This window comes from Abrus precatorius, unplaced genomic scaffold (genome assembly GCF_003935025.1).
Source record: "Abrus precatorius isolate BTA unplaced genomic scaffold, Abrus_2018 Scaffold6, whole genome shotgun sequence".
In the NCBI taxonomy this organism is placed as follows: Eukaryota; Viridiplantae; Streptophyta; class Magnoliopsida; order Fabales; family Fabaceae; genus Abrus; species Abrus precatorius.
The window spans coordinates 19,882,028-20,019,962 of record NW_020874406.1 but is presented as its reverse complement, the minus strand read 5'-3'; the positions used below and the strand labels follow the sequence as shown (position 1 = coordinate 20,019,962).

The window sequence follows — 137,935 nt, the reverse complement described above, 5'->3', positions numbered from 1 at the left end:
AGTTCAATACCATTTCATCAAATTGCCACTTGCCAGTAATGTTTGAGGGAATGGAATAACTGAACGGTAGGCCTATTGAGAGATGCTGCAGCATCTGATGCTTACCTAAGGCATTTTTAGCAGATATTATTGGATTCATATATTCTACAATATTGTTGATATCATTATGACATGCATGCATACTCCATATAGTGTTCAGATGAATGCTCCCTTGAACTCGTGTATTTTACTTCTTGTTATAACAACTAGACCATTTTCGAATATGGGTCAAAGGCTATTGGCTTCCCACTCACTAAAAGTAATGAAAATAATTTTAAGCATGTAACAAACAAATTAGAGAAATTCTTAAATGTCAAGGGAGGAAGAGGTTTTCTATCTCTTTTGTACTACTTTATCTGTGCTAAATTAGCTACAACATTAAAAATGTGGTATGGAATTTGTTACAATCTCTAATCTCCGATGGCAAAATAAGATAGGAATACCTGCAAAGACACTTGGGTAGTTAAGTTAGTAATGAAATTTGCAAGTGTGAGTGAGATTGGATGATCAAACTTAGGGTGTGTGTTAAAATAAGGAAAGTAATATCTTTAGTAAATAAGAAAAGTGGCACTGTAGTGAAGATAATCTGTGTCAAATCTTCTTATGATTTCAGACTTGTACTAGATAAGACACTTCGGCCATTACCGTAGAAGAAAGAAAATCAATACATATTCTGCTTGATACCAGGTAGAAAGGTATTTATATCCTTTTGGCCTAACTTAAGGATGAACATCTTTCTAATCATGTCAAAATAAGATAATTAAAGATTAATAATCAATAAAAAAGGCTAATTACTTAAGTAATTAAAAAATTAAGACAGGACTGAGTCATGAAATTTATTAGTCTAATATTTTGTCTATAAAAAAAAAGTAAGAAGTATAAGTAAAAAGTTAACTTTTGACATTAAATAATATTTATTACCCTATACCGAATACTGACTTCACCATCAGAATATCTTTGTAGGTATCCCATGTTATAGCATAGAAGAATTTAAAATATTTCACAAGAACGTTACATCAAAGAACGAGAAAAGAGACTATAGAAGACAAGTATTTCTATATCAGGAACAAAACTATTTATGACAAGTTAGGAATATAAGATCTTAGGAGATTTGGTAGGAATAAGATTTGCAGATAATGCTCCAGAACATGAAAAAATGATGGGGCATGGAGTTGGCGTGATAAGTATTGAATAGTGCTAAGCAAGAAAATTTTCTTGCTCCCTGAGAACTTGAATTTCTCAATAGATTAACTACATTGCATAATTTATTACACATAGTTTTTATTGGTTAAAAGTATAGTTCATACTTCATACAACTAAAGGATTAATTGACACTAGATAAATTTTTTACAATATGTATTTGAGTGCATATTTTGTCTATTAGTTGTTGGGAAAAAACAGGTATACGTGTCTGTGTATCATTGCATTTCCTTAACAGAATCAAATTTCTAGGATGGATGGTTGTTCCTTGATATAGCAGAGTCAGAGACATAAAACATTCTTTTTTCTTGAAAATTAAAATATTTCAACACATCTAGTTCAATTTCCATAACTGATTGTTTTCTTCAAATCACTTCCATAGATTCATGATCAGAAGGCTGTTCCAATTTAAATTCAATAAAACAGGAGAACGTGCACAGGAATGTTCAACTAATTAGACTAATATTTATATTTTAAAAAAATTAATGAATCCCAGACATTACATGAAAACTTTATTAGACAATTCTCATTACTAATATTTTAATTTTCAACATTATACTTTCATGAAGATTCAAAGCGACCTATTGTTTCAAGAATGGATATTTTGATGACTAAAATAGCGATGAAAGATATCTGGTTTTTCTCTAGAATTACAAATGATTAACTTAAACACTGAAGTGAACCATTATTGTTTGATTTGCGAGATCTTAAGTATCACTCATAACATTATTTATCCATCCTCGGTACTCGATAATATTGCTATAGAGGTCTACACGATCACACTACCACCGTAATTTTAATGTAATTTCAATAACCTTAATGCAACTAAGCTTGCAACTACAATCTAAAATCATGTTCATTGCTAATTATAATGATTTACACCTACAACATATATAGAGGAAGGGAGAAATATAAGAATAATTTTAAAATGTAAAACATATATTTGATAAGATAAAACTCTTAGTCTACAGCTTTTTAACGTAAGGCTCATTATTTTGTGGCTGAGATTGTGATGGATAATGTTGAGGAACCTTCCATAAAGGCTCATTATCTCTCATTCCTTATTTTCTGTTTGAATTTTCGGATTTCAAAGCTTCTGATGGAGAGGACAATAGCAATACAACACAAAGCGTTGCATTTTGCTTCTGCTAGCTTTATCAACTCCCAATTTCACTTTATTTCGTCAATTTAAATTTGTTGCATTTGAAATTACTTCAAAGGTTGCACGAAAAATATGGAGTGTGTAGCTATACAAATTTTAATTACTCCATTTCATATCAATTAATCACAAGGATTTAAATATATAGCATTTTAAATTACTTTAAATGTTAAATGAAAAATACAACTACAACTATACAAATTTTAATTGCTTCATTTCATACCAATCAACCACAGTGCTTTAAATATGTTGCTTCCGAATTATTGCAGTAGTTACATGATGAATACGGACTACATATACACAAATTTTAATTGCTTCATTTCATATCAATTAATCAGAAATATTTATAATATTCTTCTTGTAGCTTGAACCGACTTACCACTTCCACTGAGGCAATGATCCCAACAATAAAAGTGCAAAATTAATATTATGATCCTTATCTAGTCAATGATGCAGCCCCATCCTCAAAGCAAGATAAGCCACAACTCTGTATCCAAACAACATTACAGCCAATACAGCCACATCTCCCCACAAGCTATCAAGTCCAAGACACTTTATGGCCGGAAAATCTCTTATCCTACAATGCAACCCTGGTCCACATTCATTGACCTCATTTACTGAGTACTGCACTCCTACTAGAAGCTTGTAGCAATAGTGACTAAAAGAAATGTACTTCAACCAAGCTATAAATGATGGCATTTGCTGAATGTAGTAGCCACCAGCTAAAAGAAACACCAACATGGTCACTGAAGCTAGTGTTGTGGCCTGTTTAACATCCATTAGAATGGCACCAAGTGCTAGGCCTATTCCTTGAGAGACAAGAACATTGAAAAGCATGATCAAAAGGGTTAAGACAAATGTAACCAAAGAAGGCTTGAGACCACCCATCCAATAAGTGATAGTTACAAATATGGTTGGAAGCACAAGCTCCATTGGCAAGTCTCCAATCATTCGTGCCATGTAGTAGGCGGAGAGGTGGTACATGCCTGATGATCGTTCTTTCATAAGCATTGGCCGGTCCAGAGGGAAAGCAAAGATGGCATTAAATAGAGGGAAGAATCCCCAAAAGATGGAGAAGAAGAATAGCAAGCCAACCTGTTAACAAGCATATAATTTTGTTGTGAGCACTGCTATACGACATGGGAAAGTAACTGCTTTTTACTGTGTTTGAAGTTTAATCCAAATTAAAAGGTAATTGAGTGCACAACCTAAGCAAATTGTCTTAAGTATTCTATATTCTTTAATATCCAATGACCATTTACTTTTGAACTCTCAAAAAAAAAAAAAACCAAAAACACAAAACAAAGCATAGGTTCACAATACCTGATCTTGTACGTGTAAGGGATCAGAATGCCACCACAAAAGTCCTGAGAGAATGGAGACAGACAAGACTTGGAAAATCCTTAGGCCAGAATAAGATTCATGCCTCCTCTCCTTTAAACCCCTCTTAAGCAGAACCTTGAATTGCTCCCACCAACTTGTGGTCCATTGGTTCTTAGAACCTACCATACATACATAAACATCATTTAGCCTTGGTGCTATTCTAATGTCCTGTTCTTTACTACTATAAAGGTAAATCTATACCAAAGAAACCAGAAAATTTCACTTACTTCTCGATGTTCCTGTGTTAAAAAATCCTGGGTCTCTATTATTCTGTTGAATCTCTTGTTTGAGAAGAGGGTATAAGTTTTTCTTATAGGATGAAACTAGGAGCTGTTTGACTGATGCTTGATCCTCATGGTGATCTATCTGATCATCCTGTCTGACATCAGCAACTATGCCTGCAAATCCAAAAAATCTAAAGAATTAGAATCTTCATCTCCATATCAAACTATTTTGGTTTTAGTGTTTATGAACCAAATATTTCAGAAATCGAAGCATAATTAATCATATCATAACCAAGCTTGAACATGCTTCCAGCAACATAATTTCCGGGATCCAAATATCGTTTACTATTTGGAAATTGAGCTTAAATGTTCATCTAAATTCAGTTTTAGAATTAAATGAAAATTTTAAACTTTCATAACATAGCTAATCTCACACTCACATAGTGCGTAAAGACCATGGATGCTGACACTAAGCTATAATTCAATGTATGCCGCAATATTAGAGATGGAAAATTACACTGCCAAAGAAGCCTTTACTTTTGAAAAAGAAAAATTAAAGTGTTCGGACAAGGCACGAGAGTGGGAAATATAGTATAGTGAATCAAAAGTAGCAAAAGTGATGATGATACTCATAGATTTCCACAAACCCCGTTAAAGATTTTCGTGCAAGTCACTGAATCATACCTTTAGTTCAATAATCACTTTAAATAATTCAAAATGAGTCTCTCTTTTTCTCTTTCAATAAGAACTATATAAGATAAATTTTTATGCAAGAATCATTTTCCTAAAAGATAAAATGAAAAAAATCTTATAGTAAAAATCAAGAAAATTATTGAAAATGAAAAGAAAGCACTTATGATTGATAAAAGGAGAAAAAGAAACAATTTTGTAAGTATTTGTGATGTTTTGTAAGCACTTTTGATTGGAAAATGAGCCCATTCTACCAAACGTACGAGGGAACGAGATTTTTTAATAAAATCAAAAGCAATGAGCTCAAATTAATTCCAAAAACATACTTATCTCGTATTAAACTTTATGAGATCATGGGGATTGGACCATATCGAACACCTTTAACATTTATTACATAAAGTTCTCCCGTGTGTTGATCCACGTTTCACGAAAGATACTCACATGTTTTGAAACCGACCGAATAGGGATTTCGGTCTTGTCTTATCAATTCACTTCTTCTAATGACCCATTGGGAATTGCCACCTTGAAAACAAGGTTCATAGGTAAGAAACTCCAATCCTTTTGCATCCACATTATTTAATTATGAAAATGAACCCTTACCAAATAGCGACCAGGTGTAAAACACTCTCTTTTGAATTTCATGCATGGTGTCCATTGCCTAATGGGTCAATTGTTCTACAAAGAGATTAACATGCACAAAACAAAATCCTACACTTTCTTACATCACTTTCTAAAAAAACCCCACCTTTTAAGATTCTTAAAATTTGGTCAAATAACTTACCATTAGCAAGGTCAAGCAAAAAATCAGCCGGGTTCATGAAATTGAAAGCGGGTACAAACCCAATGGACTCAAAATAATCCATGACCCGACCCGCTTGCCCGGTATAAACCGGGTACCCGTCCGACAACACCACCACCTTGTCAAACATCCAATACAACCGGCTTGAAGGCTGATGAATGGTTGTCACCACCGTCCGGCCACTGCGGGCCAGGCTCTTGAGCACCGCCACGATACGCTGGGCTGTGGTGGAATCAAGGCCGGACGTCGGCTCATCCAGCAACAACAAACTCGGGTTCACCAACATTTCTTGCCCAATACTGACCCGCTTTCGCTCCCCGCCGGAAACTCCCCGGAACAACGCGGTGGCGCCGCCAACCGGGCTGTTCCGGCACCGGGACAGCCCTAGTTCAACAATGACCAATTCAACTTGCTCCATCTTTTCTTCCCTATTCAAACTCTTGGGAAGTTTCAACATGGCAGCATAAGTGAGAGTCTCAAGCACGGTTAGGTGAGGGTACAACATGTCATCTTGGGACACAAACCCTACGTTACGCCTCATGGAGCTAGAAAATGGGTGGCCATTATATGTGATGTTGCCAGAGAGTTTTCCGGCGAGACGGCCGGCGAGGGCGGTGAGTAAGGTGGTTTTCCCACTCCCTGAGGGACCCAACATTGCCATCACCTCCCCTGGCCCCACCATCCCCGTCACACCATTCAACACCGTCCTTGTTAGCTTTGGCTTTTGTGATGATACACAACCATTCTTGTCCCTTCCAAAGTCTATGCTGTAGGAAACATCCTCAAACTAACATGCAAAAATAAAGCAACGTTAGAAGAGAAACGACACAACATATTGTTATGTAACTAAATAAATAAAACATCTGTCTATAGGCATCTACGTATTTGATTCAGCTTCTTTTTAAAATTATAACATTAAGGTATTCTCAGACATAAAGAAATAATAATTTAAATTTTATCAATTTAGAGATTTTGAAGGGATAGATTGTTTTTAACTGTGTGCTAAATATTTTATACAGACAAAAGGTAATGAAAGAATTAATATATATGTTTGTGTGTATGATGATGCATGAGTGTTGTTAAAAATTTGATGAGTACTTTGAGGGTAACGGGACGAAGGGATTGGTGAAGAATGGAAAATCTTGTGGCTGAAGGAGGTGGATGGTGCTGAATGTCATTGCTTAAAGTGGGTTTAATGTTGTTGGTGGAGGAAGGTGGTGGTTCAGCATGGACAGAGCTGTTTTCCGAGCGGTTTGGGATGGCCGGAATGTTTGGTGTAATGGTGGTTTCTTGCTGAGGGGGCATCATTTCAGAGATTGGGTTCTATGACTGTGATTCTTTTGAGGGAAGAGAATGGTTATTTTGATGTTTATGTGAAGAAGAGAGGTGGTGAAGAGAGAGAGTCACATGAGTGAACGGGTAAGGTGAGTTACAAAAGTGAACAAGGCACGAGAAGCACACAAAGGACCGATCGAAGGATAACAATATATAGTAGAAGAACACTTCATAGACACCTCTTTGCTTGGATTTTTCTAAATTATCTTATGAGAAAATAATTTTATTCTGAGCAAATTATTGAATTTAAAATATTAAAATTTTATCAATCTTTTATTTACTTTTTTTTACGGATAAAATATCATTATTTAGTTTTCCTAAAATAGAACTATTTAGTCGGTAGAATAATTTAAACAAACTACTTTAAATGTATACACTCAGATAAAGATAAGAAAAATTAAAAAAAATATTAAATAGATATTAATATTGTTGAAATATTCAGTAATCAGAATTGTAATTTGAACGTAGCATTAGGAACGAGAGAGCATCCGCCAACTATTGCTACTGTGTTTGTATGTTACTGTGCATTTTAAGACAAAACCGAGTAGAAATAAAAAACGAGTAATGATATAATTTATATTTTTTTCTAATAATAAAAAAGAAAAATAAAAAAATGAAGCAATGAGACCAGGTTGTCATAGTTTTAGACTAGAGGGAATATTTGTTTATGAGAATTTCAAAAGGAATAATGATATGTTTATACATTAATTTTTCATAATTTTTTTTATAAAAGATGTGGAAATAAGATTAGTGATACGATGAAAAGTGATAAATAAAAAAATATTGTAAAAATTGTGAATGAAACTAATACAATTTTTTTTTGGAAGTATGTATTCATTACCAGAAAGGAAAGAGATAAAAATTTGAGAGAAAATAATAAATAAGATGAATAATTAATATAATAAAAAAGAGAAATATATATAAAGTGAATATAATTATTGAATGAAAAATTATAAATGTTTATTCATAAAAGAAAAGCATTAACCAACACACACTTGGTTCAAGTGATCCATATTTGATTTTTTTTAAAATAAGGTTTTCAATTTAAATTTTGTTTTGTTTTTTTGCCAAACGTGCTAATTCAATGATTTTGTAGACATTCTTCGAGTCACAAAGAATTATATTTAAAAATATGTGATTTAAACAAAACAAAATAAAATACTATTTGTGTGCTTAAACTTTTCTGCAGTCATTTTAATTTTTTATTTTATCTTGAAAAAATGAATTATGTAAAAGATGATATAATTTTCTACATGTAAAACTTGTATACCATTTTATTCATAAAAATATATGAAGCAAACTATATTGAACTACCAATTACTTAGTGCGAGACACCACCTAACTACATTTTCTTTTAAAAAAATACAGACACATATATGAATGTCGCATTTAGCATTAGCAACGTGTAGGGAAGTCTTTTGGTAGATTCCTATCTTTTTTTGCTTGCTGTAGAATATGTAATTAGAGATATTTTAAATTTGACTTGAATACACTGTAGTGATTGTAATATCAAAGCATAAGGGGGACCCAATTGCAGATTTCATCATATCCACTACCCATAAAGGATGCGAATGAATATATTTTTTACATGAAAACAATTATTGTGGTATCTTGATTATGGTAAAGTGTTGATGATCAAAAGAAAGGTGTTAGTAGTAAAAGTTAGCAAAGGTTCTAACAACATGTTTAGGAGCATGTTTAGTTTACAACATGTTTAGGAACATGTTTAGTTTATACTCCAAAGTTGCTGTAAAATGAATCTACTATCATTTCAACGCGGTTTTAAACAATTTCATAAGAATTAATCTTACGTCAATGAGATATTAAAAGCTTTGTTAGCTTAAGTAACTTGTCTTTATTTTTTATAAGTATTACACTAGTACAGTGAAAATTTTTACTATAAATTTGACTTCTACAGACATTTAAATTAAAGGGTTGAAATTTGAATAAGAGGAAGATAAAGTATATGTATCGTAATTTTAATAAAAAATAAAATAACAATTATTTAAAAATAAAAATTTTAAACAAAAATTAATTATATAATTTTTTATCTTATTGAAAGATAAAAGAAAGACTAAAAATGAATTTTAAAAATATTATCATGAGAAATATTATATAAAATAGTATTTATAAAATTTTATTTTTAATCAAATTTAATAATATCGTACAATCCATTTAACTGATCTCAATTTAATGAGATAGTTTTTTTTTTTTGTTATTATATAATGAAATTGAATGTTCAAACCAGTTGACCTTTATACTTGTTTCTATTATTTTATAATAATTAAATTAGTGTATTTTATTAAATAAAAATCAATATTAAATCAAATTTCTATCCGTTAAACTAATGTCACAAAATCTTACAAGTGAACAAATTTAAACACCTTTAATTTTTATTAAAATTTCTACTTTCATTAAAATATTATATAATTTAAAATATTTTCAATTATATTTTTATATTTTATTTATACTTACAGATACTAAATTATGTTAAATATTTATTAATTATAATAACAGTAATGCACTTCATAGACTGAACTTCAATATTATTAAATTAAAAAGAAAAACCAACTAGATGTTCTAAATTGTATACCATGATTAGATGAATTGTCTATACTTAATAACCAAGGTACGTGACCATACAAATATATCAACCAAAACAAATAGTTAAAGTAAAATTAAACATTATATTTTATTAATATAACTATTATATTAAAAAATTAAAATATTTAAATTACATGCATATAAATATAAATAATCTAAAACATAATTTACATATATATATATATATATATAATATTATATAATTTAACAATTATGTTAATAAAATTTTTATACAATGTTATCAAAAGTATCTATATCTTTAACACTTAATTGTAATTAATCTTATTTTTATGTGTGTTACTTCTATCACGACATAGTTATCATACCCAATTTATAAATATCTTCACTATTTTCAAATTCAACTAAATAGTATTTACTTTTAAATAATAACTTAATGTATATACAATAATATTAAAAGAGTCACTGGATAATATACAAGAAAATGATGAAAAATAATTGTCGACACAATAATAATGAAATAATGTTTATTCTAAGAAAAAAAATAATTTAAATACATATAAGAAAGACAATTGAGAGCATCAATAAAGAGAATAAATAATATAATTTTTAGTCTAATAAAAAAATTAGAGAAACTCTAAAAATATATAATAATAAATAATATTTTAAAAAATTATCTAAATAATATTGTGTGATTTATGTAGCTGAGTTCACTTAATGAAATGGTATAATTTTTATTTATAAATATTAATAAATAAAAATGATTTTGTTAATATAATAATTTATGATTGAACAATATGTACAAGAAAGAGAAATTTTCCTTTAGAATAAATATGTTAATAAGTTATAATGCTAAAAAGTGTTTTGGAAATAATTTTGTTTTATTGCAGTCAATTTGGTTGTGATTAAAAAGGTATTTAAATATGTTTATCTCCTATAAATACGTATAAAATTAGCTTTAATAATTTTGATGTGTGAAAATTAAGTGACTTTAAAAAGTGTAATTTTTACAGGGTGTTCTCTCTTTAGCAGTGTCTGCTTGAGAGGAAAGCATGGTTTCCCAATGCCTTTATAGGTGTCAAAGAACTATTCATCAACACAGTTAGTGGCTGAAAATGGTGTCGTCTTTCCCATAAAAGGCATTGGTTTCAGCGTTTGGTCACTATCATCGAAGGTGTATTCTTTAGTTAACCTTTTTCTTACAATTCCAAACACACATTTCAGAATTTCTATAGCTGTGATTTTATTTCCGTAATTATATCACCCACCTCTGCCTAATTCCCTTTTAAAGAAACTAAATCTTTTATGCATAAAGCCCATTTTTGCTTTTTCAATTCTTCTCTTTATTAAGTTTATTTAAATTTGACAAATTATTTTTTATAAATAATATATATATTATTAAAAAGAGTTTAAGAAGAACTTAAAACTCAAATACACACAAAAAAAAAAATATTTATTCAAAACAATACCCTAAACCTTAAAAAACAGAAATATATTTATATAAAATTTGTTTTAAATATCAATTAGTTAGCAAAATAGTTTATTCCTTACTAATAAACGATAACTATTTTTAAAAATTTGACAAATCACTTGAATGGAATTACTCTAATTTTGGATAGAAAGATCTTATTTAATACCACAAAAACAATACTTTGAAGGAGTAGGACGAATAAAATATATTTATAAATAACTTGGATATATTCTATCAGACAGTTGTTGATTAAAGGAAAGTTTAAAGTTGATTTGAAATAAGATATAATATTCTAAAACTTTCCAACAAATATTCAATTCATCATATCTTCTGCTCTCGTGTCAACATACCACAATTTTCTTGTTAAAAAGGATTAAAAAAATGCATCATGTATGAAACAATCAGAGAAGGGACTCCACTTAAAATAGAGTATATTCTTATTTTTGTCGAACTAGTGCAAAAAAATTGTTATTAATTTCATCTCTGTTATTATTTTATTCGCTAAATCTTTTTTATATTGAGTAAATCTTTTAATATTATAGCTGTCATCAATTTAGTTTTCTACTTGTGTAAAATGTCATGAGTTATTCTCTAAATTATAATTCTTTCACATTTTTTTCTCATCCTAACAAAAAAATTGATTATATTTTACATAACAAGAAAACTAAATTAACTATAAAAAATTTCAAAGAAAAACGACAGTACTTATATTTTCAAAGTAGAATGGTGTGTCTAGAATTATTTTTAAATATTCAATTAAATCAAATTTAATTTTTTAAAATAAAAATATGTAAAATAAAAAATTATTCATCGTTAATTTAAATTTATAAATATTTTATAAAATAATTAATTTTATTAAACGTTTCATATGCTTTTATTTTTTATTTTTTCACTTGTAAAGTGAAAAGAGGCAAATTCAATTAAAATATTTTTCATGATTACGTGGCATGGAGGGCCAATGAGATTTTAGAAATTTCATTCCTTCAATCATAAGGGAATATAGAAGCCAACTCACTCTCAAATATTGATAAATACCCTCATTTATTTATTTGGTGGGTGTATATGCAAATACCCTCAATGAAAGTGCATAAGCTACCAGAGCATTGCATGGATGATGAAGTAATGCAATACCCAGGAATCCACGATTATAAATGTTGAAGCACACACATAAAACTTGTAAAAAAACTTGAAATCTATTCTCAATATTGGACCCTCTAGTCATGGAGTGTTTATCTCAATTTTTCATACGAATAAAAGACTTTGATTCTAAAGAATAACTCGGGATAGAAGTAATTCATCTAAAAATTTCTAAGTCTGATCATAATATTACTTTATTTTTAATTATTTCAAAAATTCAATTGCAATACAACAACAATTAAAGAATAAATTAACAAGAATAAAAGTGAGTAAAAAAATTGAATAAATGATGTAGGTATAATTGTAGTTTTAACTTGCATTTGATTCTTCGAATTTTTTAATTATTGATATTAAGTTTCTTACGTCAAATTTTCATCAATAATTAACTATATATATATATATATATATATATATATATATATATAACAAATGTGCAATATATCATTAGTTTATACAACTTTGCAAAGAGAAATATACAAAATAATTAAATTAAATAAAAAGACTTTATTTATATTTTATACATTTCATGTAGTGCTTTTATTTAAATAATTAAAATATTTTTAATTACTTTATAGAAAATAATAATAATATGTTTTTTTATTAATTATTGAATACAATTTTTGAGTGAATGATTTAATTAATATAATTAAGAAACTGAATATGAATAGTTTTTAAAGAGATTAAAATCTATATAAAGTAAAGTATAAATATTAAAAGTAAAATTAAGCTAACAATTTAAAATATTTTTAAAAATAATAAGAAAATAAGCATATTCCAAAACTACAATAAGATCTTAAAAGTCCAATAAATAATGATAATAATAATAATAAAAAAAAACATACACAACAGGCACTGAGAAGGGTAATAAGCACCTTGCAAATCGTCTCTAATGAGCCTAATAGCATCATAGGCATCTCAGGTTAAATATAAAGGCTTGGATTACCATATGCATCATGTCCAAGATTAGCTTCTCTAAATATATAAAACAATTTAAACTCCTTATTCTTATTATGATCCTACAAAATTTACTATGTAATATATACTATATATAGCACTGGTGAGTATGCGGGCGATACAACTTTATCAAAGCACAGGCAACTTTCAAATCCACTTTTACAATAAGTTTATCAATTTTCATCTCCATGGTAAGGATAAGCTCACAAAGGACACCTCATAATTCACCTTTAATTTAGTGATAGAGACGATATTTCCATATTACAAAAGAAAATCGCTGCTACATATATTTGAGCAATTCCTGAAGAGACCAACGTTAAGTTTGTGAGCTCCATCTATCTGAGAAGTGAAAGAAAATTAGTGCAGTACAGACTTGAGTTAGTTACTAATTTAATTAAAATGTTTTATGTAATTTAAACTTGAGACTTCCTTACTTATATATTTTTAATTTTTTTGTTAATTCACCATGTGAAAGTTTATATTGTATTGTATTGTCTAACAGCATCAACACAATAATGGAAGATGTAATTAGAAAAATCAGATTTAGATAAGAAAATTAGATTGTTCCCGTCTCTCCAAATAAACCATATGGTAATTGGGATGAAACATTTTCGGGGAACGTTATCCTTACTATCAAAATCACGAGTCAAATTTTTAAGCAACCAATTATGTATTTCAGCTTGGTAAAATTCAACGCAGTTATCCTGATTAATCATCGAGGACTAGATCTTAACAGCTTCACAGTCACGTAACAAATAAAAAATAATAGTAAATGTCATATTAGTAAATTAATAATCTTAATATTCATTAAAATATTAAATAACTATAGTTTTTAGTGTTTTAAATAGATTGATAAAAAGAAATGAAAAACGTTTAGTAATTTTGCTTGATCGGGACATTAAGGCTAAAAGAATATAAAATGATGTAAATAACATCAAAGTTAAAATAGGTTATTTTCTATAAACAAAATGTAATATAATCTTGCATGCATAAAATGTACCTAATACCATTTTGTATAGTTGATATGAAAATGAAACGCATCACGGAAGTACAGGAGTCAAAATGTATTCAAAGCTCTCACGCACACCCCATTTTAAGATTCTCTAATGGCAATAATTTTACCTTTTACATGGTTAAAACAATAAAGAAATGTATATCCATTTTGCTTTTTCATCTTTTTATTGTAGGGTACCCTTTGTTGTTCTATTCGTTTGGTATGATTATTAAGCACGAGTGGCTAAACGTGCCTGTTTGTGAGCATTGGTATGTGTGCGACCCTTTACATTTTCCACCGAGAAAAAAGAACAGAATGACGCCAACTTTACCACGTTGGCTGATAACGTGACAAAGTTTCTTATAAACTCTTCCATCTATTTACCAAATTCCATTTTATCTGTGTGTTCGAGCTCATCTGATTTTTAAAGTTGCCAATCACCTTTTTTGATACTATCGAAGGTTAATAGAAAATAAAACAATATAGGTGAGAGAAATTAAGGATTTTAGTGAAGGTGATGAAAAATCTTTATTCAAAATTATAACATTTCAAAAAGTGATAATGACGTTATAGATAACATACTTTTAAAAGTAGAAAGTTGCATGCGTTTTAACAGCATGATATTTTGTGTTTAAGTCTAGCAAAAGATCATTAAGTGTCTTATTTTTAAGGCTGTGTAATTTTATAATTTGAAAGACTTACATGTTTACGTGCTACCTTAGAAATAAGATGGCGAGAGAAAAATATGTACTCTTTCCAGCTAGAATTATTATCATCAACAATTATATATATATGTATATGAGTGTGTGTGTGTGCATGTCATAATTCCGAAAAATATTTCTTCATAACTTTTCTTTTGCTCTAATTAGCTCCACACATATCTATAAGAAATAAATAAATAAAAAAAATTGTTTTGTACCAATATTAGAAAAGCTTTACGTTAAATTTACGGTAAGCAAAAACCACATAGCATAAACATTCATGCACGTATACTTTCTAGCTTTATTGAAACGTTCTAATTATAAAATAGTACATTCGTATTCTTCCCCTTCTTCGCATCTCCATCAGTATTTTTTATAGTTCTTTTTATTATGTATTAACGACACCAAAGAAACGGGCATACAAATAAATAATCAACATTATAAGTTTTAAGAAAAGAAAAATTAAAAGAGAAGTCAAGTGTGTAGCCTCATTTTTCTGTCTCCATTTAATTAAATAATAATAACTCAAAAAAAGGTTTTATTTAAGAGTTTAAAGAGAGAAATAAAAAAAGTTTAAAAAATAAGGGTGAGAAAAAAAAAAGGGAAAGAAAAGGAGGGTTGACAAAAAAAATTATCTAATATGAAAAAACTTTAAAACATAAAATAATTGTGAGTTTTAGAAGATTTATAAAAATTCTCTCTCACATTTAAAAATTCTCGCAAATAAAGCATAAGAAAAAAGTGTTGTTATTTAAAAGGATTTTTATTTTTGGCTGAGGTGTTGTTCATTCAATTCATATACATGAGGAACTAATGGACCTTGACTCACCCACGTGGTGAAAACTGAAAACTACGTAAAACTTTTTGCATGCAGAGAAAGAACATGTATAATTCGATGTTCATTGATCAAATCGAAAGAAAATAGTTACCGTCAACAATGTCAACTACAAAATTGAAATTGTAGGGGCCATGTCCATCTTTTCTAAGCCAAGAGAGGCAACGTGGTTCAATGACCGGGCTTCAATCTAATTCAAAAGTGCTTTTTCATATACCGAACTTGACTTCACTATACAAGGCATTGTTGGAAAGGTAAAAAAACAAAAAAGACGACAGCAAAAACAAAACCTTATCTCATTAGTTAAATGAGTTCAGTCATATGAATTGCCTAATATTATTAGATTTGGTAAAAAATTAAATTAAAAAAAACCATTGATGTATTCTTAATAAGTTAAAGAGAAAATTTCACACAAAGGTAAAGTGAAGAGTGTAGTTTAAATGAAAAAGGGTACGAATAACTATTAATTAAAAAAATTAACAGTCAAAATTATAACTAATTTAAATATATATATAATTATCACAATCCTTATCTAACTGATAATTTTTCCATAACAGTTATAAGTGCATTTTACCACTTTATTTTCCCCTTGTGGTAGGGTTTTTCATATTTATCAGGGAAACTGCTATAAAACAAGTTTTGACAGACGTGCACGGAAGTGTAAAGCATTGAGCAACACATGTGGGGAACACCTAAAAAAATGCACGACCAGATGCATTAAAAGGGGCTTTAACAATCTTGCATTAGGTTTAACTAATATCTGGACTCTCCTTCACCATCTCAGTTCATTCACTTCTCACTCTATGGTCATATATTGATGGAACTCTTCCCCATATTCATTTCTGGGCACTTCTTTCTTTTTGGGGCCTTACTTTTGTAGTCATATTTCCTAGGTAACTTAATTTTAAAGATTTCTTTTGTTAGAATTTTTTAGGTGTAAGTTTCTATTGATCGGTGAATTTAATTTTATATATATAATACTCTCTTTTTGTTATCAAGCTGCATGCTTAGTTGTAGAGAGAAACTAAGAGGATTCCTCAAATTGAAAAACTACATTCCTAAAAGAATGTCTTCAAAATATATTCAATTTTATATGCTATGCTAAATTTTAATATTGATCTAATTAATTTTTAGGTTATTAGTTGTTAATTTTCATGAAAAACGCTCATTAAAAAATTGGCACTCAATGTATCTTTGACAGTTCACACAACACAGGGTAGGCAATTCATTTCTTTTATATATTTTGTGTGATACATTGGAGTCCTTGCCTTTTTGGTCTCTAAGTATGCATCTTGCTATGTTTCATATTTTTGGATTTGGGTATAATAGAAATTAAGAATCTATTTGGTTATCTATTAAAATAAACCGTTACACACACACACGCACACACACACGCGCACACACACACACACACACACATATATATATATATATATATATATATATATATATATATATATATATATATATATATATATATGACACATAATTAATACATTAATGGTACTGATTTTTATTTATTTTTTATTCTTTTTTTTCTCTTTCTCGCTTCTCTCAAAATTGTTTCAGATACTATACACGCAGCCTCGGAAAAGGAAGTTAAAACTCTATTCCTCGTCATCATATAATGAATTAATGTTCATGAAAATAAATTAAGCACTATAAACTCATTTATATAATTCATTGTATTAATAGTATACTATAAATTGAAATTTTAAAAATTAACATTCAATAACAATTTTTTCTTCACTTTTATTTCTTATTAAAATAGATTTAGGAGACATTTATGAGAGTTTTAATGTAGCTTATTTCAACTTATAAAATTATTTATGATCATTTTATAATGAAAATTATCAAGGTAAGTACTTTCTTATTCCTTTTAATAATTTTTTTTACAAATTTATTTCAATAAACATCATACTCATATTTGCTTTTTTGCACTTCATATTGATAGTCGTTTTCTTAATCACAAGTATCGTCTACATAAATAATTATATTGAGCTAAATAAAATTATTTTAGATGATAAATTTCTTTTCTAAATATTCAATCTATAACACTGCAACGAAAAGGTAAGAAAGGGCCCCCAGTTGCGTTTGGTTATAATAATCAGTACATTTTTTGGTCAAATTTTTTTCTGTCGGTCTTGATTAAGCTTTTGTCTAACTGATAATTTTAAGAGCCCATCCCTAATTAATTTTGTTTATTCCGTTAAAAAGAAAAATTCCCTTAAATGTTGTTTAGATTAGATCTCTTCAAGTTCAAAACAGGTAATATTCAAAATCTAAGTGAAAGGGATGTTTAAGAAAACGTGTGTTTTCGTAAAATCTTCATTGCATTTGGTTTTTAATTATCATAACCATGTAATTATTGCATGTTTTCTTTATGTTAAACAATGGAATATTTACTATGTTCTTTTTATAAATGAAACTGAGTGCATGCGATCACCAAACTTAAACAAAATATTTAAACATATAAAATAAATGCGTCATACACACACATATTTGTATTTAGATTATTTTACGCTAACATATTATAAAATTTTAAACAATTTTTTTACTGAAAGAAGATATTATATATATATATATATATATCTTACAAGTAAGTAAAACTTAATTATTTAGTGTTACATCTGCACTTGATAAAAATAATAATGAATTGCACAAAAATCATAATTTAATCAACCAAAAAAATAATGGTCTCACAAAGTGTAAAACCAAATTCAATAAAGTATATGCCTGCTTGCGCAACTTCTTTAATAATAATTTGTCACATGTCAAATAACTTAAATATTTGGATCCAGCTACTTTTTAATAGTAAAAAATATATACATATGATATGTTAGAAATAATGATAAAATGTTATTATTATTATTATTATTATTATTATTAAAAATTACTTTTAGTTTCTTAATTAATACCCGTGGATAGGTAGACATTTTAATAAGTTTTACATATTGAAAAAGTGTAATATTCGTTCTTTTAATTAGAGAAATAGAATATATAAATAAAATGGTCATAACATAAGAATTAACGTAAAAAATTTAAAAGTAGGATAAAATCATGGCTTAACGATAACATTATATAAAAGGAAATTAGTAAATAGTTATTTCTTAAATACTCTACAATCGAACTACAATCTTTATATCATTTTTTTAAGTTATTTTAAAAATTCAAAGAGAAAGAAAAAGGAGATAAAGAAGATGACAATAGGAGAAGATTAGAATTTTATAAAACTATTTTATAAATATTTAAAATATATTTAAAAAGTTATTTATAAATATTAATTTTAAATAATAAAATATTAAAAATTAAAGACACGACCGATGAAGTTATTGTGTGTGGGCTACTTCATCATTCAACAGAAGGGGAGTTGATAAGACTAAATTATAATTTATTAATATTAAAAAGATTAAATCCAAAAAAATTATAAGATTTATTACAAAACATGTTTTGTTTACATAAACTAAAAATATAATTAAATTTAAAATATTAAAAAATTCAATAACTCAACAGTGAAGTAGAAGTGCTGAGATGCTCTCAACTGAAACTAAAACTAAAACTGTGTTCAAAGTATACAAGTATTATCATCATATATACTTTTCCTTTTCTTTTAATTTAAAATATTGACATATTGTGAACATGGTCCATTTTGAATTTTCTTTTTATTTTGATTCTATGATAGTATCATTAGTTTCTCACCATCGAAGTGAAATCAAGTATGCACGTGGAAATGGGTGAGAGGGATTAGAATTGGGACCTGCAGCTCTAGCATCCATTTGATGATAACAACATTAAACAAATTGAAGGCACTACTCATAGTCATAACCAGTTAATGAGAATGTTATCACATAATTAAGGTAAGGGTTCATTAACAATGGACAAGAATATCCAAGGAATTAGGCATCTACACATGTACTTGATGAAACCTTTTATGTTTTCTTCCTCTTCTCAAGCTAAAAATTAAAGGAGACATGGAAATGTTGAGATAAGTGAAAAGAAAAGTAGTGAACTTAAGCCCCAATAGTAAAGGGACACAAAAAGATGAAAACAAAATGTCCACCCTTCTTTTACATATGCCAAAACTTTGTGACTTGTAGCTTCCTGTTATACTAAAGTGAAGCACCCACTAATTATGTCTTTTTCAGTACGCTTTTGTTTTTACTACTTTTTTCTTAGTTAGTTCACATATCTTTTTATAAAAATATTTTTTTTAGTTCAATAATAATTATAATATAATGAAGTTTATTCTCTTAATTGGTATTTTTCATGCATAAAATTTTAGTGAAATTAATTCTTTTAAATCAACTCAGTTTTGAAACGATAATGTTAATCTGGCTCTGCGACTAAATGACTTATTAGAATAATTTTTTTAACTTTTATAGAAGATAAAAATATTGCATTGATAAATGATAATCATTTTTAAGCACATTAAAATTTAAAATACCCAACAAATTTTAAAAAATCATCAAATTACTTTACTTAATAAAATTAAAATAAACAATTCAAGTAGTTTTAATATTTAAAACAAATATTTTAATTAGTCTCACAATTATTTAAATATATTTAAGAAATTTTTATATCTTCAATTGCAATAGCCTAAATCTAATTATCATCATTTGCATGATCATAATATAAAATCAAACCTTAATTATTTTAATAAATTATAACAAAATAAATTAATAATTTTAATTTTACAAATAATAATTTAATTTAAAATACATATAGCATTAAAAAAACATATATATTCACTAAAAAAAGTAGTATTATTAATATTATTAAACATCCCAAAGATATTAGTTAGTATTATTATTAAAATTCCTAAACCTGATCTTTCAAGTAAGGTACAACTTTGATCAAATTCATTTCAAATCTTATCTCATTTTAACGTCAAGAAATTTTCAACTACATTATGAATTTTTATTTTTATTTTTATTTTTGCCATTGTTTGGATGCTGCTTTTTGCGTACTCTCTCTTCTCTTCGAAGAACTTGTGGTACTTGGGATTTTCATTGTAGGCGAATAAATTCTTACAGTTAATTTTATTACACGCTTCAACCTATATATTCCTACCTATTTTCCTGCACTTTGTACCAAAAGGCCAAAGTTTATTAATCAGTTTACGATTTATGGTCTGATTGATTTGCATCAGAAACGGAGAAAATTGATTATTGAAGAATTGAAAAACAATCTCAAAGCCATAGAAATTTATTGGTGAATGATGCTCAACATGAATTTCAAATTTTGCAGCTCAACATTAAAACATTTTCTTTCAGAGAAACAAATATGATTGGATTGAATTCTCCATCTATAAGTAAATGAACTACATTTATTTTCATTTCTATTTAAATTATTTTGATTTTAATGATCTTGTTAAGTATACATATGGCTACAAATTAAAGATAAGAAAGTTTACATAGTTATCTCCATTTCCAAGTAAACATTGTTGGAATCGATGTCCGTCTAAGACAGTTCAGGAAAGGAGATTCTTATCAATTGTAAGAGATGAGTCACTTCTATCATTTTACGAATATTTCAAAGAAAAACCAATCGTAGGGTATTAAATCATCCATGTAAGTGCACGTTAGCTAAATTTGTTTTGAAAGAAATAATCACATATATTTTTTAAAAAGTTTTGATAAAGTTAGAGAGTAACTTAAAATTTAATTAAAATATATTGGCAGTATAAAAAATATTACGCTGTTAATAATGGATATATATTTTCCCAATTCTAAGATATTACCTGTTTTTATGTAATAATTTCTATGTTTTAATTTCTTCACTTATGTCCGTAAATTACATATTAATTAATTAAGCCAAAATCAATGTTCTGGATTTTCTTTTAATGAGCATCTTAAGGACTAACTCTCCGTTTTAGATTTGGCAGCCTTTAAGTATATCATCGTATGTAGTTTTAGTGTTACTTTTAATTAAAATTAAAATTTTTAATAAATAATCAATACCTTAAAAGACTAACACGTACGTATTATTAAAAGAAAATTATAATTATAATTAAAAATAAAATCAAAGTTTTATTTGATAAAACTAATTAAAAGTTGTGAGCTTATTACTCATACTTATAAAATTAGCTGAAACCTGTTGTATAACTTGCTGATTGAATTAAAATTATTTGTTAAAATTAATTGTATAATTAGTTAAATATGTTAAATTAGGAAAAAAAAAGTTAAAATATTATATTAGTATAATATTAAAATTAAATCTCACTATTTTACTTATTCATTTATTGTCAACTAGCTTTTTAGTTATAATTTGTTTATCAAATAACTCAATTAATTGATTAATAAAATCAATACATTATAAACTACTAAATAATTACAATTTATATCATCAAACACAATCTAAAATATCTAGAAAACTATTCTTAACATGAGAAATTCATTAAGTTCCCAACACGTATGCTTCCTAATGGAATCAATTTCGTTTGATAATTCGGAGATTGAGCATAGTTAATGTGTTGTGTATTTGACAAGTGTGGAGGACTATATAGAGCATATAGGTCCAATTTAATTCATGGCTTTGATGATATTTAATTAAAAAGGATTCAGAGACTTTTGATGAGCCCTCCACATTGTAGTACGAATTCATGAGTTGTTGAACACATGTCTTCAACTATAGGGTAGCTAGCTTAATAGATTGCACACTAGAGTTATTGTTGACTTGTTCTTCTCACTTGTGAGCTTTATTATAATGGTAAAAATGGAGGGTCGGCCTCAACCCACCAAGATATCAAGTCATAATGGTAACTGCAAATAACATGAGTAACCACTAACCACCAAGTTCTTCAACACACAAATCGAAAATTGCCACACAAGCACATATGATGCACCCAACAATTCATATGTTTAATTATATGCATAACTCCATAAACGAACAGTATTAAAAGCGTCCTATTTGACTAGGTTTAGATATGAGTATTAGCTTTCCAATTGTTGACTTCATGGTCATAATCAAGAATTTGGGGGTTATATCATCATGAATTATCTAGCTTCCAAAGGGATTGGGATAAAGCACTAGAGTAGCTAAAGATAGATGCATTTTCATTAGTTAAAAATAACCTAACCCTTGCATTGAAGTGATGATTCTACCAAGTGTAAGGACGGAATATAAATTAAGTTGCTAGTGGCAGAGCCCTTCTTTGTGAGTTTTTTCAGGCCCCCACTTTGACTTATCATATTAATTAGCTTGTTCATGTTCATTATACATAGCTAGTCATCAATTCAACATCCTATGTAGTTTAAGTTTAGCACTCAATGATGCAAAGCAATCACACCAATATCTAAACAAATATAAATCTAAAACTATTCATATATATGCCTGCCACATGTACAATGATGATTTTTTTTAACAATAAAAGGATTTATTTGATATTTTGTCGATACTTTAGGGTTTAACGTTTAATAACAACATTTATAGTGTAGAACTCTAATTTTACATAAACAATATGAAGAGTTTCTTTTAATGATATTATTTATCAATGCAACGACATTCGCATATCATATATATTATTTTCTTTCTTGTTTTTTTCCTCTCCTACGTCTGTCAGTGATTTATGTAGAATATTAAAAATAAATAAAAACTTAAAGCAAGAAGACAAATTAGAGTAAGGACAAATTAAAGGAGGGAACATAAAATACTATCATGATGTCTCAAAGTACATTTGTTTTCTTTAAAAAAAAAAAAGTTATTGGACAAACTCTGAATCCATACCACTATTTTTTTTGTCCTATTAAAGTTAATTGAACTCTTTGAAGCCTTGAAGGTGGACACAGACACCACTCTGGCCCAGATACATTATCAGTCATATTTCAGCAACTTCCCTTACCGTAGTACTTCAAAATTCAATATTAGTATGACGGTAATCTCCTCAGGTTGTAGATTTTTAAGAGTGTTTATGAATCCATTTAATTTAATATACTGTAAAAAACAAATAAATAATTGAACTAACCAAACATTAAAAATCTCAAAAGCCCAAAAAATGAAAATAGATTGGATCAGATTTGGGGTTTAATTTTGAAAATCAATTCAAACCAAACATTTATATATTTACATACATAATTTTAATTATGAAATTTATTATTCACCTAATACTGATACAACTATATAGTCATAAAATTGTAGCACTTAATTATTATTATTATTATTATTACAATTGTACACTCAAAGTGACGTCTTATTACTATTTTTCATCAATATATGTTATTATTTTAATATGTTTATAAGTTTAAAATTTTAGATTTTAAAGTTTTCTTGGGTCTAATATTTTATACAAGTTTACTTTATATATATATATATATATATATATATATGTTTTAGCTAAAAATAATGTAAAAGAAATAATAAAATAACTTATGTAACACCTAAATAAATTAAAAAAAAACAGAAGAGTTAACTTTGGAAGGATTTTATTATAGTGCTTGTTTGAGATATTATGTGTTTGAGATGTTTGAAAACTTTTATTCTAATCTTTGCTTAAGAATTTAAGACTATGTACCGTTAGTTTTGTTTGATTTTAAACTACATGTTTATTTCAAAAATGTATATTTAAAAAATTGAATTATTTAATCTAATCCAAAATGTATTTAATCAGATCATATTAGAGTTGATATTTCTTTTAAATCAATGTAAACGATCTGATAACTATTTGTTTGAAAATCGATTCAATTCAATTCGGTAACACTCCTATGATTTTCATAATCTTCTGCATAAAAGTAATATGCTCGCCACAGTACCATGCCCTATCAAAACTAGGAGAAGCCAAGATCCAGAAACTTGTCAAAGCTTCAGTGGAATAATTATAGTTTGGGAAGCACCTTGTTTTGTGCTTTGATATGTGTAGGGTACATGAATCGAACAATTAATTGTAGTGGGTTTGGTCATTATTAGTTCAGATTTGTTGAGTCATTTGGTGCACCAATTATATGCTGGACAAAAACTTTGACGTTGTTTTGTAAGTATTCAAGATACTGATTTTTAATTAAAAAAAAATATATTGTGTGTTGAAGTTATTACATGTTATATCTTCATTGATGAACTCTCTTACACTTGTGTTTTCATTGAAAAATAAATAAATATTTAAGATAGTGCATGCTTAAAGGAGTTTACATTAAATTTATAAAAATAATTTTTTATTCTTATAAAATTTTTAAAATATTTTTCATGAATTTTTTGTCAAATAAATATTTTTTTAATAAATTTTGTGAAATGAACTTTTATATAACAACACATTGTTAAATAAATTTATCTAATTGAGGTTTTTTTTTTTTTTTTTTTTTGTATCTAAACACAACACAAGTTTTGTCCATATACGTTGTAAAAAGATAAGTGTTACAATTCACATTACATGCACTTTTCCATATCCATATCCATGTACCTTTTTCTTTTTCTATTTACTAACTACCTCTATTCTTGCCTTGGCACTAAGATATGGTAGTGGGAGGCAAGTCAATTAAGGGGGCTTTAAGAAAAGTTGAACTCACATTCACTCAAGGCTAATTTGTCCATTTAGGATTGAATTATTAGGAGATGCAAATAAATTGAAATTGGGGTTACCAAACAAGGTGTGACCATGCCAAACTGGACCCATATCAGTTCTTTCACAGGTCTTAAGTTGGTATGATGTTAGTGTTTTTCAAAACAAACTGTTTCCAATAAGTGTCAAGTGTCAACTCATAAAGGCTACGACAGCAGAGGCTCACAATGCATTGGTTCCTTGATGAGATCCATTGAATGGACCATATTGCCTTGAATTAAATGGTTTCCTGTATAGGAAATTATTCTAACATTTTAATGAACTTATTTCTTATTCTATTCCATTTTTGAAAAATGATATTGAATTTTTACTATTCTGCATCATATATGCTTCATTCCATAGGTGAAAAGTGGCATCTAGCTTATGCATATTTGATGCGTTAGGCCATTTGGCTCCATAAAATAAATTATAATTGCAAACACCAAAATCTTTGAAAGGATAATGGAAATCAGAATCTAGTAGAAAATAAAAATAGCGAAGAAAAACGAAGTGACTTCACTCAAAGGGTGAATACAAAAAAGTTTTGGTACAATTCTATGTATGAGTCACTGTTAAATTGGTACTACAGAGCATGATACTTAATTTTGTTAATTGGTTGGACACCACTATGACAAAGGAAGATTGAGTGGTTGATTGGGCAAATTTCAATAATATCATAACTTGCAGGCCACTTGATTGAACCTCACTTCCTTTATGCAGGCATGGTATCTTCTTTTAACAACATATGGCATATTCTGAATTTTGTAGAAAGGAGATGTTTGGTAGATACTTGTACACTTAATTTGAGAGAGAGAGTAATACAGAAGATAGAGAAGTAATGTCGGGCCATTGCAATGGTACGGCAAAAAACGCTTTAAAAAATATCAGAGTAGTCGCCACCAAAGTTTATTTTAAAAAAATCTTGAAATTTTTTTTTAAATAATATGATTTTTGAAACCAAAAATGAGTTCGAGAGTCATTTACGTGTAAAGAATGTATTAGTACCCTACAACGTCCATTTAAAAATGGTTACCTTAAGTTAATTGTGCAAATTTATTTTAATCTTGAAAAATATTTATTTAGCCCCTAAATATCAATTATTTTTATTTTAGAAAAAGAAATATTATTTATTGAAATATTATTTGGGTTATTTTAAAAATTATTTTGACTTGACGAGTTTGGTTCCCGCTCCTACGTATCTCCGGATGCAATGGAGAACTCAAAATCACGTAATTCTATCTAAAAAATTATGAGGTTGGTTAATTAAAATTAAGTTTAGTAAAGAAAATTTATTTTGAGATTAAAATTATTTTCATACAATTATAATGTTTAGGATACAAGATAACGTGGTTATACATGTACCTTACGAGAAACAATACATAAAGTGAAGGAAGATCACACAACTGTATTACAAATCGTTAAGAAATATTTTATTCGTAAATGGAGTATTTGAATTTTAATTTTGATTATGATTAATATTGAAAGAAATTTAAGATAGCATAAGCTATACATGAATCTCTTATAATTTATTAGACTATCAAAGGCAATGTAAATTACATATTGATATTATTGAAATTTATAAAATGAAGAAATGATAGTAATATAATTTATCAAAATTTGAAATATGACTTAAGAAAATTTAAAATATGAAATTAATTCTATTTTAATAAAAAAAAATTTATTTGAATTGATTAAAGAAGATACTCATTTAATAAAAACATCAAAAATTTCATTTGATAGATTTATATTATATAAAACCTAAGGTAACGTTGGTACATATAGATTTTGACAATTTATAACGCATAAAGGTAGAGTCGCTACACATTAGCATTATAAATTATTTCTTAATAAAACAATTTAGATTTAAATTAGTTGATTGATTTGTAAGTTAGTATTAATGACAATATATGATAAATTAATATTGCATAAAGTCTTGATAACGTAGGTACACATAGACTTTATTAATTTATAATACATGACGATAGAGAAGCTATACGTTAGTATTATAAATTGATACAATTATATTATTATTTATTAATTAATTATACAAAAAATAAGTAATCATAAATATAAAATTAAATATAAGATAAAATAATCATAAATATAAAATTAAATCACATTAATATGATACAAATATACAATAAATAAAATAAAAGATAACAATCCTAAAAAGTAAGATATAAATAATGAAATATAAAAAAATAAATAATTTATTGTTAATGCTAAAATGAGATAAAAAAAAACCAACTCAAATATGATATTGTAAAGTAAACGATATCAAGAGATTTTAAATAAATAAAATAAAATAAAATAATTTAAACAAGGCTAACATAAAAAAAAATAAGAACTCATTCATTAAATAAATTAATAATTATCATAATAACAAATAATAATGATGATAAATAAATAAATAAAACTAAAATAAGAAATTGTATGTTGAACTAAATAATAATAAAAATAAAAATAAATAACAAAAATTCGGACAAAAAAATAATAAAAAATAAAAAAAAAGGGTAAAATGGTCCCAAATTTAAATTTTCCAAATTTGAGAGGGAAGGACTTTAGGATTAGGAGTGTGCTTTTCTCAAAAAAAAAATAAAAAAAGTTATGAAAGGGTGGAGGCGGAGTTAATGGAGGCCATGGTTTTGAGTGGTGAAGGTTAGTGAGAGCAAAAGGAAGAGGAATGAGAAAATGTAGGGAAAGAGTTTTTTTATGGCGAGTTTTGTGTTTGTGGATGATGATAGATGGAGAAATGGGTGGAGAGGTGGTGAGACATGAATGTTTGAAGTGGTAGTTTAAAACTTTTTTTTTTGTCATTTGGAATTGATTTGATATAGGAAATATTTATTCAAAATATAAATATGTATGAAGAAGAAAAATGTATAAAATGCATGATGAAGCTTACTTGATATTCTTAAAAAATTTTGCTTGTCTTTTGTTCTTCCTCCTTTCCACTAACCTTACTTTCTTTATATTTTCTCTTTTTCTCTCCAAGTTTAAGAATCCTCCTCTCAAAAGTTTTTTGGCCTCCTTTGATGCCTCCTCTACTCCATGATTCTTTTTTCTTTTATTGCTAGGGTTTTTACAAAAGGCCAAAAATTCTGAATTTTTTCCTTTTTATATATAAAGTAGCATTGGTTCAAGAGTTTGATTATTTGTTATATTCTATTTTCTTTTTAAAAATTAATTCTAAAATTTTCTTATTTTATTAAGACAAATTTTTGTTTTTTCTTTAAAACTTTTTGATTCCATTTTCCTTTTGTAATATTAGAATTTTTTTTTTAAATAAAAAATTTTAAATCAAAATTTTGGTGTTTACAAGTAATAAATGTGATGTGACAAAAAGAGAGTTAAAAAGAAATGAAACGATATTAAATGGATATTGACACTATTAAGGTATTTATAAGTTTAAATTGTTGCAGAAACGGAGGTTGTATAGTAAAATGAAAATACTGGAAAAAGGTATGAAAGATTGGTTTATATATAAGATTCCATTTCTTTAAAGAAACACAAGTATGTTCATCAATAAGAATGAAGTAAGGAATGCAAAATGTTATAACCCAAAAAGGAACCAGCATGCATGCCTTCATATTAAAGTAAACTTCGGAACCACAAAAACATGCAGTACATAGCTCACCACCTGGTTACAATTTGAGAAAATGGAGTAGTTTCAATTTTTGTATTGGGTATTAAATTCATCAGTATATCATTTTTTAAAAATAAATAATAAAAAGGCATCGAAAACTAAATCCCACAAGTCCTTAAGACATTACGTTTAGCGATAATTAATAATAAACCTACAATATTTACTATAATTACACCTTTCAAGAAAATGTAAAGAATCCCTTTAACAAGACAACAGGAAATTCTAAACACCAGTAAAAAAAACTTCATTTACTGGTGATCTATAGTTAGAATAATCTTCGTTGATATAATTTTTATCTAATAAATGTAGATTTTTACTGTGTGTCATTAAAGACGTTAAAAAAAGTGTCAATATATACATTTTATTTTTAATATAGGTTAATAATATGTATATTTATAAATTATTTTTTATTGATAAAACTTGTACTAATTAGCAAATGTTAATCAAATGACAAAACATATATCACTAATTATTAGTTTAGATTTTGGAATTGGATTCGAGTCCAGTGTTTTAAAATCAAGTCTATTAGAATTGACTCAGTTTTAAATTTTATATTTGACTTTTACAGAAATTGCCAAACTCAAAACCTCCATTATTACGTCGTTGATTGGTATAATAAAAAACTAAAAGCATTTTTTTATGTAATATTAAAATTATCAATTGACCTGACATAAAATTACAACATTTTTCCTATATGAAAATTAATATTTGTTTAACATTAATTCAGTGTTATTATATGAATAATACAATGTCGTGTTGCACAATTATTAAAAAAAAATCTCATAATAGATAAAAGACTATATAGAGATGAATAAACATGAGGTTAATTAGAGATAAAAAGATAAAGAAAGAAAAAACATACTTTAAAATTTGTTGACAAAGATAAAAAAATGGTCAAGTTACAAATTAGAAAATGATAAAAATGATGAGACGTGGACTTACAATTTTTAGAGTATAAGCTAAGAATTAGAAAAAGTTGGACTAATTATTTTTTTTTATTTTATGAAATTGTCATATAAAATTATAATTCTTATTTTAAAAGGGCCATCAAACATAAAATTTAAAATTAATGAGCCCAATTATAATTTTAAGCATTAATTTCAACCTAATTTTTTGAAAAAGACAAGTAAGATCGTAAAAGAACTGAAATTTAGCCTGGAGGTATGGGGATATTAGGGTAATTTAATTTAATAACAAATGAGATCATATAGGATTAAACATAATATTAGTCCACATAGCACCCAAAAAGTGGCTGGAGAGCACATTACTGCTCACACTAAACGTAGGTGAGAGAGCATTGAATCTTTAATCAAACTTTATTGATTTTATTGAACACAATCAATGAATTAGTTGTCAACATTCAATTAATCCCTTTGATTAACTTAAACCAATAAATTTTAAAAATAACTAAAAAATATCCAAAAAATAACAAATGTGAAGTTGAAAATACTGAGAAGTTAAACCGTATCCAAATATTCAAATAAATAAATAAAAATTAATAACATTAATTTATATATTTTTTTTTCATTTAACTTATATCTTACGGTTTATAATTTATTATTTCACATTAAATGTAAGTTAAATAAAAAGTTTAAATTAAGTGTAAGAGTTTTTAAACTTACACTAATATAAAAAAATCTTTTATATATATATCAAATAATGAACACAGGTCTTCATGCACTCGAGCTCAGTAATAGAAACAAACTAGTGGTAATTTGATTAGGGTTTTTAGAAAGTACTAGCTAGGTTAACTCCATCCAATCCACTGAGTTTTTAGCTAAATGTTTGTCAATTCAAGCCTATACCTGATAAAGTGTTAATTTACCATCAAGTTGTTTTAGTTCTCCAAGTCAATTTTTCATGGATGGTACTATTTTGTTCTCCAAACTTTTGAATCAGCAGAAATTGTTTCAAGGATTCATTTTACTTTGCCTTGAACGTTAATGGTGTGAATTGAACTATTTTATTTGAAGAAAAAATTATTTGCATATGATATTTTTATTTCTCAATAAAAATCATGTGCTATATACATAAGAAATGATAGAAAATAAGAATTGAATTTAAATATAATAAAATAAGAGTATAATATATTTTTATTTTATCTTATATTTTATGCATACTAAAATAACAAATTACATAACATTTCATTATTCTATCGTGTCTATTTTGAATTCAGTCCCTCTTTTAGAAGATATAATCTATACTAGAGAGATGAATAGAATAAATTCATGGAATATGATTATTATATTTTATTAATTAAATAAACTCTAAAAATAAAGTAAAAATAAAATATAAAAAATTTATTTTTATCATATTCTGTTATCTTATCCAATAAAGGAATTTGTAATATAAATATTTTTAATCCCTTAAGATAGGATTTTTTTTTAAATTAGTCTCTATTTAAATTTTATTTATTTTTAATTTAAAAAATGCTCTATTTTTGTTAAAAGTAAAAATTAAAAGGAAATAATTTTTTTAAAAGAAGTCATATTTTCAATAAAAATATATTTTGATCTAAATAATTTGAAGTATGAGAAATGATATAACATTCAAAGTACTTGCGAGGAATTTAGGGTTAGTGATAAGAGAAATGCTAAAAACGTACTCTGTATTTAATACTTTCTTTTTAGGAAATTAGGCACTTTCACTATGTCATCTTAAATGGAGGGAATAGAAGGAAATATGTTTGTTTCTCAACAAATAGAAAGGGATATGGCATCAAACAAAACATAGATACAGTTATCACTATTGTGCAAATGGCCTTGTTAGTTCCAATTTCCATGGTCAAAGAAACCCAAAGAAAAAGAAGGAAAGAAAGAAAACCAAGAAAGAAAAATTCTAGTTAAAGAAGAGAAACGGAGTTCCTGCAGTTTAGCAAAAACTGCATGAGATCTCAGCCAGAAGAAAATTTTGTTGTGATACAAAATTTAAATAAGTAATGTAATTTAATAAATTGCAGCCCTAAGGCAGTTTTGTTTTTTAACTGCAGAGAATCTTATATTTGAACATTGTGGGAGCTACTAATCGATCATCATAACAATGACCAAAGATAAATTAATATCGTTAATAATGTTCAATTTTTAATCTGTTATTTTATGAGATATGATTGACTATGGGGAAATTTTGGATTTCAATCACTGCATAAATTAATTTAGGAAATGATCACTTGAAATCTGCTTTCTTAATCGATATATGGCATAGCCTGGCTCAATTTTCATTTGATTGTCCACACAAATTCACATTTGTAATAAGAAAAAGAAACTAAGAATAGTCATCAAGTAAGAAGCAAACTAAATGCGGGAATAACAAGTTTTCTTCATATTTTGAAATTATATTCCATTTGTTTAAAGTGTAGACAAAAAATATTCATGGTTATGAATATATATTGATAGTTCATTAGGACCCCCTAATCCTAGAAATGGTTGTAAAATAACTTGGGAAAACTGGAGGTGAACATGTTGACTTAGAAGACAAGTGAAAATTATAGTTCTCAGGTAGTTTAACCGGTGTTCCTCATTCCAGCAGCAATACCATTTATGGTGATGAGCAAAGCATCTCTAGCTTTATGGTTGTCATCATCACATCTTAACCTCTTAAGTATCTCTACCTGCAACAGGTTCATAGGATTGAGAAAGGGAAGTCTACTCTCAATCAACCTCCTTAAGCTTCTATTATTCTGCTGAGGTTTCTCATGCCCACTAACCAATAGTACAGACTTCCCTGTTGTTATGAGCTCATTCCTTAGTTGTCGACCGAGTTCTTGTCTCTTCTCTGACACAAGAACTTCATCATAGTGCTTAGCAATTGGAATATCTGCTTTTCCCAAAACCATCTCAATCAGGTCTATTGTACTTTGAAAGAAAGGCCACTCTTTATACATGGCTTTTAGCTCTTCAGTTTGTCCTTTCTCACAAGCACCTTTTAAGCCTGCTCCAACTCCAAGCCAAGCTGGAAGAACAAATCTGGTTTGAGTCCATGCAAATACCCATGGTATGGCACGAAGGTGTCCAATTCCTGTTGAGCTCTTTCTCCTTGTGGGGCGGCTACCTATGTTGAGAAAGCCAAGCTCAGCTTGAGGTGTGGCTTCATTGAAGTAGGCCAGGAACTCTGGGTTTTCATAGACTACACTGCGGTAACACTGGCAACTGATTTTTGAAATGTCTTCCATGAGATTGCGCCATTTTTCTTCGCGGGGTGGGAGAGGTGGTCGAAGGGTAGCAAGTAGCACAGCTGTTGTGTATATCTCAAGCTGTCTAACAGCTGTCTGTGGCAACCCAAACTTGGCCTGTACCATCTCTCCTTGCTCAGTTGATCGTAGAGTTCCCTGCATTGTATCATGTAACATGCCAAAAAGAGTATCATTGATTCAAGAGGATTGCCTGTAATTGTCCTTCCAAATGTCTATGGAGAACATGATCTAAAATCTAGTTCACAGTTAAACAAACATATAACTTGACTTTCAAGTAACAACAAATTTCCTATGCTCTTCTTGGCTTAAAATTTGTTTGGCTTACTGAATGTTACCTATTGTCTAAAACACGACAATTTCATGTTCTATGACACTCAAAAGCCAACAATTCTTTATCAATTTGAACAAGAGACTAAAAATGCTTGATAAGTTTCCATCTTAACCTTTACCAGCAGTCCTTGAATTAACTAACAACCTAGCCTCTAATGAGTGTAAAACTGGATTCTAGCAATGTGCCATACGAAAAAATAACAAAAATATAGATTCATGACAACTAAATTTTTGAAAAGGAAAATGGGAGATAAATTCAAACTTCTAGGTAAAGGTAATAATTAAGGTTAAGATGCATAACCCACCATCACAGATCCAGGTGGTTGGGACTGAATAGCCAGGTACGTTGGGCCACCACCACGGCCAATACTCCCTCCACGGCCATGGAATAAGGTAACCTTAATACCATACTCATTGCATGCAGCCACAACATCCTCTTGAGCTTTGTAAAGTTCCCATGCAGCAGTGAAGCGTCCAGCATCTTTACCAGAATCAGAATACCCAACCATAACCTGCATATATAAATTTATACTACTACCATATGGATTCCCCATTATAACTATCATAAATGATATTAATCTCTAAATAAAATTACCTCTTGATGCCCATTATGGTTTTTAATGATGTGTTGGCGGTACCAATCTATTGATAAAAGTTTTCTAATAACTGAACCAGCTCCTCTTAAGTCCTTCACAGTTTCAAATAGAGGAACCACCCGCAGCCTGTGTTGGGACACATGTTGTTACTAAAATTCAAACATTCTAGCTGGACTGCAAGATTTGTTTTAGATCAAACATTCATAGTGAAATCATAAATATTCTCTTCTGCACCCTTCATCAGCTTTTGACCTAGTAACAAATAATGCACAACAAGAGTATTCTCGTATTTCCATTTTATAAGATCAAGCATGTCCTACTACTTTTTTAACCAACACGAACAAATTGACATTACTCTTCTGGAAATTGACAAGCACACATGCATAATCTAAAATTTACATGAGAATGTATGCGTATAGCTAACATGTAATATATATGATTCACTCATTTATTCCAATTTTTTACTTGAATAAAAACACACGGAGTTACAATTTACAAGTACAATTTTTCGTTTCAGGCACCCTTGTGATCAAATAAGTATAAAGTTAACTTGGATAAACTACATTTGAGTAAAATATAATATTTCAGTTCCATACTTACGTTCCACCAGGACATGCCCTTCCTTGTTCACTCGTAAAAGCAAGTCGTGCATCCTTCTGTAAAAGCTCTACTGCAAGGACATCACTTGCCTGACAATCAAGCAAAGTCCAAAATCATTAGTATCAGTGCTACCAACTTTATTTTTCAAACACTATCATATCCTAGTCCCTAGATGCTTTCTTTCACGGTTATGACCTTGTCAAGTTAAAGTGTCAAAAAGATATTAGACAACTAAATTATCAACTGCAAATAATATAGCAAAATATTTTTAATGCAAAATCAAACAAGAAGAAAAAGAAGGGAAGACAAAGAAATAGGGAGGGACTTATGATTGACGGCCTCAAAGAAATTATTCAATGCCAAAAGACCTGGTGAATTTGGCATCTAAATTTATATTGCACAAACGTTTCAGTTACGAAACTGCTGTGGAACATTTGTAAGAACAACGGCAACTAATCATACATTTGAGGCCATAGAGATCACATAGGCTCCAAGTGAATCACTCCCTAGCTCAGCAGCAACTAGGAACGTATCCAAGACTTCTCTAACATCTGGAGCAACCTAAAAGCAATCAATCACGATGCTAATCAGAAACAGAAATGCAGGAGCATAGACCAGAGAAAGAATTAAATAGTTTATTTTACGTCAAGAACAGAAATTTTAACTTCAACAGAAATGAAATAAATCCAAGTCAGACTGGTTTGACATTAAAAGGATGTGGCGGGGTAGCTACAACACTTATGCAAGCAATGTACCCCATTTTTTCTTCTTAACTAGAACTCAAATGATGGATAAGGGTCAATCCATTACTGAGGTTCCAAAATAAAGTTATCAAAAGGCATATCCTTCCCTACTAGATGTAGAGCTTGCAAAGCTAGTGCTGAGTATATATTCTAACTATCTCACCTCTATACTAGGAGGAACCAGTGGCCTCTTCCCTTTCAGCTCTTTAGTTAAGAAGTCCAGTTTCCTTTCTTCATCCCATTCACTGTATTTACCCATATCCAAATACCTTGTAATTGCATCAAGTGTTTCAGCATGTCTACCAGATTCCTGTCACACCACTAGCTTCAGGCCACAACTGATTATCCAAACAATAATGAGCAAAATATTTAAACCAGACCTGACGCAAGTCAAGCTTCATTAACACCATGCCAAAGGTAGCAACTCTTCGAATCAGATCAGCAAGTCGACCATCAGCTAGCACCCCAGATCCACATGATTGCTGAAGAAATGTAGAGATAAATAATGATTGTGGACAATCTGAGAGTGAAAGAAGATAGGAGAGGAAGAAAGAGTACCAAAGATTCATAACAAAGGAGCAGAGGTTCCAAAAGTTGATCTTTTGTTTCATAATATTCAAAAGGATCATGTTCACATGGACCATCCTCGATAAGAATCTCCAGCCTTCTACGAGTTTTCAGAAGCTAAACAAATGGAACAGAGGATGAATACATTTACTATCTTACGCTATGGATTTACAATTTAAGATTATCAAATAATATGACAATGTATAAAATCAGCAAAATTCCACAAAGTACACATATATCAATTAATCTTAATGGCACATCAGATCCGCAACCCTCTATGAACAATATTCCACCGTATCCATTATAGCTCCTAATAATGCATATAAACTAAATGATCCATGAGTCTGTACTCCGTCATTCTAGCTAAAAAATCTGGAAAAAAGTAATACATAAAATATCAATCTATGCTGAAATCAATCTTATAGTGCTTTATTTGCCACACATTATGAAATAACATGGTTACTTAATATTTCAGCCCACTGAATTTTAAACCCCTTAAAGGACAAGTCAAGCTAACAACATGAATAGATAAAGACAAGATAACCAGTGTTAGATTGTCCAGTTATCGGATGAAAATTTTGGATTTACTCTCTTTCATAATTACTTTTCATGCAACTTATCTTCTAAAAACCAACACACTATTGACATCCACCCCAAACAAAATTGCAATATAATTTATTTCATTTTCAAACTACACTCTTCTGGATTCGTTTAAAGCCTTAATAGAACATGAACAGGAACACATCTACCATATGCCATGGTATAAAGCATAAAACATTATGAAAACAACCATAATATGTAATCTTATACAAAGCACAGCAGCAGAAACTGAATACCAGTGTTCATGACGTCAACTTTCAAGTATTACTGAATTGAATCAAAAGTAATACCTTATCTTTTACATTCCCAAGGACAACTCTGTAAGGAGCAATTCCAGGTAGCTGAGGGAGCTTTGGCTCCAACAGCTTCTGAAAACTGGACCTTCCTATTTGGGATTCTGCAAACAATTTCCTCTGAGCAAGAAGTTGAGTAGAATTGAAAGAAGGAGAGCGTGTAATTGAAACTGTTGAAGCATTGGAATTTGCTGAACTTGGTAGTGATGGACGGTTATTGTGACTGCCATCACTCTTCGTAGTTGAACTTGAAATCTCACCATCCTATAAGAAAAAAAAATCTATGCATATATCATCTAGGATCAATGGAAAATTCAGAAATCCTACAATTACTTAATTGATCTACCTTGCCCTTGTGATTGAGTTGCTTACGATCCTGTCCTGGGATGTCAAGTCTGGGATGCTCAGATCCCCCACTTTCTACATGAAATAATATATTCAGACAACTTAGTAACATATAATAACGTATACTTAATTGGGTAAAGACTTTATATATGTCAGCAAATGAATTACAAAATTGCACCTTATTCCTCATGCATGAGAAGTTAATTTTAGGATTGGAGGGATTCCAATTCATTATTCATGCAATCAGTAAAGAGAATTCCTTAATTAAAGATTATATAAGCGTTAGGGGCCACATAAATAAATGTAGATATATTTGTGTTGTTCTAAAAAACGTGATATGCAAACAAAAAACTAGACAGCAATTTTAAGCAAAATTGTGTACCGGCACAAGAGGGTAAATGAGCTCCAGCTGGAAGTTTAGTTGGAAGTTGTGAACCTTGCTGATTAAGATGTTTTGATTGAGTTTTACTCATAGATTGATTCCAATGCTCATGACGTTCCTCATTGTTAGCTTCTGAAGAGAAAGTGATCATCAACTCTTAAAAGTAGATTGAAAGAGTATCAAACGTATCTTTGAAGATTAGAACCGTGATAAACCATGAACTAGATGAACACTACATGGAAGAAACATCTTCAGCTGATCATGTAAAGACATCAGAAGTTCATAAATAGAACAGCAAATAGAAGGCCATTACACTGCACTGCATCATCAAAGATGACTCCTATGTCCATGCATTTGGAAGATATCACCATAAACAAAACTGAAGTAACAAACCTTCTAAAATTGTATGTGCCAATTTCAACAACTTATCGCTGCACCGTTTCATTGATAGCTCAAATCTCAGGCTATCAACTTCCCGAACGTAGAGGTCAATTGCCATCCATCTTGACAGAAGTGAAACATCTTTTGTAACCTGAAAAACAAAAGGAAAACCAATTGCAGAATTTTATGTATGTCAATGTTTACAGGATTAAATCAAAATCACAAAAGTCACCTACAACAAGAAAATCCCACTCCTAGATTAGACAAATTCTGGTAATTTATAATGTTTGAATTATAAGAAACAGACTTCATAATTGAAACAGTAAAGCTCATCCTGCCACCATCTGAAGAAAACTATAACAACAACAACCAAGTTTTATCCAGCACTTGAGGGAGTGAAAACATGGAGCAATTAATGTCACTGACCCCTATCAAAAACCAATTTTTTGACAAAGCCACTTTGTTGCTCAATATAAAAATAAAATAAAATAAATTCAAAATAATTTTACATTTGCCGTCAATTGCCAAAATAAGAGCCTGCTCTTATATCCTACTTTGAGACTAAAAATTGACTAAAATGTTCAACCACCACAAAATTTCAAGAAAACTATTCAAGGAAATATTTAACATGTTAGAAGCTCATTTATTTTTGCTATAGTTATCCCTGCTCAATCATCAATAAGTTTTCATTTTCCAAAATGTCATGCACACTACACATGTTTAGGTTGTCAAAAATATAATGGTATTACAAATTCAACTTAGCTCCCACCAATTGAAAACTTCTCTGCCATGCATGAATGGTATCACACTAGATAGTCATGCATAAATGGATATTTAAAAATGCTACCTTTGCTGTCACATTTGGGTTTCCATCTCTGTCACCTCCCATCCAAGATCCAAACTTTATGGGAGTGCAAGTCAATGGAAGTGATTTTCCCGTGTGCTGCAAGGAAAGACAAATTGCATTGAAAAAATTAAATGGAAAGAATGTACATGTTAATTGACATGGATTAAAGATGATATACCTTTTTTAAGGCACTGCTAACCCGACGTAAATAATGAGGAACAGCTTTCCAGAGTGACTGCTCCACAATATTCAATCCTGGAAAATTGAAAAATAAAGCAAGGGGTTCTTCCACTTTTTCTTTCTTTTTTTATTTTTGGACAGTGAATCAAATCATGCTAGCTAACACATAAATTTCAAGGGCTACCTCTCCTAAAACATTAAGCTATTAGGTGTTCATGTAAGGGCCTTTTGGAACAGCAAGGAACAAACTCTTGAACATTTGAACAAAAAGGCCATGAAGCATTGTTAAGAAACAACTCAAAAACTTAATCTATTAGGTGAAGGGATATGGAAGGTTTAATATTTAACACATAATACTCGAGCAACTTACCAGCCCTCGCTTCATCAACTGGTGTGGGTTTCTCACGCCTAAGCTCATCAGTCTGCCATATTGAAGTTATCTCTCTCACCTACCAAACACATTATGATTTATGAGAATAGAAGAAAGTGTGCTAGAAAAAGAAATGGCACTACTCATTTCACAGTTAAAGATATAATATCCCACCCTAAAACACAATGGATTTGTACTTTTGGGGTACAAACACTATGACAGTTAAGTAGAGTGGAGAAAAGTTCAAGAATGGTACCAGATCTTCAATCACCATTTCTCGGTCTTCAGGACCCAGATCTGGTCGATCATTATACTCCAAAAGATGCTTTATGAAGGGAAAAAAGTAGTTAGTGATAAAACACTTGCATGATATTTGATTTTCAAAGCTCAAACCTACAGTTTTATTAAGGTCAAACAAGCTTGTATATTTAAGAACAGAAAAACTCACAGCAATTTTGATGTGTTTGTATTGCAGGGTACGGCGATTGATTTGCGTGGGATGAGCTGTAAGAACAATTTCGACCTCCTGTAGCAACAAAAGTAAAATTGAATTTTGAATAATAGTAGAAATGAGAACCAGGTTTCTACTAAAATCAGTAAGATATTAATAAGAAAAGAATATGTCAAGAAAGTAAACAATTGTTAGTTTTAATCTCAGTTTGTTGAGTCCATTCCACAAGATTTCAGAATCCAAAAATGGTTCAATGACAATGATAGGTAATCTTACTTATTTCATCTACACTTTTCAGACTATGCAGATTGGCAAGAAGTAAAGAACAAAATAGACCTGCTTGCAAACTGTGTTGTAAAGCTCATCTGGGGAAACTCCACCATGCACTAGCTGGTTAAAGATGTCATCACAAGACTTTGCAAAATGAGCCATGTTTCCTCCTTTACGAACCCTGCACAAACATAAATTGTGAGAAACACTATCCTATCCTACCCTCAAAGTTGTTACTAGACTAAGTAGCCTTCATTGCAAATTTTCATAAAATCAAAGAGACATACATACTAATCATCATATGTTGCATCGGTACGAATACACGAATTGGGTACTATATGATATGCAAATACGAAAATTTTTTAAAATAGGATACAGATACAACAATATATATTAACTCAAATATACATATATTTATGCATGCATGTTGAATATTATACAATAACTTAGATCCAATCTAACTAAAATAACAATTTTACAAAAATCCCTAAAAATAACTAAATATTCTAATAAATTCTATAAAATATAAAAATTATCACTAATAATTAAATAGTGGCAGATAGGCGTGAGATACGGATGCAAGTGTATTGTATGCATATCGATACACGCATGAATCAACCTTTCATCAGAACATCAACTAATAGAATAAAAATAGTAAAATAGTTGGAGACCCGAAAGAATACCTATGGTGGGTTTCAGCTATACCCATCAAAGTAAGATAATGGCTGAAGGCACGAGCAAGATTCAGAGCTTCTTCAAGTGTCATCTTGGATAAGTCTGAAGCCAGTTGCTTCTCTATTATCGCTGCCATGTCCTCCATCCCAGCTTGTCTCATATTACAACCACTCTGAAAGAAAAATAAACAACAAAATGTTAAGGAATTTTCAAAGGCTAGCTCTGCAACTTGGTTACCAAATGTGACATAAATGACACAAAGCAATTAAGTTTTCCCACTCAACAAACAATATTGAAGATTACATTCATTCATAACTTGAGGAACCCCAAATATTAATCACAGGAATCCCCATTACATGCATGCATCATGAAACACTAAATGCATTATGCATGTCCTGTTTCAACCTTGTGCCATTTCCTGAGCAACCAAACAGGGTCCCCAGAAAACAAAAAGTTATGAAATCACAACGTCAAAGGAAATTTACTAAAAAGACAAACCCCATCACTAATAAAACACAAATTCAACGTTAAAATCACAGAGTTGAGTGTCCTCATAAAACTAACAGTGATCTGATGAAACCTCAACGACAAGAACCACCCCCCCCCCAAAAAAAAAAAAAAAAAAACATTATTGAAACAATCCAAAATTAACGTTAAAACCATTGAATATTGTAGAAACAAGAGAAACAAAAAAAAAAAAAAAAAAAGGTAAAAAACCTGTGATAGGACTCGAATTTTTTCGAGTTTGTCAACGAAGGTGGTGCCAGCCTCTCTTTGCAACACGTCATTGAGAAGATTCCCAAGCAATCTACAGTCATCATCAAAGCCTTGGAAGGAGATTTCCTCAGCAATATCGTCAGTGGTGTCCGTCATTGCTAGAGAGAGCGAGAGAATGAGGATAGCAAGAGAGAGAGAGAGAGAGAATGAGAGCAGTAAATGAGAGAGAGAATGAGAGCATATAATAAGGTGGCAACGAATAACTAACAAGCGGGAAGGAAGGAACCGTTGGGAAATTCTGTGACTGTCACTCATTTCACCAATTGCAAGAGCGTTTTACTTGGTCATTCCCATTTCATTTTCCTCTTTCAACTCATGTTTTCTCCAATGTTTTCGGGTACCTCAGATCATGGACTTTAAAATTTTCATTCTTGCATGACTTCTGCGTAGGTTAATCATCATCATTTGTTATCATCTGTCAACTAATTAGTATTTGGTAAGCTTGATTTTATTAGTATACACTATTTAATGAAAATTGAATGATAATTTCATGTCCTCTATCATACTGACAGATAATTTTGTTAATGTTAAAAAATGTGATATATATATATATATATTAATGATGTGATAGAAAAATAAAAATCAAATATAAGAAAATTGCATATAAAAATATAACCACTCTACTCTATGGATAATAATAATTTCACATTTTATTAATGACTGTAAATGGTTAGAGAGAAAAGAACATAAAAAAAGGAGAGGAATGTGATAAAATAGATGTTATTATGATCCATTGTAATATAACAACATGTGATCACAATGCCTTGCTGGATTAAGTATGTCTCTGTGGATCCAAACCACCTTTATCTTTGTGTTTCTTTCCTTGTTCTCCAAATAAAAATGATGTCTTAGTAAAAATAATAAGTAAATAAATGCAATTTTTCAACCATGCGTTCATTTTTTATTGAAAAAATAAAAATCATACAAAGTAATTTTTATATTCATATCCTTATTTATAATTAGACTAAACTTCAGTGCAGAATTATTGATACTGTGTTTGTGTTATTTTTAATTAAAATTAAAGTTTTATTCGATAATATATATATAAAAAATTATATTAATTGAGAACAAGAAGTGATGATGGTAAAAGAGAATGGGGATAATAGAGAAAGAGCAGAACATAGTTCAAACTATCAGACGACCACGATAGAATAAATTTATTTTAATAAAATATTTATATTTAATGTTGTTTATTAATAAATATTAAAACAAAACTTGATTAACCAAAAATATCATCAGCACCGCACTTAAGTTCTTCCAACGCAGACAGAAAACCCAAAGCAGCACGTGTCATGTTATTACTGGACAAAATCAACACAGTGGAAATTCCGTGTTCAAATATATAGAGCTCCAGTCCTGAGCAATCACTTCACAAATTTCAAACACGAGAAATGGAGAACATCGGAGAGTCCCCGGTGCCGGTACCGAAAGTGGCGGTGGCCGTTTTCCTCTTGAAGGGTAGATCGGTCCTTCTCGGCCGCCGCCGCTCAGCCGTCGGCAACTCCACCTTCGCCCTTCCCGGCGGCCACCTCGAATTCGGTCTCTCTCTCTCACTCTCACTCACTCTTTTATTATCACAAAATGTTTTTCATTAAAAAGATAGGAACTTGATTAAATTGGGGTTTTCAGGGGAGAGTTTTGAGGAATGTGCGGCGAGAGAAGTGAAAGAGGAAAGTGGGTTGGTGATAGGGAATGCTGAGTTGTTGACAGTGACGAACAACGTGATGTTGGATGAACCAAGGAAGTGTCACTATGTGACTATCTTCATGAGGGCAGTGATGGGTGTGGATGGAGAAGAACAAGTGCCTCTGAATCTCGAACCTCATAAGTGTGATGGTTGGGAATGGTATGAATGGGATCATTTGCCACACCCTTTGTTTCACCCTCTCCACAAAATGGTCAAAGCAGGTTTTGACCCATTTCCCCACTGATTTTCATTTTGTATTTTGTTCTTTATATGTTTGTAATCTATAAAGATTTAGTTCACCATGCTGCCTTTTCTACTTCAATTCCACATGTTGCTGTCAAATCAATTCTATTACATATATTATTAAGCTCCTCATTGTTTTAAACAAATGTTAATCTTTGCTTTTAGTTTTTAAATTAATCAATAAATATTATGGTTAATTTTTTAACAAGTGCTTGGTAGGATCTTTGTTTTATTGTTAAAAATTATATCTTTTAATAAAAAAGTATATGTTTCAATATATATTTAATTTAGATTGATTTAAATACATGTTGTAATCACATTTAAGAGTTTAATATTAATTTTATCATATTCAAATGAAACGTATTAAAACTAAATAGAATTAATTTCGATAAAATTATTTTGTGCCACAAAATTGGAAAGTGTGCAAGTTGGAAAGACAGAAAGACCAATGTAATAATAAACTAATGAAGACTTTTAATTTTCTAAATAAAGGATGATCATACCATTCAAATTTTTTAAAGGATTAACAAATTTAAAATAAAATTTGCGTTGTAATATTTTTAATGGATTAAAGTTTGTTTGGTTAAATTAAATTCTTAATGATTATTATTATAAATGAGTTTTCAATATATTTTTTCACCTTCTTTTTAAATGAGTGTAATAATAAAAGAGAATAAGTGTATGCTTACTTCAGGTTCAGAATGGGGGTGTTGCTGGAGATGGTTCACTTGGGACCTTCTATTATTATGTTATTACTTTTCTTAAATGCTGGGTCTTTTATTCTCTAGTCGATGCTCATCTATATTAAGCAACTCAAATGCCATGAACCCCAACATTTAAGTAAATTTATGAAATAAATTTAATTATATAAATTATATTGAAAATTATTTATTTTACCAGAAAATTTATCAAAATAAACTAAAAATACATTTAAGTAAAGAACTTAATTAAAATACTTAATCAATAAACTACACAAAGACTGTACAAAATTTAACTATAAATTTTAATATAATCAATTAAAAACAATTTATTTTGATAAATTATATATAAAAATATTAAAATAGATTTAAAAACTATCATTTTTTCCAAATGTCTCCTAAAATAATTTTTCTTTATAAATTCCTTTGAACGTCCGCTTAATAATTCCTTCTACCAATCAGACGATTTGAGCTTCCCATTTCATTTCAATTTCTAATTTTTAATAATTGAAAATCAATTGGAGATAGGTAAACGGCTTTTTTTATAGTTTTTTCATTTTAAAATTTTAAAAATATGATTTTTTTTTGGTAAAATTACATGAATATAAAAAAAAAGTCAAAAATTATTGATGACAACTTTGAGTACTTTTATAATATTTTATTATTATTTTAAAATTATTATTCTCAAGTTGAGTTTTTTATAAAAATAATAATATTTTTTATACTTTACAACTTCTTAATCTTTGAATTTCTATACCTACACAAAAATTCGTCAATAACGATTTTAAATTTTGTACTTTTGTAGTTTTTTCATAAACACCAAATTTTTATATATATTATTTTTAAATATCATATATAACAAACTAATCAATCATATGTAAACTAAATAACAAATTAAACACTATTTATAGTCAAAATTGCTAATAACAAGCTATAATTTTTTAAAAGAATTATATTTTTGCATGTATTATTTGAAATAGCATACGTAAACAAGTAATCCTAGGTAAACTAAGTAACAAACTAAACACTATTCATAGTCTTCTTGGGTAGAAAAAGGGCACTTAACAAGAATAGCTCAGAAAACATAATCGAATAGTCGTAGGGTTGGTTTGTGGATCAAAGGTTTGGTGATCCGTGAGATTGGTGAGTCCTTCAACACTCTGTTTTTACTTTCATCCCACTCTGCTACCATTGCAATCTACTCAAATTATCTCAAGGTACCAAAGAAAGTGCCACTCCACATTTTTTTAATATTTCATAGATTCTTTGGAACAAAGTCAATTGGTCCACACTAACAAGCAAATAATCACGCAACCCACCTTTTTTATTTATTTTTTCTTATAAAATAGGAATATTGATTAAAAATTGTTTAAAATATCGTTAATGCTTTTTTATGTAATTCATAATATATTTTGATATTTTTTTAGTAAAAATATTTTATTCTTAATTTTTAATTCAATGTAGAGTGTTCTTCTGCTAACTGATAGGGTGTAGTTTATTGGCTCGATGCATCTATGGACATAACAACCTTTCTGACGTCGTTGCTACTTGCTTTTCGATTCGGCTGTTAGCCGTCCACCAAGAAAGTCTACTTGTTAAATAATTAATAATAATATTTTCATAAAAAACATATTGAAATTATTATCATAATATCATCAAAATTAATTGGTATAGTAAAGTATATTTTCAATAAACAGAGAGAATAATAATATAACTATTGCATAAATAGTGCTTAGTAATAACCTTCAAATTCAAAAACAGAAATAAGTAACAACGTAATGCTATTAAATAAATTATAAAAATGTTTCTTTTCTAGAAATATAAGTCTTTTGAATTCAATATTTTTTTTGTCCTAAAAAAGGTGCTAATAGTCTATTTTTTGATTGAACCGTAAAATTTATACAAATCTTATTTAATAAAATTTCCATAGGATTTGTTTAATAATAGAAATCATTTAGGAATGTCTATTAACATGACCCTTGAAACAATCAAAAGTCATTTTCATTAAAAATATCTAACAAGACTCGTCTTTTATATCGTTTCCATTTTGATATAATTAAATTTAAAAATTCATTTTCATATGGGTATGATATCTTATAATGCAAAATTATTTTTAGAGTATAAATAAGATACAATTATAACGCCTATTTTTTTAATAAAAATATTTATTTTAAAATTAATTCATTCATTACAAAATTGGTGTTGAACACACAGAACAATTATCAATTAACCAAAAACATTATTTGTTAAGCAAAGCAAACAACCATTGAGGCTATTTTGGACAAGTTTATAAATAAATATTTATAAAATAAAATAAAATAACTCATGCACCTTATATTTTAAAAAAATAATTTAAAAAACTTCCAAAAAAAAATTAAGACATAAGTTAACTTTAGTGCACATTTGTTTGGGTCTTATGTATTCAGCATACATTTCTCTTAACGTTATACATTATAGCTTTTGATAATTGTACACGTATTCTTAAAATTTTAATGCATATTTAAACATAGGCTTAATTTATAAAAGTAAAATTGATTTTTTTTATTTTTTTATTTCTCAAAAATATTTGTTAAAAATTCATCTAAACTAAACTAAACTAAACTAAACTTTAGTAGGTAAATATTTTGTTGAGTATATTTTCACAAGCCTTTCGATAACAACCCATTAGTTAATAGAAAATGTTTTGTATAATATTCTGAGAAGATTTTTAAAGGGATGTTTTAAATATTTACAGTATATTTTGAAGATATATAATAATAATATGACATGTGAATATTAATTTTTTAATGATTCCAATAATAAAATTGATAATTGTTAATGGGCTTTCCATGGTTTGAAATTCCCAAATGATATAATGTGTAAATAAAAGAGAGCATGGTGAATGGGAGATTTTCTAGAAATTGAGACTTGGGGACATAAAAAATTGTGCATACCCAGAATGTACTATTATTGTTTACAAGAGGCGGTGCTTTTGTGAGTGTTAATTGGTGAATGCAAGCTGTGACATATGAAGCTGATCCTAAAATTTAGCTGAGTTTTGTATGTGAAAGGATACACACACAGAACACAATGGTGGCTAAAGGCATTGGTGCAGAGTGGCTTGGTGGGAGCATGAATGTTGAAATGACTGAAAGGTGGTGGTCCATGGTTGGTATGGTTGGTGTGCCTTCACCTGCTCTTAACTCTTTCCAATGCTAGTCAGAGCAATCAGTCAAGCCCCTTCTTTTCTGCCTGTGCCCCCCACCATTGATAAAGATATCACAATAAAAAGCTTGTCTCTTTTTGGTTTCATTACACGTACCAAAATCCTCTTTTCTAGTTTAAAAATCTAAAGTTTAATTGATGTTCACTCTTTTCAAATAGTTTTAGGTATTTTAAAGATATATTTAATGTTTCTTAGAAGTGCATGGAATAAAAATATGTCATCTTTATTATTTAGTTTAAAATCAAATGATAATATTTATTGTTTTCTTAATATTGAATAACTTTGGTCGGATGCATAGTTTTAAAATACTTAGGTACTATTTATAAGAATTAATGCATATGTTTAAAACTATTTAAGTTTGAAAACTTAATACTAAAGAGAAGGATATAATTAATTTTCATACTGCATCTATTTTAAATTTATGCCATTCTAGAAGTCTTAGTTTGTTTTAATCATATGATTTCACTAAAATTAAGAAAATATTATTTTTAATGATATTCTTATGTTATGTTTTACCCAACTACTATAATCTATAAATGTACTCCATTTTTTTTTAAAAAATGATTATCACAATAGTCAATACCATTTTTATCGATTTTATTAATGTTAACCTTTTAAATTTAACAGTTTATTTCTTTTATTATATTAAAAACACAAAAATATGATTAATTTTAACATAAGGAAATTTTCAAATGAGAGGAGAATAAGTTCTGTGAGAATCAATCAAATTTAAAATGGTGTCAATTTCAACTCTGGTTACATTACATTTGTTGGCTCCAATTCCTTGTTCCAAAGAGGTAGGTGGGGGCTGCTTACCTTCCTTTTGTCAGATTCTCTTGCCTGTACTTAGGTATCACAAACACTGACAAAAGGGTTAATAAATCACCCATTTAACACACAATGCACTGCGCATAAAGATCACATATCATCCTATTAAAAAAAACACAACCTATATGTTACTCTCCTTTGTTCATGTTAATGCTCATGTGAAACAAAATCCCATCTTTTCCATGTTCTATTTCTACCCAAAATGAAGACCATAATGGCAGCCAAATCCCCGCATGACTCTTCTTTCTCCTTCTCAAGGAGGTACTTCCATTGGAAAAAGAAGCCATCTTTGGATGAGGATGACGAGGAAGAAATCCTCAACATAACTTCATCCTCACATTTTCCTGAAGATGAAGAGGATCATGATCATGATCATGATCATAACCACTTTACAATCCAAATGCCACCACAACTTGATGGTGCCATTGTGCCAATGGAAAAGAATAAGAAGAATAAGAACAAGCAGCATTCAAAGTTGAAGTCAGCACTAACAGTGTTCATGACCAAAAGAGGTTCACTTCTACACAATCCAAGCCTTGGCACACGTGTGGTGGGGACCCTCTTTGGCCACCGTCGTGGGCACGTGCATTTTTCATTCCAAGAGGACCCAAAATTGGGCCCTGCATTCTTGATAGAGTTAGCAACACCCACGAGTGTTTTGGTTAGGGAAATGGCTTCTGGGTTGGTGAGGATTGCATTGGAGTGTGAGAAGAAAGAGCATAGCAATGGTAGTAGCAAGGGTGTGAAGTTGGTGGATGAACCACTTTGGAGGACTTATTGCAATGGTAGAAAATGTGGGTATGCAAATAGGCGTGAATGTGGGCCTGAAGAGTGGAAGATTTTGAAGGCTGTTGAGCCCATTTCAATGGGTGCTGGTGTGTTGCCAATGCCAGGTTGTGGGAATGGAGTTGGGTCCGAAGGTGAGCTCATGTACATGAGAGCCAAGTATGAGAGGGTTGTGGGGTCCAAAGATTCTCAAGCCTTCTACATGATCAACCCTGATGCTAGTGGGGGTCCTGAACTCAGCATTTACTTGCTTAGAGTTTAACTACATGATTGCCAATGTATGTGTTTGTGCTCAACTTTATATATAGTTCTTTATCTATGTGATTTTTGATTTGATAAATATGTCTGGCATTTGTGTGTAAAGAAGGTGAGGGACTGCTTGATTTCCCAGTTCGATGCCTCTATTGTTCACTTCTTTAAATTGGGTTGAAGGGTATGGGATTTTGACATAGTATTGAATATTCCAGTGTTGATCTAGAATTTGTATAATTTCTTTCATCTTGGAATGCACAAGATAAAAGAGGATGCAGAAACTGATAGTTTAATGTGCCATTTTATATATTTCTGAATGGTGTTTTGAATTTATTTTTTTTTCCGGTGATGTAAGGTGATTTCTCCTTGGCACACAAAGCTGTGGTTCTTTATGATTTTTGCAAGATGTTTTTTTGTTATCTTTTTAATTAAAATTATAGTTTTACATAACACAATTATAAATGCAAGTTTTTGTTGAAATATTTTTTAGTTAACAACACTGAAAATATAGGGTTTGTTAAAACTTTGTTGTCTCTGTCTTTGTTTTGGGAAATCATGGTGGGTGGGTTTTGCTAAAGATTAGTTGAAAATGCAGGTTGTGTGTAGTCTGTGTTGATTGTACATGTGCCCACCTCATTTTATCTTTTAGATAAAATATGTATTAAGTATCATATTTAAATATGATTTCTTGTGATTCTAGTTTTCATTTTTTTTTTTACTCTTTGAAAATTTTAAAAATGATTCATATTGTTGTTTGAGGTTTAAAGAAGGTTGGGACTATTTCTTAGTTTGCTGCTTTTATTCACCATTTGAAATTGGGTTGGAGATATGAGAATTTTGAAGATCTAGAAGTTGTAGAATTTTTATTTATCATTTAATTTTTTCAGTTGATATTTATTTTTAAATTAATCTTTATATTAAAAAATCATATTTTAATATTTATACTAGTGTTTTATTTAATGTAGAGGATTAAATTCTTACAGTTTGCATGATTTACGAGGCATGGCAGAAGTTTCCAATGATTTTTGGGTTTTAGTTTTTTTATTAACCCCTGCTTCAAGGTGTGGTTAGTAAAACTAGTGGATAAGCTAGTTAAATTTTTTTTTTTTTTAAAAATAGCTGAGAGTTAATATGTTCATTTAAAACTGAGAAATAGCTAATTGAATGAAAAATATTTAATAAAACTAGTTCATAAAAATAAAATTATAAATAAAGGTATTATAATCAATGTAAACTAAAGTTTCAAATTTAGTAATTTATTTAAAATTATGATATTTATATTTTAAATTATTTATTATCTTTAAATTAGGATAGTAAGTTTTTTTATTTTACTCATTTGGAATTATTTTATTATAAAAAACAATAAGATTTAATGGTTTATTGTTCTTTAAATAATGAATGTTGGACATTTATTTATTTTTATATTTGTGACATTCTTTTCATTTTCAATGTAAGGGAAGTAAGAAAAAAAAACTAAATTTTAAGAAATTGAATGAATAAGAAAACAGAAATGACAAAATCACTTCTAGTTAGTAATTAAAAATTAATAAAAAAATGTAACTACGAATAAATAAATTTGACACCAATTGAAATACACTTTCAACTGCGTATATTAGATTGTGTGTGATTTGTTTGGTTCAAATGTAATAATTAATTTTATTCTGTTTGTCTCTGTCATTTCATAAGTTTTCAATGAAATAAATTTTATTTTGTTTACTTGAGTTTAAATTTGATTATTTAACAATATTTTTTATTTATTTTTGTAACATTTTTAATTGAGGATTAAAATATAGTTACACCTTAATATTGAGACAAACATATTTAAGCTTCAAATAAGTTTTAAGCATGCTTTCATGATTAAATGAGCTAGTCTGCAAAATGATCCGCATATGTTTCTTTTGCTGGTTAATTTTTTTCCTTATATCATTTTTTTTAATCTCAAATTCTGCAAAATTAAAATTTAGTTGTGCTAAAAAAATGACATCATTAACTTGAAACAAATGATATAAAATGAAATAAAGAAAGGTAAAATAATAAAGAGAGAGATGACTATAAAGTAAAAAATAATTATAATAATGTTATTTTAGACCAACATTAAAATTATTATTATACCAAGCAAGCTACTATAAACAAATTATAAATAATCTATTATAATTACAATTAATAAACATGAAACTGTTGGACATACATACCCCATGTGAGAAGGAATCCCATTATCAACTCCCAATGAACATTAGTGGTATATGCCGTGTATTTTGGATATTTTCCACACTGTCACCAAAATCAAAGTTCTTGAGATTTGCATTCCGTAGAAACTGGAAATTGCAGCCCTTTAAACACATTCATCTCAATTCACACCATAAATGATACCAATTTTAGATACTGTGCTTCTTTCACTGGGTTCTAAATTCTATTAGTAAAAGTGCTAATTTTGAGTGAAAGAAATATTCAATTTGTCAATAACTTGAGCCCAACAGAACCCAAATTTCTCTCATTTTTTCATAACATTGCGTGACGATGACACAATCTTCACATCCAACTCAAATTAGATTGTTATGTCAATTTTAACGAATCCCTTTTTGCTCTCAACATCTTTCAGTAAAATTGTTAAAATAATCATAAAGGGATAACGTGTATTTAACTAATCCTGTGCAATGTTTAATTTCAACTTCGATCATGTCAAAACAATATATTATACTAACTCAGTTCAACTTGGGATATGTTTGAAAGTTACGTGCCGTGTGTCTTCCCCATTTCTTTAAAATTTAAAATGGTAAATAATGCATATGTTGTAAAGGTCATATTTTAAAATATACAAATGACCTTTATTTGTCTATATTTAAAAATATAATTCATATTTTGTTTCATAAATGGTGAGTTTAGAATATATATAGTAGGTGCTGTTGAGATATACTTTATCTCATGTACTATATATAATTCATATTCTAAAGCCATTTCTAGTTATTCTTCATCCATTTTCTGCATGACTTACATATTTAATTAAGGCAGGGCAATTGACCAACCCACTTGTATATACATATTTTTATGTGTGTAATCAACAAAGTTCGATATTTATGACAGATAGTAATAAACCTAAATATTTAATTATATTTTGACTCTTAACTATGTGTATGGAAAATGTTTTATTAAGAGAAGTAATATCTATTTTAGTAATTTTTATGCTTTAAAATGATATTATTTACACCATTAGTTAAATGATACCATTCGTTTACACTGGTAAAAATTGTTTATACTTCCTGTGATATTATTTACGAGTCAAGAATTAGAAAGTTTTAGTAATTTTTTGTATAGGACACTTTATATTTCTAACAAAAAGCTTGTTCAATAAAAGAATATTACTTTCAACAATTAAACCTAAAACTATTCTACAAAGATTCCTAGCAATTGCACAATGATCAATGTCAAAATTCACGACTAGTCACATATGAGAGTTGAAATTGCCTGTTTAACTCTAATATTTAAATGTGTGTGGAACTCACAACAATTGAAAAATCAAATTGTCGACTGTTGCATCGACTCATGACTTCTACTGTTTGAATATTTCTTTCCCTGTCCCAAATTTTCCAAGTATTCAAACACTCTTTGTATGGATCTTCCGTCAATCAGATCGCGTTCAAGTTTGAATTTTGAATTTATCTTTCATGTTCATGTGGTTTGATTGCAAATAAGAACACAAAAACAGTTCAAATGATAAAAAAAATCAGTTAATTTGGAAAATCAAAAACTTGTTCATGAACTAAAACCAGTTCACCAAACCTAAAAAACCAGTTTGATTCGGTTTTGCAAGAGAATACCCAGTATGATTTGATTTAATCGAACCTTATTTTGATTTGGTTGATTCAGTTTTCATGCAGAACTTGAATTATGAATTGTATGAGTTGTAATTTAAGCGCCACATTTAGTTAATCTTATAATTTAAATACTTTAGTTATAACATATTGATGATCTTAAATCTTTATGATATTTTTATTTTATTCATTCATCCATCCATCAGCTTCATGCTTTTAAAAATGAATATGAACATTGCAGACATGAAAAGTGTTAAAATCCATTGTGGTATTTTTCAGTCAGTTTTAGCATACAAATTATAAAATTGAATCTAAAAGTACTGAAAGTGTTATGCAGTATTCCAAGTGTCCGAGTGTGAAACTCTTACATAACTTATGGTTAAGAGGACAAATATCCCTTGGCAGAGAAACTTGAAATTTAAAGGTTTTAAGATGAAACCATTGCACGCATTAACTTGTTTGCTTCATGCTGGTGTTTTGACCTTATTATAATAATTCCCTTTGCCTTCAATTCATTGAAATTTGTACACATTTCCAACCATACTTCCCAATCTTTTTAAGTGCATGGCTGAAGCCGTGCAAGGTACAACCAAGAAGATATTGGATTTTAACCAAAATGGAACCAATAGGTATCTCTTTTGGGTGCATGTTCGAAATTGTTTAAATTTTAAAAAATTAATTTGTCTTTAAAATAATATAAATTAATCATGCACTAAATATCTTCAACAAGAAAGTACTGGGAATTTTCGAAGGAAACAGAGTAATTTTTTTTTGTCTTGTGAGTGTAATTTTCACAATAGAGTGGGCCAAGCCACACCCGTCAGAGTCTAAGCCAGCTAAAAGGGTAATTTAGAAGACTTTGAGGATTCCATTTTCGCCTTTTATGCTTCAACATTGAAAAATCCAAATTAAGAATTCTTAATTTTCGCTCGATGTCAATTTTACACGTACTTACACATAGAAAAGTCACATATGAGAAGATTAGGGTAACATCAATTTGAATGAAAAAACCTTACGGCTGCAAATGATGTTGCCGTTGCAAATACTCACGAAATTAGAGAAAAAGAGATTAAAGTCCAAGCCATTTCGATGGATCATCATCACTCTTCATAGAAGAAAAGTCTCACATCATACCTAAAATAATATACATATTCCTATATATGACAACAATTTTTTCTATACAATATAATTTAGAATAAGAGCCAAAAAATTTCAGACCCTTTAGGGATCTGATCTCTTGGGGCTTGATATTCAATCTAATTATAATCCTCACATCCTTTCCATCAATACAAAAACCAAAAAATTATACAAGAAGAAGAGGAAGAGAAAAAAAAAATTGGAAAAAATAAAACAAAATGGACATCCTATTTACTTAATTTTGAGGTGTTGAATCCTCCACCGCGTTATGCCTCTTTGAGGGACCTGAAGGTGGCACTGACCCTTTGGGGAAGAAGTTGAAAACCATGCTTTGGTATGGAAAACTCTGTTTGTTGTGTTTTCCCTTGAGTCTTTCATTCAGCCTCATAGTTTGCCCCGTTCTTATTGCTTCACTAGAACCAACAAGTAGCAAGTAAATCAAAAGGAGAACAAGAGATAATGTTTTGCATGGAAGATGCAAGCATTTAGAAGAATGACGATTTGCCATGGAAGGAAGGGCTATTCAAGTGTTCAATCAATTGACAATTTGGTTGTGAAGAAGCTTGGTTTTAAGGAATGGTGGGTTTGTAGAGATTTTTGAGCAATTTTTTTACCAAGTAGGAAGAGGTTTTATATGTGTGTTTGCATGGGGAACAAGGAAAAAGTTAGGCAATTGGGATTGTGAAGAGTGGGAAATTTGAACAAGAGAAGTGAGGTACACGCTAAAGAGGTAGAGACTAATGCATTTTTGAATGTCAACGGTTGAAGAAAAACATTGGGTTATATAAGTATATTTGGCGCCGGCTACGCTTGATGTTGGACTTAGAATACCAATTTCTTACTTGGGTACATGCAATTTTCTTATTTTTTAGTCCATGAAAATGATTTTCGGGAAGAAACACACCAAAGCGTGTCTTTGTGAAAAATTGAAAACTTGGCACTTGTTAGATCCTCATGAATACAACGAGGATGGTCACTATCACTTTACGTGGAAGGTGTATCTCAATTTATGCAAATTAAATGGATTCATTAAAATTAACAAGAACTATAACATGAGTTGTTCAATTTGTTCTTATCCGACATGTGTTTGCATATTATGCCAATTCTAATAGGGCAAGCTTATTTTGTGTCTTTTTTTCTTTTGGACTCATGAAGGAAATTTGGGATTCATGTACGGAACATGCATAGCATTTTAAAAAGTGTGATATGCTCAAAGTTTTAAGAATGCAATGATATAGGCTCTATAATTTGATCCCACTAGTGTGAAAAAACTTGAACATAATGGGTGTATTTGGGGGAGAAAGCCAAAACTGTTGAAACCTATCTACATTTGAATCACAATGGCTGCCGAAACCTCCATTTTTGGTAAGGTAAAAAAGGATTTTCACGAGTGAATGGCATTAATTATTGGCATTTTGGTTGTGGGCCATAACAAAAGCAAGAAGTGAGAAGCTACTGTACAATCCTTGAGTCCCTGGATTGCTGTACATGAATTGCCAATTTGTGACAACAATAGTGGCATCATTATTGGGGCATTTAATTATTTAGGAAACACATTAAGTAAGCCTTGGGATTGTTATTTCAATAGAAAACTAATTATTTTTGTGGTTATCTTTTGCGTGAGACGCTGTAATAAGAAAACAAGCAACTTTCAGGCTCCACTATTTTGTACATCGTCTTATTGACACTATTTGACATTTTGGATAGGTACTTGATAACAGTATCAGGATCTAACTGCATATATATGATTTTGGAGAAACTAAAATAAGGTTATGTTCTTAAACATTTTAAATGAGAAAGTCTTTTGAAAAATACAATTCTCTTTTCGCGTTTTTTCATAAACTATAACAAGTTTTTGATAAATATTTTTTTCTTTTCAAAATTAAATTAAACTATGCTCTAGCTGTTAATATATACTTAAAGAAATTTCCAATGCACAAGCTAACTCTTTTCCTAGAAAAGATAATTTACACTCTTGTACTTAATTTTCCTGTAGAGGCACGTAGGTAAGGCCAAAATATTCAATAGTTCTTAAATCTTAATAGGCAAGCAACCCGGATTTCAACAAATTCTTTTTTGTTTTTCTTTTATACATTGGGAAAACTAGACGATTTCAACAAATTCGAAACTGTGCTTGGTGCAAATTATTTTCTTCAAATAGTAATATTAACTTAAATTGCCCAATACTTGTATATTCATGACTAATTAGAGTTAGGTAACTGTCGACATATGTAGGACCAGAAATTTTATTCTGGATACCGAGGATTAAAGTTCTCTTTCTTTTAAAAAGAGGTCAAAGAAAGAGATTTATTAAACAAAAACTTCAAAATTGAAAATAAAATTTTCAGGTATATGGGGCCGTGATCTTACCAGCAAATGAATTAATTTCTCTTACCCACTTTGTATTTGAGTACAAGTAGTCTAATTTGAAGTTTTTTCTTTTATACTTTCGTACGAACATCCATACAACTTTGACAATTAGGGTCTAGTGTTGTATGATTAAGAGTATTAAAATCTAAAAGTATGTAACGAATTATTTAGGTGTAAATTCATTTATTGTATTATATAACATATGAGTATGAAGGAAATCAATGAAAAGGTCAATGTCATAGATGACACATACACTTTGAACCAAATGGATGCGTGTGGCGACAGTTAAGTGGGTTGGTATGCAATATAGGAGGAAATAGAAATAGAAATAGAAATCGAAAGAAGATATTGTGTGTGTCAAATGTCAACGTGATATGCATCATATGAACCGTGAGATTAATAGTTCAAACCAAAGGGGAGAAAGAAATGTTTATAGAAATCAATTAACAAATGAGAAGAATTACATCACCTAGTGAGACTAACAATAAGAGCAGGTAAACGTAAACATTGGCCGAAACTGCGGATTGTGGAAATTGATTTGTTGAATATTCTCACAATGGAGTGTCTACTACCAATTTGGTGAGTCTTACTTGGCTAAAAAAAATGGTGATTTGGGTCCAAATTTGTGCTTGCTGATTATGTGCTTTGATGGGTCAATTGGGAAGTGGCCATTATTTTCATCAAACATTCTTAGTGATATAGACAGATACTATGTGCACTTTCACATGCAAGCCTATGATGTGTTCGAAGAAAATAATTGGGACCAATTCTTGTAAATTACGGGGCTTTCTTTTGCGGGCCAAGTGAAAGATGGATTTCTATCTATACGTCCATTTCACTATACAAGCAGGTGCATATCACGAGGGGGTAAATTTTGAGGTTTAATTTAGAGATTTTGGGGATACATATAATGGGGTCAAGAAGTGACATGAATCACATAGTTATCGTATCTGTAACGTGGGATAGATGATGAGCATGCCGTGCAGTTTCCTCTTTGCCAGATTCTTAGGACTTGAGTTGGGTTGGGTTGGGTGTGAAACAGTGGCATTAGAGTGAGTTGAGCTAAGGGGTTTCCAAACCGTTACATGTGCTAGTTCTGATAGGTACGTTTTGTAGATCAAATCCTATAATTGACTCTCCTGCAGGAACCTCAGATTTTTCGCTTCTGTCGTCTGTTGTTTTATTGAAATGAGAATAGTTGCTTTCCTTTTATTTTTCCCCTTTTGCTGTGATTTGTATATATGGTTGAAAGTTATCTTAGTCCAAGAGCGAGTTTGATGTCTTTATTAAGCAATAAAGTTTTACGTTAGAGTTCACAGCAAATCAAACCTTTGAATCTAAATTATTTAAGGCATTTTAGATAAGTAGGTTATTTAAATTTAAAGTTCAATTATTATTTTTTCTTAATTACAAATTCAGACTAAAAAATGTGCAAGTCTCAACTGTACTATCTCTCGCTCTTGGATATTTTTTTATAAATATTATTTTTAATAAATGTTGATATGTGTAAAGAAATATAATCTTAAAATGAAATTTCCAGTCTACCGATAAAATTAAGCAGCTTTTAACATGGAGAAAATTTTTGTAGTTTCTGATAGTTACGTTTTTCAGAATATCAAAAATATATTTGATCAGTCAGTATTCTTGAAAATTTTATATAACGAGTTTTTAAAGTATTCTAATATCATGTTTAATTTAAATATTTTTAATACCTTTTAGGTGAAAAAATTAAGTTATTAATTTTAAATCAAAATTTTACTTATCTTATAAGGTTTGTTTGAAAGAGAAGAAAGAAGGGAAGAATATAATTTTAAATTTTAAATTAAAAAATTATATATTAATAATAATAATAAATTTACTATAATTATATTAAATTATATATTTTAAAAATATTAATTTAAAATATATTTATTTAAGATAACAAAATTTAGCTTTCTCTCACCTTCAAAATCATTCTTCTCAAACAATTTTTTAAAGATGTACTCTATTAATAAAAATAAATAATTAAAAAACTATAAAATTAATTTCTAACCATTGTTATGTTGGGCTCAAATGCAGAAAAATTTGGACGTGTAAATTAAAATTCTGACGTAAACTGGCGAGCAATAATTCAAATCTAATAAATAGATCTAGCAGCGCAGCGGTGTAACTTGTAAAGTGTGCACTGGAATACTTCCCAGGAAAGAGAGGTAGATCACAACAGATCACTTAAATATCAAGTCTTTCCTTAGTCAGAACCTTTCCAGTTACAACACTAATACAAAAAACACACTTCTCCAGCAATCCAACAATCAACCACGGAAGGATAACAGAAATAATTCTTTTCTGATGTGGAAGATCAGACTAAACTGCAACCACAGAGCATACTAAGAATTATTCTAACTGAATAAAATAAGCAGATAAAGAACACCAATATTTAACGTGGAAAAACCTCCAATGTGGAAGAAAAAACCACGGGACAAACTCCGAAAAATATTCCACTATATCTCGAGATATTTACAATATCCTTTCAACACTCTATCACACAAGAGATGTAAAATATAGTGTACCCAGTGAGACCCACTCCTATTCAAATATTACAAATTTTGTAATACCAAGAAGAAATAGAGATGATACCCACCCTAGTGTATTTTTCTCATACTCTTAGGATTTACTCAACACTCTATTTTTCTTTCACTAGAATTCTATCAATGCTTGATAAACACTCTTGTGATGCACACACTCAATTTCATTCCTCACGGCTATTTATAGCCAAATGAAGTTACTATTCACCAAATAAAATATTATTTATTTGTTTAGAGAGTAAAAAAAAATGGCACCGAACACCGAAATATGCTGGACATCACAATTCTCTCCCTCCAGCACAAAGATGCACTCTTGGAATCTTCACATGCGATCCATGCCAATCAGCTTAGCACACTGTTGATGTTTTTCTCGTGCAACAACTTTCGTCATCATATCAGCAGGATTTTTATCCGTGTGAATCTTATCTAGCTTGAACTCTTGTTCTTCCACTGCCTGACGCAGCCAATGATATCTGACATCAATGTGCTGCGTGCGAGAGTGATACATCGCATTCTTACTTAAATCCAATGCGCTTTGGCTATCACAATGGATAACGTACCTTTTCTGCTCAATTCCCAGTTGTTGAAGAAACCTCTTCAACCAAAGCATTTCCTTTCCTGCTTCAGTCATGGCAACATACTCAGCTTCAGTAGTTGATAAGGCCACACATTTCTGCAATTTGGATTGCCAAGATATAGCTCCCCCTGCAAAGGTAAACACAAGTCCTGAAGTAGATTTTTTACTATCCAGGTCACCTGCCATATCTGCATCTGTGTATCCTTCAAGAACTGGGTTAGGTATTCCAAAGCTCAAGCACATATTATAACTACCTTTCAGATATCTCAAGATCCACTTCACTGCTTCCCAATGCTCTTTTCCAGGATTGGAAAGATACCTGCTAACAACTTCGACCGCATGAGCTATATCCGACCTCGTACAAACCATGGCATACATCAAACTCCCGACTGTTGAGGAGTATGGAATACCCGCCATAGCTTCTTTTTCTTCTTGACTTGTAGGACAACTTCTTTTGCTGAGTTTGAAGTGATTGGCCAACGGTGTACTAACTAGTTTAGCCGTCTTCATGTTGAATCTGTCCAGAATCCGATTCACATACCGTTCCTGCGATAACCACAACCTCTTGGATTTTCGGTCTTGCATGATCTGCATGCCCAAAATCTGTTTTGCAGGGCCCAGATCTTTCATATCAAAAAACTTTAACAATTCCTTCTTCAAATCACCAATCAGCTTCGCATCCTGTCCCACTATCAACATATCATCTACATACAACAGAAGAATAATGAATTTATCACCTGAAAATGTCTTGACAAATACACAATGATCTGCATCAGTCTTGGCATATCGATGACTCGCCATGAACGAATCAAATTTCTTATACCACTGTCTTGGAGCCTGTTTCAATCCATACAAGCTCTTCTTCAATCTGCAAACCATATGCTCCTTTTCAGTCTCCTCAAAACCTTCTAGTTGCTCCATGTAGATTTCTTCATCAAGGTCTCCATGAAGAAACGCAGTCTTTACATCTAGCTGTTCAAGCTCCAAATCCAAGCTAGCCACCAATCCGAGTATAACTCGAATAGAGTTCATTTTCACAACTGGAGAGAAGATTTCATCAAAATCTATTCCTCGCTTTTGTCCAAAACCTTTTACAACTAAGCGAGCCTTGTACTTCAACAACTTGTCACCATCTTTCTTAAGCTTGAACACCCATTTATTTTTCAAGGCTTTTCTGCCTTTAGGGAGCTTGACCAACTCATAAGTATCATTCTTCACCAGGGAATCCATTTCTTCTTGCATGGCTTTCATCCACTGGGATTTATCCTTATGAGTCTGAACTTCTTCAAAGTTTTCTGGCTCCCCCTCTTCAGTGATGGTAATATATGTCGAACTAGGGTACTTTGTAGATGGCTGGTATGGTCTACTTGATTTCCGATGCTGAGGTGGAGCTTTTGGGTTTTCTTGCTCAACACCTTCATCATCACCATCTTCTATTGCTGGCTCATTATCAACCCTAAGTTCTCCATCACACTCTCCCCCTACTGTGGCATTTTTAGGAGGAACAATTGGTGTGAGATCAACCTTACCACCTGATTCTCTGATTTTTGGTGAAGCAGAATCCGACATAGTTTCTTGCTCATGGAACACTACATCTCTGCTTCTAATAACTTTCTTATTTTCTGGATCCCATAACCTGTAGCCAAATCCCTCATCTCCGTAGCCCAGAAATATGCAAGGATTGGCTCTATCATCAAGTTTTTGTCTTTGTTCCTTACTCACATGAGCAAAAGCTTTGCATCCAAACACTTTCAAATGAGAGTATTTAACATCATGTCCAGACCGTACTCTCTCAGGGATATCGAAGCCCAAAGGAACAGATGGAGATCGGTTAATCAGGTAGCTTGCCGTTAGAACAGCTTCACCCCAGAATGGCTTAGGCAGTTTTGCCATTCTTAACATGCATCTTACTTTCTCCATAATGGTTCTGTTGATTCGTTCGGCCACACCATTATGTTGTGGGGTTCCAGGTACCATCTTCTCATGCCTGATGCCATGCTCAGCACAATAATTCTTGAATTCATGGGAAGTATATTCACCCCCATTATCCGTGCGAAGACACTTCAAAGGTTTACCAGCCTGTCTCTCCACCATTGCATGAAACCTTTTGAAGCATTGAAAAACCTTGTCCTTTGTTCTTAAGAAGTACACCCACAATTTTCGTGAAGCATCATCAATAAACATTACGTAATATCTGCTACCACCAAGACTCTCCACTTCCATGGGTCCACATACATCAGAATGAATCATCTCCAAAATATTCTCTTTCAACTTTGACGTTTTGCTGAAAGACACTCTATGATGCTTGCCAAACAAACAGTGATCACAAGGATTCAACTTTTTATTTTTGGCAAACGAGATAAGGGACTTTCTTGCCAAAATCTGCAATCCTTTTTCACTTATATAAGCCAATCTTTTGTGCCACAAATTTGGCGAAGCATCATCCTCGACTGCATTCAATCCGCCCTTGATCAGCTTCACTTGAGTTTTATACAACGTTGAATTTACTGTGCCTCTAGCAACCAACAACGATCCTTTGGTAAGCCTCCACTTGCCGTTACCAAAATGGCTGTCATAATCAGCTAGATCCAAAGCACGCACAGAGATCAAATTCAGGCATAGATCTGGCACATGACGCACATCTTTTAGTGTTATTGTGCATCCTGTATTGGTTTGAATGCACACATCACCAATTCCTACAATATTTGCGATACTACTATTACCCATCTTTACTTTACTAAAGTCTCCTGCTTTGTACACAGTAAAGAATTCTTTGTGAGAAGTTGCATGATAAGATGCTGCTGAGTCAATGACTCATTCATCACATGAGTCTGTAACTTAACACTCTTCTTCTTCTTCAATAGAGAGTACTACCACATCCCTAGTTGTCACAGGGGATGCAGTATTTTCATCGTCATCCGATCTAGAGTTTCGTCGGTCTTTCTTTTCTCTGTTCTTCCAGGCTTTACAGTTTCTTTTGATGTGCCCTTCTTCACCGCAGTGGTAACACTTGAATTTTCTTCTGGGCTAAGATTGTGACTTATCTCTGGATTTGTTACTTCGTCCTCTGCTCTTACTTCTCCCCCTGTTCTTTGTGACAAGGGCATGGGAACTGCTTGCCCCAGAGTCTTTTCTCCTTGTTTCTTTATTAAACATGCTGTCTTTGACTTGAGACAAAGTCAGTTTTCCTTCAAGAGTAGAGTTGCTTAATGACACCACCAGAGTCTCCCAGCTATCTGATAAAGAACTCAAAAGTAACAGCGCCTGTAATTCTTCATCAAGTTTTATTTCCATGGTAACTAGTTGGTTTACTATGTGTTGGAAATCATTCAAGTGTTCTGCAGCTGATCTTCCATCCTGATATTTTAAATTCACCAGCTTCTGAATAACGAAAACTTTGTTCTGTGCAGTCTTCCTCTGATACATTTGTTCAATTTTGTTCCACAGAGTCTGGGCATTCGTCTCTGTGGCAACATGGTGGAATATGCTGATATCCACCCACTGCCTAATTAAACTAACGGCCTTTCGGTGTGTCTTTTTCCAATCCTCATCCTTCACGTCTTCTGGCTTTTGATCTCCCTTTTCCACAGGATCATACAAGTCCTTGTAGAAAAGTATGTCCTCCATTTTTTGCTTCCAAATGGAGTAGTTTGTTGTTGTCAGCTTCACCATGGTACCTACGTTCTTCTCCATTTAATTTACACTCGGTGATACAGAGCCCAACCAGGCTCTGATACCACTTGTTGGGCTCAAATGCAGAAAAATTTGGACGTGTAAATTAAAATTCTGACGTAAACTGGCGAGCAATAATTCAAATCTAATAAATAGATCTAGCAGCGCAGCGGTGTAACTTGTAAAGTGTGCACTGGAATACTTCCCAGGAAAGAGAGGTGGATCACAACAGATCACTTAAATACCAAGTCTTTCCTTAGCCAGAACCTTTCCAGTTACAACACTAATACAAAAAACACACTTCTCTAGCAATTCAACAATCAGCCACGGAAGGATAACAGAAATAATTCTTTTCTGATGTGGAAGATCAGACTAAACTGCAACCACAGAGCATACTAAGAATTATTCTAACTGAATAAAATAAGCAGATAAAGAACACCAATATTTAACGTGGAAAAACCTCCAATGTGGAAGAAAAAACCACAGGACAAACTCCGAAAAATATTTCACTATATCTCGGGATATTTACAATATCCTTTCAACACTCTATCACACAAGAGATGTAAAGTATAGTGTACCCAGTGAGACCCACTCCTATTCAAATATTACAAATTTTGTAATACCAAGAAGAAATAGAGATGATACCCACCCCAGTGTATTTTTCTCACACTCTTAGGATTTACTCAACACTCTATTTTTCTTTCACTAGAATTCTATCAATGCTTGATAAACACTCTTGTGATGCACACACTCAATTTCATTCCTCACGGCTATTTATAGCCAAATGAAGTTACTATTCACCAAATAAAATATTATTTATTTGTTTAGAGAGTAAAAAAAAACGGCACCGAACACCGAAATGTGCTGGACATCACATGTTAAGTATACATGAATAATGGTGCTAACATTTTTTTTTTCATGAAAAATTATTCCTCAAAAATTTAAGTGCTTCCAAACAAGGCATAGACTATTTGCAATATATTTTTATGGAAAAAATTTAACAAATTAACCATTGTTGTTTTCAATCACAAATGAACAACTTGGAACTTCCAACATGGGTAGCCAGCCCTTTGATGTGGGATTGGGTAGAGCAAAGATAGCCAGCCCACGTGCCATTAATAATAATAATAATAATAATAATAATAATAATTAATGAGAAGTAGAAAACTAAAATAGATGTCTTGGGTTGGTAATAAATTTGTAATAGTTGAATCCCCTTATCATGGGTAGGCTCTCTACGGTGCTTGTGTAAGCATTGGTCATTGGAGAAAGAGGTCCCGAGCTAGGTAAAGCCTTAGCTTGACCTATGAGGCTCCAAACTATATTGGTAAGATTCCAAACTGTTGCACCCTTGTTTAATTGCCTCTTCATAATTTCTAAACACTCACCACTATCCCCATTTTGACACCGTTACACAATACAGCCTTTCTTTACCACCTTTTTCTTGCTGTTTGGATTATTATTTTAGAATTTGGAAACTCTACTACCTTATGATGTGAGGGATGCCTTATTTATCGAGCTTGGATGTAAGTTAGTCATAGCCTTAAACAACCAAGTGTAACCATGAAGTAATCCCAATATAGAGTGGATCTCTAACTATTGAATATCCTAGATAGGTGTGGGCATGGATATAATTAGTATAAAGCAAAATCAAAACCATTTATAAACTGATTATATGGATGGGATCTCAAAACCAAATCATATAATTAGTTTGACCCATGATTTTTTGTTAGAACTATGTTTTTTTCAATTGAAAAATGCAAAAATTAATCTTTAATAGAATTCTATTCTAATTTTTAATAAAAAAAAAATACTAGTTAACAAGATTCAAACTAGAAAATATGGTCACACTGCATTGACAGGAAATGTTCATTGGGGGATCAGAATTCAGATTATCTTGAAGTCCAACAAGGAGATGAGGAGCATTCAATTTTCCACCTTTGGGGAACAGTTGTACATTGTTTAATGCCCCATGAACAAATGAATAAACCAATCTTGAAACCAAAAGAGAGCCCAGATAGTGGATGTGGCAGAGCTTTGACATGGACCCAGTGACTCAACCCCATCATTGTCCACTTTAAAAACCATAAGCTCCATTAAAAGCACAGTACTATTCCTACCTGCCTACCCATATTATCATCAACAACACAACCATTCCTACAACTGTAGCTCTATAGGTAACCTTCACATTTCACTTTCACCCTATTAAAGTCATAAATAAATGCCTTGCCTTGGAAACCAAAAGGTAGAAATGCCAAAGTCTCATTCCACTTCTATATTTCCTAACTCCCCATTTACTTGCCATATGCAAATGTTCACAAAATACTGAAGGTGTAAAATATTACTACGGTCCATGAAACACAACATAGAAGCCAATAAGGGAAAGAAAAAAAATTATAATATTTGTAGTTGATTCTTCTTGTCTAGGTTCCTTTCAAAATTCAATTTATCCTTATATGGTACCCGAAGAAGCCAAATCCTCTGAAAGCAACCCACGTATTTTGCTATTGGCAGCAAAATTGTACCCGGTACGCAGAAGATCAACGATTATTGCATGGTATATGCATATAATAAATCCACAAAACTCAATATATATTAAAACAAATATAAAAAGTACAAAATTCTTGATGAAATTGTTTTATTGTTACTAAACCTTGCTCAAGCAAATTGATTACCAACTGGATTGCAACCTGTTCGAGTGGTTAATATTGAATACTACTGCTCAGTACTCACACACGTTGATTATTCTTAGTGGATAAATAGTGAAGGACAACAATAAGTTCAATTACATGTAGTATAAAATAACTGTGTACTATTCACTGTTGTGCACTCAGCTTTTCAACTGTACAATTGTACAGAGTTGTGACTACATGACATTGGCATTACTGTCATATGTTCCATTTGTTTGTAGAGCGGCCAGTTTCTTGTTTGAACATGGCAAGGCTAGTTTCAGGTAAATGATTTGACCTACCCTTAATGCAATTATATACAAACATTAAATAGATTAATTAAATGAGCTGAATAATGTTAAGAGATCATCGCCTCAGGCCAACTAAAAAATTGAAAAGACTCTATAAGCTTATATATTAAAACAAAATAGAAAAGAACAATACAGGTTGCTGTAATGCCCCTAAAAAGTTTTAGGCCAAGTTGAACACTTCTTGATTAAAGACCTATATGAGAATTAAATAAGAAACACATCATCAATATTTCTTGCAACAAAGTCCACCAGAATCCATTAGGAGCATGAATCAAAAATCCCAAAGAGGCTATGGAGTGCATAGTCTTGTTCATATCCACATTTTTTGTATTGGATTCTACAAATTTGATCTCTTGCTGGCATGGTTTTACTCCATATGGAACATGACTTGTTGACATTACTCCAACTAGGTAGCAAAGGCTGGGATTGTTCCAGGCCCCAAAACGTGTTCCCATTTTTCCATAAAACTCCATAGAGAATTTAAGCTCTCCTACAAGATTATTGCCGTTAACATAGAGTGCATTGAGGCAAGGAAGGGTTGATAGTTTTGGTGAAAGGTGGCCTGTGAGGTTATTGTCACTAAGGCCTAAAAATCTCAACCTCTTCAATTCTGATATAGACTCAGGAATTTCTCCTGTCAAACCCATGTTAGAGAGATCCAAAATGACCAAGTTCTGAAGATTTTCCCACTTTAAGGTCCTGATATTTCCACCTATTGCATTGTTGGACAAAACCATTTCTTCTAAAGAATACATCTCTTGAATACTCAAAGTCAACCCTCCAGAGAATCTGTTATTCATAAGGTCCATGAGGGTCAGATTTTTAAGATAAGCAAATTCCTTCAGCAGATTCCCCTCCAAATGATTATGGCTCACGTCAAGCTTCAAAAGTGAAGTTAAGCTTCCAAGTGTCAAAGGCAAGTTTCCAGACAGTGAATTTCTACTTAAATCTAGTATTAGTAACTGACCTAGTGCACTAAAAATATCTGGTATGTGTCCAGTAATATAGTTTCCAGATAGAACAAGCCTCTTCAACTTGTTGAGGTTGCCAATATCTGGTGGAATTTCACCTGTTAAACCATTTTCTAAAAGTACTAGTGACTGAAGGTTCTTGAGCACACCAAAACTTGAAGGAATTTTTCCAATGAGACCTGTGTTTGATCTAAACTCAAGTGACTCTAAGCTACCAGCCAGCTTCTCCCAGTTTGCAGTGGGAATGGTAACCTGATGCCTGTGCTGTGATTGAAAGCATTTGAAGAATGATAGAGCTTTAAGGTGCTTGAGCTCAAACAACCGTGGTCTAAATTCCAAAATTTTGGCACAACTTAAAGAATTGTCGTGGATGGGTCCAATGTTCAAGACAGTTACATACCAAGATCCATTAAACAGATCACAAGAGACCCCCTACAGCAGAAAAGAATTCTAATCATAATTAAACAATATTTTAAGATCATAATGTTTTAGAAAATTTATAACTGCTTGGTTGAATTGTAAATAGTTCTGATTACATGGCTCAATTGGCAAATAAATATAGTGGCTATTTACTACATATAACATTTTACTAAAACCAGTAAAAACTAGAAAAAAAAAGGGGACAATTAGTGAGAAAAACAAAAAGCTATCATTGTGTAAAAGAAACTCCAAATGAAAATAGTTTTTGGATCAAGTGTAAGATTGACACAATTAAGCCGAGTGGATCTTAGAATACAATTCTAAAGCCTCATTTATGGACATAATAATGACTACCCTAAAAACCTTTGAGGAAAAAAAATAATAGCGTGAAATGACTTCATTAAACGGTGGTTTTACAACTTCAACCAAAATAATTTAAAATATTCAACCATTTTCTATAGCACAGTATAAAGGTTGTTGCTTGGAAATTTTTGCAGTTTGATGTCTACTCATACAGAAGGTTCAAAAGTACCTGAATAGGAGTCCAACCACAAGGATCTGGATAGAGATCAGAGCCATTCCACCAATCACCTACGAAGCCTTGAATGGTGGAGTATAGAGCATTCCTCTCTACTTTCTCCATTGGAGCTACATCAAGTTCTGCTTGTCCATAACAACTTGCTCTCAGCGAGATGATGAATAGAACAATGACAACTTGACTAAAAGCCATTAAGGTTCTCATGAGGTTATTTAGACAAAACGGGACTATCAGGCACAAGAAAAACTCAAAATGGATGAAGCAAAATTGATAAAACAAACACAAAAAGGAAGGTGCTAACTTGGCTTAAACTCTAGTGCATAATTTGGGTACTGATTCCATAGACAATTCACTTCTCACACAGGGACAATATTAAACTAAATTACAAGAAAAGGGACAGACATAGAAGAAGGAAAAACAAGGTGACTTACTCCCTCAACAATGAAGTGCATATCAAGACAAATACCAACATGGGTCCCTACAGAAAACTAGTGATATTTTGATTAAACAAATAGAAAGGATTCTAGCATCAACCAGAAAGGAAGAACAGGATCCTGAAATTGTGTTCAAACTGAGTAGGAAAAGGAGAATAATTGTTGAGGAAAAACAAAAGCATAACAGGTAACCTGACCTCTTTTACTCCTTGTGTTTATGGAAAAGCTAAGGAAGTAGTATAGAGCAGATAAAAGAACACGAGATGTTAGCACAGTTCTCAAAGCTCAAAGTCATAATAGTAATGAGTCTAATATGGCCACAGCTGTAGCAAGTGACTGAAAGCCTATATAAGATGAAAGCGAAAGCTGGTCTGCAAATTAAACACCCTTTCTGATTATATTATTCAATATTACATTATTATTATTATTATTATTATTATTGTCCATTTTTTTCACTTCAGTTAAGGCTTCTTAAGATTAATTTTAGGTATTTAAAAAGAATAATTTAAAAAAAAAACTTAAACTCAATCTCAAAGCTTAAGTTAACAAAACTGCATTTTTATTATTAGTATTGTTACTATTTAAGATTTTAGTAGGCATCAACGGGTATGATTGCTTAAGGGGGAATTACGGTTTTATATATATGTATATGTATAGATATGAAGATAATGGTTAGTGGTATAGTAGGGGACCATTATGCATGCAAAAAATGAGAGGTGCATGTAAATGCATGCAAGACAAACTAGGCTTTTATCTGTTATTGCCTCGTTGTCTTCTTTTGGGGTGGTGCCTGGTGGGTTTTTAACAGCACTCTGAAACTGCAGGGGTAAAAAAGGACATGAGAGCACAGTGGCTTTGAAAAGAGAACTTAACCATATTGCTTCATTGTGGTTGGGTCGTGATGAAGGACCACATTTGTACCAAAAAAACAACCTCAGAGTCTCTCTACGGTGCTCCTCAAAATTTGTAGTTGTCTCGGCAAAAGGAAGAAGAAATTTGGCAATAATAGTAGGAAAGTGTTCAAGTGCTTAGCTTAGGATTCATTTTAAGTTATATTAAAAATATCAAAACTTAACAAAATAATCATTTGTTAGATGTTTAACATCAAATTGATGTCAACAAAATTGATAATAATATTATGAATCCATTGCTTCCCATGCTTTTTCTGTAACGTATTATTAAAAATACGACTGTGTTATTTTAAATTTACGTGCAGAGAAGAGTTTTTGGTTCGGCTTTCCATTACATTTTTACATAAAAGGAAAATTTTCTTGCTTTTCTTCGACGTCAGTTTGAAGCCTCTTTAAAGTTCTAATACAAATATTCTAATTGTAGCTTTTCAATTTGTAACAAATATTGTATATATCTATACATCTAAATATTGTAATGCACAAAATCTAAGGGTATTATAATAGGTGGTTTTATATTATTTTTCATTTAAGAGATCATTCAAAAAATCATTTTAAAATAGCCTCTAGAGTTACTAAATTTTAAGGTTCTATAAAACAAATCCATAATAAGTTTCCACAACTGTAAGATATGTAAGAAAAATATTTTTTGAGGATTGAATGAAAGGATAATAAAATGAGAAAAGGATAAGGAATCATAGCCATGGCCAAAGCCTAACGTAGGTTCACAAGTCTTTTTCTTCCCTGTGTTACCTGTGGCTACTACCCTCTACTGAGTAATTTAGGATAGCATCATGCAGAAAAAGTCCTTAATCAGTATTCACCATTTCATTGGATGTAATGAATTCTTTTTCCTTTTTATTTTTCCGAGAAGCATATTCTGTAAAGTTTATTTTATGTAGGGTAGGGTGTTCTCAATTTGCATTGTTTTCAAAGAAGTAATATATATACGCCAAAATATATAGTTGCCTTTTTTATATTGAAAAGAAATCGAATTTTCGATTTAGTTTCATTCAAGAATAATCCATCTCAAAGCACAATGTACTCATTCAATTTTAGGTCAAATTAAATTGAGTTCGGTTGTTTTTATAAAATAAATAAATAAATGCAACTTATACTAATTGATTTTGATCCACTTCAACTTTTACAATTTATATTAGTTTTAGTATAAACACTTCCCCAATTCACTGAATTACAAAAGCTATCACTCCATTGGATTACAGAAGTTGACATCTCTTAATTTATATAATTATCTAAGTGATTTATACAATTAAAAAAATATGTGATATTATGTTATATATATATATATATATATATATATATATATATATATAATCTTATTACATAAATTAGGAGAAGTTTGTGTAGCGTTAAAAAAGATTATTAAATAACTAATGAAAGTTAAATCGAATAGCAATCGACTTGATATCGCTTAATCAAGAGATTCAATTTTTATCTGATCATATTTTAACTATTTTTATAGAATATCTATAAAAATTACCCTATGATTTCTCTAACAAAGTTTTGTTGTTTAACTTTGTTGTTTTTATAGAATACCTTCAATAAAAATTTACCCAAGATTTTTGGGTCTTGCACAACATGTTGAGGTGCTATTGACTGACCCAAATAGAGAAGTATTTCTGGGCCCAAAAAAGAAGAAGATTGGTGCTATTAAAATATAGCGCTATACACTGCATATTTTTAATCTTTAAATTTGGAAACAATTCAAGTTCTTTATTTTGAACTAACAAATCAAATGAAAAAAATAAAATAAAAAGCTTAACAATGCATTTTGTTTGATTATAGCATAAGCTTTTTGTGACACATTACCTTGGTTTGATCTGAAGGACCATAGATCAACTTGGGATAAGGTCCGAACTCACTTCTCTGACTTCTAGTTAATTAGACATAGGAATTAAATTTCAGTGTAATTATTATTAAATGTTGTTCTTAATTAAATTTATCTAGGAAATTGGATTTGTTATATGAAAATTAATGTAAACTAACAAGCTACACTAAATAAATAATTAGATTATACGATGTTATTATGAGTTTGTGTTTTTTGTATGAGTGAAGATTTTTAATGAAATTTAATTCTTAACCACTTTAGTTCTATATTAGTAACATTCTATTTTAAATGCATCCTTCATAATTGATAAGTTTTTAAAAAGTTAAAATAATTTATTTCATTAGTTGATGAATTTTTAAAAAATATTTTAATTTAAAAAAATGATTAATCACAAAAAAAGTCAAATGAATATTTAAAAACAATATATTATCAATATTTCTTTTTATCGTAATATCCAATGAAATGCAGTTTATGATTGAAAAAAAAGAGGAAAAGTATCAACCCTAAGTTTGGATGGAGGAGAGAGGGCTTGGACTAGATTCTCCCCAATGTCCATGACAAAGGCAAAGACTTTAAAAATCCAAAGATACAAAGGTCAGGTGTCATCTTATGATTGGTTTCCATTTGAAGTAAATAAAACAAATCCAAAAAAGGCAAAATGTAAACTATATTAAATATTAAATTTTAAATATTACATCATCACATTCACATCATAACAATTGAAACCGATTAGATTAGAGGCTTCAAAGAAGGGCCCAAAACCTAAACCCTAATCTGATTCGTTAGCGATTATGGCGTCTGAGAGCGCTTCTCGATCGAGTTCCGCGGCAGATTCCTACATTGGGAGCTTGATAAGCTTGACCTCAAAGAGTGAGATCAGATACGAAGGCATTCTCTACAACATCAATACCGAAGAGTCCAGTATTGGCCTCAGAAATGGTATTCTTCTGCTGCTCACTTTTTTATCTTAAGAATTTCCTCTTGATCCTTTCTGGTTTTTGTTCATTTTCAGCTTAATTTGGTCTCTTTGGTTCCAGATCTTTGAATTCATGGTCAAAATTTCATCTTTTTTATCAGTGTTATAATTTTTAGGTTAATTCTGAAGAGTTTAGTGTGTTGAGGGGGTGTGAGTCCTTGCCATAGTGATGGAATTATTGTAAACTAATGATTGTTTTTGGGGTTATCTGTTGAAAGGCTATTAAGCGATTTGGTGAATTTTTTGGTAGCATCCGGGTTGCATGTTTTATTGATTTCAGTTGTGCCCTGGTCCGAGATTTCATTTGAAAGTGTGTTATTTGGTTGCCATGGTTGTGGTTTTAATCTATCTCTATTCGAGTATCAGAATTTTGCTTCGTGCTATGTTAGCATGTGATTCTCACTTGGGCAATGACTTAGGTTATGTTCCTTTCATTTTTAAGTTTGTTATTTGGTGTGGCTTTGTTGTTTGTTACCGCTGTACGACTATCTGTCACATTATGCATCAACAGAAAGCCGTAAATGATTGACGAATACAAGCAGCAAAACAAACTCAAGATTAAGAGTCCCCAAGTTGTTGACACTTGTAATTGCTACAATGACGACGTATGAATAATGAAGCTTCCTAATGATAAAACCACAGTGAATGGAATAGAATGTGTTGCTTTGATTATTACAGAACGGAGAAACATATTTTTCTCCCTTACGCATGGTTATTAACATTAGTGAGAGAATAATAGTTGGCATACGTACATGTGTTTCTATTAAAAAAATTGGAATAGGTATATTTGGAAGACAAGTGTTTTATTATTATTAGTATATTTTTTAGCTTGTTTCCTTTTGTCGATGGTAGTTAAAACTTGGGAGTTCTGAAAATTTCATCCAAATATTTTCTATTCCCAGAGCACTTTCTGCTCACCTTCCAATGGAAAAAAAAAAAGAAAAAGGGAAAAAAAAAAAACTAGTTCATCCTCTTGGCTTTCTTTGTTGTTATCCAATTGCAAGATATGGTCTACATTGGAATAGTGGGATTCTGATGTGGGGCTTAGCTGGCCTTGGTCTCACCCACTACACTAGCTAGCCTTTGAGGTGCGGCTCTTCTGTGGTTCATATCAATTGGTATCGGAGCCAGTGCATATTGTGGCTGTTGTGGCTGCAAAGCATGGTGGAATGTAACAATTCAATAGAAAGGTATGGGGCTGGACTCCCACATTGGAAGTATGAGATTTTGACATGAGGTTTATATAGCCTGGAGATCTCCCACTGCAATGGCTAGATTTTTGTGTGCTTTCTCCATAGATTTGTGTCATTTTGTACTTAATTTAGGGCTTAAATGGTTCTATTATTTTCCATTCCATCCCCACTCATTCTATCTATCTAAAATGGTAGTTAATGTTGCTGATTTGCTATTGCACCAGATACCTTTTTTTATTCCTATTTCTACCTTATTAACTTATCTATATATTGATTAAAAGTTGCACCATTAATATTGAAAAGAAAAAATCTGCTCAAGGAAATTTATGTACAGTTATAAAGGCTTGGCAATTTGTATACATCTCAAATTATCTGGACTAATGGTCATTAGCTTTTGTATGTGCAAGATTTTCTTGTAACCATGTGGATTATTGCAGCTTTGAATTTTACCATCTTGTTTCCGTAGTTATGTGCTACCCAAGACATTGAAATATGTTGTTTACTATCAGCAGATGGGTTGGTTTAGTGATACATTTTTTTTTGTGTGTGTGGCAGTGCGATCTTTTGGAACAGAAGGAAGGAAAAAGGATGGTCCACAAATTCCTCCAGGTGACAAGGTGTATGAGTATATACTTTTCCGCGGGACTGACATCAAGGTATCATGCATGGAATATTTTCAAACACTTTTGCTAAATAGTTAATGAAGCACTACCTCATTTTGGTGAATGTACTTTAGAAACAATGGCATGTGACTTGTGTGATTTTATGTAGAGATACTCTTTTTGGTACAGCTTGGTTCTAGAATCATTGAAATACTGAGCCACATATCTATTCAGGGAAAGGGAACATTAGAAGCTGATCCTGATTAATTTTATAACTCAGTGCTATTACCTGATAAAGGGCTTGTTAGATTTTACTGCATGGAAGCTTTGATTGAGTGATGTTTGTATTACGTATGAATCAGATCAGCTGAGACATTTGTCTCAATTTTTTATGCAGGATTTACAGGTTAAATCTTCTCCACCTGTCCAGCCTACTCCACAAGTCAACAATGACCCAGCCATTATTCAGGTTGATGAGAAAATTTTTCGCTGAATAATGAATCAATTAAATTAATTACATCCTAATTATATGGAATTGCATTTGCAGTCTCACTATCCTGGCCCAGACCCCACATCTACAGGTTTGCCTTCTGCTGTAAGTGGGTCTCTGACTGATCTTACTACTCATACCACACAGCTTGGACTTCCAGGGTCTAATTTTCAAGGGCCTTTGCCTTTGTATCAACCTGGAGCAAACATAGGATCGTGGGGAACTTCTCCACCTGCTCCAAATGTAAATGGTGGTGGGCTTGCCATGCCAATGTATTGGCAAGGATATTATGGTGCCCCAAATGGGCTTCCTCATTTACACCAACAATCTTTGCTTCGACCACCACCTGGTTTATCAATGCCTTCATCTATGCAGCAGCAAATGCAGTATCCCAATTTCAGTCCCTCTTTACCAACTGTATCTTCTAATTTGCCAGAATTACCATCAGCTTTGCTACCTGGTAGTACCAATACCCCTAGTGTAACATCTACTTCCTTGCCTCCATTAAATTTGCCTCCAGCACCTTCTGCTTTGCCTCCTGTGCCTTCTGCTATATCTCATGCACCTTCTACTTTATCCCCTGCACCTTCTGCTACAGTAGCCTCAGAAATTTTGCCAGTATCAGTAACAAACAAGGCACCCAATGTTTCAACTTCAGCAGTGACACTAGCTGCCAACTTGCCATCACTAACTTCACTGACCAACTCTGGTCCAGATATAAATGCTACAGTGCCACTGGTCTCCAGCAAATCGAATGCAATTTCAGGTTCAAGCTTACCCTATCAAACTGTATCCCAGTTGTCTCCTGCAGCTGTTGGATCATCGAGTACTATCCTTACAGAAACGTCAACCCCTTCTCTGGTAACCCCAGGACAGTTATTGCAGCCTGGACCAACTATAGTTTCTTCTGCTCAGCCTTTGCAAATTCCTCATAAGGATGTTGAAGTGGTTCAAGTATCATCAACATCATCTACTAAGCCATCTCTGCCAGTTTCTGCTGAAACTCAACCACCAATACTGCCATTGCCAGTAACATCACGACCCACTCTCAGGGTAGCCTTCTTTTCTTGATCTATTGGTGTTATGCATTCAGATGCACACACGCAGCATGAACTTGTTATGGTTTTTCATGTACCTGTATGTTTGTATGTAATGTGGTAGCACAGTGAAGTCCAGAGCCTTGTGAATTCACTGGAACATCTTGTTATCCACAGATATTAATTGTGTTTCGATGAGTAAACTTGATTTTAGATGATCCTCATTTTGCAAAATGGATTATGGTTAAAACTAAGTTTGAAGTGAAGAATTTATGTTTGGAAAGTTTTGTCTAAAAAGAAAGTTTCTATTAAAATTTAATATAAAATTTCAACCCAATTCAGAAGTTACATTTTTTTGGCTTTTAGTCAAATGTGCTTTTAAAAATCTAATCAATCATGTTTGGTTGAAATGAGCAAACATGGTTTTTTTCAAGCTAAATCACATTTCCCCTGTTGGATGTGTGTTTGACATGTTCAAACGTCATTACAAACATGGCAATTATACTACAGTTTCACTTTGATCTTCCATGAGCACTTGAGTAGTTGCTGACATTTGGTTGAACTTTTTTAAGCCCGGTGGAGCTTCTACCCCAACACGTCATGGCTATAATTTCAGAGGACGAGGAAGAGGAAGAGGAACTGGGGTAATGTTCACTTGACTGTTTGGTTTAATATGTAGGCATTTTGAGCTGCCATATATCCATAGAAATTGAGGACTTATGAATGATTTGGGGTTTTAAAGGTTGTTTTTTGAGGGGTGGATGGGAAGAGGTTTGTTGCTTGCGTTTCATACTTCATTAGCCTTTTCACTTGCTATAAATATCTAAATGATGAAACATGCTATAATTTTTGCCGTTCTTTTTAATAATTTGTGGGGCCATTATGATTAGATTGATAAATCTGCCAGAAGAATTTTATGTCATTATTTTGAAATTTTTTTTATAATGACGTCTTTGTGATTGTAATACCCAGTTGAGGTAATGACAAATTTAATTTATTCTTTGCAGGGCTTGCGCCCGGTGACAAAATTCACTGAAGATTTTGATTTCATGGCAATGAATGAGAAGTTCAAAAAGGATGAAGTATGGGGTCATCTTGGTAAAAGCAGTAAGTCTCATTCAAAAGATAAAGATGGGGAAGAAAATGCTTTTGATGAAGATTATCAAGATGAGGACAATGATGATTTATCAAATTTTGATGTTAAGGTAATGCTATTTAACATGCAAATTGATATGCCATAAGTTTTTATGTAGAATAATTTCTTTTGTCTCTCTTTCTGTCTTTGACTCTGCTTTTCAATGTTTTTGCAGCCCATTTATAACAAGGATGACTTCTTTGATTCACTCTCTTCCAATGTGCATGATAGTGCTTCACAGAATGGAAGGACTAGATACTCTGAACAAATCAAGATTGATACTGAGGTAATTTCTATCTTTCTTAGATCTCATGTTTAGGGGTAATGCTTAACTCTTTTGCCGAACTGTGGTGCAGACATTTGGGGATTTTATGAGGCATCGTGGGGGTCGGGGTGGCCGGGGCCCTGGCCGTGGTGGGCGTACACGCGGTGGTTATTATTATGGAAGGGGAGGGTATGGCTACTCTGGAAGAGGAAGGGGACGCGGCATGCTTAGCCGCAGTTCTTGGGCGGAGAACATGAGTTAAGGCAGTCTTCCATTAAAACACTGTAATTGTGTTAGAGACCATGTTTCATTGTTGTGTTCCTTCCGTTTACGTTTGTTTCACAGAATAAGTAGGACATTTTTTTTTCGTCATGTTACTCCTCCACCAAAGTCTCTTGGTTTGATGCAAAAATGTATGTACACCTTATTTAAGTTTATAGTGACAATGGCAGAAAAGTTTAGACTACTTTATTGCAGTATATTATTGTTTATGCATGTAAGCAATTTTTTATGTGAATTCGCATTATAAATGCAAGTTGCATTATAAAACTATACGTCAAAATAAAGTTTTTGATAAAGTGCCATTTAACTTTTGAATTATATGAATTTTATAAATTTAATCTATTTATATAAAACTTTTAATATAATGATTAAATTAATGGAATTTAATATTTGTAAAAAGTAGTAAGCAAAATAATATTGATAAGAATTAATCTTCACCCACGTATTTATATTAGACGCTTGGCAAAATATATCCAGGACATTGGACATATTGACTTTCTGTACACAACTAGGGTAATTCTCCTTAAAAGTTAATTAGTACATTTTTATATTTTTTTATGAAAATAGTGTAAGTCAGGCATGTGAAGTCCAACTTTTATAGCTTTTTATTTTTACAAGTTTTTGGCTGCTTTAAGTATAATTTTAAGTAATGTATAACTTCACAAAAATAAATTATGATTATTTATGATAATATTAATAAAACCTGTTACATTACAAAATCAAGAAAAAAAAATTTCATTAAAAGAGTAGTTGCACAACAAAATTAGTGTAAATTTTAAAAAATTTACAAAATTAATTTAAGTCATACATGTGAAATTCAACTTAACTTTAATTTTTCATCTTTTAACGTGCATCAGTTTATAGTGGTTTTAAATATAATTTCTGACAATTTCTAAGTACTAAAAATTTATATGCATAATTTTTTTCAAAAAAAATGTAAGTAGGACTTCACACTATTTTGTCAAAAACTAGTCAGGTAATTATTAAGGAGAATAACCCAGTTGCATATAAAAACCTTCTTTGAATCAGTAAAGAGATTTAATATTTTTAATATTGCAAAAGGCAATGGTTTGTCTTAAGAGCGGTTACAAAACTTTGAATTGATGATAGTGGCTCATTTTAGTTTGTGTGAGAAGTTCCCTTTCACCCAAATCCACTTCCCCTTATTATGGTTTGCTCAAATAATCTCTCAATGGCATTTACATAGCCAGAGATAGGAAAGGGGGGGTTAATCTCTCAATGGCATTCAAATTCAACGTTTTTAAACCTTAATGACGATTAATAAATTAGTTAATTAAAAAGTTATTGTGTGTTCATTATCTATTTGGTCATGTCAACGAGAGAAAATAACAGTAGTTTAAATTGCTCATAGTTTGAGCAATCCCTGTACTAAATTTACATTTGCTATATATTACATTGCCGAAAACATAAACATGCTAGTTTATTATAATTACATAATTTTTTCTACGACTCAAACATCACTTATCAACATTTCACATATAATTGGCTTTAAAGTAATGGATATATGACAAAGTGATGGTACATTACTTTTTCCTTATTATATATATCGGTGAATAACACACTTATTCATAGCTTTTAGCCTCAACACCCTTTATCTCCAAGGCCTTAGTTTTGAATGCAAAAGTCTAAGATTACTTGCATGTAGCAACTAGGACTTTCCTAGGAGGAAGGGAAGGTCTTCTACCATGAAGCAAAGCATAGTTATCAAAGAAGAGAACATCACCTTTCTCCCACTTGAACTGTATGCTCTCTTCTTCAATGATCTCTTCACACCTTTTCACTACATGTTTTGAAATCTCTGTTCCATCAGCCATCATGGCAGAGCTAAGTTCCTTACCATACATGCCTACTACTGTGTTGAACCACATTCTTCTTCCTTTCCTTCCTTCAAATACCTTCGTTAGACCTCTTGGTCCAAGTATTGTCTTCACCCCTCCATTTGGAAGCCACTCCATGTCCATTCCTAGAGCTTTTGCCCTGCCACAGTTTTTTAATTAAAACATGTAAGGTTCAATGAGCCAAGCCACAAATGATGGAAGAGACTTTCACTAGTTTATATATATGGAGAGTAATAATATGGAGTAGTATCTTATTCCATTACATGGATTGGTAAAATGAAAATGAAATATAATTAAACTCATTCTGTTCAATTGCATTACTTATGCTCAATTTTCTTTTTTTTTTCTAATTTGAAGGAATGAAACTAAAAATATATATTTTTTATAAAATTAAAAAAATTATTATTATAAACTTACATTTAAGTTACATACATCATCAGTACACTTTTATTTATAGTTGTTGGCCTTCTTGTTTGATCATTACTATTCTTCTTTTGTTTAAGTATATCTTTGTTTATTGAATATTTAAGTACGAAAATATTAGAATCAGAAAAAATAGAGAAAAAAACACCAGAAGTAAAGGCCAACTTAAATATTAAAGCAGTTTGAGTTAGATAGCTCCAGCTTCACTTCCTAAATTGAAAATTTGGGGACATGAACTAGTAAATAGTGTCATAAACTTTATAGCTTCAATGAACATGCATGTATGTACACAGCTAGAGGATATGATGTGTAGGCATTTGAAGGAAAAATTACCTCTTCTCCGCTTCTTTACGATCTGAGGTCCCAAATGCATCCTCCCACCCTCTACCTCTCATCGAAGTGTTGTTATTCAGAGAACTAAGAGCTGTAAATGAATACTTCAACCCCTTCTCCTCCATTTCCTTCACCTCTTCTGGGAACTCCTCTAGCATCCTTTCTGTCACCCGGAAGCTTGGAACAAAAGGGGTCTCTCCCCCTTCAGGGGGAGGTATCTCACAAAATAGTATCACTTTCTTTGGATATTCCTTAATCTGATTATTCAGTTACCCATGTTTAAAAATATAGGGAAAGTTAAACTCCATCGGAAATCCAAATAATTGGTCAAATTTCACTAGTAATTTGTTTTCATTAAAATTATAGTTTTGATTGTTAGGAAAGACAGGCAAGTTGCAAGATGATGTAAGAAGCTAAATTTAGTAGTATATATTGATATATGTTGCTGTAGCATATACTATACCATTCCAAATATTTATATATCAAATAATCAGTATGATTCGTTCACCACACATCATCACTTGCGTGTGCATACGTACGAAAGACATGACATAGACACAATAAATTAATATCGTGAATAGAAGGAAATGCAGAGAACATTGTCAAACATTGTCTTAGTGAAGTTAATTATATGCATGTTCTTTTAATTTTTCTTGCGAGTTCATGCGTACGCGACCTCTGCTTCTATTTGGTCAATTATTTGTGTATCTGATTGTTTCCCCAAAAGGATCAAACAGATTGATATTCAGATTGACTAAGGGAAGTCATTCCCTGAAAAGTTCACTGTAAAGCATATATTGGTCTCGAATATTATCCTTGTTATCCCTGTGATCAAACAGGACCTCAGATTTGTTGGATTGGAATTTCCATATGATTAACTGAAGTGAGAAAAAACTGTTTGAAAGTACATATTTGAAATGTTTCTTTGATCCTTGGAATGTGATGATTTTGATATCATATCAAGAAACTATGTAGATGACATCTCATGGTGCTAATATGAATATGATATATAAAAATTTGACTTACCAAAACCATTTCATGGTGATAGTATATGAACTCTGAGAGGGGTCCTTCATTAGCAGTCCATACCCTTTTGTAAACATGTGTCCTGGGTGCTGGTCCAACATAACGAATGTCTTCCCATTCAAAGGCTTCTATGATTTCATTGAAGTCCTCAGCATTCTTGACATCATAACCTCTTAACAAAACAGCACTGTTCTTGATGATCATTTGCTCAAACCAATCTCTGTTGTTCTTCAAAGCCAATAGCATGGATTCCAAGTCACTCTTGTTAGGCACTGGAGATTCTAGCACCAAGGGCATGGTTTCCCCATCTACAACTTTTTCTCCCTCACATTTTCCCACCCTGAAATCCTTGCAAGAAAATTCCATCTTTCTGCCTCTTTCCTCTAATTCTAGTATCAAATTTTTGTATGTTGGACACTTAAAAGTTGTATAGGCTTATACACATATATACATGTATAAATAATATAGCAGATGGTGGTGTTGATAATTGCTATGCTAAAAAGACAAGAGGCTGGCTTTATCTTGTCATTATCTAGCTGTTCATATGTTTTGAATAGAATTTTAGTTTATCAATTTTTAAAGTAATTGTAAAATAATCATTACTTAGATTGACCTTTTTGGTACACATTATTGTAAAGGGTATTAAATTATCTTCATTTGTTTTCTATTCCAATCGTATAATACTATGCCAAAACAGCCTGCGAAACTGCTAAATGCCACATGGAACCTAGAAAGTATTTGAATGGGAATGACAAAAATTTTAGGTAGAGCCAAAAAAATTGATAGTAGCAATTATAATCCCCCAAAACTCTAGATTTCTAGTAAAAAATCCAACAGAAATTTCTTAGTAATTGGCACAAGAGTTGCTTTGAGAAATTCAAAATGTGCTTATGATGAAGCCACGTAATCTTGTTACTTCAACTGGGTAAGATTTTTTTGTTGTTTTACTCAATCTAGAAAAATTATTTTCAAGAACTACGAGGTTAATTTTGGAAGCTCCAAGGATAACTGGATGCGTTATGAGATGAGATTTCTACAAGAAGAAGTTATATCTTCCAGCAGGTCTTCTATGGGCACAGAAGTCTCCCACATAGTGAGCTAAATTGTTGATCTTCACTTGCAAAATAAAACTGATTTTATAACGTATGATTAAATGACATACAATAATATGACAATAAATACTAATGTTTTTATAAAAAATTGTAGCATTTAATATTATCAGTGCATCAGATCTTGTGATATCAGGTGATTTTTAAATAAATTTTTATTGTATACTTTTTTGATAACACGTTTAAAAATCTGAAAAACCAGATATTATAGTGAAAAGGGGCATACTTATACCGTGTAATTAGTTTGAATGTTTCAGCACTTGCCACTTTCACCGCTCATGAAATCACAGCTTCACATTCATATAGACATGTCATGCTAAAAACGGGTGTTTGACCAGAAAGATTCACTTTGATTTTAGCTTATGATATCTTCTGTTTGGAGACTGGATCTGTACTTAAGCACAAGAGTCTACTTTAAGCTCAGAAACTTCAAGCCAGAAGCACTAGACAACTGAATAATCCAACTTATTGAAGGTGCATTGCATTTTTTTTATTTGAGGAAAGAAAAACATAGCCGAGCAAAAGGTTATGAGAAATGACACATGCCGCAATTCGTTTTAGTACAAATTTACTTATGTAAGAAACAACTATTAGGCTCGGATATCTTGAAGCCTCAAGCATTAAGATTCGTTGCTTAATTTTGTTCACTAAAGTTTTGCTTTGTATTGTAATTGTAATTGTAATTATTATTGTAATGTTGCATCTCGAGTTGAACATTTCATTCACAATTATATCATAGCAAGATTTCTATTGCCATGTTTCAGATTGGACTATTACCTAAAATAGAAAATGCCTTACCCTTTTGCCCACTCCCTTTTGCCCACTATCCCCACCATCATTCCATCACCAAACAAATTTGAATTGAATTTGAATTGAGAAGTAGGATGATATTTGTGTGGTTTGAATTCATAGTTTGGTATAAACTTTGAGAATTGAAAACTACAGAATTTGAAACTAAACATTATAAAACTAAAAATTGGTTTTAGTTTTTAAAATTTTACTGAACAAAACCTAAGATGATTACCTACAATCTACGGTTAGATCTTTTTGCTTTTGTTGAGTAGCTCATTTTTGTCTTATCTTTACGTTTTTGGTTTGGGCCTTTGTTTGTTCCTTCGACCTATTATATCTTTTTTTAGCAATTTCATTAGCTAGTGTCCATGTGTTCATCATAATTTTAACTGGTCTTGAGCTTTTAACCATCGAATCTTTCCATGAATAATCTTATTAACCAAAAGGAAGAAATTTATTTCAATAGTTCTCGTAAAAATGTTGTACTTAGTGGTGGTCTCTCTCTCACACATATTATGTTGATTCACTTATAAAGTATAATATTAAGGATCTTGTTAACCAGATCCTTACAACATTGATTAAGGAATTAAAAGCAAATTGTTTTTATTAAAAATTATATTAAAAATCACAAGAAAAATGTATTTATTATATTTTCTAACAAAATTTTTTATTTTAAATTCCTTAACCTACCTAGGACAGGGATTAGCATTTGCATAATATTACATGTAATATGATATTAAAATACTTTTATGTCAGCACCCATTTAGTTACCATGATATTAAATAACTATTCCATTTCATAGGAAGTGTGTATTATTTGTGGTTATTGCTCTACTCAAAACTTTTTAACGAAAAAGGAAATAGAAAATACAAAAAATAAAATAAAATATCAAACTGTGTTTTCAAACTATTTAAACCATAAATTATTACACAAACTTATATTTACGTATTTATATACCTCTTTTCTAAGAAAGTTATACTTAACAACTTATATATATAATAACATTACGTCCTTAATTATGGCTGTTCAAGTGGGTCCAGTATCATAGGTTCCAACACTTTTATTTGAAAGAATTTACATTAACCCTGGTTTCAGTACAGTGGTACTAACAAGCAACAAGGTGGATCCAGAGCTGATTTGTCGGCAGAGGAAGAGTAGAGTCCTCACCCAACACACTTGTTATGGCCACTGTCTCTCACTCACTTCTACCTTTGCTTTTCTTTGCAAGAGTTTCAGGGCTTGCAGTGGCAGTGCTTGTTCTCTTTTGGCCTCTTGCTTTCAAGTCTAGCTTTCTCACTCCCTCTCTCTCCCAACAAGACCTCATCTATGCTGTACATTCATTCATACATACACACATTCCCTTGTTTCTTTCTTTCCACATAAACACATAAAAGTTAGCTACTTTTTCAAGTAGCTAAAGGAGCTTTCTTTTTTCTTATAGTTATACTCTAATTAATTTCAGGTCCTTCATCCTCTCCTCATGGTCATTGGGTTTATTCTCTTAAGTGGAGAAGGTATTTTAGCGTAGCTTGACTTAATTTTATTTTATTTTTCATTTGAAATTAAAGAAGGTGGCTTAGCTAGTACTAACTTGAGGATTTTGAAATGGGATGCATAGTGATCATTGATTGAGTTTATTTAGTTATTTTGTTATGGGTGTTTTGTAGCAATTTTGGTGCATAGATGGTTACCTGGGTCAAGGGGCTTGAAGAAATTGGTGCATTTGGGTCTTCAAGGGGTGGCTCTAGCTTCTGGGATCTTTGGGATTTGGACAAAATTCCAAGGAAAGGATGGTATTGTGGCAAATTTCTATAGCCTACATTCATGGATGGGTTTGGTTTGTGTTTCCCTCTTTGGAGTTCAGGTATATTCTTCTTCATCTTGGATAATGTCTGAGACTTTCTTTTTTCTAAATTAATGTCTTTGGTACACTTTTTTAGGGGTTCTTCAACTGGATGAATTCTTTTAAAAACATGGAGAATAAAAGAAAACTTTTTCGGTATCAACCTCTGCAAAATGTTTTATCTATGTCTGAAACTAGACACTTCAAGATAAAAACAAATATTTCTAAAATATATTTTTAGAATTTGTATATATCATCATAGTAATAATGCATATTATCAAAATTTTTAGTGATTTAAACAAAGAAACTAACCAACATCTTGGGTTGTAGTTTGTGGAAACACTTACAGCATGTATTCTTCTTAACAATTTTTTCATAATTTAATAATGTCGATATGTCATTCGCACTAAATAGGTGCTTGATAATGGATGGTTGAGGAAGACAATGTGGTCCTACTCTCTTTTCAAAAGAAAGGAAGACACGTTGCGTCCAAGTACTTTTATTTCTTTGAACTAGCGTAGTAAGTCCCATACGAAAAAGTTTAAAATTATGTGTGTTTTTAACATACCCAATTCTAATTTTAGACTGCTTTTTGAATTGAACAACGTTTATTTAAATGTAATTACTTCAATAATAATCATCGTTTTTAATATAATTCTTATTCTTATCATGGTAATATAAATTTAAACAAATAAAATTATCATCCCTGAAGTTCGCAACGTGCAAGCAACGAATAGTGACATCCAATAATACTATAATTATATCCAAAATTGGATATGAATATACTTTTAAGAAAGAGGTGACATACGAACTTAGTTCTGGAAACATGTCGGTCATAGTTGTCAAGCAATTATGAATTGCAATTGGATTACATTTCCTAGGTGCCCTGAAGTGGAGCCTAAAGAACAACAAAATATTTTTAAAATAATCATAGGGAAGGTAGAATAGTAGATATTTCTTTTATTTTACTTTTGATAATAAATGCAAAATAATGATAATTATTCATCACTAGTAATTAATATATCCCAAATTCCTTATTAGGAATTACCACCTTTACAACCACTACAAGTACTTCTCTCCTTATTATAATTTTTTAAAACGAACTCTTTTCAATTTATTCTAATAAATTTTGAATGACTAAAATCTTCCTAATTGTTATGCCTACAAATCATCTTGATTACTAACTAAAGAAGCTATTAAATATTTTTCATGTTTTCAAGATAGAATGAATTCACTTTTTCATTTAACATTTACTGTATAAAGTAACATGAGAAAAAAAATATATCAAAGTTTGAGTTTTATCTTAAAATTTATAATGTAAGCCTTCATACAATGGAATAAATAAATAATTAAACGGTGTAACCAAATGCACCATTAATGTGAAAAATCATTATGATTATGAATATAGTTTGATGAAACTGAATTTATAAGCAGTATCTGAGTCCTTTTATTTATATATGTGCATGCAGTGGTTGATGGGGTTCCTGAATTTTTGGCACCGAGGAGAGATGCGGAGGGTGAGGATAAGGATCTTACCATGGCATGTATTTCTTGGTCTCTACACTTATGCATTGGCAATAGCAACAGCGGAAACTGGATTGCTAGAGAAGTTAACATTCTTACAGACAAAGAGAAATGTACCCAAACGCAGCACTGAGTCCATGTTGGTTAATAGTTTAGGCCTCGCTCTTGCCCTCCTTAGTGCCTTTGTTATTATGGTTGCTGTTTCCCCTAAGTATCAAACCCTGCAAACCAAATTTTTCTACTCAGATACCACTTTCTCATCTTAATATAATGCATTACACTGCCTCATGCTTCATTACCAACACTTCAAATGTTATACCACTTTTGGTTTTTGTTGCAGTTAGTGTATTTTTGCACTTTTGTTTGAGTGAGAAATTTTCACTTAAATCAGAGTACAAAAAATGCACTAATTGTATGGTGCAGTTAGCGCAAAAAATGTAGAGAATCTCTGTTCCCTTCAAAATGGGTCAAATATTTTAACACAAATGATTCATAGGTAGGTTGATAAGCGAGTTTGATCAAGATTCAAGATATAGTCTAGTAAATAAACATATCTAAGAATATATACAATTATATTAAAAATTTGTATCTCTTAATTTAAACAAATTTTCATTCCAAACTCTCTTTTTTATTTTATCTAATAAAATAGAATCCTAATTGTCTTAAAATTTTTTCTTAAAACACAATATTTATAATTAACAATGATATTTTTATGTTTTAGTTCCTATTTTAATGGAGCTTCATGGGTTACTGAAAAACGAAAATTATAGATAATAGAAGGGAATAATAAGAACGAGAGAAAGAGAACAAAAAGTGAAAAGTTGTGTAGATAGCAGTTGTCAAGGTTAACGGTAGAGAGTACTAGATTCCACTTTCACCCCTCATTCCAATTCCACAATTGTTCGTTCCTCCATCGCAACTTCAACGCCTTAACCCTAATTGCGTTACTCATCAAAAGAATCAGAAGAAGAATGTGGTCTGCAACTTCTTCCCCTTCGTTCTTCCTCTTACTCCCCACAAACACACTCTCCAATTCCCATTCACTTCGTCGCTTTCTCCACTTTCCTCGCCGCAACGCCCTCTTCGCTTCCCTCTCCTCCTCTTCTCCCTCCTCCGATGATTTCGGCGGTTGGGCCCTTCTCGACGCCCCGGCCCAACCCAGCCACAAAGGTATCATCATTAGGCCCAGTTCCCTCGGCTTCACTCACCGCACCACTTCTTCCTGTTATGTAATTTTATGCGTCGAATTTCTGTTTTGTGCAGCGACATTTCCTTCCTATGCCGTTGTGGGCTTCGGCACTTCGCTCGCTCTTTTGCTTGCTGTATTTGCTGCCTCCAGGAAAGGTAGCTTCGTCGTTTAAGTTCATTGCTCTGCCTTTCATTCTTGTCATGAATATTTTGTTGCATTTGGTGTGTGCGTTTAGGTTTTAACGTTCAATTCGCGAGACCGTTGCGGAGTACCGTGGAAACACGACTTGATCCAAACGAGACTGTGGAGTTTGACGCTTCTAGTAGTGGGAGCAAGTCGACGCCGTCCGAGGCCACATCAGAGGCCATAAATGTTGCCGTTACGGAAACTGTTCAATACGGTAAATACTGTTAAAAAATATTGTGCTTTTTTTTTTATAATTTTAATTTTGATATTTTTATGCTAAGCATTGTGTTTGTTTATGTTTTTGGTGTTGTTTTTAATTAAAATTAGAAGTTTACTTCGATGGCTTGTATTAACATTTAACGTAGACCTTTTATGTAGTTGAAATTCGAGTTTTGATTGGATAGTAGCATCAAAAGTACCTAAGGAACTGTAGATAAGTTTTGTTATGCACAAAATTAATTTTTAAAATTTCTTGTTCCTGTTAATTTATTTTCTAAAATTACAAATATGCAAAGCCTATGAAATTAGCGAAGAAAGGTCGTTGTTTCAGTTATTTTAATTTATAAAATTATAAACACAAGGACTAAAATGACTGGCAATGGCTAACTTTTGGAACTGATATGAACGGTGTTTGTAAATTAAAAACAAGTTTTGTGTATTACTATTACTTCCCCATAAATATGATTACTTCTTGAAATGAGCTAATCTTTTTTCTTTTATTCTTGTCATATCAGTAGCTTTAGAAAAGCCTGAGCGTGTTATGATCCCAGTTTCTGTGGATTCTACACAAGAAGAAGCATTGTCAGTCTTAAAGACATTGAAGGTTTGTTTCTAGAAGCATGGTTTTTAATTATGAATCAAAGGGACTAATAGTATTTGCCAACACTGTGTTGAACTGTTAATGGTCTGTGCAACTGCAAGATTACTTCGTATTTTTATAATCGAATTGCTATTAGTAGGAAACCTGGAAGCGTTTGACATGTGAACCTTGGCTCTCAGCTTTATTTGGTTCAATGTACTGGCAATTAGTAAACGCTGTTCCAGTCATTTTTTGATTTTGGTTATGCTGCTGCTTAAGTTTATATACCAAAGATAAAGCATGCAAGAACCAAGGGAAAGAACCGGATAAATGTATATGTGGTTGGTAATGGTATAAGCTTGGGCTTTTTGGATTTAGTTATAATTGATGATAACGATAAATTTTGATTTAGTTTGCTTCTTTGAATTTGAAGCTTCTGGATTTAGTGTTACGTTTATGATATGGTGTACTCAAAGTTGTGCTGCTTGCTTGGATGAAATTTTCTCCTGTAGTGTATTTCCTTGCATTTGTATGTTCCATTTTGTAGCATTGAAACTATCTGCTATTTTTTGTACCCTTAGGTAAGTAACGTTGTAGGCTTGAAAATTGTGGTTTTTGCTGATATGTGTAGATAATTGAAGATCATGTGGAAGCTAATGAACTGTGTACCAGAAGAGAGTATGCTAGATGGCTAATTAAATTGAATTCATCCTTGGAAAGGTTAGTAATTTCTGATACATCATACATGTAACTTTGCTCAGGAAATGATTGAGCTAAAACATGTTGCTTTACTGGACTTCTACTAAAAATGGATTTCATTGTTTCCAGGAGTCCTAAACATAGGATTTCTCCAGTAGTATCACTTTGTGGATCTGTAGTTACTGCATTTGATGATATCAATGCTGATGACCCAGACTTTAGATCCATTCAAGGTAAAACTGATGGAACTTTACTTCTGCCCAAAAACTTCTCTCTTATGTGCAGTAATTTGAATGTTTTTTTCTCAATTTGAGGCTAAAGTCTTAGCAGAAGCCGGTGTGATCCCCAGCAAATTATCTTGGAAGAACAGTTCCAATTATGGTGGATCTGACAGTCAAGTAAAGATAAATTTTTTTCCTGATAGGTATATATGTGTTCCATTCTTCTATGCTTCACAGCCAAATTTTATTTTAGCATTTTAGTGAATGAAATTTATCTGCACTGCAGATTCATCTCACGACAAGATCTAATAGACTGGAGAGCTCAGTTGGAGTATGAATTTTTCTCTGGGGTAATTGACCAGGTAAGCTGTTTTCGAAAGACATGTACATGCATAGTTTTGAATATTCATGATGTACAACTTTTTTCTTTCAGCTCTTAATACCTGACTTTTTACAGTCCAGATATCAATTAAAAAAGCAGGTTATATGGATGTGAAGGAGATCACTTCTCCAGCAGTTTATGTCGACATGTTGGAAGGGGATGGGAGTATACTCAGAAAAGTTTTTGGTATCACCTCTCAGACATTTCCTCTATGCATTGCTGTTTATTTTGTTTTGTCAAATACATATCAAAAATAAAAAATATAATAGTACTAGACATATGATAAATAAAAAATATTTCATATCATTAAAAGGTATTGTAAACTCAAATTCCAGTTAGGTTATCTTAGTATTTTGTCTGGCAATGGAAATGAACAATTGGTCATTATAAGTGTAGATTGTTTGATGTCAAAATGTAGAACAGTAGGAGCATAATGAACTGAGAAACAAAATTAAACTCAGAATTTTCAGTACCTATTTTATGCTTATACCATGGTCAGATAGGCTGAGTCAATCAATGAATAGTAGGCTTTTATTTATTTTAATTTGAAGGCTTGGATTATTCCCACGTTTCTTAGAGTGCCACAACAAAGAGTGATCATATGAGGGGTCTATTGTGAACTTACTGTTACAGGACAGAGCAAGCGATTTCAACCAAATAAACCTTCAACAAAAGCACAAGCAGCAGTGGCTCTGACAAGTGGCCGGATGAAAGAAGTGATATCAACTGAATTGTCAAGAATAGAAGCTGAGAATTTAGCCCGACAAGCAGAGGCGGAAGAGATCAGGTCTGAGTTGCTTAGCCGAGGAGACATAGAGAGGTTTTGGGATGAGAAGCTTAATGAAGAGAAAAACCGTGGTTTTGATGTAGAGAAGATTTATCATAAGGAAGTAAGCAATTTGGAAGAAGAGAAAATCAATAAAGATAAGATATATGCTGAGTATTTAAAAGAAAAGGCAGCGATAGATTGTCAGAAGCAGCTGCTACTTAGCTTGAAAAAAGAAGTTGATGAGATATCAGACAAACTTGCATCAGAGAGAGTTATATATGTAGATGAAAGGCATATTGTACAAAAATTGCTGAAGTATTTAGAGTTCAAGCATGAAGAAATGCTTGACACCAAGTCCACACTGGAAGCTGAGAAAGAAGCTCTTCAGATTCTTAGGTAATTTATGACTTGTCAGTATTCTTTTGGCATGTCTACCCTTGTTTATGTTCGATACTCCTTAATTTAGTGTCAACTCAGGTATCCATTTTTATTTATGGCTTTTCAAATTACATTTCAAATTGAGAGGCTTGTAAAGCCAACAGAGCAAGGAGGTTTGGGAGTTGGTAATTTGATGCTAAAACACATCACTAAATTAGCTTAATGGGTACGGCTGTGTCTTATGAAGGTCAATTCAATACAGCACCTAGTAGTCTGAAGTTAATTTGGTATACTTTAGATTCAAAATGGTAGGATGCCAAGTAAAAGTGGCGGATACTCGTCTAAATCTTTGGAAATTTATTTCCCAAAGATACATCTGTCAGACAGTTCATATTTTGATATTGATAGATGGTCCTCTAGTCAGTATTTGGGAGGACATTTAGGTGGAGACTGTTTGTCTTTTACTCGCTTTTTCTTCCGTCTACAACCTCTCTACCTTGCATAATCTATCTCCAATTGACCAATTCTATTCATGATCATACCATGGGAATTTCACTTTTGAGAAACTTGTGTGGTTGACAAGCTGGATGACCCATGATTTTCTTTTTAACTTTATTAACAACGGTCAAGCATTGCTACACTGCGGTTAAGTTAAATTGTTTCTTACTCCCACGCATATACACCTTCGAAGTTCTATTGTCCTTGAGTTGGGCCCTAACATCATGATCTAAATGGTGCTTGGTTGATCCTCTTATGTTAGAAGCATAGTAGACAGATTTGATGTACAAATCAGTAAAATTACTTTCACCCAAGTGAACCTGATAGAAATTGTGATTGTATTTCGAGTTGGGTGAGTCTAATGAAGGGCATAAATGTTGCAGATCTTGGGTGGAGGATGAGGCAAGAAGAAGCCAAGCACGGGCAGCTGTTCTTGAAGAGGTAGGGCGAAGATGGAAATGGGATGACCAAGTTTGAATGGGATCACATCCTATAAATGTAAATTATTATATTTTTATTTATATGAGCACAATTTCTTTAGGCTACCATGCTCTGTTTGGTATTATGTTCTTTTTGGGGATAAAGGAAAGGATTGAGGCTGATGAGTCTCATCCTTGGTTTGGTATATACTACAGATTCGAAGGGGAATGGGATTCATTTGAGTGGGCTGAATTTCCATGGGCCTCCCAAGATTTGCCATCCCTCTGGGAGATGGATGGTGAGGGCTAATGTTGTCTTATCTATTTGAGTTGCATGTCGATCCTGTTTAACTATTTCCAGTTTTGAAAGCTTTACGAAATTCCCTTTCAGATAAAATGTCATCATTCTTGCTTGTAACTGGTGGCAAATCTTTCTCAGTGAGTGAATAATTCCAAAATGCCAATTTTATTCGGGTGTTGTTTTTCTTAGTTTTTGGTTTTTTCCTTGATGGCTAAATTGTGTTCAATTTCTTAAATTTTGCAATGCTTTGACCGGATAGAAATAAGAAATGTTAAGCGTTTATGCATATTTTGAATTTGGATAGTTATTATTTGATTATACTCGGTCTTATTCGCTTTAACTATTCCTACATTATGATTATACCATTTATGATGTGAGGAAATGTGTGCCTCATGGTATATGTGCTTTGATTGCGTGCAAAACGTATTAGTCCTCATGATAAAACATTTCTGAATTGTTGGGGAAAATTTTCAACTTGGCGGCGATTTACTTAGTTCAGAAGTAGGTCTTCTTTCCTGCACCTTCGACCAAACCTGGGCATGAAAAGTGGATAAATATAGTTTCTTAAAGTGAATTTTCAATTTGTATCGTGTACGTAAGAATCTTTATACTAAATGGCTGTTAACTGAAACGCAACCTTGTGTTGTGGCCTGTGTTCACGAGCCACACGGGTTTTGGATGATATTTTGGCCACATCTTGCTAAGTGGAGCCCAATCAATTAATGTAGCAGAGTATTTTATATCAGCAAAATCTTTCTTACCAAAAAATAGCAGAAAATCTCTTGTATGTCTCTGTTCCTTCCATTTTAGAACTGTCCATATATTACATAAAAATAAATAAAACATTTTATTATATTTTCTTACTAGAAACACAAAATATAGAACAACGTAGAAGATAAGGTCGTGCACGTGTAAAAAAATTATTTAACTAAAAATCCTTTATTATTGTGAAGAATGGAAATAATAAATATAAATAATTCATTTTATTTAAAATTAAAAAAGGTATATAACTTGTTTTAAATAGCTATCTGAATTTTAACTAATTTTTAAATTTAAATATTAATGCATAATTATATAGTCCATATTAATAGTTATCATATTTTAAAAATAAAATTTACTTTCATTGTATACATTTCCATATGTGTGCAAACATTTACGAATAAGGATTAAATGACATTAAGTGTCAATAATTTTTATCAAAATTAAATTTATCAATTTAATTATTGAATTTAAATTTTGACATAAAATAATTAAAGTTTATAAAACTCCACACAATTTAAATACTAATTATAATTTATCCCGTATTTGGATGTATGATATACTATATATTTATATTTAAATTATAAATAAATGATTATTAGTAGATAGCATATGTATAAAGGCTTAAAGTGTGTAAAATTTTATGAACATGATTTTTATAGATACAATAATTAATAAATAGATTAATAAAAATTAATATTGATAAAAAAATATAATTATTATTTTATTAAATTTGACATGGTATATTTTAATCTCCTTCTCTCTCTCTCTCAATATATATATATATATATATATATATATATATATATATATATATAACATATTTAGTAAAAATAGTTTTTATTATAAGATTATAAAAATATTAAATTTAAACTATAAAGTCGCAATTAAAATTAAAAGTTTAGCAGTGATTACATGATCATTTAAATACAATTTATTATTTTTAATGATCAACGTGGATTGTTTTTATGTTTTATATTCTCTTTTATACGTCATAAAGCAAGAATTCACTTACTACTAAAATAAATCTTAATTAAACAAAAATTTTAATAAATAATATTATTTTGAAATAAAAATAATATTATATCGTTGAACAATTAAATGAATAAAAGTGGGAAGTGGATGACACCAAACAACTGGGCAGGTCCAACTGTGGTGCGATAAATCCATCTGCCCACCTGTCTCTTGGTTTATGGTTCTGCTTGTCATGTTTTTATAATAATAGCAATGTTTTATCATTTTTAGATATTTAAAAATTAATGTTAATAGTTTTCTTCTATAATAATAATAATAATAGAATCTATTCCTTTGGAGAATTTTCTTGCCAATATATTACACTTTTGTTCTGATGAATAGACAAGAAAGAGACAAATTTGGTTAAGTAGGAAGAGAAGAAAATAAGTGACCAAACAAAGCAGGAAAGGGTCCTGTGGCTGAAAATTTCCTTCAAAGACACGAATCCTAATTGGGTGATATGAATGTAACCTTAGAACATAACACTAAGACAACAAGTTCTTCAGAAATGCCAAAAAGGCTAACAATTAACTTTTGGCCTTTCTCACACATATAGCTTCCATATGCTTCAGTCCACCAACTAAACTTCACCCTTACTTTACTTAACCGCATCTATCATTCACAAATTTAAACTCCTTCATCAAAAGCCTTTTCTTTTCTTTTTTGGGTCCTTTGCTAAGAATAAGAATCATAGAAGAATTTAGCTTTTTCTTTCCGAAACATCTTTTGATGAATTCTTTCCCTTTTCTTTTGGAAAGAAAATAATTGGAGGCCCAAGAACACACTTAGATAAAAGGTTATATATATGTAATAAATGTACCATTAGGAATTAGTTGAATTTGAGCGCTATTATTTAATTAAGTTAAAGAGATACTCTTAATGTATGTGATCTTTAGTTTAGATTCTTGACGTTAAAGAGTGATAACCTCTTGACAAAATAGATTGCAAAATCCTGTGGTTTGAAAATTCAGATGCCCATTGAATAATAATTTGTTTATTTAAAACTGTGAGAGGAAATATCACCTTTATTCTTATTCATTTATTTAAAAATTACACATATATTTGTTGTTTAATTATTTAATAATACTCTTATGAGTCTCTTTTTAATTTTTGGTTACTCATTTAATATAAACACTTTATATATTGTATTTAAAATTTTTATACTGACAATGTATTAATAAATATATAATAAACAAATAAAAGTGAATTTTATCTTCTCTATCTATATAGATAAATAAAAAGTAATAATATTAATATTGATGTTGATGATTAATACAAAGCTTGTTTGCTTTAAAACCATAAAATTAATAGACATATATCTCAATCACAATTAATAATTTTAAATTATTTTTATTTAAATTTGAATCAATTGATCGATCAAATATATTATCTTCATTCCTATTACATGTTTACAAAAAAATAGTCACACATAAAAAATTTAATCATTTTATATGAATTAATTATTAATTTTTATATGTACTGTTATTAATATATTTTTTTTAAAACTATTCAAACAGTATAAATATTTTAAATAAATAAAGAATATTTTTAAAAGAATAATAATTAATATTATCTTAAAGTTTTGTATGAACAAGTAAATAAAAAATACTATATATATATAAGAACATAAGCAGTAAAGAGTCTGGTTGAATATTAACCGTATCAACGTATAACTGCCACAATAAACAGAGGAGAGAAGAGACGGTCCATTTCTTTTCATCTCACTTAAACTACCATATTAAACCTTAAAATAAGGAATGAGCAAAGCAGCAACAAAGGAACAAATGCAGTGGGGAACATGTCTTTGTTCTAATTTTACTGTCACTGGTCCTTATCAATCTTGTTCCTCTCCTCTGGCCAGTTTTAACAGTTGATATTCTCTTCAGCAAATTTTGGTGGTGACATATTAACATATATTATACCCACTCAAAATGTTAACTTATCAATCTCTTTGGACAATGGTTGGCCTCTAGTTATTGGTGGCTGTTGTTATTTCTTACACAAACTTTCATGCACCTGATAAGATGATAAAGTCAATTGTGTGGAAAATACCACTGAATTTTGCACAAGTGAAGTTTCTTAACATGGGTTTTGCTTAGTTTTTGTGCCTGTCTTTCTCTCTTCTAACTACTGCTCTAATGGTTTGAGGAATTGGTTATGGAGGTTCTGGGAAATGGGTGGAGGGTGGTTCTGGAAATTGGTTGCATGTTTGAATGAATGCAAAGTTTGGAGATTTATATCACCTAAAGCTTCATGATAGTCAGGTTAGGACTCGTAGTTGCTGCTTCAATTGCAGCCTTTACAGTTAAGCAGCTGAATGTTAAAAGCTCAAAACCAGGTACCTGTACTTATTAACTAATCCTTTTTTGTCAATTTTTTTTAATTTGTTTCATTTGTCAAGAAATTAAATATGATTGTAGATGGTTCATGTTGATGGCTAATTCAATCAAGTATTGAACTTTATTCTCATTTTGGTTCAGAATATAAAGATGAGGGCACAGAAGAGGAGCACGTCACAAGAGTCATTGATGCTCTCAAAAAGAAAGAAGTGAGTTCATCAAGCTGAGCTTTATCAAGTTTCAGTCTTTTCCATTGTTATGAGTATTTCTTTGGAAAATTTGTGTGTGTGTCCTCTTCATTTCAGTAATGTAAAGGGAAGTTGTTTGATGTGTTGCAGAGGGAGGAGGAAGAGGAGGAAGAGGAGGTTAAGTTAATTAGCAGCATAATTAATCGAGCTAATGACTTCGAAGATGATATTCTGCCGGAATTTGAAGATCTTCTATCTGGGGAGATTGAGTTTCCTTTATCATCTGAAAAGGCTGAGAAAGACAAAGTTTATGAAATTGAGATGGCGAACAATGCAAATGAACTAGAAAGATTGCGACGGCTTGTGAAGGAATTGGAGGAGAGGGAAGTGAAGCTTGAAGGAGAATTGCTTGAGTACTATGGTTTGAAGGAGCAGGAATCAGACGTTGTGGAGATACAAAGGCAGCTGAAAATTAAGACTGTAGAAATAGATATGCTTAACATTACAATTAATTCATTGCAAGCCGAAAGAAAGAAGCTTCAAGAAGAGCTCACACAAGGAGGTTCATCCAAGAGAGAACTTGATATGGCTAGAAACAAGATCAAGGAGCTACAAAGGCAGATGCAGCTTGAGGCTAACCAAACGAAAGCCCAGTTGTTGTTGCTTAAACAACAAGTTTCTGGTCTACAGGTGAAAGAAGAAGAGGCTGCAAGAAGAGATGCTCAAGTTGAAAAGAAATTGAAAGCTGTGAACGACTTAGAGGTTGAAGTGATGGAACTTAAGAGAAAAAACAAAGAATTACAACATGAGAAGCGAGAGTTAATGGTTAAACTCAATGCTGCTGAATCTAGAGTCATGGAGCTCTCTAATATGACCGAGGTCAGAGTCCTTGAGTAGACTTTTCATCATTGAGTTGAACATATACTTGAAACAAAATTTTAGTAATTTCTCTGAAGTTAAACAGCAGGGACTTTTGTTGTTTTGAATCACATAGAAGTATAATTTTGAAATCAATGATTTGGCTTCTCTTTTCAGTTGTCCTTGTTTACCCATCAATAGAATATTTAAGTACTAAGTGACCAAGAAATGCAATTGAAAGCACAGAATGGCTTCAGTGAGTATCAACTACAAACTGCCAAATAGTATTTAGTCTATACAAATTGTATTGATTCTGAAGCGTCTCACTCTTTAGTTTTCTAGTTACTGCTCAAAGGTTTATAAATTAATTGGAATCCTGCTTGACAAAATGTTATAAAGGGTGTTTACTTATTTCATGGTAATGGTGAATTTATGTTTTAGATGTGTATTTGTATATTTGATATTAATTTCAAGAAGCTTTGTTTTTAACTGCAGAGTGAAATGGTTTCCAAGGCAAAAGAGGATGTCAGTAACCTGAGGCATGCAAATGAAGATCTTCTAAAGCAAGTGGAAGGACTGCAGATGAATAGATTCAGTGAAGTTGAAGAGCTCGTGTACCTTCGTTGGGTTAATGCATGCTTGAGGTATGAGCTAAGGAATTACCAGGCACCACCAGGAAAATTATCAGCCCGTGATCTCAGCAAGACTCTTAGCCCGAAATCACAAGAGAAGGCTAAGCAGCTGATGTTAGAATATGCAGGATCAGAACGTGGGCAAGGCGACACTGATCTTGATAGCAATTTTTCCCATCCTTCTTCACCAGGAAGTGAAGATTTTGATAATACTTCTTTTGATAGCTCTAATAGCAAATATAGTAGTCTTAGCAAGAAAGGTGGCCTAATACAAAAGTTGAAGAAATGGGGCAAAAGCAAAGATGATTCTAGTGCTCTTTCATCACCATCTAGATCTCTTTCAGGAGGTTCTCCAAGAAGGATGAGCACGAGTGTAAAACATAAGGGTCCACTAGAAACCTTAATGCTAAGGAATGCTGGTGATAGTGTAGCCATCACTACCTTTGGGCAGAGGGATCAGGAAACTACTGATTCTCCTGAAACTCCAAATGCGACTGCCTCCTTAAATTCTGTTGCTTCTTCATTCCATTTGATGTCTAAGTCAGTTGATGGATCTCTGGATGAGAAGTATCCTGCATATAAAGATCGCCATAAATTGGCCTTGGCAAGAGAGAAACAAATTAAAGAAAAGGCAGAGAAAGCAAGAGTTCTGAAATTTGGTGACAATTCAGGTTTGAATATGACCAAGGGAGAAAGAGGCAGTCCTATATCTTTGCCACCAAAACTTACTCAAATAAAGGAGAAATCATTTGTTTCTGGCCCTCCAAATGATCAATCTGATGATGGAAAGAATGATGAAAATCAAACCATTAGCAAGATGAAGCTTGCTCACATTGAGAAAAGGCCTACTAGGGTGCCTAGGCCTCCTCCCAAACCATCTGGTACTGCTGCTGTTAGCACAAATTCAAATCCTTCGAATGGAGTACCATCTGCTCCACCAGTTCCCCCTCCTCCTCCAGGTGCTCCACCACCGCCACCAGGTGGACCACCTCCCGCACCTCCTCCCCCAGGAAGCCTATCAAGAGGGGCAATGGATGGTGACAAAGTTCACCGAGCTCCACAGCTAGTTGAATTTTATCAAACATTGATGAAAAGGGAGGCAAAGAAGGATACTTCACTTTTAGTTTCTTCTACAAGTAATGCATCCGATGCCAGGAGCAACATGATTGGAGAAATTGAGAATAGATCATCATTCCTCTTAGCTGTATATATCAAGTTTCCATCTCTAGTTTTATTATTTTTCTCATTAAGGCACCTATGTCACAACATAACATATTTTTGAAAAATATCTCTTTGTGAAACATTTAGGTGAAAGCTGATGTAGAAACTCAAGGTGATTTTGTTATGTCCTTGGCAAATGAAGTTCGAGCAGCCTCCTTCACAGATATTAATGATTTGGTGGCCTTTGTGAACTGGCTAGATGAGGAACTTTCTTTCTTGGTATGCAGTTAGACATCATTACATATTTATCAGGGAAAATCATGCTTCTAAAACTATTTTATACTTGGTGTAGATTTTGTGAGAAAGCATGGAAGTCAGTTCCTTTCTTGCTCTCTTAAAATTTAAATCATTCCTTCATGGAAAACCTCTTTATTTTGTATCTTTATATCTAGTGACCATTGCATATTTATTCATCACATTTTATTCCTTATGAAAGGTTGATGAACGAGCCGTCCTCAAGCACTTTGATTGGCCTGAAGGGAAAGCAGATGCCCTAAGGGAGGCAGCTTTTGAATATCACGATCTGATGAAATTGGAGAACAAAGTCTCCACTTTCATTGATGATCCCAAACTCCCATGTGAAGATGCTCTGAAGAAAATGTATTCATTGCTTGAAAAGTATGCATCTTTTTCTTCTATAGATTTATTTATCATGAATACATTACTGGATATCTAGTTGAGAGCTTAACAAAATAATCCTTATGATAAATCTGTTCTCATATATAATTTAAGGCAGTAGATTCAGAATTTTCAAGTCACATAAATGCTGAACATGACACATACTCATTTTATAAGAATCTTTTGTCTGCGTGAATGTTTCTTACAATTCTCTATAGCTACACTAAGAACTATTTTTATGAATTATTTTTATCAACTCATATCTTCATTCCTGTTGTGTTTTTGTTCCCAGAGTGGAGCAAAGCGTGTATGCATTATTGCGGACAAGAGATATGGCTATTTCACGATACAGGGAATTTGGAATCCCAGTAAACTGGCTATTGGATTCAGGAGTTGTAGGCAAAGTAAGCGTAAAGACTATAGAACCAATGTGTATAGTTCACTCAAGAGATTGTTCATGAAAAAATGAATCCTCTTATGTTGAATTTTCACAGGCGAGACCTTACTAAAATTTGTGAATATTTATAGAGGGATAGATACAATTTTTACATGACAAGGTCGTGTGAAAATTCAACATGAGAGAATCAATTTCCACTTTTAATAGTTGTGGTTTCTTTCAATGAGTGTTGAGCATGCAATTATAAATCTCAGGGTGATATTACCAGTATGCTATACCCATTTGAGGGAAAAAAAATTGTCAAAAATAATGTATCCATTAAGGTAAGGTTGTATCAATGTGAATAGGTCCTTATGAAGAGGTTTTCAATACAGTCACATGTTTATGCCTTGGAGTTGCTGTCTTTATAAGCTTACATAAATGATGTAGCTCACATGGTCACCTTGTTGTAACTCTCCCATTGCAGATAAAGCTTTCTTCTGTACAACTAGCAAAAAAGTATATGAAACGTGTTGCATCTGAACTTGATACATTATCTGGTCCTGAGAAAGAACCAAATAGAGAGTTTTTGATTCTGCAAGGCGTGCGTTTTGCTTTCCGAGTCCATCAGGTAAATTTTGGCCACTTGTTTAATTTGCTTGTGCTGATGACATGCATCATTCTTCTAGACCCCTTTCATTGAAGTCATAAGCATATTTTTATTGGTAAACTTGGTTAGATGAGGTAGGAAAATTTTAATGCAATGTTTCCAACCCATTCTTAAGGTTGAAAACTATATTGAATCTTTAAAGCCCAAAACCTTATTATTCATGGTTAAAAACAAATGAATATACAGTTGGTTATTACTGGATGTTATCGATTTGTTTTGATCTGCAAAAGTTTTGGTTTATAGAGTCTAAAGAGATGAACCTAGTGAATAACTTGAAGGATCAATTTGTAAACGTAAACTTTTGAGTACTAAAATAACACACGTATCATTTATCATATATTAAATTGGATAGTTGTAAGAAATTACTATTTAATATGGATACTTGTGAAAAATTGTAATATGGAAATTTGTGAAATACAATAATACACACTAATGATGGTGCGGAACAATATTCAGTTTGCAGGAGGCTTTGATGCAGAGAGCATGAAGGCTTTTGAAGATCTAAGGAGCCGCATCCAAACCTCTCAAACTGGTGAAGATAATAATAAACCGGAGACATAGGAAATCCATCAGAAGTTTTTTCTTTTCTTTGTTTTTTTTCCCCCTTTGTAGTTGCTTCTCTAATATATATGTTGCCTTTTCAGCTGTATATTTCATTTTGCTTCAATTTGCATAGCCTATACATACTGGATGCTATACAATGATACAAGAATCATATTGTAAACTTTGAACTCCAAGATGATCCTACCTCTGCCTACTTTTATGTTCTTCCCTGGAACAAGAAATTCAACTCAACAGTGTTCAATAACTGCATTAAATGCTAACCATCTTAGTAGCAACTCAACGAACTGTACGAGATTATTTTGATCAGACAGTTGGATGCCAATAACTATAGATGTAATTTCAAAGGAGATATGGACAAGATACACATTTCTGACACCATCATAGACCAGAACAGGCATTCTCCATATATATATATATATATAAGATGTATAATCAGCAGTAATGTGCAATTCTTATTCTCAATGATGAAAGCAAGTCAAGCAAAAATGAGGTGTAAGAAGAATTGTCTCTGCCGAAATATTAATAATCATCAGCAGGCATAAAAAGTGAAAACTGAGAAGTACAAAAGAATAATAGGGTTACAGCAATGTAACAACAAGACTTCTGTCCACAAATTTGGCTCCGCAAACCTTTCCTTGAATTTCTGGAGGCAAAGGAATGGCACGTCTTTGGTCTCCTGCTTCTACCAACAGCTCAGATCCTCCCCTATACTACATTTATTATAAAAAGGAGAGAAAGAAAAAGCAATCAACATCTCATTTCAGTTATGCGTATAAAAACTGCACAAACTTGCATCATGTAGGAAAGAGCAGAATTTGTGATAGAAAGGAAAGCACAATAAAACTCCCAACGACACATAAAACAAATATCCAATTCAACCATAAAATTCAAGCCATCTAGTTCCACCAAAAAATGTAAAAAAAAAAATAGTTTAATGAAATGTGCACAGCTCAAGAAGCAATTGCATCACATATTTTGCCAGTTTCATAATTTATCTACCAGGAAGTTGACCTACACTTTCATGAATAACAATATACTCTTTCCATCATCTTCACAGTCAATGTTTTTGAAAGAAAAAAAAAATTGAGTGCATAATGATGACTTGAAACCTAACTGTATTTGATATAATTTTTATGACAAAGTATAATATTAATCTTATTTCTCTTAGATTCTTTGAAAGAGAGACATAAAAATCACGGTTGAAAAATAATTATAAAATATATGAGCAAAAAGATATTGCATACTTGGTATAGCTTGATTTCTGATTTGTCAAAACCAGGCATGAAGAGAGTAACGGATTTTCCTTTTATATCAAATTTAACCGATGACGTCATATCACTGCATTGACTTGACTGCAAAGTAAGAAGATGTCTAGCACCTTCATTGATGGTGTCCAGTAGAATTCTGCTCCAATCTATAGTTTTATTCATTGACAAACTTGAAATGAAAGCAGATGGCAAGGGAGTAAGATCTTTTTTTGCCCTTTCCAATGATTCAAGATTTTGTTGCTGTGAGGTGATTCCAAAAGCACCAGAAACCTGAGCACCAGCCTGAATTGTACATCCCCAATATCGTAATGCTGAATTAACTGATGTTGGATTGTTCGGATCCATCACAAGGAAGCAACCAAACCTCTTTGGGTTTGAGAAGGCAGAAGATCCTTTCTGGCAACACATGATCAAAAACAAATTTACAGTTTTGTGTTAAGGTATGATGTTAGGTAACCCATGTTAGTAGTAACAATATGTTAGTTAACCATTAGTAGTTAGTTATGATACCTTGGTTAGTTAGTTAGCTTGACTAAGTTAATTCGGCATGATGCCTTTGAATAAGTAGAAGGGTTTGAGGAGGGATCTTATCAGTTGTGAGAGTTAGGGCCTTTGGCTTGGGAGGAGCAATCCCTCAAAGAACTGTAATGTTCTATCCTTGTAATTGGGGTTCATCCCTAATTCTTCTTAATAAGATACCTAGTTTCTATCATATGATTAGATTAATCGATTATGTTATATGACGTTTTCTCTTACCTCCAGCATTTGATCCAAAGTGTCCCATATTTCTGAACTCATTCTCCCATTGAAATAAGATTTGTTGCTACTTATTTTCATGGCCTCATCCACAAGTGTCAGGAGTGAAGGAGCAGCCAATCTCCCAAGTTCAGTTTTCTCAGCCAAGGTGCGAAGATATTTCAAGTACAATCTACAAAATCACAACATCAAATCAAAGATATTGATGAGGGTGTGCATGTGAGTGTGAGAGAGTAGTAATTCCAAAACCTTGCTTTACTGCTTCCACCTATGATTCGCAGGGTTTCCTCACTGCTGATACCATCATATATTATTATGTCAAATTTATCTCGTTGATTCTTTGAGGCTGCAATCCCCAAAAATCCTACAAGCCTCTCAAGTGCAAGTACCAAAAAGATTGAATCCATCCCAGGCAGAACACCAAGCTCTTCTCCAACAATCTATCATATGACAGAAAAAGGAGGATGACAGAGCTCCACTTTAAAAACTAGATCAAGGGAATGTATGTCCATCATAAATATAGATGGAATATGATATTGAAAACATATTACGTACCCACCCCTCCAAGTGTGCCTTGTGTCATATTAAGTTGGGCATCTGCTTGCTTCAGAAGTTTTAGAGGTTCAAGAAGCATCTGCAATTATAGAGCAATACTCAAATTCCTCAGACACCAACCAAAAGTATACAAAGATTATTTGTATAGAGAGAGGAAAAGGAAACAGTAACACACACTTTGGTTGTTTCCAACCTAACAGCTGAAAGGTTCTTGCTGCATTCGACATGGGAAGTTCCAATCTTACAGTTGAGGAGATAGTCAGCAGTGGTGTCTTGGTTATGTATCACTAAACATGTGTTCAATCCAGCCATTGCATAATGCTGAAATAAAAGGCACGTGAAATGAAAAATAAAAAAGAGGAGAGATTAATTTCTTTTCCACTGTTGAACTTGGATGATTGACTTTTATGAGTAAATATTTGTGGTAAAAGAAAGAATCTGCAATTCTCAATGAGAAAAGAAAATAATGATGGGCATGTTTAGTTTAAGAAAACACTACTTTCCAGTTTTTACAAATAATTACAATAATATCACCTAGTTTCCACTTTATTTCTTATTTTTCAAAAATAATTAAAAGGTAATGATAAATAATATCTCTGAGAATTTGGTTTTCTACCAAACTCAAAAACATCATATAATCTATGTAGTTAACTTCACCTAGTGAGATAAGACTTGATTGTCTCTAGCATGCTCATTTGATCCAAAATCTAAGGGTACACACTCAAACAGCTTAATGAATCAGTTATTCAATAAGCTTTTAAAATTGAGAACTTATATCATAAATTTGCCTCTATAAAGAACTTACTTTTCTAAGCTTCAGAAATAAGTTTATTAAAACAGTTACGTTATTTAAGTTTAAACCATTAAAAATTGACACCGTATACACTTATTTTTATCTCTTACAGATCTTTTATCTTTTCTATGTACATGCATCCCAAAAATACACCATAAAATATAAAGGGACACCTTTCCGTGTCTACTCTTGGCTGCTCAAGTAACATTTTTCTTATTAAAATGATAGTGATTAAGTTCATATTCCAAGTTTCATAGTCAAATTCATAGAATAAACCATCATGTAAAATATTTTATTGAATAAGCACTTAAGTTGGGTTCTTCATAGACACTCTTCCAAACACTAGGGCTCATCTTCTTTTTTTCAATTTCTGGGCTGAGAATTTCATAAATACAAGTACATAAGCACCTTGAAATAGCAATCAATCAAATATCAACTTCAATATGAAAGATGTGAAAGTTTTAAGTAGAGCAGAAAAAATCAACTCTCTCTCTCTCTCTTAAGGTTAATGGGAAAAACAAAATTGAGAAAATGAGACAAATTTTTACTTTTGATTGTAGTTGAAAACGAAATTGGCACCTGAGCGGCGAAGATAGCGGCAGTGGTTTTTCCAGAGCCACCTTTGCCGAGAAAAGTGAGTAATTTTGTTGCTGAAGAAGCGGGACCGCTCTCTGAAGAAGACGCCACTACCAAACGCGGTTTTGGGTGAAGAAGCGTTGAACGAGAAACGGGCTTTCCAATCAGAAGCGGAAATGAAAAATATGAAGCGGTGCCCATCCCTTCCGATTTTCTCAGAGACACACACTGCCAACCCAAACTGTGCAGAGAAAATAAGTAAAATTGAAATTACAAATCCCTTATATACTTTTCCTTTTTTTATTTCTAAAATTTTTAATGTACTGTCAACGTTTTAGTGGTTATGCCAAACACTTCACTCTTGCATCCTAAGTTTTACTCTCATTCCCTTATCTCATAAAAACCCAAACACCAAAATAAAGTTACTCTCTCTGCAATCTGCATTTTCACTGATTCAAATCGAAGTTCGTTTCTTCTAACTTCAGGTCCCCCCTTTCCTCACATGTTTTTGTTGTTGTCTTGGTTGTTGATTTCCTAATTGCTGATCAGATGTCAAATTTCCTGAGAACATTGTGTATGCTATGCTTTGTTGTATTTATTAAGCTTCGCTGTGCTTTTTGTCTGGTATGCTTTCGGTATCATACAATTTGTGGTGTTGACTGTATTTCTGGTGCTATGTGCTTATTGTTGGGGGTTTAAATTCGAGCTGAATATTTCTGCATATTGAAAATTTAAGAGGATCATATGTTACCGGTTTAATGATCTAGATTCAATTAGTATCGAATGTTGTGCCTAGTTTGGAATATAATTTTGTTTTTGGACACCTTGTTTCCTGCAGCAGTTGTAGTAGGAAATATTTATGCTTTTTTTTTATCATGAAATTTGACATCTATCTATTTGCTTTTGGGAATATGCTTTATTGATCAAACCACGTTGGTGAGGGAGAAGAGACAACCTCAGACTCAGATTTGGCCTTGGAATAGGGAAACCAAGAAAGAAACTAATTGCTATTAAAATAACTAAGCACATTGGATATTTGTAGATATTACGTTAATCTGTGTTTTCCACTCCCGTGAATTAGTGTGTCCTCCAAAATTTTTGTATAAATCAATATAGTAATAGTTCGTATAAAACAATACTTAATTCGTGGTAAGTTTTACTGAATCGCTTTTCTGTGGATGTCCATGTTAGTCTGGAATATATGGACCAGAAAACAATTAGCAAACTTGTACATGGACTTTGTGTGATTGAGGAAAGCAATATTAATAAACATTAATCACAGTTAAAACATACTGAACAGCTTTACATTTTCCTCAGAACCAAGGTTCCTATGTTGGAGTTTCGCTATGAAGCAGCGAAGATTATTTCATTCTTGAACTCCTTTAAACCACCACTAGATGTTTTAGAGTCTTTTACCAGCAATTTCTGTCCCATATTCTAAATTTTATTCTGAAAGAAAATGTTTTCAAACATCCAAAATTCAGTTGACACCTTATAAACAGGACCAAATTCTCTTAATTTACAAAACACTGAAAAAAGTTATGTGTGCTCTGATGAATCCAAATTAAAGTGATTTTAGGAAGAAACATGGTCATGAATAGACATAAAAGCAACATAGTTAAAATTTCGATTTGAATCGTAAAATCTTATGATTTTGGAAGTCTCATCGATTTAAATCGTGAATAAAATCCTGATCAGTAAAATCATTGTAAAATCTCAATTTAAATCGTAAAATCTCTCAAATCATGGAATTTCACTATTTCACTTCAATTTTGAAAATTCCTCTCAAAGTCTCTTTTGTTGAATCCTATCATAGTTGATGTCTCTTTCATATATCTCCTTTTTATGGAATCTAATTTGTCTCTAGCAGTTTTGAATCCTAACATTGTTGTTAACATTCAAGAGTCCTCCTAGTGCGTGTAACCTGGTCTGCAACTAAACCCAACAGTGTGCTACTGCTCTGAGTTCAAGTTTAGTGCTGTTGTTCTTGTATCTTTTCTGTTCTGGTCTATTTTTTACTCATGCCAATGCATTACATTCTTACTGAATAAATTATGATTTGTGAGTGCTACTTTGTTTAAGTACTTTTACTGATTTGAAGGTTTTCTTCCTTAATTTATGATATTTTATATAAATAATATGAATTTATATCATATATATGAATTTTATAAAATCTTACAATTTGATTTACGATTTTAACTACCTTGCATAAGAGTGGTCTCTAGTAGATAGCAGTTCAGCTACCAAGAAACTACTTTGTTTGTTATTTTTGCCTTATTGCCATGGACGAGAGTACTTTCAGCACGTGCGCATGTAATGGTATCTTTTTTTTATAGATACATCCTCCACAAGTAGTACATACACAATTTATTAGAGTTAGTGCCCCCAAAATAAAGGGATACCTCCTCCAAAAAAGTGGTCAATAATTTTCAGAGAAAGAAAATATGAACATGAAAACAGTTTTCAGAGAACGAAAATAAGAAACATTGATTTTGTATAATAAGTGATTCTTATTATACAAGAGCTCATACTCTAAATTTGACCATAAAATAACTGGAATAAAGGAAAAAGGATTTTTAACAGTTATATTTTCCAAAATTCTTTTAACTGCCTCCTTATTCTTTGGGTGATATGTTGTGTCTAATGAAGTGCAGGTTCTTGTGGAGACAAAGTAAAGATGATTCTTCTCAAAGACATTGTGCCTGCAGCTCAGAACAACATAGACACTAAATTTATTCTTTTGGAGAAAGGCGAGAGCACACTGGAAGGGCAAAATAAGATATGTTTGGCACTGGTGGCTGATGAGACCGCAGCTGTTCATTTTCAGCTTTGGGGAGATGAGTGTGATGCATTTGATTCAGGTGACATAATTTATCTTACCAAAGGTATCTTTTCCTACCAGCGTGGCAACCTTATACTAAGGGCAGGCAAGAGAGGGAAGCCAGAGAAGATAGGAGAATTTACAATGTCCTATGTTGAGACACCAAACATTAGTGAAATTCATTGGATTCCTGATCCAACCAATTCTAAGAATTATATCCAAGACTATGTAATATCTCCTGTGTCACGCATCTTCCCGCCAGCTCTGGATGAATGAGGATGTAAACCATTATGAATTTGTTGCAAAATTTACAGATTTAGATTTGTAGTGCCTACTCTTTTGCAGTTTTTTTTTTTTTTTTTTATTTTGAAAGTTTTCTTATTTTTTTTAAAATACTTGAAATGGAAGAAAAAACTAAAACTTTTCTAGATCCACAGTGCATTTCTGATAAACTTACCGTTGTTTAGCCACTTTATCAGCATCGTTTAGACCTTCAATTTGTAACCATTCCTGATAAGCTCATCTGAGGCAATACCACATTTAATTTGTATTATTTTCTTATTACTTTCAAATATTAAACCTTTTGTTCCTTCATTATTTTACCCCTTGAATAAACAAGGAGAATAATATGACTCTTTTTTTAAAACTATTTATTTATTTCTATAAACTTAATTATAGCTACAGCAATAAAAAAAAAATGAAACTGATTGTTAAAATAGATTACGGTATAATCAATCAATGTAAACTTGTAAACTAATAAAAGATTGATAACAACAATAACTTGAAATTCCATGCAAGAAAAAAAATAGAAATTCCACAATATTGACCTTTTTATGTGCTCGTTTAATTTAAAGATAAATAAAATTGATTTTAGACCATAAAAAATAATTAAAACATGTAAATAAATTTTAATTATATAATTTTTATAATATTATATATATATATGGAGAATAATTTTCTCACACTACTGTAAATCTAAAAAATCTTATATTTAATCTGAATCTTTCATTTAATTTATATCTGATGATCAATAAAGTAATAAATTATAATCTGTTATATATAAATTAAATAAAAATTTGAGTGTAAAAAATTTTAAACTTATTATAACATGAAAAGACCTTTCTTTTTATATATATATAAATACAAATAACTCACGTACTTATATTTTATTACTTTAGTTAAATAACAGATAATTTTTTACTAGTTAAATTGTTTAATTTGTACAATTAAAATTTAGTATAAGTATTTTAAATTTATTAAAATTAATTGTTTAACATTAAACGGCACAAAAATAGTTTCTCCCCGTAACCCAGTTTAGAATGAAGACAAAAACAAAAAAAAATTATTTATCTTAGATACTGGGGTTAATCTTGTATTAAGAGTATCATTAAAAATAAACAAAACGAATCACAAGACAACACTGTGACAGTCAATCAAGCAGCACTAAAGCAAAGATGACACAAAACCAACGTCGTAAGAAGAATAAAACAGCTGGAAATGCGATGTGCTCCAAAACTATTCCCATCAAAATTTGGCATTAATCGAAATATGCTCAAAGACCAAAACACTCAAAATATTTGCTATTCGTACGTAAGAAACATATTATTCATAATTTATAACATAACCTTTTTTCATTTCTTTTTACTATATCAATTGTTTTATCAGACACTTTTATTATAAACAAAATATATTGGATACTACTTCTCTATTCCCAGTCAAATTTAACTTGAGATACAGCATTAAACTTCACACCATTGATTTTAATTTCAATAATCGATTCCGAATTTTTTAACACTCAACCAATTAAACTCTAAATAATTTTGATCTTATTTAATGAACAAGTGACTAACAAACTCTGAACCCCGACTTAGCAGTAATTTATAATTTTATATATATTAAATAATCAATATTATATATAATTAATTTTTATAAACTATTTATTTTTAGTATATATTAAATCTTAAAATATTTTCTGAAAAAAATCTGTTACCTCACTTCACTTTAATTATATATATAAAAAAACGAAAATACATGGAAACCATGAAAACAAGTACGTATAAAAGTACATTGTTGACAACCCCCAAACCAAAACGCGTAGCATCAATCATCTTCTCTTTCATATCACTGCTTCCTCTTTCTTCTTCGTCTTCACTCTCTCTTTGACGCCCTTTCAACAATGCCTTCACACCGCTCTTTCATTTCCCTTTTCACTCTCTTCATCTTAATCCCCATACACTTCTCCACCTCCACCCATTACCTAAGGTTACCGTTACTACCGAGGAGCCCACCTTCATCGCCGGCGCAACTTCTCGCCGCTGACATCCACCGTCTCTCCGCTCACCGGACTTCTCTAAAATCCCCTCTCACCTCCGGCGCCGCCACCGGGTCCGGCCAGTACTTCGCCGACCTCCGAATCGGAACTCCGCCGCAGCGCCTCCTCCTCGTCGCCGACACCGGCAGCGACCTCGTATGGGTGAAATGCTCCGCTTGCAAAAACTGCTCTAACCACCGACCCGGATCCGCATTCCTGCCCCGACATTCTAGAACCTTCTCATCACACCACTGCTACGACTCATCGTGTCGACTCGTTCCCCGTCCGAGTCATACCCCACCCTGCAACCATACCCCAATCCACACACCGTGTCGCTACGAGTATTCCTATGCGGACGGGTCCATCACAAGCGGGTTCTTCTCCAAAGAAACGACGACGTTCAACACTAGCTATGGTAGGGAAACGAAAATTAAAAGCCTCGCCTTTGGGTGCGGGTTTCGGATCTCGGGTCCTAGCGTTTCCGGGTCGAGCTTCAACGGGGCACAAGGCGTAATGGGCTTGGGCCGCGGACCCATATCATTTACTTCTCAATTGGGTCGTAAATTCGGGAATCGATTCTCTTACTGTCTACTCGACTACACCATATCCCCACCCCCGAAAAGCTACCTAACCATCGGCGCTTACTCAAACGACGTCGTTTCCGGCAAGTTCAGCTACACGCCGTTGTTAACTAACTCCTTTTCTCCCACGTTTTATTACATTGGAATCGAGAGTGTGTCCGTTGACGGCGTTAAGTTACCCATAAGCTCTTCCGTTTGGGATATTGACGATAACGGTAACGGCGGCACCGTCGTGGATTCCGGCACCACGCTGACCTTTCTGCCGGAGCCGGCTTACAGGCAGGTCCTTGCGGCGTTCCGGCGGCGCATGAGGCTTCCGCCGGCAGAGGGCCCTGCGCTTGGGTTTGATCTTTGTGTGAACGTTTCCGGCGTGGCTAAGCCGAGGCTGCCGAAGCTGAGATTCAATCTCGCCGGAAAAGTGGTGTTATCGCCGCCGCCGAGGAATTATTTCATTGAGGTGGTGGAGTGGGTTATGTGTCTGGCGGTTCAACCGGTTAAACCGGGTTCGGGGTTTTCAGTTATAGGTAATCTAATGCAACAAGGGTACTTGTTTGAATTCGATATGGACCGGTTGCGCTTAGGGTTCTCGCGTCATGGGTGTGCGGTTCGCTAAAACCGAACCGGTTTTTCGTTTCTTTATGGAGTAAAAAAATGACACGGATTTAAATATTTTTTGGGACATTTTGATTTGTTTGGATTGTTATTGGGAATGAAATGCGAACTATTTCAATGGGTGAGCGTTATGATGATGAATTGGCTGTGTTTTTTATTCTGAAAATTCTTTTTGGTTTTTCATCTGATTTTTGTTCCATGCAGTGTCACCCTCTAGGTAAAATAAATTTGAAAATTAAAAAATTGAAGGAAAAAGTTTAAGCTTTTATTTTAAACTGTTATTTTTTGTATTTTAATTTTAATTAAATAAATATTTGATTTTTTTCATAGAAATAAAGAATTAGTATAGCCGTTGGGAAGAAAAAAATGAAATAATTGTGTAGCTATGATGTAAATAACTGAGGGTGTTTGCAGTATCTGTCTCTCTTTTGAAATCGTTCACTCCGGGTAATGATTCTGATCACATGTACGTTGTACCATTTATAAAGAACATGATTTGCTTGTACGTAAGGAATCAACTCATTTAGGGTGTTTGGATTAGATTAGATCGCTTTTAAAGATTTTAATTTTGATTGAAAGAAAAAATTAGTGTATTATTTATTGAATCATTTTGAAATTTGGATTATAATTTAAAATGGTTTTAGTTTAAAAAATAGCTTTTAAGAGTAAAGAAAAGTTTATATAACCTATCATTAAAGGTTAATAATTTATTTTGTTGATTGATTATTTTTATTTTATCTATATTAATTTGATTTCAAATACTATTAATATAAAGAGGTATATCATCAACTAATTTAAAAATAAAATAAGAACAAAATTAAAACATTATATTTTTTAATAAATTAATAATAATAAAATAATTTTTATTTAAATGAGTGAAAGAATGATATATATATATATATATATATATATATATATAATGATCTTTATAAAAACTTATTGTATATGAGATTTAAAATCTGACTCAATTTAATAAAAAAATATATATTTAAATCATTTTAGTAGTTTACATTAAATTGCATCAATTTATGAAAAATCTAAGGATGAAAAAAGTTGTTTTAATATATTTTTTTTATTAAAGCTGTTAAATTATCATTTTTTATTATTTATTTATTACTTATATTTTTTTAAAAAAAATCATTTTTATCACATGTAAAATTTCTTTCATCCATTTTTTATTTCAACACTATATTTGTACATATCAACATGAAAGGAAATGAGTTTGTAATCCAAACCCATTGGATGAAATTGTATAGTTTTCCCTCAGTTGAGTCTTTCACTTATTTATGTGTAAGATGAGATGGGAAGAAATTTATATATATATACATATAAATTTTTTTTTACGCTTAATTTAAACTTTTTATTTAACTTACATAAAATTAAATATAAATTTTTATATTGGTGTGAGAAAATTATTTCTCAATAATATATATACATCATGCATCTATTATTAAAATTTTGTTAAGATTGTTATTCATGTCCTAAGTAATGGATAATATTACAATTCACTAAATTTTAAATAATCCAAATTTAAGATTTTGCTTGTACACATTAATTGTCATTTCTCCAATAGATATATGGTAATAACAGAAAGTCATTACTTAGATCCTGGCAACCTAAGGTGTTGTGGATGCTCTGACAAAGGATTCAAATTAGACATTGTTGTTTTCAAAACATATTAACTTTACATCAAAATACGAGAAGTAAACCAAGCAAACATTTATATATGCATTTTCCCCAACATCCAACTTATGTGTCATTCTTACATGAAACCATCTACAACTCCAAACATTGGATAATTAGTAGAGTTTAATTAAATAAAAAAAAAATACAACATTGGCATGCAAGACTCCATAATGATTGTATAATTGCCATTGAGGAAGAGCATGTCATTTCCACTGGCTTTGAGGGGGAAACTTGAAGCGTTTGAAGGTTGGTTGGTGTGTGATTATTGACTAAATGGATTTTGTTGTTCCTCGTTGGAGTGTAAATGACTATAAAATATCATTAATTTGAATACTTAATATTTGCTAATTAATTATAATTAAATAGTTTTTTAAAAACTGAATGTAAATTATAAATTTAAAACATCTACACATTAATAATTAGTATAATTCTGTCACATGTCAATCGGTAATAAAGTCATGTAAGAAGGGTATGGATACCTCTCCTAACATGATGATATCAAAGTATTAATAATAACATTAAAAATTTATATAATAACAACATCTACTTAAGTAACTAAATAAAATTTTATTTTTAAATAATAACAACAAATACTTATATAACTAAATAATAAAAAATATATAACTTGAAAGTTAGAGGCATGAAATATATTCCTTGTGGGTAGTGACAAACATTTGGTTTCTAGCATTCAATCAGTTCCTCTGATTGGTTTAGTCTTGAATTGAGTTTATATATGGAGACAAAATACAATTCTTCTGTCGTAGGGGACTTAGATCACATTTGTTGGCGTTGGATCGTCTTTGTCTGTCTGTAGTTTTCAAAAGATGTTCACAATCTCGATCATCAAAAATATTTTATTTCAAAATATATCGTTCCAACTTATATTACAAAAAAAAGTATATGTTTTTCTTTTCAAACGCGCACACAACGTTTTGTACTTTATAAATATGTTAAATTTAATTATATTCTTTATGATACTATCCGTGAAAGTATTAATAAATAATCACATTAATTTCTTAGATGTTACACAAGTTCTCTCATATTTTATAAATTTATGCATGGTTAAGGAGGTGGAGGGGACAACGTTATTGATCATCGTGATGACGGTGGTGGACACGGCAGTATTGCTGCCAACTTTCTATTATAAAATCTCATGAATCTGTGGTTTCTTCTTTACCTTTTAAAGACAAGACTAAGGAAGATGGATGCTACTACATCATTATTATAAGGCATAAAGAGGAATTTTAAAACTTCAGAGTTTAAAATTTATAATGGTGACTTGTAGTCTGATATAAGTTAATATTCGTTTCATTAAATTAACACGTAAACTTATGCATAAACGTGAGACACAGCTGATTTGGAACTCTAAAAATAAGTTTACGTTAACTTTAGTGTTGAGTTTAAATATTAAATAACTTTTTATTAAAAAATATTTGTACATTAGATAGAAGCGAATTCGAAAATGAAAAGGGTGATAATTATTTGATTCACGAGAGGGAGTGTGGGCACTTGCTATAATTAGAAGAGTGGAAGTTAATAAATGCAAATGACAAGCTCGGGTAAGCTTGTTTCTTTCTTCTCTTCAAATGCAATGAAATCTCATTTTTCTGTTACTCAACGTGCGTTCTCATAAATGCATTATGCAACGCCAATCTTCCCTACCTTATATAGAAATGGTAAAGACCAATAAGGATTCATCGGAAGGGTAGGTGGGCATGCCTTATTAGCAGTAAATAGGAACTGTTAAGATCAATTTTTAATAATATTTTTGGTTTCATTTTCAATTATTTTGAAAAAGAACTTGCAATTATATAAAAACATGTCAAACTTATCTTCTATATGTCAAATTGGGTGTAAAAAGGGGGGGTGTTAAAGTAAAACTGAAAAGGCTTTGATTACCTTACAGTAGTCATGTGATGTATACGACCAAAAGCATAGGGATAACTAGGAAACCTCATGTCTTGAGGTCCACGATTGACCCAAACCAGATAGGATAAGACCAACCCTTCATTGCATTAATCGCCACAACATGTGGGACACAAAAAGCATGCTCAGCTGAATGGGTTATTATTGCACATTCAGAGACACAAATGGTGCCCTATTTAACAAAAGGTAAAATTTATGTTAAGAGAGTTTTTGAATTAACTAAATACAGTTATTTTAAGTTAATATATGATCTTTAGATAAATATTCAGAGGCTAAAAAAAAGTTCATCAAACTTTAAGGTTCAAAGGAAACTTATAAAGATATCTACACATTGTCTAATAACAAGGTTTTTAAATTAATAGTGAATTTTGAATGAAACATTCGTTAAAAAAAGGGTGTGTGTAAAGAAAAACTATTGGTGTGAAAGAATGAGATGTGAGTGATAGCAGTATATATGTACTGTGTTTGCAGATCCAGCTGTCTGGATGGGAGCAAAGCTTCTCCTTCACTTACTCCTCTCACATGTGATCTATCTCATCTCATGTCCCCACATTCTTTTCTGTCTCTTACTCCCCACTCCCAAGTCTCACTGCTACAAGACAACACCTCAAATTTGATATCAGATACATCCAACAACACACTGTTCATTCAATCCACACAAAAATTATTGTACCTTTAGAACTTATTTATCAGAATATATGAATGTAAAACATCTTTTCCTTTTTTATACTATTCTCTCTTCATTAGTATATGTTTTCTCCTTGATTGATTAAAAACTCAACTAACTTTTTTAATCAAATAACATATTGTTATTTTATTTCTTTTAAGTTGAAAAAGACCACTGTTATGTAGATAAATAATTAATGAATAGATGCATTGTTTCTAATTAAAAAGAATAAAAAGAGTTCAATATCGTATGACAATGTAAATTAGTTCAATTGGCTAATTTGGTTCTAAGAATTGAAGATATGCTCCATTCTTCCAAACCAAGTACATGAATTTAAATGTAAGTTAGCATGATTGAAGGTTATTGATAGCTTTCATTTTTATTTTACAAAAATGGTTTGTTAGGAAAATGTTTAGCCTGAAGTGGATTTATTTTAAAATACTTGGACTTATTGTGCATGGAAAGGCAAATGTTAATAATACTTTGGAGTTGGGAATTTTTCAAGAATCTGTAGTAGTAAAAACTATTATGTATAAGTGAAAAATCTTAATAGGAGGTTTAGTCTATTGTGGGTGAATTAGGATAAACTTTGAGTATTCCTATCCCTGACTCTTAAATTTGATTAACCATAATCTATTCAAGCATAAAAAGGAGTATTACTACTAAAAAGTTTAGTCTTGAGAACTTTTCAATATTTTATTAAGTGTCTATCTAAAGGCTGAAAGCTTATTCTATGACAAAAATGAGTGACTTATAAACCCTTTTAACTATCATAATACACTTTATGTAGACTATTTTCATTAACTAGACAAATCATTTTTAATTAAAATTGTTAAACATATATATGATATAATGGAAACAAACATAGATATTATATTTAAAATTCATATAAAAAAATCTTTCATAACACTTGTAACTTTTTAATAGGATAAATCTTGTAATTCCTACACCTACTCTTCCCATTAATATTAGTATAAATTTAATATTTTTAAAAAATTAATATAATGAAAGTTACAAAACTTGTTATAAGGGCAGCTTATGGAATAATGGAGAAGATTAAGCTTAAATCGCACAACGAGAAACGCATTAAAATCCTCTATAATGGCAAATGATTATTAATTCATATTACATAAGGTGCTATTACCTCAAAAAACAAATGAACTTCTTTCGAAACGATTTTTTTATTGTAATTAAATCGATTCTTTTATGTATCCAAACACGCCATTCATCCAAAAATATAAAAAAAAATTCAAATTTTACCGTTTCAAACCTTAATCTTATATTATTGAAAAATCGTTATTTAGTAATAATTTAATAATAAATTATCCTTAATTTGCAAGTATTATTTTAATAAAAATTAAATTATTAGTATAGATATTATAAATTTATACTTATAAAATGATGTATTAAACAAACAAATAATTTTGCCAGTAAAATTATTAATAAAACGTTACTATAATATATTACTTGTCAGTATAAAATTTCAAAATCTATACTAATATTTTTTTTATTAAACAAAAATTATACTGATGACAAAGACTATAACTAAAGAAATTATTTTAAGACCAATTTTATTTGTTAGTAGATGATAATTATTTTGTAATACATCTTATAAAATTCTTAAAATTTTATCAAATTTACTAATCTTCTTACTTTTAAAATTATTGTATATATCCAGTTTATCACTAACCCTAAAGTATTTGGATAAAATAGCTTAAAAGTTTAAAATAAAAAAATCAATAAAAATATTAAAGTTACTTAGATTTAAAATTAAAATAATTTAATAAACTAAAAAACATAAAGACCTTGCACTAAAAGTAGTACTTTATATACTTTAAACTTTTGGTAAAAATATAGATAAAATGCTTCACGAGATGAACAAAATTGTTGGTCCTTTTGCTTGGTGATCATGTATAGTTGTAAATGTTTACTCTGTTCGGAAACAGGGGACCAGCAACAATTGTATATAGCTTTTGGGTCAGGCAAACATTTCAATCAACTAGTTTATTATTTTATATTTTTCTAAATAATAATTTTAAATAATAATTTTAAAAAAATTATTTTTAATTAATATAAAAAAATAAAGGGCAGTTATCATGGTTTGTGTAAAAATAAAAAATACTTTTAACACTTAAATTAGAAAAGATCTAAGAGAATAGGAATGACAACGGGTAGAGTATAGGTAGAGTACCCATCCTCATACCCGCATTTTAAAAAAATACTCGTACTAAGCTCCATACCAACGTGGGTAGTACTTTTAGTCCTCATACCCGTACCTCTGGGTATCCGCATATCCATACCCGCCCTTATTACCTGCGCATGTCTAAGAAAAAAAAAGTTATAAAAAAAATATGCTTGTATAAATGAAAAATAAATATTCAAATATCATAAGTGTTAAGTATATCTTAGTACATCAACTTTTTATACTAAAGTACTTAAAAATCAAAAGCAAACTTACACACATAATCTTCATGATCTTGTAAAATAACTAACTCCTAAACTTTAGATTCATGTAATGTCACTCTGCAAGACCTAAAAAAATAACATTAGTTAATTATTTATTGTAAAGTCAAAATAGTATAGTTAGACTATTTTACCTCTCATCAGAATCATACTCTCCAAATGACGGAAAACGTTTATCTTTTAAGTTTACATATTGCTTTAGTCCAGTAATACCAATAGAAACTAAAACATACAAGTACATAATAAAAAAATTAATAATTAAGCTATCAAATTAAAATTAACAAAAATATTTAATTAAATAAATATATTAATAGAGTATTCAATACCTTCATTTTCATGTTTTAGCCAACTTTGTGTGCACATAAGTGCTTCTAAAGTATCCTCATGAAGTTGAGAATGATGAGGATTCAACAATCTACCTCATGTGCTAAAAGCAGACTCTGAAGCAACGGTTGAAATTGGGATGACCAAAATATCCTTGACAATTTTTTGCAATATTAGATATTTGATCCCATTTGATTTCCACTATCCAAGGATATCAAAACTAGCACTTCTAGGTAATACTTTCTCTTCCAAGTAGATATCCAACTCAGACTTTGATTGCATATCATTTGTATCTTTAACAAATGAATCATAATCACTTAAAAAATTATTAACATTAAGTATATCCAAATTCATTTCCATCTCATTAGACTTTTCAGCTGAACTTTCTACTATTCTCATGGCTTTAGCTTGATAATCTTCAAACAACAAGTAGCATAATTTTTTCACATTGTTAATTTGAAAAGAAGATGAACTTCCATAGAACTTGGGAAAGAAGTACTCTAACAATTTTAATTTATATCTTGGATCCAAAAAAATGGCAATTCCCATAATTCCATGTATAACAGACCAATATTTCTCAAATTTGGTTACCATTTTTGTAGCCATATTTCTAATAGCCTTAATTGAACAAATTTGTCATTGTTGCAGAGATAACTTTATTTCACAAACCAATGAGAAGAAAATATTTGTTGTAAGATATTATGTCCCAGAAAACATCTCAGTCACACGATTAAAGACTTCTAACCTACAACAAATTTCTTTGGCAATTTTCCAATCATTTATTGTAGGGATACATGTATACATATACTCTCTTGTTTTCAAACGAATAAAAACATCTTTATAAGCCAATGCAACAACAAGCATGTGATAATTAGAATTTCATCTTGTTTTGCAATCAAGTACAAGTTTCTTTGTAATGGAAACTTTGATTTGACGTGCTGTTTCCTTAAAGGTTTGTTCTCTTTTAGGTTTAGCTGTCCAAAAAGCAACACTACTTCTAACCTTCTCTATGCCATCTCTAAGAATATTTAAACTATCTTGAGTAATTAAATTGAGAATATGTGCACAACACCTCATGTGAAATAACTGACCATCAAGTTTGTTTAGTAACAAATCAACAAGAGAGTCATTTGTACTACAATTATCCAAAGTGATGGTAGATAACTTTCTATCAATATTCCAATCTAGCATGCATTCAACTAACACTTTAGACAGAACTTTTGCTGTATGTGGATATTCCACATATACAAACCTATTAATGTAAAAATAAATTATATACATATATAAAAAAAATATTGAAATAATGCAAATAATTACTAAATGAATATATCATATAATGATCACAAAAATTATACCTCAATATGCGACTTTGCATATCCCAATCATCAGTAATGTAGTGAGTTGTAATAGTCATAAACCCTTTCTTTTGATTGCTAGCAGTCCACATGTCTGTTGTTAAAGCAATTCTACTTCCAATATTCTCTGAGAGTCCCATAGTCTTCAACTTTTCATTTTGATATATTTTGATAATGTCACCTTTTATTGTGTTCTGACTAGGAACCTTGAATAAAGGTTGGAGGCCTTCAGAATATGCTCTAAACCCCAAATGGTATACTATAGAAAGCGGATACTCATGAATTATTATCATAGAAGCAAGATCTCTTATAGATTGTTTTGGATCAAAGTGATAATTACTCAAATAAGTGGATGATCCATCTACTTTCTTTTGTTCTCTCAACAAGATTGATTGTCTTATATCCTTATATGACATTCTCTTACAAGTTTGAAAGTGTTTATGCAAATGATTTGTTCCATTTGATCTTCTACCTATCAGTTGTTTGTTGCAATAATTGCATATAACATTTTCTTCTCAATTAATAATTTTTTTCTTAAAGTGATTCCATACAACTGACATCTTTCTTTTTTTTTTCATCATGAGTTGCATCACAATCATCTCCATCCACCGAAATAGGAAGTGTATCAGACTGGGATTGAGATTGACTTCTAATATCAGAACTGTCACTTGATTCAGAATCATTAAGTATACTTTTAGGAACATTTTCAGGTTGTGTGGGAGTAATTGAAATAATTGGAGAAGAGCTACTTTCAGATTTCTTTGAAAGAGTTACTCCACATACATTTTCCATTTGTTATTACCTATATAAACAATTTTTTTTAAAAAAAGTCAATCTCATATCAACCATATAATAATTAAATTGTATTAGTCTAGTTAAACGATATAAAATAGTAAATAAATTTTTCTATTAAAAATATTTTTATGGTTTACTTTATTGATAAATATATTTTTATGTTAATCTTATAAAATAAATTTAATTAGATAAATTTTTATATCTTTAAATATGCATTCTTTTATTTGAGTAACATAAATATTTATATTAAATTTCTCAAAATTTTATTTTGCATATAATTTTTTTTAAAAAATATAGTATTATAAAATAAAATAAATCTGACCTATAAAAGAACTCTGAACTGAGTAAAAAATATAAAACATAAAATTATATAAAATAAATAGTAAAATCTTTATTTTGACAAAATTTTTACAAAATCATCTACAAAAACTTTCTAAAAAATAAAAGTAGGTTAGATTCTTGTTTTCTTAAATTATTAGTTCTTCCATTATAAGTAAAAAATTATTCAAACTAGAATATATGAAATTAGAACAATAAAAATAATTAAAAATATCAATAATAATTATAATAGAGTTTTAGATTTACTTGTTGAAGACTTGCATTTATATAAAATTTATTGTACTTGATCTCTGAATTCTATGAAAAGTGATAGGTTGGATCTTTATATAAGTCACACTTCTAAAGCACAACTCTCGATAGCAAATTGTGGAGCAACTCATATGATTATATAATTGTCAACCTAGCCAAATATATAAAGTATTAACCTTAATTCCCTCTCATTATGGACTTTTGGGTTAAAGCCTCCCTCACATAAGTAGCATAATAATAATAATAATAATATATGCGAATATAGAGCGGGGTGAATACTTAGCTATCCATAACTGCCCTCATCCCCATTGAAATTTGCGAGTATTTCTCCATATTCATTCTTGTACCCGTTTAGCGAGTAAATACCTTACCCGTTGAGGATAAATTTTGCGAGTACCCATTGCCATCTCTATAAGAGAATATAACATTAATAAAGTAAGGATTATATAATGTACTTAGTCTTAAACTCTTTTTTTTTTCCAAAGAAATAGGCATTATTTTACCCTATAACTTTTGTTTTCATCGTTGCGTTGACCTGAGCAACTGAGCAGTACAGTTTGAACAAATTACGAGTAGGAGAAGTCCTTCACATCTATGTCTGAACCCATTTCAACCCAATAAAAAATGAACAATAACGAAGATGGCCCAATAGATATGTGCAAAGTAGTGTTAGTAGTTTCGTTAAAATGATATAGTTGACAAAAAAAGAAAAACCTTAAAATGATATTGTTCATGTGGTTAATCATCTCTGACCCAAAAAAAATGTGGTTAATAATGAAGAGGAAGAAGACATCTTACGAAGATTTTGACACGGATATTATATAGCTATTTTTTTTCTTGATCAGTCATTTATTTAACAACATGATCTTAGTGACGCACTTAATAATTATTTTCTTAAAGCTTTTTAGGTGGGAAATAATTCAAATGCAAATAACATATATTTAAGTTGAATGTACAGTTACGTGTAAAATTTTTGACGGATAACCTTTTCTTTCTGCTCAATGATTGATAACCCAAAAAAATTGGGGTTTCAGAATATTAGAGATAAAATGGAAATACTTATAATTTTATTCCAAAGTACCATTTACCTACTGCTAGAATCAGTACCGCAGGGCTGCAATCACAAGCATCTTCTTTTTTGTGAAATTTTTCTTAACTTTGACAGTGTCCCTTCAAGATATATGGCAAAGTGGCTGCAGTTTGGGACATGTAAGTATGTAACTAATTTAGAAAAGTTACATTTTATGATTTCGATAATTTAGAAAGAATAAGAATTGGTGACACTATTTTTTTTGCATTAGACTGATTTTATACTAGTTTTAGAAACATGAATTGAAAAGATTACGATTAGCAAATTATTTAGAAAAGAATAAAAAGAGATAATGGAAATAAGAATGAAAAGATATATAGTTTAGTTACTTTATGTGAATGTAATATATTTTGACAAATTTTAAAATTTTTTTAGGTTTAAATATATGTTTTACCTGTCTTTAAATAAGACTTATTTCAAATTACTACTTATTAAATTTTTTATTTTAATATTTAACTTTTTTTTAATTTTATACTTAATGTTAATATTCGTCAGTTAAATTATAATGTGACTCATAGTTTTATTACGTTACTTCTATCCTTCTATTTTATCTTACTCTTAAATTTCTACGTCATCAATCCATGTTAGCATTTTATTTTTTTAAAAATTTAAAAAATATAAAAAAATTAAAATTCAAGCGCTCAATGTTTTAAAATTAGAGTTCTTTGTACTTGAATCTTAACTTTTTTAAAATTAAAAATATTGATGTGAATTCGTGACGTAAAAATTTAATGTAAGGTGAAAGAAAAAAATTGAGATGACATGATAAACTATAAGTTATGTCACTGTTTAATTGACAGAAGTTAACATCAAGTATAAAATTAAAAAAAATTAGTTAGGTATTAAAATAAAAAAATTAATAAATAATAATTTAAAATAAGCCTTATTTAAAGGTTAATTAAAATATATTTAAAATTTTTTTATCTATATTTCTCGTCCTTTTATTCACATGTACAACTTATTTCCTTCTTTAAATTTTAACAAAAAAAAAATCATTTTCTCTTTTTCTTTCTCAAAAAGGTTTTTCACATTAAAAAATTTATTCAGTCATTGTAAAATTCATTTTTATACGTTATCATTCATTGTAAAAACTTTATCTCTACCCATAAATGTAGTCCACTAATTCACTTTAAGTAGAATGCGTTAAATCTTTTATATTTAAATCTCGTCTCTCTTTATTTGATTTTTTATTATTTTGTTAATTTTCACAGTTATTCGTTATTAATATTATTTACAAGATATTTTGATTTTACTGTAATTTTACATCTTCTCAACAGTCACATAACATTTAATGCAGGTTTCCTACTTCTGTGAGCATTACCTAATGAGTAGCAAGAATGTTCAATCCATTTTCCTATCAGTTCAATAAGTTATCATGGAAATAATCTCAAATATCTGATTGATGATCATAAAATTGGAATGAAGAAATATAAAACATATCTGCTAGCTCCCATCCATTGATGTCCTATAATATAATAATAGAGAAATGTAATTCTAGTGTTAATAGGGGACAAACTGTGCATTTGGCCTGCTCTTAGCTATGAGTATAAAACACATGCGCCTCTATGTGAAACAAGCATGGACTTGAAACTCCACTTTGGCATATCATTACGATTCTACTTAATCATTTCTTTCAATGCAATTGTATAACTATGGGTTGTAATTAATTCATTCATTTCAATAAGCTAAATAAGGGATTAAGTATATTACAATAGATTTCCCCTCTAGATCAAATAATTAAAAATGACCAAATCTGATGAAAGATTATAAAACTTTTAGAAATGCCAAATGTGGACGAACCCACCATCCTTTAATTTGGACGCATTCTATAAATTTTACCCTCTTCCTTTCCACCCCATTTTAACTAATTACTTTTTATTTATGCTTATTATCATGGCACCAGCATATATAATTTGATTTATTTTGTTACATTACGGCAAGTATCTCAGGTGGGTACCTAGATTCTCCTCCTTTCTCTTTGATGTTTAGTTAGTGGCAGATAATATTAAAACTAAAAAGGTGATTAGTCCACAAGCCAATATTGGCATATAGGGCTACATATCTATCCTTGATCCTTATGTATCTGAGTCGGTAATATAAAATAGCAAACAAGACAGAGAATGCGATTTGATATATTCATCCTTTCATTCCTTTCTCCACCAAACGATCATTTATCCCAAGTGTCGTACGAAAGAGCTAACGCACTCTTACGAATGACTAGCCTAACATATATAATTTGTCCCCTATTGTTATAATTTATACATTACTTAAACATAGGTGGTGCTTAATCAAGTGTTTCTTTTTAGGGCTGTCAGAATCAAATGCATAAAACATTAAAACTATGTAATAGCATCTACTTGTGAGCAAATTAGGTACTATACATTAGAGATTAATGTTCAAACTTGTCATATCATTACGGGTACTTGCCATATTTCAATCAATTAAAAAAAATGGCAGAGTGGAAGAAATAATGGATGTAAAGGTAGTTTGATCATCGTTACTTAATTTGAGCTCATGGTAGATACTTTCATTCAGGATTTCATCAATTTCCAAGTTACTTCTAGAAATATACAATTACATATAGTAAGGCATCCTCACATATTCACATAGATGGTACTAATTTGCATTATTTTGCTTCTGTTTTTAATATATATTTTTGCTATCTGTATATCTGTAATAATAATTGCAGTTAGATATATATAAAGGCAGAAAAAGGCATTCAAAGGCAACTGTTAAGGAAAAGCCAACAAAATTTGCATAAGTTGGTGGCGATTGTTACAGCAAAATATATGAGCAAAAGAATTAGAGAAAGCATAGGCACTAAAATTGAAGAGAGCACACGTCATGACAAGGTGGAATTGATGTCATCATGAGCTCCACTAAAAGGGTCTTCCTCGTGGGTTAAGGTATTGGTAGTGGTGGTGCAGCTATCATCAAATGTTTGAATAGGGTTCTTCCAAAATTAAAATCTAACACATAAAGATAAAACAAAAACAAAAATACATCTATGGAAGGAATATTATACAAAGATCGAAAATAAAAGGCCAAGAATGGGACCAAAGCAGACATGCGTGTGGCCACAATACGCTCTAAAAACAACTCCCTTCCTCTCTAACCTTCCATAGAAAAACTTAAAAGGCAGTTCCACGCTAAAGTGTAATAAATGGACATCTGAATAACTTATTTGAAGATATGGAAGTTGTTATAACATTGTCTTTTTCAATTTCCGTTTAAAAAACCACAAAAACTATTAAAAATAAGCCTTTTTTCTCTTTCAATTTAGCAAGCTTTCTTGATTAAAATTTATGAATAAACTTAAGAACAGGCTTAGTTGGATGTTGATTTAAGAAGTAATACTTTTGCTAGTTTTATCAAAAGGTTAATGAAACAAAAATTCATTTTCATAAAATAATTTAAAATATTTATAACATATTTATTTTTACGTTTTAAATATATATAATATATTTATTTTAACACTACCGGTTGCAACTTCTACATTGAATTATTTTTTATAAGTTTTTTAATGTGTTTCTAAATATATAGTTAATTTTGTTGTCAAATGGTTTCTAAGAAGTTTTTCTTCGTCTACTTTTAATTACTTTTTTTCCTTTTAATACCTCAAACAAAGTTATTTTTATGTTGTGTTTAATAAATCATATATATATATATATATAAATCCTTAATTAGTAGATATACCAGAAGGAAAAAAAAAACAGTCCTTAGTGAGTAGTGAGTTTAGTGACTGCCCTTAATTAGGAAAAAAGATAATGGTCCGTACATAAAGAAACAGTGATAGGATGCCTCAGAGGAGACATTGTAATGAGGATGTGTGTACTTGTAATTAGATGTTAAATTTCATCCACTCTCTTTACTTATGCAGTAATGCTGTTCCCATTTTCCCAAAACAAACTCGTTTAAAGTATGGCAGATCGATTTATGTTTACAAAAATTTAAAAGGAAAGGTTGTAGATGTTTATACATTCGGCATAAATTTTAGTGAAAAATGTAGAAACCCTTTAGTTGTGTTGGTATATAGACAAAATATATTGGTTGATAACTAAAAAGTTTAAAACTAGTGTGTGAATATCAGCTGATTATAAAATAATTAAGGCTTTGTTTAAAAGTTTGAAGGGAAAAGAAAGAGAAGAGTTTGAAGGGAAAAGGAGGGGAAAGAAAGAGAAGGTTAAACTCCTCTCTTATTTGGATATTTAATATTGAAAAGTGGGATGATATGAGATTTAATTATATAAATAATTTTAAAATTAAAATTTTTATTTTTTAAATTTTTTTTAAAAAAATTATTACTTGAAAAACTAATATTTAAAAAAAAGTTAAAAAAATTTTATTTATAAAATAATATGAAAAAGTAAGAGAGAGAAAATCTCTCAAAATGAGAGAACTTAAAAAACAGGATTTTGGAGGATTTAGACTTTAAAAAAACTCTCAAAATATTTTTCTCCTAATTAAGCAACTCTCAAACAAGATTAATTTTTTCCTAATATCTTATTTCCTCTTAAACCTAACTCCCAAACATAGCCTAAAAGATATAATTAAACAATTTAAATAATGCTATTTATGTAGATTGTATATTCAAAAACTCTTTATTGCATGTAAACTTATTTGGATCAATAACCCAAAAAGAAATTTGCTATTTTCTAATATATAAATTATAAGTATTAGAATAGTTTTTGTTAGTACAATATTTATACAATAAAAGATAAGTTATTAATATCTTTTTTCAAGATTTATATCAATAAATAATATATTATACTAATATTTATTGTGTTGATATTTTTACATAAATTATTAAAACAGTTTATTTTTTATTTTTTTAAAAAATTTATAGTTAAGTTTATTGTATATATCATTTTTTTTAAAAATGTATTCAATAAGTAATTAATTAAGTTGTGTATTTAAATATGTTTCTACTAAATTAGTTTGGTTGATTAATTTTTATGGTTACTTTTTATAATTAACAATATATTATTAGAGGATAATGAAAAGATTACATTGATAATGCATTTGCTGTAAAAATTGTGATAAAAAAAATTGCTTTTATTAAAAAGCCAATAGATCCCTTCTTAGTGTTTTCACCTCATATATTTTTTTAAGCATACAATTAATCAACTCACCTCGTAATTTGTAGAACTTTTTTTATGAATTTTAATTGTCAACATAAATTGTCAAAATTAAATCAATTAATAGTTAAAACATCATCATTTTATATTCAATAATGTAAGTTCTTGTGTTATACAATTATTTTATAATGATAATGTGTTAGTTGTTGATTAATTTGATCGATAAAACTTAATTATGTAAATGATTTTTGCAGGAGTTTCTATTAGAATCTGAGGATTTTGTTATATATTACACATTTTTCTCGAATTCAGCTGCACTAAATCTTTAGCTTGGATTTATATATCCTTGTAACGTTTAAAATTGTGTTTCGTTTTTCAAATTATTTTAGTACTTTTAAGTCAAAATTCCTTTTTAGACCTAACTCTAAACTTAAATAGTATCGTTATTTAATATTTTAACGATTCACATAATCAAAATTTGAATTTTAGCCTCAATCCTAAATATTAATAACCTCTTTCTTTAGCAATGCTAAAGTTTTTATTTTCTTTTTAAGCAGTTTTCTAATTGAAATATTTTGTCCATAAAAAAACCTAAAAAAAAAAATTAAGGTTTGAAAGTAGTCCTTTGGGAAAAAAAAATTCCTAAAAATTGTTAATATAAAAGCCTAATTGCATTTTAGGCTTTATATTTTAATTCTTAATATATGTATATATTAGTTTTTTAATTATTTAAATTTAAAAATAAATGAATGAAATTTAACATATTTTTATTTTTATAAATTAATAAAAAAATACGAATTATTTAAATAAAAGTAACAAATAAATATATAAAATATAATAAAAAATTAGTTGATAATTATTTGTTATTTTTATAAATTTATATAGGTGAACAATATATTACATGTTTATCATATATTTTTGAACTATTTAGATGAAATTTTAAGATGAAAAACTTAATTTAAATCATTACACTGTTAAAAAAATTAAATATAAATAATTAAACAAAAAAGATTAAAATAACACGTAAATTAAAATATGAAAACTAAACCTTGTTTGTCACATATAACTCAAATACAATTGCTAGATCGATTAATAAAAACACATTTTCTTCTTCATAACATAATCAGGGTAAATTAAATAAATTCACCTTGAATCTCTACATGTAAGCACTTGCAAGTTGCAACAACTCTAGAACATTGAATTGGGAAATGTAATGTGTCTAGGCTTTAATGATTTACATTTTGCTTTTACTTTAGATGACCAAGCTGCTTATGGGAAACGTGTAATTAGCTTGCAGACTTTGCCGGTGAAGAGCTCTAAGACTTACCTTTTAAGCCAGAGCTACTATATTACCCTGCTTCCCTATTTTTACCATGTACAAGTCATAAAAAAGATAGGAATCAAAACCAACTATGTGAACCTCTTTTGGACCAACCAGGGAGCAGCAAACAACAGCTACTGGTGACTGGTACAAGATAAGGCAAACAGTGAGTACTAGTAGGAGGAGGAAGAACAAGATATGTGTAAAGCCAGAAACAAATTTAAAATTAAAATAAAGTGCTACTATTACTATAGCCAGATAGGTATAGAGGAGCTTCGAAAACTGTGCCACTTGTCAAAAGTAATTGGAAACATCTATTATTTCCTTGTGTTGTGCGGCCTTTTCCAGTTCTAACATTCTAGTGGACAATATCTTACCAACCATCCCAAAGAGACATTTTTTTAAATATTCTTTTCACCAGAATTTTAGATTATCTTTTGGCTACTGCTAATAAACAAAATTAAATTGTCTCACTATAGAATTATAAATTCACGTTATTGGTTGTCCTTGTTGCTATTTAGCTCCTAACTTTGAGTCATCTACGTCAATGTGGTAAACATAGATAAATTAAAATACGAAGACAGGAAGTTGCCAAGAAAGTTATATATGGTTATGGGACCTGCATTTTTCAAAGTATATTTTAAGGAATATGCATTTTGCATCACAGTTCATATATATATATCCTAGATCCACTTTTTGACATAACAACAAATATAGAAAAGCATGCATTAATTTTTCCTACATCTAAAATAACGATTTCTTTGTTTGTTTTCGTGTGAAGGAAAAATTACTTGAATAGATACATTGTAACGAATGATTTGTAAATTGATGACGATTATCAAAATGAGAAATTTGAAAGGTCAATGTGAGTCAAATCAGTGGAATAATACGAATAATTTCATCCTACTTCATTTGCTAAATGCTGACTTGCTAATCAAATATAATGGCACCATGGGCTAAAACAACGATCCTAAACTCAATTCAGATTAAACTTGAGGTTTGGGATAGATCTTGAAGACAGACATTACTGCATGCCCACCTAAAAATGAAGGTAATGCTGACCCTCTCCTCATTCTCTCTCCTATTGCAATACATTCCACCTCGAAAGGTTAAAAATTCAAGCATTAGCTATGCTTTCTTTTTTGTTGCTGTGTTGTCCTTTACCCGTGGACCACCTCCACTACTAGAAAAATATAGATCATATATATGGGCAAGTTTCCTATTTACCCCCCAAAAGATAGGGTAATGAGAACCACCAATATATATATAATATCATAGACACACACACACACTAAGTATACCTAGTTTCAACTGAAACCAAGACCCTTATGACATATGAGGAGAAGCAAGGAGAGAGAGAGGAGAGGGGGTGGAGTGTGTTCCAAGACACAATGATTACATGGTCTTGGGGAAGCATAAAGGGTGGCGTGGACATAGTCACATAGCCAAAGAGTATGGAAGAACGTGGGGGCTTGACCGAGGAATGAAAATAAAGGAAACGCCAAAAGGGAAAGGGCAAAGTCTAAAAATGACCCCCAAAAAAGGGGGGAAAATATAACTTAATTTACATAAAAATGAACTACTAACTCAAAATTTTTAAACAAGAAAATAAAACTTACGTATTTCATAAATATTTTTAGTATTATATTTTATTAAAAATTAAATTTTACTTTAATAATTTACGTAATAAAGGTTAATATTTAAATTAATACAGTTACATTGAAGATTGATGTATAAAAAAAGAGTTTTATTAATTTTATCCCTTAAACTTATTCTTAGCTTCAAGGATTTTTTAAAATTCTTAAAACTGTTAGGATTAAGATTAACAAAATTTATTAAAAAAAAAATTGAAACTCAAATTCTGATTAGATAAAAATTATAAAATTTATATATAATATTTTAATGAAATTTTGTCTACTTAAAAAATGAAAAGAAAGAAAAGGTTAACCTAAGCTTTTTATCATGATGATACTACTCAGCCTTTTTGGTCTATGGTCGGTCGACAATCTGTGTGTTGTGTGTTCACTCTCTGCTTGCTTGTGTTTCCCATCCCCATCTCTCTCTCACACACCATACAGCTTGTGTAATTATACATTTTGAACCAATCACAAGCAACCAAAAATTAATACTACTTTATGAGATTATACTATAGATTTTATGTTGATAAAACGATTTTTTATGAGCTTTGTTGTGTAAAAGAGATACCACTCACAGAGACACCCCTGAAAGCTACATGGAATGATATAGATAAAGTTAATGCCGTAAGAAGAAAGGAAAGGGGACTAGCAGTACTCAAACAGGCTCTATATTTTAGAGGGTGAAGGCTGCATAGTGCAGAGAGAAGAAGAGATCAAATAAACCAAAAAGACACCAACAAAGCATAAAGGAAAAGGAAAGCTCTATTGGAGGCAAAGGATAAAAGGGGTCACTACCACACATACCCTCCACAAAGGTTGTGGAAAAAAAATATAAACCTACCAAGTGAAAGAGATTTGAGATTGAGAAAGAGAGAGAGGGAGATTCAAAAGGCTTGGCCTTTTCTTTCACCACCCACCCCCACAAGAGAAAGAAACAAGGAAAGTAACTGATTGATCCTCAACATGTGAGAAACTTACAAGACAGAATTAGAAGACCACAATCAGTCATCACTTCCATCAAAGGAATTAAGGTTTGTTGTCCCTCTTTTTCTTAATTTCCTTTTATTAAACACGCGCTCCTTTTTAATATATGCCCATTTCAATTTTATTCCTTGTGCAAGTGTAAACCAAACATTCTTCTCGATACCCCTTTTCCCTTTCAGCCCTCCTTTTCCTTAGTCATATCAGACAAAACAGAAAATACCCTCACCTTTCTGACACTTGAACCTTCAAATTCTCTTTCTCTTTTCACTTCATCATATCTTTATACACATAAATATAAAGCCTTGAATTTTGGATTACATATTCATAGCTCTTATAAAACAAGGGACACAACAATAGAAGGAGATGAAACAGGAATTAGAAGATCAAGGACAGTGTTCTTCTCAAGCGATCAATAACAACAACAACATTCAAGCCTATCAAGATCAGCACCTTCTCCTTCAGCAACAGATGCAACAAAATAGTGACATCTTTGGTGGCTCAAGAGGGTTAATGTTCCCAGCTGAAGTTTCTCCAATCTTGCAACCATGGTCCATGCCTCCGGTTCACTCATTCAACCCGGGTCCGGTTCACTATAACAACAACAACCACCATGATCAAACCTTTGTTGTTCCTCCCACACCATCACCCTATGCAAGCTTCTTCAACAGAAGGGTTCCTTCTCTTCAGTTTGCATGTGAGGGTCCATCCTCTGATCATCACCACCATCTAAGGATCATATCCGATACCCTTGGACCCATGGTTCAACCCGGTTCAACACCCTTTGGACTCCAAGCCGAGTTGGGCAAGATGACTGCTCAAGAAATCATGGAGGCTAAGGCTCTGGCTGCATCAAAGAGTCACAGTGAAGCTGAAAGGAGACGCAGAGAGAGAATCAACAACCATCTTGCCAAGCTTCGCAGCTTGTTGCCCAACACAACCAAAGTAAGTACTATAATTTATAAGTGTTCTTAGATTATTTTATTTTAAACAAAAATGTTAATCACTGATTTTGAACATCCAAAGATGATAAATTTTTATCAAAGAATAGATATTTATTATATTAAAAATATAGTATCTATATTTGTTTCTATTAAAGATTTAACAATTTTATAATTTACAATTAGGTTTAAAGACTGATGTTAACATGGGATGTTTTAAACACACTATTTTTTTCTTAGCATTTGCACTGTGTTCTATCCAAACCCAAAAGTTCAAATGTGTATTACAGTTATGTCTTCTTACCAGTATATTTTTATTATGTGTTAATAATCTTGTATTTATAATTACTTAACTACTTACTAGCACCACAAACAGCTAGCAAAATATTTATAATTATTATGACTAGCCGTGTAATGCTTAACGAGGAAAAAGACAGTAAAAATTGAAAATCTCGTATTCACGCCTAACATGCAACGCATGTCGTAAGAGTATATAATAGGAGTGTGTTCAACGGGCTACACTTTATTTTTTGTGGTTTTCTTTATTGACCTTTTTGAACTAAGAGAGTACTTGTAAATCTTGCCAAGATTCTACACATTAGTTTGGTCTGATATAGCGTAAACCGAAATCTCATAACCTTTTGAAAATGGGGTGCATGTAAACGGTCTTGTTTCTTTCTTTTACTACTATTCAATTCTGCTTGCTTTGCCAGCTCTTTTGTTTTTTTGGACATATTCACACATTGTTTTTATGTGTGTTTTTTTTTTTTTTTGTCTTTTCTTATTTATTTGGGAGTCTATGTGTGTAGTAGTTCCGAGGAGTTTATTACTAGAAAAAGTAATTAAAGATGCAAGAAAAAGGGTATTATTAGCGTTAACGTCGCTTGGTTGATACGATAAAGAGGAACCAAGAAGCAGTTGAAAAGTTACACATGAAAATTTCTTGCCGGATAATATTGATCAGTCAAACTCAGATCGATAATGAAAAAGAAATAAAGGCAGAGAGACAAAGTAGCACCCTTTTCAGTCACAGACACACACACACACACACACACGCACTATTCTATATACCTATCTCATCTCATCTCATCTCATCTATATATCTATCTATCTCTACACATGTTGCATGCCACTTCCACCGTTCAGAAAAAACCCCCCACTACTTCCCTTCCATAATCGTCAAGCTAGCTATAACCCTACCCACCTCATAAACTAATTTCCACACTACCCCATCATTTCATTTCACACAATGCACAATTTCCAAGCTTTATTGTTCATTATAGGATATTGCTAATTAAAGAGTACTTTTAAAGTATTATTTAAGGAATAAAAGAAAAAAATTAATCATTTTATTAAAATTAATTACTATCGATATGTTTGTTTGTTATATTTGGGCTATTTAAATATTATAATCATTTAAAAAAAATTAATCATAATATTATCTTAAATTTCTTCATAAATGTACAAATAATATTTTTTCTTTAGATAAATAAATAGGAACAGAAGTAGTCTTCCTATAAATAATGACTAATTTTTCAAAAACATATATGAAAGAATTATTAACTCAACAGTTGTTATTTTTAATATATATCAATTTAATTTTCAGTATATTTTTTGTTACATAATATTTATCTTAAAAATACTAATTACCAAGACTAAAATATATGTTAATATCTTCATCTTAATTTTAAAAGCCTCGCTATCATAATTGTTAATAAAAACAATTTATTCATCAAATTTTTCACCAACATCTTTAACAAATATACTGCTAGAAGACTCTCAATTATATATCATATGATATGATTTTATTAGAAATATGTTAAAAAAAAGTGTATAATAAGCGTTTTAAATTTTGTTATGATTATTATAAATTTTGTTTTATAGACAGATAAAGCTTCATTGCTGGCAGAAGTGATTCAGCATGTGAAGGAGCTGAAGAGGCAAACATCATTGATAGCTGAAACGAGTGTAGTGCCTACTGAAGCTGATGAGTTAACGGTGGATGCAGCCGATGAAGATGGAAAGTTTGTGATCAAAGCCTCTCTGTGTTGTGAAGATAGGTCAGATCTCTTACCTGACCTCATCAAAACCTTAAAAGCGTTAAGGTTGAGAACCCTTAAAGCTGAGATCACCACGCTTGGTGGGCGAGTAAAGAACGTGTTATTCATCACTGGTGACGAGGATAGTAATAATAATATTAATAATAATAATAATTCATGTACCAATAATATTGGTGAACAAAACTTGCAACAACAACAATGTTGTATTAGCTCAATACAAGAAGCACTCAAGGCAGTGATGGAGAAGAGTGGTGGAGATGAATCAGCTTCTGGGAATGTTAAGCGCCAAAGGACTAATAATATCAATATCCTTGAACAAAGGTCTTTATGAATATATATACTTTCTCTAATTAACTACTATATATTATATTATCATTTGGTTTATATTAAATTTTTTTTTGTTGGTTTGGGTTTTATGTGGTGTGCTAGAAAAATGTGATTGAATTATAATGTATGTTCTGGGTGATGGGAGTGATGATGAAGCAATGAGGTAATGGTATAATGTGGTTTTTGTACATGTACTTGTTTGCTTGTGTTGAATCCAAAGAGAGAGAGAGAGAAGGGTTAGAGTTGGTTAGGGAAAGAAACAGAGAAGGATCTTTTTCGTGGGAAGAGAAACCTTATATCAAATCCTAACATGGAAAATGAGGCATTGATTGCTCTGTGAGGAGAGAAATGCCATCTCCATTTAATTCAAATATTATATTATATTATATATATATATATATATGCTGCAACTGCTGCTTGCTATTTTGTTTGTTTTGAAATTTGAAGTTTTGTTCTCAATTGCTTCTCTTCCCCCCCCCCCCCCCCCTCTCTCTCTCTCTCTCTCTCTCTCTCTCTCTCTCTCTCTGTTGAGATTTGAGAGAGTAGAATGCATCCGTGCATGGCATCATCATTATCATCACAATCGGATCGTCACGATTCTCCATCGTCATGCGCTGCGTCCCCACAGCGCCACTGCTGGTAACAACCACCATCACAGTCGCTACAATATAATGAATATTTTCATAAAATCTTCATTTTGATTTTTCAACAATTTATTTAAAATTAGTAGGTCGATATATATCACATATTGTAGTCCTCATGCCAAGTATTTCAGCATTCTTGAGAAATAAAAATTTGTAAAAAACATATAAAAGGGGCTGGCAATGTGGGGCATAACGAGACTGCATGTTCTTCAAAGTCACGAGAGATGATCAAGTACTGGTAAAAAGAAATATGCTTTATTGCGTTTATATACATACATAGACAGATGACACATTGGTTTTATGACTTACTAATTTGTAATATTTTATAAACTGTTAGAGCTTTTTACCGATCATATAACATATATATATATATATATATATATATATATAGATCCCAAGGAACTGTCTTTACGATTTTCTGTTGCAAAAACTTGAAAATATGTATTTATAATAAACGTGATATTATGATTATTTTACTTTTAACTTGAAAGTATATCTCAGTCAAATTTGTTCTAATCAAATTAGGGTCATCAATCTCATGAGATTTAGAGGGCGCACCACAATGATGTAATACATTCAAATGTATAATCATTTGACTACTTAGTCTAGCCAAAACCAACTAGAGATGTAAAATTCAGCAGCGACACAACCATGAATGACTCAACCAGAAAGTTAGATTATTGAGTAAGCAATTTAAGTATATATAGATTAATGAATCAGAATGAAGAATAAAATATTTGAAAAGAACTTAATTCATTTTATCACAAGATTTCTTCATGCATCATGTTCAAATTTTACTCCTCAGTGTGAATCTGTGATCCTGCATTAACAACTAGGAGAAGCAGGCTATATAGTTTTGGTAATTCTCTTAAAATATAGTTCATATATTCATGCAGGAGTTTTCTATAAGCCATTTTACACTAACATCCACCACTTTGTAAATAATTTGTTACATGTTAATCACTATATCCTTTTCTGTAAAAGTCTTGTCATGGATGTAAGGAAACATATTTGTTTAAAGCCTTTCTTTCACTATAAAAAGTCACAAATTCATTGGCAGATAAAAGGGGGTAGTTTGTTCCTTTTTTTTAACCTCATCTGTACGTGAAGTTCATTTGAGCTTGCAAGGCGGAGAACTCTCTGCAAAAGCTTTTTTATCCTTTCAAGTTCTTGGAAAAGGATTTTCATTCTTAACTTAGTGCAAGCAAATGCTACAAGTTAATACTAATAAAAATATTTATATGTCATAAAATTATAGTATATTTTAAAAATATTTGGAGAAATAAATAGTAAAATTAGTAACTAATTCATTAAATGAAAAAAAGATTATCCACTTATATATGTAATATGAGAGTATCTTATTAATTTAAACCTCACAATAAATAAAAGTATACAAAGAATTTAACAATTAATGTATTTAAAAATAAATATTTATTTTTTATATTTAAAAAAATGGTAATAATTATTTTTCATATATAAGATTAAAAGGAGTAGTAGAAAAATCCCACCAAAGCATCGCTGAATTACATCATTCTAATTATTTTTATAAAGAACTGATTAGTATGAAAGTGTTCAAACGCTGTTTTATAAATCAATTTAGAGTATATAATCTTAAAAGACTTTGTGAGAATATATTGTATATTTAGTTAATTAAATTCTTGTCTTATAAATCTCAAACCTTGAATAAATCTATTAGAAAAGTGGTAAAGAAAAAAATTTAATATTGTATTTAAAGTTTGAGATTTAATTCTCAAAATTTTAAAATATGTTTCTTTATCAATATAATATTTCCAAAGAGGTATATTTTGCTTAATTCCAACATGTATGAAGTGAATTTCACCTTTCTTAGTTCAGGTTGTTCAAAATACAATATACAGAATATAGGGGTGATTCGTGAAAAATATTGTCGATCTAGTAAATTAAAACTCTAAGAATGTTTTTTCATATTTTTATTTTAAAATAAAATAATAAAAGATTTATATTTTTCATTTTTTAAAATTTAAATAAATATCTTTAATTATAATTTTTGTATATTTTAAAAATAAAATAAATAATTTCTTATTCGCATAATGATGATGATTTATAATACTAATATATATATAAATAAAATAATAAGAGTACCAATTAAAAAAAATATTTGATATAATAAAAAATTAATTTCTTAAAACAAATATTTTAATTTTTTTTAAAAACTCTCTTATTAAAAATTATTATTATTATTATTATTCCCATCGTTTACATGTCTTTATCTTTTAAAAAATTAATAACTTGATTTATTAAAAGTTATTATAAAATACATTAACAACCATGATAAATAATATTTTTGTAAAAACTTATATTTTTAATATCTTTATCATACTTTATTTATTAATATTTTCCTTTTATCATTAAATGAATTAGGGCTTTTTATTCAATAGGTTTTAATTCTTATTAATAATTAATAATTATTTTATAAATTTAATTAATAATAAATAATATGTTTAAAAAATATACTAAAAATTATAATTTTTATTATTTTATAAATAATGCTATCATATGAAATAGCGAAGAATTATGATTTTGCACGTTAATTTTTAGCATGTTATGAGAAAAGGTGCAAAATAATTAAAATAAAATATCATTATTTTCATA

General features: G+C 30.9%; 15 protein-coding genes across 24 annotated transcripts; 9 read left to right on the top strand and 6 right to left on the bottom strand.

Moving 5' to 3' along the window:
• Window positions 1-2,611: 2,611 nt before the first annotated feature.
• LOC113869368 (ABC transporter G family member 21-like) lies at window positions 2,612-6,954 on the bottom strand. Its single transcript, XM_027505663.1, has 5 exons — window positions 6,593-6,954; window positions 5,477-6,281; window positions 4,009-4,179; window positions 3,722-3,900; window positions 2,612-3,493 (listed from the first exon to the last, which is right to left on the bottom strand). Exons 1-5 carry the CDS (start codon window positions 6,800-6,802, stop codon window positions 2,843-2,845), a joined length of 2,016 nt encoding a protein of 671 aa, XP_027361464.1. The 5' UTR covers window positions 6,803-6,954; the 3' UTR covers window positions 2,612-2,842.
• Window positions 6,955-32,154: 25,200 nt separating this feature from the next.
• On the bottom strand, window positions 32,155-41,347 carry LOC113869612 (phosphoenolpyruvate carboxylase 4). Of its 3 annotated transcripts, none has more exons than XM_027506035.1 (20): window positions 41,192-41,347; window positions 40,483-40,646; window positions 39,866-39,980; window positions 39,527-39,604; window positions 39,335-39,403; window positions 39,079-39,157; window positions 38,707-38,783; window positions 38,529-38,624; window positions 37,694-37,832; window positions 37,301-37,432; window positions 36,920-36,993; window positions 36,571-36,837; window positions 35,672-35,797; window positions 35,494-35,595; window positions 35,277-35,423; window positions 34,833-34,931; window positions 34,371-34,459; window positions 33,770-33,896; window positions 33,480-33,686; window positions 32,155-32,979 (listed from the first exon to the last, which is right to left on the bottom strand). In XM_027506035.1, the coding sequence occupies exons 1-20, from the start codon at window positions 41,345-41,347 to the stop codon at window positions 32,155-32,157; spliced, it is 3,168 nt and encodes a 1,055-aa protein (XP_027361836.1). The 3 variants fall into 3 exon arrangements, with proteins under 3 accessions (XP_027361836.1, XP_027361838.1, XP_027361837.1); XM_027506037.1 differs by having other exon boundaries at window positions 36,571-36,828; XM_027506036.1 differs by having other exon boundaries at window positions 37,301-37,429.
• Window positions 41,348-42,642: 1,295 nt separating this feature from the next.
• Window positions 42,643-43,182, top strand: LOC113869933 (nudix hydrolase 1). Its single transcript, XM_027506482.1, has 2 exons — window positions 42,643-42,790; window positions 42,881-43,182. Exons 1-2 carry the CDS (start codon window positions 42,643-42,645, stop codon window positions 43,180-43,182), a joined length of 450 nt encoding a protein of 149 aa, XP_027362283.1.
• Window positions 43,183-48,114: 4,932 nt separating this feature from the next.
• On the top strand, window positions 48,115-48,960 carry LOC113870357 (protein MIZU-KUSSEI 1). Its single transcript, XM_027506952.1, has one exon. The coding sequence runs from the start codon at window positions 48,115-48,117 to the stop codon at window positions 48,958-48,960; it is 846 nt and encodes a 281-aa protein (XP_027362753.1).
• Window positions 48,961-50,233: 1,273 nt separating this feature from the next.
• On the bottom strand, window positions 50,234-54,464 carry LOC113869930 (protein IDA; the record flags this gene model as incomplete). The annotated part of the gene is made up of 2 exons (XM_027506477.1): window positions 54,159-54,464; window positions 50,234-50,248 (listed from the first exon to the last, which is right to left on the bottom strand). Coding segments are annotated over exons 1-2 (261 nt in total), but the record flags the coding sequence as incomplete, so codon positions are not given.
• Window positions 54,465-66,075: 11,611 nt separating this feature from the next.
• On the bottom strand, window positions 66,076-68,692 carry LOC113869715 (piriformospora indica-insensitive protein 2-like). The gene is made up of 2 exons (XM_027506171.1): window positions 67,983-68,692; window positions 66,076-67,462 (listed from the first exon to the last, which is right to left on the bottom strand). The coding sequence occupies exons 1-2, from the start codon at window positions 68,190-68,192 to the stop codon at window positions 66,245-66,247; spliced, it is 1,428 nt and encodes a 475-aa protein (XP_027361972.1). The 5' UTR covers window positions 68,193-68,692; the 3' UTR covers window positions 66,076-66,244.
• Window positions 68,693-71,903: 3,211 nt separating this feature from the next.
• On the top strand, window positions 71,904-77,462 carry LOC113868590 (protein decapping 5). Of its 2 annotated transcripts, none has more exons than XM_027504295.1 (8): window positions 71,904-72,118; window positions 73,904-74,004; window positions 74,348-74,419; window positions 74,498-75,493; window positions 76,050-76,121; window positions 76,485-76,682; window positions 76,788-76,898; window positions 76,969-77,462. In XM_027504295.1, the coding sequence occupies exons 1-8, from the start codon at window positions 71,971-71,973 to the stop codon at window positions 77,137-77,139; spliced, it is 1,869 nt and encodes a 622-aa protein (XP_027360096.1). In that variant the 5' UTR covers window positions 71,904-71,970; the 3' UTR covers window positions 77,140-77,462. The 2 variants fall into 2 exon arrangements, with proteins under 2 accessions (XP_027360096.1, XP_027360098.1); XM_027504297.1 differs by having other exon boundaries at window positions 72,012-72,118; window positions 73,861-74,004; window positions 76,969-77,410.
• Window positions 77,463-78,811: 1,349 nt separating this feature from the next.
• LOC113869897 (clavaminate synthase-like protein At3g21360) lies at window positions 78,812-81,244 on the bottom strand. The gene is made up of 3 exons (XM_027506414.1): window positions 80,801-81,244; window positions 79,775-80,031; window positions 78,812-79,157 (listed from the first exon to the last, which is right to left on the bottom strand). The coding sequence occupies exons 1-3, from the start codon at window positions 81,164-81,166 to the stop codon at window positions 78,812-78,814; spliced, it is 969 nt and encodes a 322-aa protein (XP_027362215.1). The 5' UTR covers window positions 81,167-81,244.
• Window positions 81,245-83,882: 2,638 nt separating this feature from the next.
• On the top strand, window positions 83,883-86,334 carry LOC113870356 (probable transmembrane ascorbate ferrireductase 4). The gene is made up of 4 exons (XM_027506951.1): window positions 83,883-84,032; window positions 84,164-84,215; window positions 84,369-84,565; window positions 86,014-86,334. Exons 1-4 carry the CDS (start codon window positions 83,883-83,885, stop codon window positions 86,332-86,334), a joined length of 720 nt encoding a protein of 239 aa, XP_027362752.1.
• A 574-nt stretch (window positions 86,335-86,908) lies between these two features.
• On the top strand, window positions 86,909-92,193 carry LOC113868980. Of its 3 annotated transcripts, none has more exons than XM_027505028.1 (11): window positions 86,909-87,238; window positions 87,332-87,412; window positions 87,493-87,657; window positions 88,178-88,266; window positions 88,874-88,962; window positions 89,071-89,174; window positions 89,263-89,365; window positions 89,449-89,524; window positions 89,625-89,730; window positions 90,178-90,709; window positions 91,573-92,193. In XM_027505028.1, exons 1-11 carry the CDS (start codon window positions 87,040-87,042, stop codon window positions 91,664-91,666), a joined length of 1,638 nt encoding a protein of 545 aa, XP_027360829.1. In that variant the 5' UTR covers window positions 86,909-87,039; the 3' UTR covers window positions 91,667-92,193. The 3 variants fall into 3 exon arrangements, with proteins under 3 accessions (XP_027360829.1, XP_027360831.1, XP_027360832.1); XM_027505030.1 differs by having other exon boundaries at window positions 88,181-88,266; window positions 91,573-92,095; XM_027505031.1 differs by having other exon boundaries at window positions 89,272-89,365; window positions 91,573-91,896.
• A 3,131-nt stretch (window positions 92,194-95,324) lies between these two features.
• LOC113868517 (protein CHUP1, chloroplastic) lies at window positions 95,325-101,321 on the top strand. The gene is made up of 9 exons (XM_027504164.1): window positions 95,325-96,020; window positions 96,163-96,230; window positions 96,360-97,088; window positions 97,563-98,903; window positions 99,008-99,139; window positions 99,357-99,538; window positions 99,831-99,942; window positions 100,402-100,545; window positions 101,041-101,321. The coding sequence occupies exons 1-9, from the start codon at window positions 95,936-95,938 to the stop codon at window positions 101,143-101,145; spliced, it is 2,898 nt and encodes a 965-aa protein (XP_027359965.1). The 5' UTR covers window positions 95,325-95,935; the 3' UTR covers window positions 101,146-101,321.
• A 262-nt stretch (window positions 101,322-101,583) lies between these two features.
• LOC113868518 (uncharacterized protein At1g26090, chloroplastic) lies at window positions 101,584-105,353 on the bottom strand. Of its 2 annotated transcripts, none has more exons than XM_027504165.1 (7): window positions 105,100-105,353; window positions 103,905-104,048; window positions 103,732-103,806; window positions 103,422-103,612; window positions 103,173-103,344; window positions 102,393-102,812; window positions 101,584-101,858 (listed from the first exon to the last, which is right to left on the bottom strand). In XM_027504165.1, exons 1-7 carry the CDS (start codon window positions 105,295-105,297, stop codon window positions 101,727-101,729), a joined length of 1,332 nt encoding a protein of 443 aa, XP_027359966.1. In that variant the 5' UTR covers window positions 105,298-105,353; the 3' UTR covers window positions 101,584-101,726. The 2 variants fall into 2 exon arrangements, with proteins under 2 accessions (XP_027359966.1, XP_027359967.1); XM_027504166.1 differs by having other exon boundaries at window positions 101,613-101,858; window positions 105,069-105,213.
• Window positions 105,354-105,418: 65 nt separating this feature from the next.
• On the top strand, window positions 105,419-108,246 carry LOC113869799 (SOSS complex subunit B homolog). 4 transcript variants are annotated; one of them, XM_027506277.1, is made up of 2 exons: window positions 105,419-105,560; window positions 107,746-108,246. In XM_027506277.1, exon 2 carries the CDS (start codon window positions 107,774-107,776, stop codon window positions 108,191-108,193), a length of 420 nt encoding a protein of 139 aa, XP_027362078.1. In that variant the 5' UTR covers window positions 105,419-105,560; window positions 107,746-107,773; the 3' UTR covers window positions 108,194-108,246. The 4 variants fall into 4 exon arrangements, with proteins under 4 accessions (XP_027362078.1, XP_027362077.1, XP_027362080.1 ...); XM_027506276.1 differs by having other exon boundaries at window positions 105,436-105,560; window positions 107,751-108,246; XM_027506279.1 differs by lacking the exon at window positions 105,419-105,560 and adding an exon at window positions 106,435-106,495 and having other exon boundaries at window positions 107,751-108,246.
• A 1,764-nt stretch (window positions 108,247-110,010) lies between these two features.
• On the top strand, window positions 110,011-111,479 carry LOC113869802 (aspartyl protease family protein 2). Its single transcript, XM_027506282.1, has one exon. It carries the CDS (start codon window positions 110,094-110,096, stop codon window positions 111,420-111,422), a length of 1,329 nt encoding a protein of 442 aa, XP_027362083.1. The 5' UTR covers window positions 110,011-110,093; the 3' UTR covers window positions 111,423-111,479.
• A 19,815-nt stretch (window positions 111,480-131,294) lies between these two features.
• LOC113869738 (transcription factor bHLH30-like) lies at window positions 131,295-134,664 on the top strand. Its single transcript, XM_027506197.1, has 3 exons — window positions 131,295-131,382; window positions 131,664-132,277; window positions 134,158-134,664. Exons 2-3 carry the CDS (start codon window positions 131,699-131,701, stop codon window positions 134,662-134,664), a joined length of 1,086 nt encoding a protein of 361 aa, XP_027361998.1. The 5' UTR covers window positions 131,295-131,382; window positions 131,664-131,698.
• The last annotated feature ends 3,271 nt before the right edge of the window (window positions 134,665-137,935 follow it).

Excerpts from the sequence above, each read along its gene's own strand:
- LOC113870356 (XM_027506951.1), top strand. The coding sequence starts at position 83,883 with ATGGCCACTGTCTCTCACTCACTTCTACCTTTGCTTTTCTTTGCAAGA. Across the intron at positions 84,033-84,163 it reads AACAAGACCTCATCTATGCT|GTCCTTCATCCTCTCCTCAT; the intron begins GTACATTCATTC and ends AATTAATTTCAG. Across the intron at positions 84,566-86,013 it reads TTTCCCTCTTTGGAGTTCAG|TGGTTGATGGGGTTCCTGAA; the intron begins GTATATTCTTCT and ends ATGTGCATGCAG.
- LOC113869738 (XM_027506197.1), top strand. The coding sequence starts at position 131,699 with ATGAAACAGGAATTAGAAGATCAAGGACAGTGTTCTTCTCAAGCGATC. Across the intron at positions 132,278-134,157 it reads TGTTGCCCAACACAACCAAA|ACAGATAAAGCTTCATTGCT; the intron begins GTAAGTACTATA and ends TTTGTTTTATAG.
- LOC113869799 (XM_027506277.1), top strand. The coding sequence starts at position 107,774 with ATGATTCTTCTCAAAGACATTGTGCCTGCAGCTCAGAACAACATAGAC.
- LOC113868517 (XM_027504164.1), top strand. The coding sequence starts at position 95,936 with ATGATAGTCAGGTTAGGACTCGTAGTTGCTGCTTCAATTGCAGCCTTT. Across the intron at positions 96,231-96,359 it reads ATGCTCTCAAAAAGAAAGAA|AGGGAGGAGGAAGAGGAGGA; the intron begins GTGAGTTCATCA and ends GATGTGTTGCAG. Across the intron at positions 97,089-97,562 it reads AGCTCTCTAATATGACCGAG|AGTGAAATGGTTTCCAAGGC; the intron begins GTCAGAGTCCTT and ends TTTTAACTGCAG.
- LOC113868590 (XM_027504295.1), top strand. The coding sequence starts at position 71,971 with ATGGCGTCTGAGAGCGCTTCTCGATCGAGTTCCGCGGCAGATTCCTAC. Across the intron at positions 74,420-74,497 it reads ATGACCCAGCCATTATTCAG|TCTCACTATCCTGGCCCAGA; the intron begins GTTGATGAGAAA and ends TTGCATTTGCAG. Across the intron at positions 76,899-76,968 it reads AAATCAAGATTGATACTGAG|ACATTTGGGGATTTTATGAG; the intron begins GTAATTTCTATC and ends ACTGTGGTGCAG.
- LOC113869715 (XM_027506171.1), bottom strand. The coding sequence starts at position 68,192 with ATGAGAACCTTAATGGCTTTTAGTCAAGTTGTCATTGTTCTATTCATC. Across the intron at positions 67,463-67,982 it reads GTGGTTGGACTCCTATTCAG|GGGGTCTCTTGTGATCTGTT; the intron begins GTACTTTTGAAC and ends TTTCTGCTGTAG.
- LOC113868980 (XM_027505028.1), top strand. The coding sequence starts at position 87,040 with ATGTGGTCTGCAACTTCTTCCCCTTCGTTCTTCCTCTTACTCCCCACA. Across the intron at positions 88,963-89,070 it reads TTGAATTCATCCTTGGAAAG|GAGTCCTAAACATAGGATTT; the intron begins GTTAGTAATTTC and ends CATTGTTTCCAG. Across the intron at positions 89,525-89,624 it reads TCTCTGGGGTAATTGACCAG|ATATCAATTAAAAAAGCAGG; the intron begins GTAAGCTGTTTT and ends TTTACAGTCCAG.
- LOC113868518 (XM_027504165.1), bottom strand. The coding sequence starts at position 105,297 with ATGGGCACCGCTTCATATTTTTCATTTCCGCTTCTGATTGGAAAGCCC. Across the intron at positions 103,345-103,421 it reads GGTGGAAGCAGTAAAGCAAG|ATTGTACTTGAAATATCTTC; the intron begins GTTTTGGAATTA and ends GTGATTTTGTAG. Across the intron at positions 102,813-103,172 it reads CTTTGGATCAAATGCTGGAG|AAAGGATCTTCTGCCTTCTC; the intron begins GTAAGAGAAAAC and ends ATGTGTTGCCAG.
- LOC113869612 (XM_027506035.1), bottom strand. The coding sequence starts at position 41,347 with ATGACGGACACCACTGACGATATTGCTGAGGAAATCTCCTTCCAAGGC. Across the intron at positions 37,433-37,693 it reads GGCACATACAATTTTAGAAG|AAGCTAACAATGAGGAACGT; the intron begins GTTTGTTACTTC and ends CTTTCTCTTCAG. Across the intron at positions 34,460-34,832 it reads TGATCTCTATGGCCTCAAAT|GCAAGTGATGTCCTTGCAGT; the intron begins GTATGATTAGTT and ends CTTGATTGTCAG.
- LOC113869802 (XM_027506282.1), top strand. The coding sequence starts at position 110,094 with ATGCCTTCACACCGCTCTTTCATTTCCCTTTTCACTCTCTTCATCTTA.
- LOC113870357 (XM_027506952.1), top strand. The coding sequence starts at position 48,115 with ATGAAGACCATAATGGCAGCCAAATCCCCGCATGACTCTTCTTTCTCC.
- LOC113869897 (XM_027506414.1), bottom strand. The coding sequence starts at position 81,166 with ATGGAATTTTCTTGCAAGGATTTCAGGGTGGGAAAATGTGAGGGAGAA. Across the intron at positions 80,032-80,800 it reads ATCACCATGAAATGGTTTTG|ATTAAGGAATATCCAAAGAA; the intron begins GTAAGTCAAATT and ends CTGAATAATCAG. Across the intron at positions 79,158-79,774 it reads CGTAAAGAAGCGGAGAAGAG|GGCAAAAGCTCTAGGAATGG; the intron begins GTAATTTTTCCT and ends AAACTGTGGCAG.
- LOC113869368 (XM_027505663.1), bottom strand. The coding sequence starts at position 6,802 with ATGATGCCCCCTCAGCAAGAAACCACCATTACACCAAACATTCCGGCC. Across the intron at positions 4,180-5,476 it reads TTTGCTTGACCTTGCTAATG|GCATAGTTGCTGATGTCAGA; the intron begins GTAAGTTATTTG and ends TTGGATTTGCAG. Across the intron at positions 3,494-3,721 it reads CCTTACACGTACAAGATCAG|GTTGGCTTGCTATTCTTCTT; the intron begins GTATTGTGAACC and ends GCTTGTTAACAG.
- LOC113869933 (XM_027506482.1), top strand. The coding sequence starts at position 42,643 with ATGGAGAACATCGGAGAGTCCCCGGTGCCGGTACCGAAAGTGGCGGTG. Across the intron at positions 42,791-42,880 it reads CGGCGGCCACCTCGAATTCG|GGGAGAGTTTTGAGGAATGT; the intron begins GTCTCTCTCTCT and ends TGGGGTTTTCAG.